At 39.0% G+C, this 134,464-nt stretch overlaps 1 protein-coding gene across 5 annotated transcripts; it reads left to right on the plus strand.

The window, feature by feature from the left end:
• The first annotated feature begins 5,022 nt into the window (after window positions 1-5,022).
• MATCAP2 (microtubule associated tyrosine carboxypeptidase 2) lies at window positions 5,023-94,548 on the plus strand. 5 transcript variants are annotated; one of them, XM_059932702.1, is made up of 8 exons: window positions 5,023-5,042; window positions 29,027-29,727; window positions 48,521-48,664; window positions 49,367-49,499; window positions 50,050-50,355; window positions 56,508-56,657; window positions 91,431-91,528; window positions 93,914-94,544. In XM_059932702.1, the coding sequence occupies exons 2-8, from the start codon at window positions 29,302-29,304 to the stop codon at window positions 94,073-94,075; spliced, it is 1,419 nt and encodes a 472-aa protein (XP_059788685.1). In that variant the 5' UTR covers window positions 5,023-5,042; window positions 29,027-29,301; the 3' UTR covers window positions 94,076-94,544. The 5 variants fall into 5 exon arrangements, with proteins under 5 accessions (XP_059788685.1, XP_059788682.1, XP_059788681.1 ...); XM_059932699.1 differs by lacking the exon at window positions 5,023-5,042 and adding an exon at window positions 19,157-19,454 and having other exon boundaries at window positions 29,027-29,613; window positions 93,914-94,548; XM_059932698.1 differs by lacking the exon at window positions 5,023-5,042 and adding an exon at window positions 19,157-19,454 and having other exon boundaries at window positions 93,914-94,546.
• Window positions 94,549-134,464: the final 39,916 nt, after the last annotated feature.

Consider the following 134,464-nt stretch of genomic DNA (forward strand, 5'->3'; position numbering starts at 1 on the left):
GACCATGGACCTGACATAGCTTTCTGTCCACCTGCCCGCTCGCCCCTACTTCACCCCAAGGGGGACTCAGGCTTGGCCTTCTTGAGGGCCAGGTCTATTGGGCCCCCGGACACTTGGGGCTAATGACCAGTTAGCCACCTTGGGCACTGGCCTTTCTCACTGGGAAAATAAGGTTAGCATTAACAGACCGTGTGTAAAGAGTTTATACACAAACACCTGTCGTCCCTTTTTATTTTAATCCCATCAAACTGCATGCAGTGTTAGAACTGAGAAGCTACCCACTTTAATCCTCCCTTTTACAGCTAAGAGAAGGGAGACCCTGAGACATTAAGTGACTGGTCCAGGAGAAATGAAAATCCCATTCTCAGCTCATAGTCTGCTTTCCACCGCTGAATCAAGCTGTATTTCATGATTATTCTCTGTAGATTACTGAGAATTGTAAAGTACGTTTTATAGTTACTGTATCAGATTTATTTCTTATTTAGTAAGTCTGTACTAGGGCTTGTTACAAAGACAACAAACAGGTTTGGACTTCTTCATCTGTAACACAGAGTAGATTGCTGAGTGACTGCCCAACGGCTGAACAGGCCAAAACTATTTCTCCCAAGTAAGAAGTTTCGGTGTATTTAATAACGTTTCCATCTTAGCAGTCAGTAAACATTACAAAAAGTATTTCACTAATAATATCTCTAATTTGAATTTTGGTGCTATACGTTGTAATGGAAAGAATTCTGAGTGTGGGATAAGAAGAAATTCCTTGAGGTCTTGGCTCCACCAAGACCATGTGACCTTAGGCTTTAGGCAAATTATTTAACTCAGTATTTCTTAGACCTTTCTGGGGAGTCATAGTCTCCTTTGAAAGTACAATTAAAGCTGAAAAATGCCCACTCAATCACAAAATGTTTAAGATATGATTCCATGAAGTTCATGGTCACCAGGTTAGCCTCTTTGGATTTTAGTTTACTCATCGGTAAAACAGGAATAATCAGCTGCCCTGCCAGTCCTCAGAGTTGTTTGGAGGATCAGGTGAAAAATTAAAAGAGATCCAAAAGTATTCTGTAATAAGTAATAAGCCCCTATCCAAGTGTTTGCTGTATCGAATTATTAATATTTAACTCAAAATATGCTACTTAAGAACCAAAGAGAAAAGCCGCTTGAATTTTTTTCCAGTGCTGGACCAGAAAGTGGTGGGTGTATTGAGGAGTGCGGGTTCAGGAGGAAGTTTACGCGACATTGGAAAATGAGTCAATAGAAATTTATGAAAGCTTGCGCCTTCCGGCTTTGGCCTCTGTGAGCCTTAGATTCTTTATGACCAGATCCTAGTCAAGACTAAAAGAGATAAATACAGCAAGTCACTCAATATAACTACCCAAAACATTTAGTTTATCTTTCTTCACAATCCCCCTGTCTTTACCCTGATGATGATAATAGCAAACCACCACACGGTAGCTGAACTTCGTTAAACACCTACCATGTGCCCGAAGCTGTGCTAGAGACTCAAGTCTACTCTCTTAGAATACTGCAACTGTCTGCTAACAGTTCTCCCTATTTCCCTTCTTACCCTCTGATAGTTCACGCTTCAGTTTATAAGCTAGAATTACTTTTCTCCTCTTGAAAATTGTGTTATAAAATATTTCCACTTTACCAAAAAATTAATGAATGGAACAGATAACTGTGTACCCACCACCTAGCTTAAAAAATATGTAATTTTATAATTGAAGTCTCCTGTGTATTCCTCCTTAATCCCATTCCCCAGGGGTAAAACTATCCTGATTTTCATGTTTATCATCCCCATGAAATGTATGTACTTTTATTACATCTACGTATATATCCATATCAATATATAGTGTTTTACATAAATTTTATTTTTACTGTAAGTAAAAATTTCTGCAGTTGGTTTCTTTTCTGAATATTGTCTTTATGAGATTCATCCTCACTAACAGGTATAGCTGCATTTTATTCATTCTCACTGCTGTATTCTATTGTATTAATATACTTGTAATTTATGTATCCATTATCCTGTTAATGGACATTTAGCTCATTTCCAGTTTTTCATTCCAAAGACCCCATGATGCCATGAATATTTTTATGTCTCCTTATACATACATGCAAAACTTTCTCTAGAATAATATACCTAGGAATTAGAGGATCATTTCAATAAATATATTTCAATATTATTGCCAGATATTAAAAATAAATTGCTCTTCAAAACGATTGTAACAATTTATATTCCAATCAGCTTTAAATGAGCATGCCTGCTACTCTAGTGCCTCCCTAGTACTTGGATACTTTTTAGATTCTGTCATTCTTGTTTGTATGCATTTATCCTATTACTAATGGAAGTGAACATTATTTCATGTGTTTATTGGCCTTTAAGTTTTCCTTTTCTGTGAATTTCAAATTCATATCCTTTGCCCATTTTTCTATGTGGTTGCTTTTTCTTACTGATTTGTAGGCTTTTGTTGTTTGTTTACTATTTTCCGGGAAAATAACTCTTTCTGGTTTTTTGGCTGGCAAAATCTTTTCCTAGTTTATGGTTTGTCTTTTCACTTTAGGATGTCTTGGATGTACAGAAATGTTTCCTATTAATATAATTAAATATATGTATATTTTCCAGTAGGGTTTGTGCTTTTTATGTCTCAAGAAATCCTTCCCTTTCCCTATCCTGAAGTTGTAAATATATTCTCTCATATTTTCTTCTAAAAAGCATGGGTTTTTCATAGTTTTGTCTTTAAATTATCTGGATTGATCTTGTTTTTTGTTTGGATAACCCAGTGTCTTAGCAGCAGTTATTTAATTGTCCATCCTTTCCCCACTGACCTTAATGCCACTTTTGTCATGTACCAACTTCTCCTGTATATGTAGGTCTATTTAGGAGCTCTTTATTCTGTTCTACTGGTTTATTTGTCTATTCCTCACCCAATATTGAACTGTTTTCATTATGTGTTGATATCTGATAGGGCAAATTAAAAATTGACGTGGTTAATTTTGTCCCCTTATTCTTCCATATAAATTTTGGGGTCAGATTGTCAAGTGCCACAAAGGAAAAAAAAATCCTCTTGAGATTTGTAATTGGAATCCTACTGAATTTATCAAATAATTTGGAGGAAAATGACATCTTTGTGATATCAAGCCTTTACATTTGTGAACACGGATATATCTTCGTTAATTTAAGCCTTCTTTAATATCATCCAAAAATGTTTATAATGTACTTCCATAAGGATCTTTAAACTCTTTAATCTGTTCCTGTGTATCTTTTTTGTTGTTATTGCTTTTATAAATGGTATCTTTTAATTATATTTTAAAACTCTGTTATTGATATATAGGAACATGATTATTGCAAACCTATTGAGCAATCTTATTAGTTTTAGCAATTTATTCATAGAGTGGGAGCTTTTTAAAATGTAAATTGTACAGTGTCAATTTCTTGTTTTGAGCCATTTTATGTCTTCTGTTGCAATTAGAATAATATCCAAATTCTTTATCATACCTACAGGGCCCTACATGACCTGAACCTTGCTTGCCTCTCCTAGTATCCTAATATTCTCCAGATACCACAGTACTCTCCCTTCTTTTTCCCACTAGTCTCCAGCCTCATAGGACTTTTTTCTAGTCATAAAAATAGGCCAAATTTCTTCCTGCCTCAAGAACTTTCTATCCCCTGGATATTTGTAGATCTACCCATGGCTGGCTGCTCATTAATTGGGTCTAAGCTCAAATGTGCTATCTCCTCAAGAAGACTTGTCTGATCAGGTGGCCACACCCCTCCTCTCTCCCCCCCAAGTCATGTTCTATCCCATTACTCTGTTATATTTTCTTCATTGCATTTACCATTTACGTGGGATCATTTTAGATATGTGTTTAAGTTTATCATCTATCTACCTCTTCTACTAGACTGTAAGCGATGGAATGGCAGGGACTTGTCTTGTTGGTAATTGTAACCTAGCAGCTTCAGGGCACACGAGTTCAGTAGATATTTGTTGAATGAATGAATGTAAGATAACTATTATTCCTTTTTTAGAGATGAAGAAACTGAGATGCAAAGAGGCTAAGTGATTGCTCTAAGTCCATCACCTATAACTTGAACCAGATCTGCCTGACTTCAAATCCTGTTTATGATCTTGACATTTCAGTTAATTTATTTATTTTGATCACCAAAGACACAATAATGATGTAAATGTGCTCTTGAGCTATATCTAAAGTGCTGAATACATAGTAACCATGTTTTTCTCTTAAAATTGTTTTAAAAAATTTTTTTAAATACTAAGGAAAGAAAATAAATATATTATATTCACATGATTATTACCAGTTAGTTATACAGTTTGGCCTAACAATGATAGTATTCTGAAAGTCATCAAAAGTGTCTTCTCTAGTTATTCAAATAAAAACGACAATTTCTCAAGTTATTTAGGTAAAGACCACAGCTTATTATATTAATTTAAGAATAGAATCAAGGCTATGTGCTCTAGAGCCCGCGAACCACAACTACTGAGCCTGTGAGCCACAACTACTGAAGCCCATGTGCCTAGAGCCCATGCTGTGCAACATGAGAAGCCACCGCAATGAGAAGCCCGCTCACTGCAATGAAGAGTGGCCCCCGCTCGCCGCAACTAGAGAAAGCCTGCGCAGCAACAAAGACCCAACACAGCCAAAAATAAATTACTTATTTATTTATTAAAAAAAAAAAGAATAGAGTCAAGGTTCTGAAGAAGAGATAACTAGAGATTAAAGGTAGCCCGAGTAAATGAATATTTGCTCCTTCTAAGATCCTTTTCAACAAAGGAAATAGTAATCATGTTTTCACAGATAAAATTGATGGAGGGCTGAAAAACACAAAAAGTCAAAAACATTTACTTCAATAAGGACACTCCATATGTTATGTATGTACAGTTAATTTTTCAAAGTATATTCACACACATTCTCATTTCATTCACAAAATAAAACAATGACCTAAATATTCTTATTTTTACAGGAATCAAAAAGGCCAAGATCTAACCATAAGGCAGTGGCAAGAAGGATTAAGGTCAAGTTCTCTACTTCAGGTTATCTGGCTGAAGGGCCACTTCTTTTACACATTCATTATAATGAAGAAATAATAACTATCAAAAGATGTTATATACGTGTTACTAAAGGGCTATTTTATTTGTTACAATATCTCCTATTAATGGTCACTAGCATCACATTTTAAGGGTTTTAAACAGTTTTAGTGGTCTTTAGCATCAGATTTTTTTCTTTTCTAAGTTAATCAGTGAAAATGTTTCATATTCCAAAGTGAGGAAAAATAGATTGTGTGTGTGCTTTCTAACATATTGTATTGTTTCCAAAAACCAATGCAACTACCGACATATTTCCTTTATTCAATAGAGTATTCTCAAAATGTATACAGCTCTAATCTCCTTTTTACTTTCTCAAGTGGTTAATATGGTATTAAGGGAGTTCATATTTAAAGGACCATGGTAAATCCTTTCATAAAGACGAAGAATTCTTTTATGTACTTATCGCACTATAATTTACATATGCTATCTTTACTTTTCCATACCTAGATTTCTCAAAGCTATATTCACAGAACCTATGTTTTAATTTTTTAGCAATCCCATATAAAAGAAAAGTAGCCCTTAAATATTAAAAAATAGCAGAAGTCAATGTTTCTTAAACATCAGAATCTCTTTATTGAACATCAAAAATAAATTCTTCTCCTTTTATTTTTTGGCCATGTGGCATGTGGGATCTTAGTTCCCCGACCAGGGGCCGGACCAGGGACCGAACCCTTGCCCCCTGCAGTGGAAAGGAAGAATCTTAACCACCGGACCGCCAGGGAAGTCCCAAAATCTTCCCCTTAAGTTTGAAACAAGAAGGTTCATTGTACTCCACTGACATCTGTCATGAACTTCTTTATCTTCCAAACACTTCAAAAATTTCTCCTCACATACTCTTTCCAGACCTTGGTTCTTCCCCTGGCTCATTAGCCCTTCCAAATATTGGCGTTCATGACATCTGCTTTCACTCTCTGCCCTGCTTCTCACAGCCTGACACCATCCGCATTCGTCAGCACCATTCATGCCTGGCAGGTACTAGGCCCTCAAGAAATGTTTGCTGATGAATTCTCAGTGACCACAGCCTCCTACGCTCTGACCTCACCATTCCGCATACCTTCCAACTCTACTGACCTCCTCCTCTCTTCTGCTTGTCCACCACATATATGGCCACACTTGGACGCTAAACAGAACCAGGAAGTGCTCCATCTCCAAGATTTCAAATCCCTGAACTGGCTTCTGATTGTAATCTGAAATCCTTATCTTTTCTCTACTGCTGCTCTCGCCTACTTAACCTGCAAATCCCCTCTAACCCTAATCTTCAGTTTATTCTCCTTTCCCAACTTTTGGTCAAATTAAAAATGTCATAGTTCATTTGTAGCCATGCCTGTGTATTAGCCCTGACTTCCCACCCTGCCCTTTTCTATGAGGCCACATGCTAAGTAGTTCATCTATTCTTAAAAGGTGGCCAAGCAAGTTAAAAAAAAAAAAAGGTAGGAGCTGGCAGGGATCACCTAATTCAGCCCCCTAAAATAGCAGATGAGGAACCAAGAAGACTGTGACTAGTCAGAGATTTCCAGAACCTGTCATTGGCCCTTCCCAGGTCTCTTCCCCAAACACTGCCCAATTTTGATCTTTTCCTGGGCTAGCAATAAGCAGTACAATGCTCACGATGCACCAAGATGCAGCTCCCAGTCAGCCATGTGATCAGGGGGGTAAACAATCAGAACCCATACAACCATTCTGTTTTTCATTTCCAGTACAGTACTCAATAAATTACATGAGATATTCCTCATTTTATAATAAAATAGGATTTGTGTTCATTTTGCCCAACCGTAGCCTAATATAATTGTTCTGAGTATGTTTAAGCTAGGCTAGACTAAGCTATAATGTTTGGTAGGTTAGGTGCATTAAATGCGTTTTTGACTTAGGATGGGTTTATCAGGACATAACCCAGTCGTAAGTTGAAGAAGATCTGTGTTTGTGTGTGTGTGTATAACTCTGTTGGCTCCTTTTCCTCTGCCCCACAACTAAGTAACTAAGAACTTTAAATTCTACCCTGGGTGCTCTTGTCGACCTACACATACCCCCCCAGATGATCTCATCAGTTCCATTGACTTAAAATACCATCTGTATACTGATGGTTCCCAAATTTATTTCTTTGGCATGAACTCTTCCTTGAACTTGTAACACTAATATCCAACCACCTATGTGAAATCTTGACTTGGACTTTTAACTGGTGTATTAAACTTAACATCCAAAATGGAATTTCCCCACTAAACCTATTCTTTCCCCAATCTTCTCCATTTCCATAAATGGCACCACTATCTACCCAGTTGCTCAAGCCAAAAACCTAGGGGTCATATTCAGTTCTTTCTTCTTTTCCTCCTACTCTGTCCACATACCCAACCTACCATCCTCTCTGACTCCAAATATATCTTTTACTTCTCTCCCTCTCTGCAGCTTCCATTCCACTTTAAGCCATCATCACCCTCACTGGACCTACTGCAAGAGTCTCCTGTCTGGTTTCCCTGCTTCCACTCTCATCCTCTTATGCATCATTCTCAGAGCAGTCAATGCGATCTTTAAAAAAAAAAAAAAGCCATATTATGTCACTGCCCTGTTTTAGTGGCTTCTGATTGCACTTAGAAAAAAGTCCAAATTCCTTTCCTTAGCCCCTGCTACCTCTGAAATCTTTTCACTTTCCCCCAGCTCACTGGACTCCAACCATGCTGACCTTCACATAGCCCCAGGATCAGGACAAGATCATTCCCATCCCAGGGCTTTTGCCTTTGCAATTCCCTCTACTTTGAATGCTTGTCTACCCTGCCCAACCCCGCCCCAAATTTCTCATGGCTAACTCTTTCTTATCCTTCAAGTCTCAAAAGTCACTTCCTCAAAGAGGCTTTTCCTGACCCCTCCGTACCCCAAGTCACCATCTCTAGTATACTTCTCTGATTTACTGTACTTCATAGCACCTATTTGTATCTATTACATCATTTGTTTACTTAATTGTTATTTGTTTCTCCCGCTATAAATTCCAAGAGAACTGGGAATCTATTTTATTTACTCACCACAGCATCCCTGATGTATGCGCACAAGGACTGCCCGATATATGTATATCATATTTACATATGTATGTATGCACTACCAGTAGTAACATAAATAATAAACATCTGTGGAAGGAGTAAATAAATGCACATCTTGATTTCTTCAAAATGTAATTAAGATAGGCAATATTTTTGATGTCTGATTAATAAAAAATATCCTTCCTCCCTCAGTCATTTACAATAAAACATCCTATCAAAAAAATATCACAGGGTTTCCCAGGATTTTTGTGCTGTCCTGACTATTTTCAATGAGGTGAAAGGCAGAGGCAGTTTCACAAAGCATTCTTTTATTTGGCTTCCACTTCATGTTTTTCATTCTCCTGAAAAAGACAAACTGAAAACATTCCATTCTCTCAATACAGACATCCCAAAAGCATTCAAACTGCACTGAAAAAAAATTTCTTAAAGCTACAGAAACCAACTTTCCCTGGCTCTTTTTTTCTTTCAGAGTCAAGGAACATTGTTTACAGCTGCCCTGAGGCTTCCTTTAATGCTTGTTAGAATCTGGGATGTTGCAACCAGAGTTTCTCTGTTCTTTTATAACGGCAAGCTGCAGATTAATTTTCCTCGATTCATAAATTTCCAGTGACATAGAATGTTATAAATTGTTTGCAAGAGAACAGGGAGGAAAGTCAAAAGTATTTTCTAGAAGCCTCTCCTCCCCTTATTCTTTTAAACTCTCATCTGAAATGTAAAAGTAAACAAATATTATTTTAATGTTCTATTTTTTTTTTTTAGTTACTGAGATAACTTCTCCTTAAGAAATTAAACTTTTTCTCAGTTTCAAGCATAATATATACTTGATCTGCTCTCAACAAAATGAACTTTTGCTATAGAAAGTGAAATATTATAGTTATTTGTCTCTCCACCAGCACTAACAATGCTTATTAGCGACCTTCTCCAGTCTTCACCATTCCTCTTTCTTGGCCTTTACTACCCAGGTTAATGATCAAATGTGTTCTAAGCCTTTAAAAAGGAAGATGTTGATCTTTTTTCTTAAAAAAAAAAAACAAAAAAACCCATCCTCCCTTACTACAGAGATGTTTCGACTGACTTCTTTTGTCCTGAAACTCCATTGACTGTGAGTAGCTTGCCATGTATCAATAGTTTGTACATGGAATATACACATTAACATATGAGTTAATTAAAAGTTACTGGAAAAAATAAAAATGTAAGTTCTTTATCCAAAACATAAAAATCTCACCACACATAAAAAAACCAATATTTCTCTGAAAATATCTTTTCCTATCATTTTTGTATCTAAAATTTAATGGAAATCATTGTTAAAGAGAATCAGAAATTGAAATGATCCACAATACAGTGCTGGTAGTGAACATAAAAATAACCATTAAAAAACTGAAGTATAATGCTGCAGTAGGATAACTACAATAGCATTCTTGGCCATCTTTGGAAAACTTAAGTTTAGTAAAACTTTAAAAAGGGGGGACGTGTATCCTTAGAGATAAACAAATTATTAAAAGCAGTTTTAATAATTCTTAACTTTATTTTGCAATCAGTGCTTTGAAAATGGAGTTTATATAGAAACAGGTTTAAAGGAAAGTTTCTCAAAAAGATGGAATTGTTCATTGTTCTGGCAGATATGTAAAAACAATGCTGACTCAAAAGCAGCTAAGTGGACAGCTGCAGATGCCTTACCCAATGGAAATACTAAACAGGCGTAGCACGAATCAATAATTAACAAAGCAGATGCACAAAGGTTGATGAGGATGAATAATTGCATAGGCCGGAGTGGTAAAAGAAGCTTATAACAGTACTAGTTTTGTAAGAAATTAGATAAACTCCTTGTTTTCATGAATTTGTTAGCAAGAGTACTTCAGTGCCTAATAGTACACAAAGAATATCTTTTTTAAATGCTTTGAATTAATTGATATGCACCTTTATATAGTATTTATCACTGAAGATGTTTATAAATCAAAATGATCCACAAGAAAATACTGGTAGGGTGAACATAAAAATAATTTTTAAAGTAAGCAATGAAATAATATTCTGGATGGGCTAACTACAGGGGCATCAAATTGTCTACTTTTAGAATTCTTAAGTTTAACGAAATGTTGAAGAGGGAGGTATACCTTTAGTGTACCTCATTTTCTAACGTGTGTGTGTGCATATATATATATATATACACACATATATATATCCCTCCATGCTTGTCAGTAAGTGTCTTGAGGATAATTATTGTGTCTTTTATGTACTCTAAAAGCACTAAGCCCTGTCTCTTGTATATAAATAAATAGCTCTGAAATTAATAAAATAATACATCTTGGTTTCTTCAAAATATAATGAAAATGGACAACCTGATTACCCATGCTTTAGTAAAAACATTCAGAGTAAATTCTTTAGATGCTGAACATATGACTTGGAAACATCTTTTAGGAGTCTTTATTTTTTTGAGAATTACAGTTCTTAAACTGCAGTGACTTGAAAAATTAGAAATTTGCAGAGGTAACAGATGTATTTATAGCAAACTTGGAAAGCAGGTTTCAGAGTTTTAGGTATATGAGGAAGTTAAGGAAGATATGTAAGGAAGTTAGGTATATAAGTTTCATTTACATACTTTTTCCTTAGGACATATGTTGCAAGAACAACTGCTCTTCTGAATGCAAAGGATTCATTGCTTATTACTATATCAAGTATTTAACCTGAAGATGTGTTCCTTATCTACATGCCCATTCTATATCATTCTATTTTGCTTTGAATTATCATTGAAAATGCATGCTTTCTATTATCTACTTATTCCTTAACTTACAAATAATTGAGTACATACTGTGTGCTAGACACTATTCTATTTGCTGTAAGTATAGCAGTGAACAATCAAAAATCACTGCACTTGTGGAAATTTTATTCTAGAGATGGAGACAGACAATAATCAAGATAAATCAGTAAGATTTCCCACAGCACATGACGTAGGAAGCTGCCCCCGCCAGAGACTTAGCATTAGGAGTGAGGGGGTAAAGGAGTTTGGGGGTGGGGTGGGGGGTGTTCAGAAAGAGAACACGCACGCACACACACGCTAGGAGCAGGAACATCTTCCCTAGCTTAGTGGGATTCTCCTCCCACCAGAGCCATGTGTAAGAGGAAATCTTGGGCTTTGCTCTATCGAAAGTGCTCGTCTGGGTGATTCTTGAGCACCACCATCCAGAAGTGCTGGCGTCCGATGCATTTTCCTTTGCTTTGCAAAGAAGAATCGTGAACTTCAAAACCCTCCGAGACGGATTATTAATCCTGCTTTGCAGGAAAGGAAAACCCTCCATCCTCGGCCACCGGCCACCCCTCTCTGGAGACCCTGCTATCACCCAGGCACTCCGAGCCAAAAGGGGACACTTTGGGAATGACCATGCTCCATGGAGGGACAGAGCCAGCCCCTAGCTTCTCTACACAGAACCTCCTCCACTAAAGCTCCAAAAATCAAAAACTAACTGCCAGAGGAATCATTAAAAAAAAAAAAAAAGTCCAGCCACTAACCTCACATGCAAATGAAATAATCACTCTGGATCCTGCATTATGAGCTGCTCTCCATACCCTGATTACCTTTGAAGTCCATATTTTTTTTCGTTGAATTTGCATGTCTTTAAGACACAGATTAAAACAAAATTCATGCTTTATTGGATTTTAAATGATCTTCCTTTTATTTATCCTTTGTCTTTCTTATGTGGATATGCAAGCGAGAAGACGCGACTGGATATTCCCAACATGTTCACTCCCTTAATCTGTCTGTCTAGAGGTATGGCTTCTACAGACCAAGCCGTGTGACTGACAGGGTCTTGGTTCCCCAGCCAGGTGTCAGGCCTGTGCCTCTGAGGTGGGAGAGCCGAGTTCAGGACACTGGTCCACCACAGACCTCCTGGCTACACGTAATATGAAACGGCGAAAGCTCTCCCAGGGATCTCCATCTCAACGCTAAGACCCAGCTCCACTCAACGCCCAGCAAGCTACAGTGCTGGACACCCTATGCCAAACAACTAGCAAGACAGGAACACAACCCCACCCATTAGCAGAGAGGCTGCCTAAAATCATAGTAAGGTCACAGACACGCCAAAACACACCACTTGATGCAGTCCTGCCCACCAGAAAGACAAGATCTAGCCTCATCCACCAGAACACAGGCACCAGTCCCCTCCACCAGGAAGCCTACACAACCTACTGAGCCAACCTTAGCCACTGGGGGCAGACACAAAAAACAGTGGGAACTACGAACCTGCAGGCTGCGAAAAGGAGACCCCAAACACAGTAAGTTAAGCAAAATGAGAAGACAGAGAAACACACAGCAGATGAAGGAGCAAGGTAAAAACCCACCAGACCAAACAAATGAAGAGGAAATAGGCAGTCTACCTGAAAAAGAATTCAGAATAATGATAGTAAAGATGATCCAAAATCTTGGAAATAGAATGGAGAAAATACAAGAAACGTTTAACAAGGACCTAGAAGAACTAAAGAGCAAACAAACAATGATGAACAACACAATAAGTGAAATTTAAAATTCTCTAGAAGGAATCAATAGCAGAATAACTGAGGCAGAAGAACGGATAAGTGACCTGGAAGATAAAATAGTGGAAACAACTACTGCAGAGTAGAATAAAGAAAAAAGAATGAAAAGAATTGAGGACAGTCTTAAGAGACCTCTAGAACAACATTAAATGCACCAACATTCAAATTATAGGGATCCCAGAAGAAGAAGAGAAAAAGAAAGGGACTGAGAAAATATTTGAAAAGATTATAGTTGAAAACGTCCCTAATATGGGAAAGGAAATAGTCAATCAAGTCCAGAAAGTGCAGAGAGTCCCATACAGGATAAATCCAAGGAGAAACACACCAAGACATATTAAACTATCAAAAATTAAATACAAAGAAAAAATATTAAAAGCATACAAGGGAAAATAACATACAAGGGATTCCCCATAAGATTAACAGCTGATATTTCAGCAGGAACTCTGCAAGCCAGAAGGGAGTTGCAGAACATATTTAAAGTGATGAAAGGGAAAAACCTACAACCAAGATTACTCTACCCAGCAAGCATGTCATTCAGATTCGACAGAGAAATTAAAACCTTTACAGACAAGCAAAAGATAACAGAATTCAGCACCACCAAACCAGCTTTACAACAAATGCTAAAGGAACTTCTCTAGTCAGGAAACACAAGAGAAGGAAAAGACCTACAATAACAAACCCAAAACAATTAAGAAAATGGTAATAGGAACATACATATTGATAATTACCTTAAATGTAAATGGATTAAATGCTCCAACCAGAAGACATAGACTGGCTGAATGGATCCAAAAACAAGACCTGTATATATGCTGTCTACAAGAGACCTAGGGACACATACAGACTGAAAGTGAGGGGATGGAAAAAGGTATTCCATGCAAATGGAAATCAAAAGAAAGCTGGAGTAGCAATTCTCATATCAGACAAAATAAACTTTAAAATAAAGACTATTACAAGAGACAAAGAAGAACACTACATAATGATCAAGGGATCAATCTAAGAAGAAGATACAACAATTGTAAATATTTATGCACCCAACATAGGAGCATCTCAATAAATAAGGCAAATGCTAACATCCATAAAAGGGGAAATCAACAGTAACACAATCATAGTAGGGGACTTTAACACCCCACTTTCACCAGTGGACAGATCATCCAAAATGAAAATAAATAAGGAAACAAGCTTTAAATGATAACATTAAACAAGATGGACTTAATTGATATTTATAGGACATTCCATCCAAAAACAACAGAATACACTTTCTTCTCAAGTGCACACAGAACATTCTCCAGGAGAGATCATATCTTGGGTCACAAATCAAGCCTTGGTAAATTTAAGATAATTGAAATTGAAATTGTATCGAGTATCTTTTCCGACCACAACGCTATAAGACTAGATATCAATTACAGGAAAAAATCTGTAAAAAATAACAAACACATGGAGGCTAAACAATACACTACTTAATAACCAAGAGATCAGTAAAGAAATCAAAGAGGAAATCAAAAAATACCTAGAAATAAATGACAATGAAAACATGACGACCTAAAACCTATGGGATGCAACAAAAGCAGTTCTAAGAGGGAAGTTTATAGCAATACAATCCTACCTCAAGAAACAAGAAACATCTCAAACAACCTAACCTTACACCTAAAGCAATTAGAGAAAGAAGAACAAAAAACCCCCAAAGTTAGCAGAAGGAAAGAAATCATAAAGATCAGATCAGAAATAAATGAAATAGAAACAAAGAAAACAATAGCAAAGATCAATAAAATTAAAACCTGGTTCTTTGAGAAATAAACAAAATTGATAAACCATTAGCCAGACTCATCAAGAGAAAAAGGGAGAAGCCTCAAATCAATAGAATTAGAAATGGAAAAGGAGAAGAAACTACTGACACCGCAGAAATACAGAGGATCATGAGAGATTACTACCAGCAACTATATGCCAATAAAATGGACAACCTGGAAGAAATGGACAAATTCTTAGAAAAGCACAACCTTCCGAGACTGAACCAGGAAGAAATAGAAGAAGAAATAGAAAATATAAACAGACCAATCACAAGCACTGAAATTGAAACTGTGATTAAAAATCTTCCAACAAACAAAAGCCCAGGACCAGATGGCTTCACAGGCAAATTCTATCAAACATTTAGAGAAGAGCTAACACCTATCCTTCTCAAACTCTTCCAAAATATTGCAGAGGGAGGAACACTCCCAAACTCATTCTACGAGGCCACCATCACCCTGATACCAAAACCAGACAAAGATGTCACAAAGAAAGAAAACTACAGGCCAATATCACTGATGAACATAAATGCAAAAATCCTCAACAAAGTACTAGCAAACAGAATCCAACAGCACATTAAAAGGATCATACACCATGATCAAGTGGGGTTTATCCCAGGAATGCAAGGATTCTTCAATATACGCAAATCAATCAATGTGATACACCATATTAACAAACTGAAGGAGAAAAACCATATGATCATCTCAATAGATGCAGAAAAAGTTTTTGACAAAATTCAACACCTATTTATGATAAAAATCCTCCAGAAAGTAGGCATAGAGGGAACTTACTTCAACATAATAAAGGTCATATATGACAAACCCACAGCCAACATTGTTCTCAATGGTGAAAAACTGAAACCATTTCCTCTAAGATCAGGAACAAGACAAGGTTGTACACCCTCACCACTGTTATTCAACATAGTTCTGGAAGTCCTAGCCACGGCAATCAGAGAAGAAAAAGAAATAAAAGGAATCCAAATCGGAAAAGAAGAAGTAAAGCTGTCACTGTTTGCAGAAAACATGATGCTATATATAGAGAATCCTAAAGATGCTACCAGAAAACTACCAGAGCTGATCAATGAATTTGGTAAAGTAGCAGGATACAAAATTAATGCACAGAAATCTCTTGCATTCCTATATGCTAATGATGAGAAATCTAAAAGAGAAATTAAGGAAACACTCCCATTTACTACTGCAACAAAAAGAATAAAATTCCTAGGAATAAACCTACCTAAGGAGACAAAAGACCTGTATGCAGAAAACTATAAGACACTGATGAAAGAAATCAAAGATGATACAAACAGATGGAGAGATATACCATGTTCTTGGATTGGAGAATCAACATTGTGAAAATGACTATATTACCCAAAGCAATCTACAAATTCAATGCAATCGCTATCAAACTACCACTGGCATTTTTCACAGAACTAGAACAAAAAATCTCACAATTTGTATGGAAACACAAAAGACCCCGAATAGCCAAAGCAATCTTGAGAAAGAAAAACGGAGCTGGAGGAATCAGGCTCCCTGACTTCAGACTATACTACAAAGCTACAGTAATCAAGACAGTATGGTACTGGCACAAAAACAGAAATATAGATCAATGGAACAAGATAGAAAGCCCAGAGATAAACTCAGGTACATATGGTCACCTTATTTTTGATAAAGGAGGCAAGAATATACAATAGAGAAAAGACAGCCTCTTCAATAAGTGATGCAGGGAAAACTGAACAGCTACATTTAAAGGAATGAAATTAGACCACTCCCTAACACCATACACAAAAATAAACTGAAAATGGATTAAAGACCTAAATGTAAGGCCAGACACTGTAAAACTCTTAGAGGAAAACATAGAACATTCTATGACATAAATCACAGCAAGATCCTTTTTGAAATACCTCCTAGAGAAATGGAAATAAAAACACAAATAAACAAATGGGACCTAATGAAACTTAAAATCTTTTGCACAGCAAAGGAAAAGATAAACAAGTTGAAAAGGCAACCCTCAGAATGGGAGAAAATATTTGCAAATGAAGCAAATGACAAAGGATTAATTTCCAAAATTTACAAGCAGCTCATGCAGCTCAATATCAAAAAAACAAACAACCCAATCCAAAAATGGGCAGAAGACCTAAGTAGACATTTCTCCAAGGAAGATATACAGATTGCCAACAAACACATGAAAGGATGCTCAGCATCACTAATTATTAGAGAAATGCAAATCAATATTACAATGAGATATCACCTCACACCAGTCAGAATGGCCATCATCAACAAATCTACAAACAGTAAATGCTGGAGAGGGTGTGGAGATAAGGGAACCCTCTTGCACTGTTGGTGCGAATGTAAATTGATACAGCCACTATGGAGAACAGAATGAAGGTTCCCTAAAAAACTAAAAATAGAACTACCATATGACCCATCAATCCCACTACTGGGCATATACCCTGAGAAAACCAAAAAAGAGTCATGTACCACAATGTTCATTGCAGCTCTATTTACAATAGCCAGGACATGGAAGCAACCTAAGTGTCCATCGACAGGTGAATGGATAAAGAAGATGTGGCACATATATGCAATGGAATATTACTCAGCCATAAAAGGAAACGAAACTGAGTTATTTGTAATGAGGTGGATGGACCTAGAGTGTTTCATACAGAGTGAAATAAGTCAGAAAGAGAAAAACAAATACCGTATGCTAACACATACATATGGAATCTAAAAAAAATAAAAAAAGAATCTACATTCTTTTAAATGTAGCTGTCCAATTTTTTTTCAAATCTAAAAAAAAAACAAACGTGGTTCTGAAGTACCTAGGGGCAGGACAGGAATAATGACGCAGTCGTAGAGAATGGACTTGAGGACACAGGGAGGGGGAAGGGTAAGCTGGGATGAAGTGAGAGAGTGGCATGGACATATATACAGTACCAAATGTAAAATAGTTACCTAGTGGGAAGCAGCTGCATAGCACAGGGAGATCAGCTCGGTGCTTTGTGACCACCTAGAGCGGTGGGATAGGGACTGTGGGAGGCAGAGGCAAGAGCGAGGCGATATGGGGACATATGTATATGTATAGCTGAACCACTTTGTTATAAAGCAGAAACTAACACACTATTGTAAAGCAATTATACTCCAATAAAGATGTTTTTAAAAAAGGAATCAGTAAAATATGTAATAAATTATATAATGTTAAGTGCTAAGGAAAAAAAAAATAAAGCAGAGAAAGGGTATGGGAAATCTGAGAAAGGAATGGAATTTTAAATTGAGTGGCCGAGAAAGGCCTCACTGAGAAGTGACATTTGGATTAAGTCCTGAGAAGTGAAGGAGCTAGTCCTGTGGGCTTAAGGCCAGGGTGGGTGCTGGGGGTGGGGGAGCATTCCAGGCAGGGGAGCTCCAAAATTGCAGTGGGCATGAGGTGAAACAGTGCTTGGCATAGCTGACGAATATCTAGGAGGCCAGCGTGTCTGGAGGAGACCAAGGAGGAGAGCAGTGGGAGATGAGCCCAAAGAGATGGCAGGAGGCTAGGTCCTAAAGGACCTCATAGGTAAGAAAGGAAGCCACTGAAGTGTTTTTCACAGAGAACTGACATTATCTGACTTTTTAACAGGATCATGCTGGCCACTGAGTTTTGAGAGTCAAGTGAAGAGGGCAAGAGTGGAAACATGGGGTTCATTTAGGAGGCTACAGTTATAATCCAGACAAAAGCTGGTGGTGGCTTGAGCCAGAAAAGTGGCAGTGGTGATAGTGAGAAGTGGCTGGATCCTGGATATATTCTGAAAATAGTGTTCACAGGATTTTCTGACAAACTGGGATGTGGGGTTAGCCACTATCTGTGATACTGTCAAATTTCCATCGTATGCCCCTAATTGGTGAAAAAGATACAAAATTCTCACTTGTTCTGTCATTCTTAGAGTATGATGTTCCTGACATAACTTCAACTTCCGTTTTGTTCCTGAGTTTGAAAACACATCCCACAATTATTTCTGTGTCCTATCTCAACCTTGAGGAAAGATAAAGAGAAAATGTGGCTTTGAAAATTGACAGTGCCAATGCTATCTTATGAGTTTCTCAACTGTTAGCTCCAGCCTTATTTCATTTCCCTTGATGTTCTCAAGGCCTGTCTCAGAACCTTGCACACCTTAGGCTCTCAGAAAATGTTCGTTAAATGGTATAGTCTCCACATTTCCCACGCAATAATGAAAACAACAATCAGCCCCTATCAACTGCACAATCATAAATTAAAATTTGTATTTTAGTATTAAGGATATTATGCCGGGGTACTCATTGGGTAAATGTAGTTGAGCTTCCAGCACCTTCATTACTACCAGCTGCAATCTAAAGTTGTTTTAGCTTTTTGCACCTGGAAAGGTAACTAAAAGGAGGAGGAGACTGGCTTTGTAATTCGCAGCTAGGACTGCGCCACCTGTCTCTTGTAAAATCTACTGAGGAGTTAACGCCCTCTTGAACAGCGCACAAATGTCTACGAGGATGATCAGTCAAAATGCGTGTGTAGGAAAGGCTGGAGATCCGAGCCTCTCCCAGGGTCCAGCCCACAAGCTCCCGAGGCACGGGCCTGCGCTGTGCACGCCGGGAGTTGTAGTTCCTCCTCTTCCTGCGAGCCAGGACGCCGTATCTCTGGCGCCTCCAACGGCGCGCAGGCTCCGTGAAGCACGGCGCACGCGGACGGCACGCGTTTCCTAGCAACGGGGGAGCGGCAACGTCACGCCGGCGGGCGCTAAGAGCAGCTGCACGGTGTTGGGCGGCTTTGAGTACCTTCCAGCACCTGCGGGTTGGAGGAACGCTGCTCGCAGCTCTCTGTCGGCACGTCTCCGTCCGTCCTTACCCACCTTATCCTGCACCCGGTCGCTGAGAGCAACCTTCCTCCGCGACCCCGCGTCTGAGGCACGGCCGGAGGCTAGAGGTGGCCTGCCGGGTTCTTGTCTGGCCCTCGCCCCGAGCGCCCGCGGAGCCCGCCGCCCGCGGCCTCAGCGGGACGATGCTGGAGTCCATTCGCGTGACGGGTGAGTGCCAGGAAGGGTGGCCCCTGGGCTGGCGGCAGCGGCCAGCGTCGTCCCGGCCGCTTGCGGCGAGTACCCGGAGGCCGAGGTGACGGTAGGATGTGGGCTTCGGTGCTCAACGCGGCGCCCTGAACAGTGCGGAACGCGCGGAAGGTGCTCAGGAAAAAGGTGTGCAGGGAAGAGAGAAAACGGTCCCTTTTCCTTTTGTCACTTATTATCAGTAAGCGCGTGCTGTGGACTGTAGTGAGGTAAAGTATAATAGATCGGCCCTACAAATGTACAATCTGAATATTGTTAAATTCTGTTTCAAGGCTTATTAGATATGTAATTAGGCAGTGCAGTGCACTAGGATCTAGTTTTCTAGAATGTTCAGAAAAGTCAGAGCTAAGCAAAAGAGCACATCTCTGTATATCAGTATTTATACTGTTTGTATGTATGCTTTTATTCTTAAATCAGAACGTTTTGAGTTGATATTAAGAGGTCACTTTATAGTATGTATTATACTAAGCGCAAAAAATGGTTGTTTAGACCCCATGTCAGAAAGTTATTTGCCTTTTGTTACTTTTAGAAAATAACTGTGTATATTAATCATCTAAAAATTATCTTACACAATATTAGAATAATTTCCTAGGCCATTTTCCCGTCATTTGATTCTGCCTAACATTCCTGCAAGACAGCTTTCTTGATAACCTAGTATCATGACTGAAAACAACGAAGAACAGCAGAGTAAAGGGAGATGCCTAATCTTGCAACTGGCTTCAAAATAAGACCAGATTTTTTTACTTTAAGGCATCGCTGTACCTAATAGACCATTTTTCTGCAAAATTTTAAATTGTATAACGAAATGCACTTTTAATGAAAATATTTATGGTCTTAATTTTATATTTCATGTTCCAGGTTATAAAATGAGGAGTTGATTTTGTGCAGTCATGACATTGCTGTGATTTATCTCATTGTTATTTATGTTGTCAGGAAACATAGACAATTACCAGATCTAAGATTTAAGAGGCAACTTAAATTGGCATTAAATTTTTTTCTTAAAGTGATTTGATGTAGATCCTGTTCTTTCATCTTAAAATACAATGAAAATTGAAAGTTATTATTATTTTTTTTAAATTTATTTTGGGCTGCGTTCAGTATTTGTTGCTGCACACGGGCTTTCTCTAGTTGCAGCAAGCGGGGGCTACTCTTGATTGTGGTGCGCGGGCTTCTCATTGTGGTGGCTTTTCTCTTGTTGCAGAGCACGGGCTCTAGGCACGCGGGCTCTAGAGCTCAGGCTCAGTAGTTGTGGCGCACGGGCTTAGTTGCTCCGTGGCAAGTGGGATCGATCTTCCCGGACCAGGGCTCAAACCCATGTCCCCTGCCTTGGCAGGCGGATTCTTAACCACTGCGCCACCAGGGAAGTCCCGAAAGCTACTTTAAAGTACCATATCTTCTTTTTGTATTGGAGCAGAGTCTCTCAACCGTGGCACTATTAATGTTGAGTCAGTAGATAACTCTTTGTTGCGGGGGGCTGTCCTGTGCCTTGCGGAATGTTTAGCAGCGTCCCGGGCCTCTTCCACTAGAAGCTAGTAACCCCCCCGCCCCCGCCCCCAACACACACACAGTTGTGACAAACAGAAATGTCTCCAGACATTGTCAAATGTCTCCTGGAGGGCAAAATTACCCGCCCCCCAACCCGCCCCATTTGAGAACCACTGCCCTGGAGAAAAAATATACTAGTTAGAAAAATATACTAGTGAAGGTTATTAGATAACGATTTAGAAATAACATCAGTTAAGATGATTTCCCCAAAGCATAACAATCACGGTAGAGGAAAAATACAATTATAATAATATTAATTTTAGAAAGTGGGTATTCTGACCAGTTAGCCATGCAAAGTTGATCTCCTGTTTTTCAATATGCAGAGTTGGAAGTTTGAGGAGAGATACTTTCTAAAATAGTAGACCCACTCCTCCTGCCTCAACTCTCTTCCCATAATTTAGTGGCAATAGACGTATCAATCCAACTCTGCATGTTGCGTTTCCTGAGATAAGATAATTTGGCAGTGTATTTCTGTAGTTCAATAAAAATTCAAATAGTCATTTGAGACAATTCAAGCCTCATTTAAAACAACTGACTGGTTGTTTTTCAAAATAGTTTCTCCATTTCTTTTATAAATTTCTTGACTAGTTAAAAGGATAGTTCTAGAACCCCATGCCTAACATTTCGCTGACATATCAGAAAGCCCAGTTTCAACGGCCAGAAACTTTATGAAGAGAGTTTAGCTGAAAGCATGCCCTCCTTTTCCCTCACTATCCCCTCATCATTCATTGATATCTTAGAAGCCCATGTTCTTCTGGTTAGCATCAAGAGCATGCTTGTTTGTGGTAAGGGTACTGATGGAAATGTGTTTATTTCTTTTCAGCTTTAAAATAGGTATAAATATAGAGCAAACTGATTGTTTTATTTCAGGACTGAAGCAGTTACTTGCTTCTGAAATCACTTCCTATATAGTATCTTACTCACTTTTGACTTATGAGTCATGATTTAATATAATCTAAATATAACATCCTGGTGAACTGATTGGAGGAGTAAAATAAAATAAGAAAGATTTGTATGTTATATATGCTGTTTGAAATGGGATCAAATCAGAAGAGATTTGTTTACCTTCTCATAGCTTTTTAAAGAAGACGGTTTGTTATACTATAGCCACTAAAATGTTGATTCTAGAATGTAGAATTTATTACTTAATGTTAAATTTACCTTGGAAATCCAAATTTCATGATTCTGAATATCTTCCCATTTACGTTATTCCGTGGAGTATTTCTATAGGAGCTGAATATAGTATTGAATATAATAATGATACTGATAGTTAACACCTGCTGCTTAGTACAGGCCAGCATTGTTCTCAGCACTTCACATATATTACCTTTTCTGATCCTCCTACCGATACTGTGAGGTATATAGTAGTAGTATCCCATTTTACAGATAGGGAAACTGCAGCACAAAGATGTTAAGTAACTTGCTCAAGGTCACAGCTGCTAATAAACAGCCAAGATTCAAATCAGAGAAGCTCCATTCCAAAGCCCATTTTCTCAACCACTAGGAAAGTCAGAACCCTTGTTTAAATGACTCTATGTTGATTTAAGCCACAAAATTCAACATGAGGATCTCATTTAACATCAGTGGTACATTAGCTGATAGTTTACTCCAGGTGCTTTTAAGTTTTTATCACAGGCAAGTCTGTAATTTTTGCCTGGAAAGATCATATTTTACTTGACTATAAAATTGTTTTCAAAATAGAAGAAGACATCTAGCTCATTAAGTGAGTAACAAAATGCTATCAGAAGCCATTATAAGATTATGTTATTTTATGAATTCCTACTGCCTGTATCTTGTATGTGATATAAGAAGTGATTAATCATCTGGTAATGAAGCTCCTTTGTAACAAAAGTGAATGTTTAAAAATACTGGAGACAAAAGTCTTAAGAGCAGTGTTTGGCCATGTGGGATGAATACACTTAGGCACATAGCTCCTGTCTGTCCTATAGCAGTAGGCACCTGCCATTAAAATTTATCTTCAACATCACTAATTGTTTCACATTTTTATGCATCCTGGTATGATTTTTGCCTCAACCTTCAGGCATTCAAGTCCTGTATCCTTTCCCTCCTCTCAAATATTCTGTTTCCTTGGCTACCTCTCAGGGCAGTGAGTGAGCAGAAACAAACACAGATGTATGCCATAATGGGACTTATAATTTCAGTGATGAGGAAGGCCATCATATAAACAAATGTAAGACTGCAACCGTGACAAGTGAGTCAAAGAACCTTCCAGGGAAGTTTTCCTGAACAAGTGATACTTGAACTGAAGGATGAATAGGGATTAATGTAACAGAGAGGAGAGGGCAGGGCTCTTCAAACACAGGGAACAGAATATGAAGATGTTTTGTGTCTGGAGAGGGAGTGGTGAGTGTGAGGGATTGACAAAATGAAGGGAGGCTAGAGTGGACTGATTAAGGGGGAACATTGTGCATGATGGGGCCAGAGAGGCAGAGTGACCTGACCATGAGTGACCTCATGTGCCATGATTAGGATTTTGTCTTCACCCTGAGTGGAAAGCCTGGGGAAGTTTTTCTCGCATGTTCACTGTTGTTTTAGATGGTATTGAATGAATTTTCTTTTACCACAGACCATCATTTCCCAGCATTATAGAATACCCTTCATGCTTCTAACTGCAAAAACACACCATCACCACCACCACAAGCAGTTTCTGACCAAAAAACAATAGTATCACGTTATAAGAGTCCTTGCCGCTGATAGAGTAACACTGAAGTGCCCCTAACCGGGGCTGTGACATTTTTAAGAATCCTGAAGTATAGTTGAGTTTCTCAGTTCTTGAATGATACTAGCAGTGCCTTTTCATCTCTCTGTTTACTTACAGTTGAGAAACTATATTGGATAATGTTGAATTTGGAGGTATTATAACTAAAAGATTACCTGTTATAATGCAGACAAATTGGGCAATAAATGTTTTCAAAGATACTGATTTTTTAAATATACCAGTTTAAAAATTATAGTGTAACTTACATTCAGTAAAGTGCTTGAGTCTTAAATGGGCAGCCTGATGAATCTGTACATATGTAACCACTGCGCAGAACAAGATAGCTTTCTAGCCCCCAGTACCCTGGTACCTCCTCCCAGGTTATAACCCCTCCCTCAAAGATAAGCACTATTCTGCCTTCTAATACCATAAATTAGTTTTGCCTGGTTTTTTTTTTTTTTTTAATTTATTTTTGGCTGCGTTGGGTCTTTATTGCTGTGCAAAGACTTTTCTCTAGTTGTGGTGCTCGGGCTTCTCCTTGCGGTGGCTTCTCTTATTGAGGAGCACGGGCTCTAGGCCCGCAGGCTCAGTAGTTGTAGCACACAGGCATAATTGCTCTGCAGTATGTGGGATCTTCCCAGACCAGGGATTGAACCCGTGTTCCCTGCATTGGCAGGCAGATTCTTAACCACTGCACCACAAGGGAAGTCCCAAGTTTTGCCTGTTTTTGAACCACATATAAGTGGAATTATACAGTATGTATTCTCTTGATCTGGCTTTGTTTGCTCAGTATTGTCTGTGAGATTGATCTATATTGTTGCTTGCAAACTCAGTTTGTTCTTTTTCATTGCAATATAGTATTCTATTGTATGAATATACCACAATTTACTCATCCTTTCTGCTGTTGACAGATGTTAGATCATTTGAGTTTAAGTAATGATGAACAGCTTGGTGAAACTAAAGTGTTTATCTTGTTTGGGAATGGTTTTATTTTGCTTCTTCTTCTGTTTGTAATCAAGCAACCTATCGTTTTGTGGTATAAAATTACCCCGGGTTCTCAGGTTTCATAAATATAAGTGAACCATATGAAATTGCCATTTTATGGGTCAGAATTGGTTGAATGGTATTTTCCAGCAGGCTTTGTTTCTGATGATCTGATCTTCCTTTCAGCCAGAGACCTTGTAACTACTGTGAAACCTCACCTATTCAGTTGTGAAACACTAAGAGTTTAGTGAGCAGTGTTCCCCTCTTTCTTTCATTCCTTTAGATGAGGATCAGGAGGCGCTGATGGGTTTAGTGATGAAGCCACTATTACAGAGAGGTTATTGAAAGAGTTGGGAATGGAAGCCAGGAATCCTGGTATTCTTTACTCCTGTTCTAGATACAAATTCAGCTTTCATTGTGTTGGTAATTTCAGTATAGTCATCCACTTGTGACTATACTATCAATTTTAATGTAATATTATTTTCCTTTTTTCCCTCAATATGGGTAATCATTTTGGGGTGAATGACTTCTTTGATCAACAAATTATTTTCCTTTTCTCCAGGGTTATAGTGAAGCAGATTGCTGGTGGCTAAAATGTTACATTAAATAGTGACTTTTAATATGAGAGTATGATTTTTATTTATTTTATTACTTTTATGAGAGAAAATGAGTTACACTTGCCCCCAAAGAAGCCTGCTTATGCTTAAAGTTTTGATTTTTCAGGAAAAAAGGAGTTAGGAGAATAGGATGTTCTTCATTGAACTCTTCTTCTTGTCCTTTTATTATGTTCTTAAGCCTGTTTTAAAGGTGGTTTTTCTTAAACAGTAGTAGTATTTAAAATGACAAAAACAGTATTTTAGGTTTTCTAATACTTAATACAACTAAAATAAGATTAGCATGACTCTGAGAAATTAATGTATATCTATCCTGTAAGAGTTGTGTGAAGGTCCACCTGCCCCACGTTTATGAACTTCATGGGATATCAGCATTTGGCAGGATTGACATTTACTAAGTAGATACACCATTGGTACTCCCAGACTACTTACCAGCAGATGGAGCTTACAAAGGACTGATGCTAAACCTCTCAGGTAGATAATTAGCAAGTGAACTGAAATGCTGCAACTCCTGGGAGGGGGGAAGGGGTTCTGTCATGCACACACTGTAATTTCTCTCCCGCTCCCCCCATTCCTCCTTGAGTGTTTTGGCAGCTGGTTTAGGACTTTTGTTTAAGTATCCCGAAGTGTATAGGTTGTTTGAGATGGGACAGAATTAAGAATTGAGATGCTTTATGACAAAACAACAGAAAACTCTATGAACACAGCTCTTTGATCAACAGAGCTACTGAGTCTTAGGAACCAAAGAAAGCACTTTTTACACTTTACATTTAAAAAAAAATCAATATACCTGTAATAAACCACCCAAATTAGGAATTCTTCAGAGTAGTTTTGTTAACTGATTTTAATTTGAGGTAACTTCCCCCTTTTTATTATGAAGACCAAATGAGAAAAACCTGATTACCTCCTTTTACCTTCCTGGCTATGCCTAGTCCTTACCCAACTTTTCTAGGTTTGTGATACCCTTATTCTTATCTCAGTTCTCTTGCTCCGTTCCTTTCAGTGTCCGTTTCAGTCTGCCTTTCATTATCACCTCTTGTCTCCTAAACTTGTGGTGTCTTGTTAGGGAAACCGACATTGTTCGTGGGCATTTGGACTGCAGCTTGTGTTCCTTAGCCTGTGTTTGCCCATCCTACCCAATTTTGACTATCAGTTGGCAACACTTAAGTATGAAACCCCTGAGGATCTGGGACTTACCAGCCATTGATGAAAGTTTTGTTTGTTCTGTTTATTCAAATTATTGAATGGCTTCTTTGTACAATCAACCTTCAACATGACCCTGTGCAGTCTAGTTCCTATCTCTCAGCTTGTCCATGTAGTAGACATTTTATTTAGCCCCTGCAAGTTTATACTTTCATGTTACCTTTAGACAGCAGAATTCAAATTTCATATGTTGGCCTAGAAAATGTTAACTAGAAGGACTTCTAAGTACCTTACATATTTGGATTGTTTATTATCTACTTTTGACCTTATACTGTTTCTTTACCCTAAACCCTAAGATTTCTGGGCTTTAAAAACTTTTAGTGCAGGGTTTCCCTACCGTGGCATTATTTTAGGACGAATATTTTTGTTGTAGGAGACTGTCCTGTGTATTGAAGGATGTTTAACCTCATCCCTGGCCTCTACCCACAAGATGCTAGTAGCATCCCTCCCTAATTGTGACAACCAAATGTCCCCTGGAGGGCACAGTTGCTCTCATTTGAGAACCACTGGTTCAAGGTCTTCCAGGTTATATTTCCACTTCTACAGTCATCTCCTCATAGAAATATAGAATGGTTCCAGAACTACAAATACCTGTGTATCTAAAGTGGTCAGAGAATGGCATGTTTAGGGTCGTGCCATTCATTCATTCACTTATTTATTCAGTGTACATTTATTGAATGTCTACCAGATACCATGCTAGATGTTGGAAAGAGAAAGATGAATAACACATGGTCCTGGTACCTATCTTAGTACTGAATACATCAGTTATTCAGATTACTGTGTCTTACTAGGGTGCTGTGTTTGTACAGAGGAAGAAAAGATGTAGTGCTGTGCATGTAGCAGACTTAATACTGAATGTCTGTTGATAATTGAATGAATGACCTTATATAATAGAATGAGTATGGACTCTGTAATCAGACACATCTGCATTCGAATCACAGTTTGCTGTTCACTACTTTCTTGTCATATAACCTTGAGCACATTACTTAACATTTCTGAAGCTTAAGTGATATAACATGCACAGTTTTTGGTGAAATCCCAAACTCACATAAATGTATCAACAAATAGTGGCTGCTATTATTATTATTATTATTTATTACTACTTATTATAGAAAGGATCCCTGAATGTCTAATCTTGAATGAGTGAGCGACAGATCTTTGTGGATAAACAGTTTTTTTAAAAATGGAATTAAATAAATTGTCTCTTTCTTGGCAAGGAAGGCAGCTGTCCAAGTCAGCTAGCGTTGAAATTGCCTGCATAGTAGGAGCCAGAGGTTGAGGGCTAGAGGCATAAGGATCCATGAGACTTAGAAAAGAGAGGTGGTTGAGAGAATCATGTATCACATTTGCAGAAAGGATTTAGAAAAGGTTTATAAGCAGACATGGTCAGATAGGAGTTCAAATAACAGGATTTAAGACAAACTCAAACACTTTGTCAGTTTAGAATTGAATCTGAAAGCTCTTAAGGGTTTACCTGAAATCCTCTCAAATGTTTCTCTTCCTTCCCTGAACCCTAGGTTATTGTCTGTATCTTTTGTTTTTCACATTTAAGCTTATACTACCTCGTATTAGTACTCAAATCTTCAAAGGACTGCCTTACCTTCAGAGCCAGATTAGAAGCTGGTTGAAGGCAAAAACAATGTATTTATACAGATGTTTTTCAGATCCATGTACCTATTAGCAGTATTCCTGTATTTGTGGAATGAAAGAATGCAAATCAACACAGTTTTAAAACAGGACACAAGCAACAATATTTCAAGTTATTCTTACCTCTTTAAAGCACTTTTGAGATCTAAAGGCAAAACTGACCTCTCCTTAATTTGGCATTTGATATACTGATATCTTACATAGTAATTATTTTTTTAAGTCTTGGCAAGAAAAAACTTGATTTTCTTTAATCTTAACCTATAGCCTAAAATTAAGAAAAGTAACTAATAAATATTGAGTGACATTACTAAAACATGCTTGAATGTGCACATATCATTTATTTAATTAAAAAAAATTTTTTTGAGATATGTAAAACAGTGTTGTCCTTTTACTGATGGCTACCTTTATATATAGTGTCAGATTTCAAGATTGTATTGGCTTTGAAAATGCCTTGGATTTTACTTTATATTGGTAATACTATTAAACTATATCCTTTCTACGAAATCCACATTCTTGGTAGAGTTGAGCGTTCAGATTATTTATGTATATTATCTCACATCTAGATTAGACTTTGGTCGTCTAAATGGTTTGAAGCTGAGGATTTTTATAAATAATTTAGCAGTACATTCTTACAGAAGTGACCGTATCTAGCTTGACCAAAGTTTAGTAATATAGTCTTTTAATATTTAAAATGTCTTTTCTAAAAATTGTTGCAAAATTATAAAGTTTACAGAACCTTCAGAATACTTTTCATATAATAAGCAATTTGCTTCATCTGGTATCTTTTGTTATTTCTTTTGTTTTGATTTTGTTTATTAACACAGAAAAGCTTCACTGGCCTGAGCAAGAACTTGCTAAGAAGTCTATTCTAAATGCAGAAGAGTCCTTGATCATTGACAGCAAAGGAAGCATTTCACATTTATCTCCTGGAATACTAAAGGACATTTTCACAACTGGAACCAGTAGTTACAATGTCCTACTACAGAGCAAAGAGGAGAAAAAACATCATTCACAAAAACAGTCTTCCTCCAGCTACTCCAAAAGATGTAGAAAACCCAGCAAATCTCCTAGCTCTTCACGTAGTAAAGATCTTCGCAAGATGAAAGCCCCAGTGCCTGTGATGAGCAGTGATACTTGGTACTGCCTAGAAAGGCAGCCTGCTGTTTTTGTCACTAGTTCAGTGTCAAGTCCTGTAAAGTTTACACATGGTATCTCTGTTACAGGAAACAGCACAGTACTGCCACCTAAACCCAAAAATGAAAGAAAGGTCAAGCGACGCCATTTCTCCACTCTTCCAAAGCCAAAGCCGCGGCCTCAGCTGTCTAGAAGTTTTGAAAAAGGAGATGACTTTTCTGGAAAGAAATTTTGTATACTGACTGCTATAAAGCCCACCAACTTGGAGAAAGAAAAAGTGAGATTCTTTAAGTCTGACTATACCTACAATCCTCAGTTTGAATATGCTAATCCTTCTCTGCCAAGTGTGTTAGCCAAGCACAGCAACGCAACTGACCGGTTTCTTAAGCAGGTAAAATGCTACTTCAGTAGTGGTATTTCATTTTATGTAATGAAAACAATTATTTGCCATCGTATAGAAAGCCAAAAAAAGTTGTTTTAAAATATTCCAATTATTTATAGTTAACTCCCATCCAGGACATGTAAATATGTGACAAGAAATCTCCAGGTGAGTGTCAACAGTTCATATGTAAACTACTTTGCACTAATCAAAATCTATAAAGAATCTATTATATAGACGTTATGTCAGGAAGCAACTACATTAGGAAAAAGCTTCAGATTCTGGTTCCAAGCTTTCATTTGGGAGTTACAAACTTATGGCCCATTCGTCAGCCCACAGACAAGTGTTTGTTTTCTTTTTGATTTTGAATGCATTAGATGGAGCATGCAGTATCTCCGGTTCTCCCTGTTATGTTACATTCTCAGCTTGCTTAGGCCCCTAAAGGCATTTTGGGGACTAGGCTTGATACTTGCCAGAGGACTTTTTAATGCTTTACTGAAATTGTTAATAATCATCAAATATTTAAGTACTCATTTAAAGAAAAAATAATGGAATTTAAAAAATTATCTTCAAAGTTAGCAAATCACAATGTGGATGATATAAGCAACACTTTCCAAATTGCTCAGTTTAGATACTTAGCACACAGTTTTGTGTGTTAAGATCTTAATAAACTTCAAAATCCACTTTATTTGAGGAGAAGTTGGCTGATGTTTACCTTCAGGGCACAGAGTTGAGATCATAAAAGCAGACTACATTTGGTTAAATTAATTTTGTACAGGTTTTTATAATGCATTAGGTTCAACTTGGCTTTGTCAGTGATTGAAAATCTGTCTGTAGGCTAGGTGAAGCTGCGTGATTCCGTGATTCCATTTGCCTGTGGCAAATGCCCTATTTTAGCATTTTGCTGCAGTGCAAGTTCTTTGGACTTGCAGCCAGCAAATTTTTTATTGTTTGTTATAAATTACATGGAATCTGACCAGTCTTTTAAAGCCATTATGTAAAGCTTATTCTAAGATTAAAACAATTTTAATCTTGCTATTTATTTTCCTTTGTTAGAAGAAACCTTTTCTACTGCGTTTTTTTGAAGGTACACCCCCCCCCCCTTTTTTTAATTGAAGTGTAGTTGATTTACAATGTTGTGTTCATTTCAGGTGTACAGCAAAGTGAGTCAGTTTATACATATACATATATACACTCTTTTTTAGATTCTTTTCCCATATAGGTCATTACAGAGTATTGAGTAGAGTTCCCTGTGCTATATAGTAGGTCCTTATTAGTTATCTATTTTATATATAGTAGTGTGTATTACATTCCCTTTTTATTGAAATATGATGAAATTGTGCTAAACACTAATAAAAAGGTCAGCTATTATTATTTTGGCAGTGATTTTATGATTTTTTTCTTTTTTTGGTGTGGAAATTGCAGTTGATTGAATAGGGCTTTCACTCACTTAAAATTTATGGTAATTATAAAAATGCTATTTGGTTTTTTTCCCCCTTAATGCTGAAAGAGACAGCTGAGATTTCTTTACCAGATTTCTTTAATTTGGAGTCCTACTGCAAGCCCTACCAGTTGCGAAAGGGATTTCCCACCATTAGGTCAAAATGAATGCTCTTTAATTTTCTTGGATGGGAGTTAGGAAGCATCAGCAGCTCCAAAGATTGAGAACTGACAGGGCTTGGTTTCTGGCTCTACACTCTTTATTTTAACCCAATTCCAGCTTCTTATGCTTGGGTTGTTTGAGGCTTCTAAACAGCACCAGCAGTCCTAGCTGGCTGGTACTTCAAATGCCACCATTTGGGAGAATGATTGCAGCAAATGCCAAATGTACTTTTCAAACCACTTTAATCAAAAAGGGAGATTTATCAGAACAAGACCCCCATAAAATATGCTTAAGTTCCTACTTAGCATCTGAATGAATTCTGACATGATACATCCTTCCCCTCCACAGCTGTGAAGCTAAAGCAGCAGCTTCAGGGCTGGTTTCAGGATTCAGAAATGTGCTGCGCAGAGGGGCCAGGATGGCTGAGTAGCCCATTCTTCTCTGGCCTTCACCCTTGAGGCCTTGCCAACCCCTAGCTGACAGTCTCTCAAGTTTCACGATCTGGATCTTTCCAAGGCAGGCAATCTATATTGTTGTTGGAGAGTGGCCGCGGTCCTCTTTAGTGTACAGATAGGCAGAACAATGCTAAATCCATGCAGAGATTAGTCTACCATAGTGGAACTAAGGTAGTGCTCAGGTTCTGGTCATTCCTAATTGATTGCCCTGTCAATGTCAAGGAGTTCCAGGACTCAGTTTTTTTCTGGTCCTGGCAATAGGTTCCTCAGGAGGCACTTAGGCCCTTTAGGTGGTTCAGAGCATCTAGCATGGGCTGCAGGACTTGAATATAACTCCAGGTGGAGCCTGCTGAACCCTGCTTAGCCTCTTGCTGGCAGCCATGATGGGCCTCAGCTCCCAGACCCTTGGGACAGAAACTGAAAATGTCTGTTTTCTGAGGTTGTGGACCTTTGCAGGAAAGAGTGCAGTGCTTCCCGGGTGCTGAAGAAGGGATCTGGGATGAGAGAATGCTGAAAGCTGTCCAGCGTCAGGTGCCTGCTCACTAGTGGGTCAGAAGTAAATCCTTAGTGGCACATTTGAGCAGTCAACTGGCAGCCAGTACACTTTCTGCCTTACTTCTCTGGCTGACCATCCTGGGAAACCTAGATATAAAATCCATATGGCCTTAGACCCAGCACATTGTTGAACAAGATTGGAAGTGAGAGATGAGAAGGGTCTTCAGGGCAGTGTTGGGAGTCCTTGGCAGTATTTCCAACAGTCAAATGGAAATTACATATTTATGTGATAAAGCCAATGGGTAGTTTAAGTGACTGATTTTCCACCTCTAGCTGGAATCGTGTCTCATTGTAGATTATGGCTAGGATCCTGCTAACTGGAAGCCCTGATTGGTAGAGTGATATATAACAACATATGGGAAATAAGTCAACTTTTGTTTGGCTTGATAAGGTAAAGTTTGAATTATGTTCTTATTTGTTAACAAAACTGGAGCAGTGGGGATCATTAGTGATTGGTAAATGGGGAGAGAAGGAAGACTTTGCGGTGTTGGGTAGAGACCCTGGGCTGAGGCTACCCCTCTGGCTGTCAGGGAAGAAAAGGTAAAGGTGTGCAGAAGGAGTTAACAGAACAGGCCTGAGACTGCCATCCTTAGAAAGGCCTACTTGCAAGATTAACCTGAGCCTGGCGTCTGGGAACTTGACTGGTAAACAGTTTCCTACTCTGAAATAAAACTTTCCCTAAATGATAAGAGTAGCTTGCTGTGCCTAAATTGTGCAAACAGTATGTTTTATGTTACTTCTTTTCCTTTAGGGAGTCTGGAATTTTAGAATGTGCTAGGCATAGGGGTGCTTATGTGACCAGCCGATAATAAAAACCTTGGGCACTGAGTGTGTAATAAGTTTCCTTGGTAGACAAATCTTTACATGTTCTTACAACTCAGTTGCTGGAGAAGTTTATTGCATTCTGTGACTTCATTGTGAGAAGACCCTTTTGAAGCTGCTTCTTGTTTCCTCCAGACTTTCCTGGATATAAGAAATGAGGAGTGGTGGGCTTAAGTTGATTTTTTTAAAGGCATTTACCTTCAGATTTTAGAAAAAGAAGAAAAAACTGTACTGTCCAAATAAAACATCTCCATGGGCTGTATTAGTTGTCAGTTTGAGATTCCTGATCAGTTACAAGGTCTGGCTTCTTACAGCTTTGTAAAGGGCCATTGTGTTGCACAATTCCACAGGGTGCCATTCACAAATTGAGCCTGGGCCTTACATTCATACAATAGAGTTGGTGTTTACCATAAGCATGGGGTTCTTCTTTGGCATTATAATACAGTACTCCTCTAATACTTTTTAGTTGTATGATATTTGTCTTAGAAGTTCAAGTAAATTAAATGTATGCTAAGTTAGAAATGTTGCGTGGAGGGTAGCTGGGAAAGAATGAACAAAAAAAGCATACTTGTTTTATTATGAAATTGTTCACACTGCCTTTTTTTCAGGACCCTTGCGCCTTTGTTATTCCATTAAAATTGCTTTGAAATTTAAGGACAAAGTCATATGAACTATCTATATATGAAAAATTATAACTAACATTGATAGAGTGCTTAATATTTGCTCGTTACTCTGTATGCTGCCTACTTTTCACCTATTATGAGGTACAGTACTAGTAGTATCCAGAGAAGTGCAATCACTTTCTTGACTTGGATCTTAAGTTGCAGAACCAGGAGTCTTTCTCAAGCACTCTGTTGTCTTCCACACAAAGGTATGTTGGCAAACTAACTCTCCGTTTCCGTGGTAGAAATATAAATACTTCCACCAGGACCAGTTTCAAGCAATGTAACATCACTGTCATGCAAATTAATAAAAATTCAGTCAGCTCTGACAAGACAGCATGGCCGAACTCCAGCATACCACTGTTTCACAAAATGGTTTCAACCAGGCTTTTCTAACCCTAGTGCACCCCCTGCACTCAAAGGGTACCGGGTCAAAAGAGCCTCACTTAGCTGGCAAGGATGCCTTTGGTAGAAGCTGATTATAGGGACTTGGAAGATTTTTTTTTTGCTCTTTGTGATCCACCTATGAAATAGTGATTATTAATTACTGTCTTTTGGAAGCTTTAAGACAAGCATATTTACCTTCTTCCTGTTCAGGCACCCATCCTCATCTTTCAGCTACAGCTTCAATCTCAACTCATAGTACATAGTTATTTAGTGCCTTAGGAAGAGTAGCAAAGTTAAAACTGGGTGCCTAGTCTGTAAACTGAGTAAGTATTTGAAAGAAGCAAATACAAGGGTACCCCAAAAAGGCTGTCCACAACGTTGTAGGTGGCTAATTTCTCTCTTCATGGCCCTTTGACTCTGCCAGGGAACAAAGCAGAAACATCCCTTCCATTACAGCTCCCACAATATATACCTTTTCTCTGTTGACCACTGTCCTCATCATTGCATTTCATCTATTTCCTTTCTGTTTCATGTGGAGTATACACAACCAAGTGTTGAGAGAGGGTTAAAATAAGATTAGGTATTTTCAACTGAAACAAAATAATTAAAAAGAGCTTTCAAAAATTTCTTCAGTGAAGTAGTGTATCCATTGTTTTCCTATTCCTAAGACTTTATATTTTTCAAAATAGTTATTTGCAAATACAGTCAGTTTTTTTTTTTTTTAAACTATATCTTTTTTTTTTTTTTTTTTAACTTTTGGGTTTATTTATTTATTTATTTATTTATGGCTGTGTTGGGTCTTCGTTTCTTGTGCGAGGGCTTTCTCTAGTTGTGGCAAGTGGGAGCCACTCTTCATCGCGGTGCGCGGGCCTCTCATTATCGTGGCCTCTCTTGTTGCAGAGCACAGGCTCCAGACGCGCAGGCTCAGCAATTGTGGCTCACGGGCCTAGTTGCTCCGTGGCATGTGGGATCTTCCCAGACCAGGGCTCGAACCCGTGTCCCCTGCATTGGCAGGCAGATTCTCAACCACTGCGCCACCAGAGAAGCCCTGCAGTCAGTTTTTGATTACCCATATTAATGGAAGGAAATATTTGTATGGATTAGCTAAAATGGAAAGATTATTCCCTGTTCCCTCCCTATCAAATAGTTCTCATCAGGGCAGTCATCTTAGCTTTCCTGGTGTGGCAATGCTATACCAGCCATAGTAAGTAGGAAACACAGCAATAGCAAAAGCCACAACAGTGGCCTGAAATGGAGATTATAGAAGGAAGTGATGTTTGAAGTCCACCATCTAAGTGAAAATAATCCACTGAAGTGATTTATAAAGAAGAAAGCTTTTTGAAATCTTTTATTTGGTTCCAGGCATCTTATATTGTAACCTCTGGAGGAAAAGATGCAGTTAGGAAAGATGGGGGATTAAGTACTGAGGAATGGTAGTGTGAAGAAGAACAGATGTTAGACTTGTAGTTACTAGAAGAAATATGCAGATATATTTGCAAAAAAATCGATGTCAAAAACATACAGTAAAATATCTTTTTCATCTTTCCATCTTAGCATATCAAAGCACTCCTTAAAGATGTTCTTGTTAATCTTTACAATATCTTGAAATATAACCCTCTTAGCCAATAGAGAAATGGGTCTTATAGCTGTTTGTAAGAATTACTGTCTTACATAAGAGGTTTGTTAGACTTGTAAATGTAATTAAGAAATTCAGGAATTGCCTTCTTTTAAAAATATTCTTTGACTTATGATTGATTTTTAGGACTCTTGCTCTATAGGAGAGAGATGGACTCGATCTCTGAGGTTCCCCTTGCACACTATGTTGCAGAATGTCTGTTTCTATTTTTATTTTTGCCCCCATGCTATGTACTCATGTAAACATTGCACAGTGTCTACTTCATTTTCCCTATATATATATTGAGGGAAATAGACTAAATGACTAAATGATCCTTGAGAGCCCTTTCTAGGACCACACACATCTCTCCTAAGTTCTAGGCCCCAAAATACTATAGCTAATCAAATCAAGATTCCATTTCATGTCATATTATGTATCCAGTTGTCATGTATTTTGTAAAAACATTTAGCTATCCTTCCACATTACATGTTAATCACAGAAAAGCTCAGAGTTTCTGCCAGCTGTGTTAACTGAAAATTCTTTTACTTCAGATATCAGTGCTTTATTAACTCAACGTAATTGGCAAACATTTTGGTTTGTTAAAATTAACTTTCCAAATTAAGTGAAACTTGTTTCTCTAACTACAAAACCTAGTGGAAAAAAACATTTCAATGCAGTTCTTTCTACAATGTATATTGACCTTGACAATTCAGGAGTATACTTTTCAAACTAAGGTTACTAAGACAGTAACCTAACAGCAGAACTGTAAAGAATAACCAAGGAAATCAGGGTGTGAGCAAAAAAATGTTTTACCTTAAATTCATGTGAATGCCACATTAAACTTCACAATGTATCTTTATTCTAATATAGAAAAATGTAAATTGCTTATGGACTCTCTGGCAACCTGTCTATTCTTCCCCAATGTGAGAAACTGAAACTTAGTACTAAGGTATTACACATTAACATTATTAGTTTGTAAAATTAACTCTTGTCACCAAAAGTCCAGTAGCATCTTGAGGGGAAAGCACAGACAAGGCACCTTCTGGGAAGGAGAGGAGTCATCAGGAGCGCTGTATGACTCAGAGCAAGCAAGGGTTCCAGCGGCTTGGAGACATAAAAGTCATAATTTTACCAAATTCAAGCATATTGTCTGAATAAAACTTTGAGTGTCGTAAACTTGATTTCTTATAAAAAGATATGTCCACAAGTGAAACAGTATAGTTGGAAAGCAAGATGCAAGAAAAAGTTCGTTTTTTAAAGGTATTTGATGTCTCTCAAAAAGGCCATTTCCATCATAACCATATTATTTAAGAATTAGGATATTACTTGATATTAATATATCTTACATCTACTTAACTAAAAAAACTGTTCTGCTTATGTAATTAGAGTATCCTAAATTTCTTTATTACTGAATGGAAGTGAATGGTCCATGCTATCAAAGGTACTTGATAGAGTTATTGTAAAATCTCAGAGGTATTTAGAGAAAAGAACTCTGACATCAACTTTTTTCCTGCATTGAAACAACGTAACGCATAACATTCTGTGGCATAGCATTTCATTTCCATTTGTAGAGTTCACATATTCAAAGTAAGTACCAAGATGGACCAACTTTATTATGTTAGGAAATTCTGATTTTCTTCCTAGTTAGCAAACTTTATACAGCTAGGGTATCTCAAGGGTCACATACCTATAGGATTTGAGCAGGGATCATAAATGATTGCAGGGAGCTGGCTGGGCACAGTAGGAAACTAAAAACCAGACAGCAGTTATCTAACTTGGGCTACAGTTTGGGTCTAGTGTTATCATACCCTCAGAATTTTTAAGAGAAGGTAGGTAACCTGAATTTTATACCAAGTCTTCTAATTTGTAAATGTTGACAGCTAATTCAAACAAAGGTTGTTCAGACCAATGAAAACCTGTTTGTGGGCCACATTCATCCCTTGGGTTGCCAGTTTGCCACCTCTGATTGATCAGATCTATTAAACATAAGCTCTGTTTTATTGAGGCCAATCAATGATAGCATAACAAGGACTTTTAAATGTGGTCCTCAGGAAATAATGTCTTGGTTTTAGAGTTTATAGTGAAAATGGAATAGGTAATTCATTGTTATATTAAAATGCATGCATAATAAATACATAAAATCACGTTGTATTCTAAAGCAAGACAAGTGTTCATTTTCCTTTTTTGATAGAAATAACACAATTGGAAATCAAATACCTTCACTGATAGCAGTATGTCTTGATATAAAATTTCTTTAAGGCTAAGTTTTATTTATTTATTCATTCATTCATTCATTCTTGGCTGCGCTGGGTCTTCCTTGCTCTGCACGAGTTTTCTCTAGTTGCGGCGAGCGGGGGCTTCTCTTGTTGCGGAGCACGGGCTCTAGGCGTGCGGGCTTCAGTAGTTGTGGCATGTGGGCTCAGTAGTTATGGCTCACAAGCTCTAGAGCGCAGGCTCAATAGTTGTGGTGCACGGGCTTAGTTGCTCCGCGGCATGTGGGATCTTCCCGGACCAGGGCTCGAACCCGTGTCCCCTGCATTGGCAGGCAGATTCTTAACCACTGTGCCACCAGGGAAGTCCAAGGCTAAGTTTTAATTGTACTAGTATTGAAGGTATTTTTGTCTTGGTAGACCTCAAGTTGTCCAAACAGTGAAGGGGAGGGAAAAGCAAGCCTTCTTTAAACTATACCTCTCCCTAGGTGACTCTGTTTTTTGCTTAGCAGATCACAAAGTTTTCCTAGATACACTAAAGCTATAAAATTATTTTGAATTTAGTACATCCATAGTAGTTGTGTGTCTTAGACTGGAGAAGTGAGGTCATTTCTTAACCTAATAGCAAGGAAGATTTTCTTACAGTCAGAGATGGAAACACCCCAATCAGATTGTATGTCCTTGGAACAAGGTATGACCTTGATGACTCTTTGAAACAACACTTCATTGATTTGCCTTTGAAAACTTGCCTAACGTGCACTCTCAGGTTCTTATCTTAACAGGGTTTTTCCTCCAAAACAGTTTGAATGTCTGCTTCTTCCTTGTAGGTAGTGAAAGAAGAGTTTGCAGTACTAAGCTATTTATGAATATCTTCTCCTGGTAGCAGTTACCCTATCACTTTCCCACTTATCATTGTATACATCCAAACTACCCCCAACCCTGATGACGCAAATGTGCAGAAGAGGGAGAAGGGAATGGGGGGACGGCTGCAAGTGACACTTTTCTTTGTCCCACTGTGTTCTTTCATTTGTTCCGTCATTGAAGGCAGACTCAATTTCTCGAATCTATTTCCTAGGTTCTGCATATGTAGAATATAATTTATTGAAACATTTTTCTCTTTATTATAATCTGGTCATAGTTTGCAGTCTGTCTTATAGAAAACTGAATTACTGGCAAAAGTGTTTTTGCTTCCGTTTCTCCTGCTCTCCACATTGCTGTCAGTGTCTAAGGTACAAATCTGATTGTGTCACTTTCCTTCCCGGAAAACTTTAGGGCTCCTCATAATTCAGGATAAAGTCCAAAATCTTTATCATGGCCTACAGGCCTTTCATCTTTCATGATCTGGGTCATGCTTAGGTTTCCAAAGTCAACTCTATACTCCCACAGCATCTTGTGCAAATTATCTATCATGACATTTATCACACTGTTATCATCCTTAAGTTTCTTTTTTTGCCTTTACCATTAGACTAACCTCTTTTATAAAAGTGTATTTTATGTCTTTCAACTGTTCCCAGAATCTAGCAGAGTTCCTAGCGCTAGATAAATGAGTCTCCTGGTTCCTAGGCTGGAGGTGTAGGAACTGTGTATTTCACTTTCTTTGCTTTGTGTATGCTTTTGACAATATTATCCCCTTTTACCTGGAATGCCGTCTATTTCCTCTATGCCCCCACTTCAGTTTACCTTTCTCTATGTTTTCACAACACATTATTCATATATCCAACAGAGTATTATTAAATTATGTTAATTTCAGTGTAATCTCTGTCTAATGGTCAGACAGGGACTTAGATTCTAAAATATATAAATAAAAGCAGTGATTGGCACAAAGAAGGTAACCATAGAGATGAGTGAATGAATGATCCTTATGAATGGTATGCTAGAAATTTAGTGAAGTGTAGTCTGCAAGCAGTGGATCCAAATCTGTGGCTCAAGGGTCAAGTTCAGCTTGCACATCTGTGTTTTTTTTGGGGGGGTCAGCTCAGTGTTTTTTAAAACATTGGTATATAAGGATGCTCTTCTGTTTCCTCTCCCGGATGTCATATACTCAGTAGCTTTACAGAGAGGTTGCTGCTTGCAGCTGAAGGTATTTGAGTGTGTAACAACTGCTCTAGTGTCCCATCATTTTCTGGCTACAATACCTTAAATGGAGGCCTGAAGACCTGATTGAGTAATCCAAATCTTTATATACCTAGTTTGCTACCAAGAAGAAATAGCCACCATTGAAAAATTCATTCAATATTTTGAATTTTTTATTTCATTCTGAGAATCTCAAAGTACCAGAATGTGTGTGTACCTCATCCTTATCTGAAGTAAGCATTTTCAAACTGTTCTGAGGAATACTGCATGAGAAAAAGATGGCCATATAAGGTAGAAAACACAAACTGTTATATTCACCACATGTAGTATCATAATAAAGGCTTAGAAGAGTCTTGTTTAACTTTGTTTAATCCAAACACATTTGGCCATGGGACCCTTTTAAAAATAATATCTCGTCAACCACTTTTCCAAAAAAAAAAAAAAAAAAAAACCAGTTTGGAAAACACTGGCTTAAAGAAAAGGACTATGTGATCTCCTAGGGGTTATTCAGTATTTGGGGGATGAAGAGGGTCAGAGTTCTAGATATTAGAATTTACTAAAAATGAGAGGAATGAAGAGAGGGTTGGGATTGAATAGAGGTCAAATCAATTACCTTAAATACTACATACAGTCATTCGGGAAACAGACTATAAAATACATTCATAGTTTCTCTTTTTCTCTCTCTCTCCCCCCGCCCCTTTTACTCTCTGTCTCTATCTCTGATTTCATCATCACACTAACCCTGTGAGGTAAGTAGCACAAAGATTTTCATCTCCACTTTGCCACTGAAGAAACTAAACCTGAGAAAGGTAAAATGGCATACCTAAGATCACACAGTAAAAGGTAGGGCACCAACGTAAAACCAGATCTTTTGACTTCTAGTCTTTCCACAGTATCACCCAGACTCATATCGTATTAGTGTCCCTATTGTATATAGTTTTTCACTGAGTGAAAACTGCATTTGAAAAGGGAAATAGGTTTTTAGCACATGACTGTGAAGTGGCTTGTGATTGATGGTCAGATTTCCAAATTGCTAAACAGCAAACAGAATCAGCAAGTAAACCAAAAGTAGATTACTAAACAGTGTTGAGATTTTTCAGAAAGTTTGTTATATCATACAAGACAATGCTGTAAGTTTTATATCAAGATTTTTCCTTTTCTGAATTAGTGGCTTAAATATTACACTGTGCTGTTTGATTACTATTGCTTTTTTAAATGATGGCTTTATGAGGATATAATTCACGTGCCATGTAGTTCACCCATCTAAAGTGTACAGTTAAGTGATTGTCAATATATTTAGGATTATGCAATCATTACCGCTATCAAATTTGAGGAATTTCATCATCTCCAAAAGGAAACCCTGAATTCATTACAAGTGACTCACCCCCAGCCCCATCCCGTTCCAGCCCTAGACAACCATCAATCTATTGATACTTTCTCTCTCTATGGATTTTTCTGTTCTGGACATTTCATATAAATGGAGTCATACGATATGTGGTGCATTGTGACTAGCTTCTTTTACTTAGCATGTTTTCAAGATTAATCCTTATAGTAGCATGTATCAGTGCTTTTTATTGTTGAATAATATTCCATGTATGTATATTTTAGATTTTATTTATCCATTCACCAGTTGATAGACATTTGGGTTGTTTCCACTTTTTGGCTATTATGAACAATGCTGCTATGAACATTTGTGTACAGATTTTTGTGTGGACATGTTTTTAGGTATCTTGGGTACATACCTAGTAGTAGATCATGTGGTAGTTGGTCGTATGGTAGGAGATCATAGATCATATAGTAGTGGGTCATATGGGAATTCTGTGTCTAACCTTTTTTTTCCCCTAATATTTATTTATTTATTTATGGCTGTGTTGGGTCTTCGTTTCTGTGCGAGGGCTTTCTCCAGTTGCAGCAAGCGGGGGCCACTCTTCATCGCAGTGCGTGGGCCTCTCACTATTGCGGCCTCTCTTGTTGTGGAGCACAGGCTCCAGACGCGCAGGCTCAGTAGTTGTGGCTCACGGGCCTAGTTGCTCCGCGGCATGTGGGATCTTCCCAGACCAGGGCTCAAACCCGTGTCCCCTGCATTGGCAGGCATATTCTCAACCACTGCGCCACCAGGGAAGCCCTCTGTCTAACCTTTTGAGGAAGACTCTTTTCCAAAGTGACTGCATCATTTTACATTCCCACCAGCCATATATGAGTTCCAGTTTCTCCACATTGTTACCAACTCTTTTTTTTTTTTTTTTTTTTTTGTCAACTTGTTTTTATAGCCATCCTAGTGGGTATGAAGTGGTATCTCGTGGTTTTGACTTGCATTTCTCTGATGACTAATGATGTTGAGCATCTTTTCATGTGCTTATTGGCCATTTGTGTATCTTCTTTGGAAAACTATTTGGATCTTTTGCCCATATTTTAATTGGATTATTTGTGTTTTTATTATTGAGTTGGAGTTCTCTATATATTTTAGATATGTCACTTTTCAGATATGAAATTTGCAAACATTTTCTCCTGTTCTGTGGGTTGTCTTTTTTCACTTTCTTGATGGTGTCCTTTGAAGCATAAAAGTTTTTAATTTGGATGAAATCCAACTTATCTATTTTGTTATTTGTACTTTTGGTGTACAAATCTAGGAAAGCACTGCCTAATCCAAGGTCATGAAAATGTATGCCTCCGCTTTCTTCTACAAGTTCTATAGCTTTAGCTCTTACATTTAGGTCTTTGATCCATTTTCAGTTAATTTTTTGTATATGATATGTGGTAGGGGTCCAATTTTATTCTTTTATTTGTATCCAGTTGTCCCAGCACCATTTATTGAAAATAATTTGATTACTCTTCTTGTTTTAATAGAAGAAAATAAGAATGCTTCAAAGTCATGAGCTGGCAGTAACATTCTGAAGAATGCTGATGTTCTGTTTTGTGTAGCATTATGTATGACATCCAGATCTGGAGAGAGATAAGACCATTTCATTCACACTGAACAGCTGCTCATTTTGCATTTATTTCCTCTGTGCTTCAGGTTTGAGTTCTCTGAAAATCAATTTGTTTTGATGCCTGTAAGATATACAGAGTTTTAAAATATTATTCTCTTATAAAGAGGAAGGATTTAGGAATGACTGATTTGTAAGCAGAGATAATATATTGATTCATAATTAAGCAAAAATATGTAATCTTTTTGGTCCAATGTTTTTAAAAAGGTAAAAGTATGTTTGATAGCCTGTTTCAATCAATTTTCAGCAAGAAACATTATCCCACCTGATAACTGTTCTTATGGAACTCAAAAGTAGATTATATTATACGATTTTCTAACATAGTGATGGAGGAGTTGGCTAAGTAGGAAAATGGAAAAGTGCAAAGTCAGATTCATGCAGACTAGGGATCCAAGACCTGGACAGTAGGATAGGTATATATTAAGATGTTCTGGTTCCAGGAGTTTTAAAACTGATTAGTGAAACTGTTATGTTGCATCGCTTACTGTTTATATTTGTTATTCTTAGAAATGGAAGGAAGCAGAGAATATATTTGATGTTGATGGATAAATTGGGGCTAGATTTCCACATGGATGAGGGAAGTAGCTGCTTGCTCAAGTAGACCTCAAGAATGTGAGCCATACCAGTTCTGTCTACCAGCGATCTGCTCTGCCTAAAAATCTACCACAGAAGATATTTTTTGAATTTTTAAATATTTTCATGTGTTTCCTTTTTAAATACAAATACTCTGGAGAAGGGATATCAATGACTAACTGACAAGTGGGAGAAGGTAACTCGATAGTGAAAAGAAAGGCCTGGAGATTCCAAAGTAGAGGGTACTTAAACAGTTTTATATTTTCCAGTTATAAAAGAAATATGTGTTTAGTGCAGAAACTTAGAAAAGTATGGAGAAGAGAATAATTATTATAATTCCACCACCTCTAGGTCACGACTTTTAACATTTTAGTGCGTTTTCCCTGCTGTGTATAAAATAGATAACTAACAAGGACCCACTGTATAGCACAGGGAACTATACTCAATATTTTGTAATAACCTATAAGGGAAAAGAATCTGAAAAAAAAATAGATATGTATGTGTAACTGAATCACTCTGCTGTACACCAGAAACTAACACAACATTGTAAATCAATGGTACTTCAAGAAAAAAAAAAGGAAAATACATTTTAGTGTGTTTTCCTTGTTCCATTCCTAATGTTAATGGTTAAGTTAGCATACTTTTGTTTACATGTCTATATTTTTTCATGCCGTTAAAAGCTGTCAGCGTTTCTTTTTTGTCAGCATTATTTTAACTGACTGCATATATTTCATGCAGTGGGTATACAGTAATTAGATTAAGTTAAATCTTTAGGTTGTTCCTCTTGTGCTTTTAAATTTCATGGAAATAGTTTTGGTAGTTGTCCACTCCAGGGGAGTTTCTTGCATAGATTCTGTTGGAAGGAGGCTAGTCAGTGAGCTGTGCAGTGGAGGCACCTGCTATAATAGGCCTGCCCCAGCATTAGAGTCAAAGGAGGAGGACCACAGCTGAACCAGTTATATGGGAATTGTTCATTCCTTCCTCCCAGCCATCAATATACTGAAGGGGAAGAGAGGCCGTGAAAATAGGGGAGAGATGAGAAGGATTCAAATCACTGATTATGCCTTCTTTTCCCAGTGAAGGTTCTTTAGGCCTTAGGCCAGGCCCTGCCTAGGGGAGGGGAAAGAGCTTTAATTGGATATGTGGTTTATGTTTTAAATTGGGTTAAATTAACTTGAAGTGGACTTTTTTTTTCTTTTAATACTTGAACGTTTTTGGAAGTTAAATTGGTTGAGGTTTATTTGAAGATAGGAAAGGAATATGCTGGATGGCAAATTGAAAGTGATGATTGGGGAATTCCCTGGAGGTCAGTTGTTGGGACTCTGGGCTTTCACTGCCAAGGGCCCGGCTTCAATCCCTGGTCAGGGAACTAGGATCCCGCAAGCTGCAAGGCACGGCCAAAAAAAAAAAGTGATGATTGGAGAAAAATAATCAAGCTGCTGCTTGTTTGAATCTCCCACCAAGTAATATTGGGAGATGTAGTTTTCTGATTACCTTAAATGAAAATTTATTGCCTCTTAAAATTGTTAACCATGTGGAGGTGTGTGAAAGCTTGATTCTTAAAGTGATACAGATATTGATTCTCTGAGCTCTAGGGGGAGAGGATGAACTCTTTTTTCCTGTAAAAAAACAAACAAAAACTTGTAAGGAGATGTGGGTCAAAGGGTACCAACTTTCAGTTATAAACTGAATAAGTTCTGGGTATCTAATATATAGCGTGATGATTATAGGTAATAATAGTATATTGTATACTTGAAATTTGCTAGGATCTTAGATGTTCCCACCACATTAAAAAAATGTAACTATATGAGGTGATGGATTTGTAAATTAACTTGATTGTAGTAGTCATTTCATAGTGTATACATATATTAAGTCATCGCATTGTACACCTTAGACACATGATTGTAGAACCTAAATATATACAATTTTTGTCAATCATACCTCAGTGAAGCTGGAAAAAATGACTTTTTCCTTTGCATATTGTAAACAATTTTGAAAACTTCTGTATAGTGCAAATAATTAAACATCAGTGCAACACATTATCCCTTCTCAAACATGAACATCATATCATGTAGCCTTTTGGTATATCCTTCCAGGCTTCCTTGTGCCTTTTTAAAATTGCTTATTGCCTTTTTTTTCCCCCAAAATTGAGATCATACTTGTAAAATTTTTGTGGCCTGCAAGAGGTTGCATAAGGAAGCAGAAATTGTTGTAACACAAAAATGTTCACTGATGAAGTAACCACTGAACATTCCTGACTTCTCTCTTAAAACTTGAATTTATTCACCTCTCCAACCACTGTCTCTCTTTCTGTGCTGGGGTCTATTTAATGCAGATGGATTGGGAAGTCAGTAAAGGATACTGGAGATCTGTGTGGTCACTGACAAATTTGTCTAGGTTGGACCAGTTGAAAAACTAATAAAGAAAAATATCTAGAGATGACAACAGGATGGGCACTTCAGTGAAGAATGACTGTACATGACATATTAAGATAAGCTTTTGGGAACATCCATGTAGCTCTCATGAAGCATTGCTGCCATGATGGTGCCATGTAAGTCATGCAATGAAAAATGATGTGCTGTTGCATATCATTTTGATAGAAAAATTACATCCCCCCCAAAAAAAACTCCCACTATTTTTATTCATTCTTTGATTATCTAATAATTAGTTGATAGGTATAAAGGTTGCCTCAGTGTTGTTAAACTGCCAAGGTAATTTTTTTTAATCTTATATTTATAGGGTACTTTTTCAGGATAAATTTCCAATCAAATCTTTGTTCCCTATTATCAGTATGAATGAATACTTATTATGAGTGTGAATACTTAATAGCCTTCTACTAAGTACCATTTATTGATGATAACAAGGGTCACCTGTATTTTTTTCTAAAGTCTCTAGACTGTTGTAATAAATAGTAACCAGATAACCATATTTTCCTACTGAGTAAGCATATGCTAGAAAAGCTAGTTTTATCCTAAGTTAAGTACGTACTTTTAAAAACCTATACGCACAAGTTATAATAAAAAATTTCTTTAACTTTTTTTAGGTCTAAATATAAGTTCAGTATAGAAGGTACCACTTCTGTCTCTTATGGAATTAAGGCAAAATTTCTCAGATTCTTCTAACTCTGATATATTGATGACTAGTGAGTGACCATTAGACTGGTGTAGGCAAATACCTTATTAGCTAATCTGCTAAATGGGCTCTTAATTATGTGCTAATTTGTTCTTTTAATTATGCTAGTTGTCATATAAATAAATTAGCCTCTGGGATATTTGCTGTGTTCCCATTCTCTGAGATCCTTCTGGCTTTCTACTGTGCACCTGAATCACCTGGGGAATCTTGTTAAAATGCAGATTCTGATTCAGTATGCATGTAGCTTGGAGGCAGGCAAAATTCCAAATTTGAAGCCAGCCTCCAGGACAATGCCAGTGCCAATGCTGCTGGCTTTTCGACCACATTTTGAATATCAAGGCTTTTTTTTTTTTTTAACATCTTTATTGGAGTATAATTGCTTTACAATGGTGTGTTAGTTTCTGCTTTATAACAAAGTGAATCAGTTATTAACAGCAACTTTGGGAACGCAAGCCAGGCAAACTTGTTGAAGCCATTTCTTGTTATGATAACTTTATGATTCACGCCTAGTTTATTAGTAATATATATTTTTCCTGTGGGGATATATATATTTACTTGTAGCACATGAGTTTTGCTGTAGTTTTTGTGTTGGGCATGTCATCTACAGTGGTATTTATAAAGAATGGTAACATACTGATGATGATGATGTAATAATTGACATGTATTGACTACTTATGTCTGACACTGTGCTTTACAAAGGTTGGCTAAATTTTCTCAACAAAACCATGCAGTAGACATTATTGTTGTTATCCCCATTTACTAATGAGGAGGCTTGGTAACAAGTTTAGTGACTTGCCCAGAGTCACACAACCAGAAGGTGGCAGAGCCAGGATGTCAGCTCAGGTAGTCTGACTCTAGAGCTTGTACTTTTAATCTCTTTACTAGTCTGACAACAGCTAGAAAGCATAGGCTTAATATAATATCAGGTATCTGAATTTTCTAGCTTCTGTCACCATTCACATAAGATATATTTGAATTTTCAAACTTTTTCCCAAAAGACCTTTGAATAGCATTTTCCATCCTAATGTTTTCCTTTTTTTGTGGCTTTCCCATAGATACTGATGATCTGTGATTTGTTACCAGTTTTTTTAGTCTTCCTTTTTGTATATTTGTACTTAGAGAAAAAGATCTCAACTTTCATATTCTTTTGATTTGAAAATTTATGAAGAATGAAAAGTAGATAGTACCCTGCCCAGAATGAAAGATAAAAGTGTTTTTAGTAATGTTGAGACTATGTGTTTCTGCCAAAGAGTAGTAGCCCAGGAAAACATCAGGTTCTATAGGATCATCACAGAAGAATGGTTGATTCTTCTGTGTGTTCTTAAAAATTGGGAATTTTTTTCTTTATCCAAATGGTAATTATATTCTAGTAATTAGTCTGGAGACATACCTTATGAGTTCTCCTGCAAAACCACCAGATGGTCTTAGAGAACCCAAGAGAAACTGAGAACTCTGCCTTAGCTTCTCAGCCTGTTAGATGTTGACAGTTGTGCAGTGCTTGAGCCTTTATCCCGTGTTAAGAAGTAAGTACGTACACAGGTGTTTGTAAAAATTTATGAAAATGAGTGAAAGCTGTTTAGGATTAGAAAAATATGTTACCGTAGCTGCAATTTAATTTGGAAATCAATAAACACAGAACAGGTCACGATAAATAAGAATATTAACTAGCTCATTACTCATGTCGGAGTAATAGGAGGCTGTTTACTTTCATTATCTCTGTTTCTTTTACAGTCCATCAATATTATGGAACTGACTTTACAAAAGTATGGAAGCTATGAAAAATTTGAACAGGCCACTGGTGGTAGCCTGCTATCTAAAACTCGAATCTGGAGTCATGTTAGGAAATACATGATGAAAGAAGGCTGCATGGGTGAGGTATGAATCATGAGTGAGCATGACAAGTTGACTGAGCATTTTAACTCTCAGTCACTGCCATGTGTTTGTTTTTTCTGCAGGTTTTGTTTTCCCAACACTATTTTACTCATTAAATAAGTCACCCAGATTTCTTACTAAATACAAGTCTAAGTCATTGTTGCATTGAATTGTTAATGTTCAGTTTTTTTCTGTTTTTCCTTTTTTCTTATTACCATTTTTGTATAGCTTGTAGGATTATGTGAATTGGCTTATGAAAATTATTAATGAAGAGATTTGGCACAGTGACTTCTCTTATTAATGTCCAGTTCCTAGTGTTCAGTCTCAAAATAAGCTTTGGCCCAGCAGTGACCAGGACTCTGGCTCCTGTACCTTCCTTTGCATTATTCCAGCCCGGGGACTATATTTGAGAGCACTGCAGAGGCACAATTTCAGTTCTCTGTGTCTTCCTCCGCACAGCTGTCTACTTTTCTTTCAATCCAGTAAAGGTTTTTGAGTTCCCAAAGGCTCAAAATTGCAAGGGTCTGCATTTCATCTTCTTGGTTTCTGGGAGATTCAGGATGGTGTAAACAAAAGAAAAAGGTGTTAATTTATGGGTCCATTGTTTTCCGTGAAAACTTTCTCCCCCTGCCTTCTACATTTTGTCTTTTATATATGTGTATATATATATATATATATATATGTATTTTAACTCTTGCTCCTTAGATTGTAGTTCATCTCACTGAGGACCTGCTTTCCCGAGCTTCCATGACAGTAGTAAATGGATGTCCAACACTGACCATCAATGTTTGCACCGCACGTGAGCATTGGCTGGAAGGAATGCTGAGGCATGAAATAGGTAGGGGGCAACCCTTCTCCATTTATTCAGTTGTAATAGCAGAAATTACTTCAAGGACTTGTTCGTTTATAATGCAGTTTTTCTTAGTAATATTTGGCAAAAAGTAATGAAATTGTTAGGTGTCACTTGAACTAAAGCTAAGATATTAATGTCTCATTTCAAATTAGATTTTTTAGGGTACTGTATAGCTGTATTAAGCTTGGAGAGTCATTTAACTCCTCTGGATTTCAGTTCCCCCATCTTCAACTGAGGGAATTGAATTAAGTGATCTCTAAGATTCTTTTCAAATATCAAGTCTATAATTCGACTCTTAAAAATAAAGTAAATTGCTGTAAAAGTTATACCTCTTCTAATGAGACATGTAATCCTCCTGAAGGCTGCGTACTCCTTCAAACCAAAGGGCATTAGTGTCAGATCATTTCCTACTTTGTTTTGATTTGTAGGTACACATCAATTTGGTTTTAGAACTGTTGGTAGAATCTTTTTTTGGAGAAGAATTAAAATAAGAATGGCATTTCTTACTTTTCATGTGCCTTTTTCTTCTCCATAGGCACACATTATTTTCGAGGTATTAACAACCTTCAGCAGCCATGGAACAGTTGGACTGGCCGTAAAAAACATGAGCTAAAGCCAAACAATCCCACAGAGGAAGGACTGGCAAGTATTCACAGCGTCCTGTTTAGAAGAGACCCCTTTTTATGGAGGGCTGCCCTCCTCTACTACACTGTTTATCGAGCCAGCCACATGTCTTTTTGTGAATTATTCAAAGATATTGGAAAGTTTGTCAAGGACCCCAATACAAGATGGGATTATTGTGTACGAGCCAAGAGGGGATGGACTGATACCTCCCAACCAGGTGTGTGTCCCTTGACAGTAGATTTTCTGATTTATTGCGTAATTGTCTTTTTTTTTTAATTTTTGAATTTTATTTTATAAAACAGAATTTTATTTCCTAAAACAGCAGGTTCTCACTAGTTATCCATGTTTTACATATTAGCGTATATATGTCAATCCCAATCTCCCAATTCATCACACCACCACCACCACCCTCCCGCCGCTTTCCCTCCCTGGTGTCCATACGTCTGTTCTCTACATCTGTGTCTCAATTTCTGCCCTGCAGACCGGTTCGTTTCTACTATTTTTCTAAGTTCCACATATATGCGTTAATATACGATATTTGTTTATCTCTTTCTGACTTCACTCTGTACGACAGTCTCTAGATTGATCCACGTCTCTACAAATGACCCAATTTCATGCCTTACTATGGCTGAGTAATATTCCATTGTATATATGTACCACATCTTCTTTATCCATTCGTCTGTCGATGGGCATTTAGGTTGCTTCCATGACCGGGCTATTGTAAATAGTGCTGCAATGAACATTGGGGTGCATGTGTCTTTTTGAATTACGGTTTTCTCTGGGTATATGCCCAGTAGTGGGATTGCTGGGTCATATGGTAATTCTATTTTTAGTTTTTTAAGGAACTTCCATACTGTTCTCCATAGTGGCTGTATCAATTTACATTCCCACCAACAGCGCAAGAGGGTTCCCTTTTCTCCACACCCTCTCCAGCATATGTTGTTTGTAGATTTTCTGATGATGCCCATTCTAACTGGTGTGAGGTGATACCTCATTGTAGTTTTGATTTGCATTTTCTCTAAAAATTACTGATCTTGAGCAGCTTTTCATGTGCTTCTTTGCCATCTGAATGTCTTCTTTGGAGAAATGTCTATTTAGGTCTTCTGCCCATTTTTGGATTGGGTTGTTTGTTTTTTTAATATTGAGCTGCGTGAGCTGCTTGTAAATTTTGGAGATCAATTCTTTGTCAGTTACTTCATTTGCAAATATTTTCTCCCATTGTGAGGGTTGTCTTTTCGTCTTGTTTATGTTTCCTTTGCTGTGCAAATGCTTTTAAGTTTCATTAGGTCCCATTTGTTTATTTTTGTTTTTATTTCCATTACCCTAGGAGCTGGATCAAAAAGGATCTTGCTGTGATTTATGTCAAAGAGTGTTCTTCCTATGTTTTCCTCTAAGAGTTTTATAGTGTCTGGTCTTACGTTTAGGTCTCTAATCCATTATGAGTTTATTTTTGTGTATAGTGTTAGGGAGTGTTCTCATTTCATTCTTTTACATGTAGCTGTCCAGTTTTCCCAGCACCACTTATTGAAGAGGCTGTCTTTTCTCCATTGTATATCCTTGCCTCCTTTGTCATAGATTAGTTGACCATATGTGTGTGGGTTTATCTCTGGGCTTTCTATGCTGTTCTATTGATCTATATTTCTGTTTTTGTGCCAGTACCACACTGTCTTGATTACTGTAGCTTTGTAGTATAGTCTGAAGTCTGGGAGCCTGATTCCTCCAGCTCCATTTTTCTTTCTCAAGATTGCTTTGGCTACTTGGGGTCTTTTGTGTTTCCATACGACTTGTGAAATTTTTTGTTCTACTTCTGTGAAAAATGCCATTGGTAGTTTGATAGGGATTTAATTGAATCTGTAGATTGCTTTGGATAGTATAGTCATTTTCACAATGTTGATTCTCCAATCCAAGAATACGATATATCTCTCCATCTGTTTGTATCAACTTTAATTTCTTTCATCAGTGTCTTACAGTTTTCTGCATACAGGTCTTTTGTCTCCTTAGGTAGGTTTATTCCTAGGAATTTTATTCTTTTTGTTGCAATGGTAAACGGGAGTGTTTTCTTAATTTCTCTTTAAGATTTTTCATCATTAGTGTATAGGTATGCAAGAGATTTCTGTGCATTAATTTTGTATCCTGCTACTTTACCAAATTCATTGATTAGCTCTAGTAGTTTTCTGGTGGTACCTTTAGGCTTCTCTATGTATAGTATCATGTCATCTGCAAACAGTGACAGTTTTACTTCTTCTTTTCCAGTTTGGTTTCCTTTTATTTCTTTTTCTTCTCTGATTGCCGTGGCTAGGACTTCGAAAACTGTGTTGAATAATAGTGGTGAGAGTGGACATCCTTGTCTTGTTCCTGATCTTAGAGGAAATGCTTTCAGTTTTTCACCATTGAGAATGATGTTGGCTGTGGGTTTGTCGTATATGGCCTTTATTATGTTGAGGTAGGTTCCCTCTCTGCCCACTTTCTGGAGAGTTTTTTATCATAATTGGATGTTGAATTTTGTCAGAAGCTTTTTCTGCATCTATTGAGATGATCATATGGTTTTTATTTTTCAATTTGTTAATATGGTGTATTACATTGATTGATTTGCGTGTATTGAAGAATCCTTGCATCCCTGGGATAAATATCACTTGATCATGGTGTATCATCCTTTTAATGTGTTATTGGATTCTGTTTGCTAGTATTTTGTTGAGGATTTTTGCATTTATATTCATCAGTGATATTGGTCTGTAGTTTTCTTTCTTTGTGACATCTTTGTCTCGTTTTGGTATCAGGGTGATGGTGGCCTTGTAGAATGTGTTTGGGAGTGTTCCTCCCTCTGCTATATTTTGGAAGAGTTTGAGAAGGATAGGTGTTAGCTCTTCTCTAAATGTTTGATAGAATTCACCTGTGAAGCCATCTGGTCCTGGGCTTTTGTTTGTTGGAAGATTTTTAATCACAGTCTCAATTTCAGTGCTTGTGACTGGTCTGTTTATATTTTCTATTTCTTCCTGGTTCAGTCTCGGAAGGTTGTGCTTTTCTAAGAATTTGTCCATTTCTTCCAAGTTGTCCATTTTACTGGCATAGAGTTGCTTGTAGTAATCGCTCATGATCCTTTGTATTTCTGCAGTGTCAGTTGTTACTTCTCCTTTTTCATTTCTATTTCTATTGATTTGAGTCTTCTCCCTTTTTTTCTTGATGAGTCTGGCTAATGGTTTATCAATTTTGTTTATCTTCTCAAAGAAGCAGCTTTTAGTTTTATTGATCTTTGCTATTGTGTTCTTTGTTTCGATTTCATATATTTTGGCTCTGATCTTTATGATTTCTTTCCTTCTACTAACTTTGGGTTTTGTTTGTACTTCTTTCTCCAGTTCCTTTAGGTGTAAGGTTAGATTGTTTATTTGAGACTTTTCTTATTTCTTGAGGCAGGCTTGTATTGCTATAAACTTCCCTCTTAGAACTGCTTTTGCTGCATCCCATAGGTTTTGGATCATCGTGTTTTCATTGTCATTTGTCTCTACGTATGTTTTGATTTCCTCTTTGATTTTTTCAGTGATCTCTTGGTTATTTAGTAACGTATTGTTTAGCCTCCATGTGTTTGTGTTGTTTATGGTTTTTTCCCTATAATTGATTTCTAATCTCATAGCATTGTGGTCAGAAAAGATACTTGATATGATTTCAGTTTTCTTAAATTTACTGAGGCTTGATTTGTGACCCAAGATGTGATCTATCCTGGAGAATGTTCCATGCGCATTTGAGAAGAAAGTGTAATCTGCTGTTTTTGGATGGAATGTACTATAAATATCAATTAAATCTATCTAGTCTGTTGTGTCATTTAAAGCTTGTGTTTCCTTATTAATTTTCTGTTTGGATGATCTGTCCATTGGTGTAAGTGAGGTGTTAAAGTCCCCCACTGTTATTGTGTTATTGTCAATTTCCTCTTCTGTGGCTGTTAGCAGTTGCTTTATGTATTGAGGTGCTCCTGTGTTGGTGTTTATATTATAAACATATAATATAAACAATTATATGTTTATAATTGTTATATCTTCTTCTTGGATTGATCCCTTGATCATTATGTAGTGTCCTTCCTTGTCTCTTGTACCATTCTTTATTTTAAAGTCTATTTTATCTGGTATGAGTATTGCTACTCCAGCTTTCTTTTGATTTCCATTTGCATGGAATATCTTTTTCCATCCCCTCACTTTAAGCCTGTATGTGTCCCTAGGTATGAAGTGGGTCTCTTGGAGACAGCATATAAATGGGTATTGATTTTGTATCCATTCAGCGAGCTTGTGTCTTTTGGTTGGATCATTTAATCCATTCACGTTTAAGGTAATTATTGATATGTATATTCCTATTACCATTTTCTTAATTGTTTTGTGTTTGTTATTGTAGGTCCTTTTCTTCTCTTGTGTTTCCCACTTAGAGAAGTTCCTTTAGCATTTGTTGTAGAGCTGGTTTGGTGGTGCTGAATTCTCTTAGCTTTTGCTTGTCTGTAAAGCTTTTGATTTCTCCATCGAATCTGAATGAGATCCTTGCCTGGTAGAGTAATCTTGGTTGTAGGTTCTTCCCTTTCGTCACTTTAAATATATCGTGCCACTCCCTTCTGGTTTGTAGAGTTTCTACTGAGAAATCAGCTGTTAACCTTATGGGAGTTCCCTTGTATGTTATTTGTTGTTTTTCCCTTGATGGTTTCAGTAATTTTTGTTTGTCTTTAATTTTTTCCAGTTTGATTACTATGTGTCTCAGCATGTTTCTCCTTGGGTTTATCCTGTATGGGACTGTCTGCACTTCCTGGGTTTAGGTAGCTATGTCCTTTCCCATATTAAGGAATTTTTCAACTATAATCTCTTCAAATATTTTCTCGCGTCCTTTCTCTCTCTCTCCTGCTTCTGGGACCCTATGATGTGAATGTTGTTGCATTTAATGTTGTCCCAGAGGTCTCTTAGGCTGTCTTCATTTCTTTTCAATCTTTTTTCTTTATTCTCTTCCGCAGCAGTTAATTCCACCATTCTGTCTTCCAGGTCACTTATCCGTTCTTCTGCCTCAGTTATTCTGCTATTGATTCCTTCTAGTGTATTTTTCATTTCAGTTATTGTATTGTTCATCTCTGTTTGTTTGTTCTTTAATTCTTCTAGGTGTTTTTTCTTTAATTCTTCTAGGTCTTTGTTAAATGTTTCTTACTTCTTCTCGATCTTTGCCTCCATTCTTTTACCAAGGTCCTGGATTATCTTCACTATCATTATTCTGAATTCTTTTTCTGAAAGATTGCCAATCTCCAGTTCATTTAGTTGTTTTTCTGGGGTTTTATCTTGTTCCTTCATCTGGGACATAGCCCTCTGCCTTTTTATCTTGTCTATCTTTCTGTGAATGTGGTTTTTTTCCACAGGCTGGAGGATTGTAGTTCTTCTTGCTTCTGCTGTCTGCCCTCTGGTGGATGAGGCTATCTAGGAGGCTTGTGCAAGTTTCCTGATGGGAGTGACTGGTGATAGATAGAGCTGGGTGTTGCTCTGGTAGGCAGAGCTCAGTAAAACTTTAATCCACTTGTCTGCTGATGGGTGGGGCTGGGTTCCCTCCCTGTTGGTTGTTTGGCCTGTGGCAACCCAACTCTGGAGCCTACCCGGGTTCTTTGGTGGGGCTAATGGCAGACTCTGGGAGGGCTCACGCCAAGGAGTACTTCCCAGAACTTCCGCTGCCAGTGTCCTTGTCCTCACGGTGAGACAAAGCCACCCCCCGCCTCTGCAGGAGACCCTCCAACACTGGCACGTAGGTCTGAATCAGTCTCTTTTGGGGTCACTGCTCCTTCCCCTGTGTCCTGATGCACACCCTACTTTGTGTGTGCCCTTCAAGAGTGGAGTCTTTGTTTCCCCCAGTCCTGTCGAAGTCCTGCAATCAAATCCTGCTAGCCTTCGAAGTCTGATTCTCTAGGAATTTCTCTTCCCGTTGCCGGACCCCCAGGTTGAGGAGCCTGACGTGGGGCTCAGAACCTTCACTCCAGTGGGTGGACTTCTGTGGTATAAGTGTTCTTCAGTTTGTGAGTCACCCACTCAGCAGTTATGGGATTTGATTTTATTGTGATTGTGCCCCTCGTACTGTCTCATTGTGGCTTCTCCTTTGTCTTTGGATGTGGGGTATCTTTTTTGATGAGTTCCAGTGTCTTCCTGTCGTTGATTGTTCAGCAGTTAGTTGACTCTCAGGCTGACTTTCTCTAACCCCTTCCTTAGGCACCAAGGGCAGGGCTTATTTACAGGCTTAGGAAAGGATTCCCTTGTGTCTTCTGAGAACAGAGTTCAAACTTGCAGTTGGCCCTCAAGCAGCAAGCAACCTGCTTTTAAGCCTAAGTCTCGCTTTGCTCTTATCTTCCATCCATTTCTTCATGTCCTCCAGGTGCTGACTCAGTGGCGGCTGTGCGCACTCGCTCTGGCCGGGGCTCACGATCCCCGCTCTCCGTTTGGCTCCCGCAGGAGCCGGGTTCGGCTGCGGTGGGCACAGTGCAAGTGGGTGGCTCCGTGCCCGGCTCACTGGCTGCGGGACTGGGTAATTGTCTATTGATTTTGGATATATCCTAATCTTCCCATCAGAGAATCCACTCAACTATGAAAAATTAAACCTTTGTTACTTGAGGTCAGTTCTAGTTTTCCCAAACCACATTTTGTTAGCATTGTTTTTCCCATCTCATTTTGAAAATTTTCAAACCTACAGAAATAGGGAAATAATGAAGGAATTAACACTTCTATACCCTTCCTCTGGATTCACCAATTGTTAATATTTTGCCATTTTTGCTTTCTCTCTTCCTCTTTGACTTTAAAAACAGCTTTATTGAGATATATAATTCACATGACATATAATTCATCCATTTAAAATGTACAGTTCAGTGATTTTTATAATATTCGTGGAGTTGCGCAGCCAACACCACTATCTAATTCCAGAACGTTTCATCACCCAAAAAGAAACTTGTACCCATTAGCAGTCATTACCTATTCTCTCTCCCCATTGCTCCTAATGATAAATAACCATTAATCTGCTTTTATTAGTTTTGCCTCTTTTGAACATTTCATATAAATGAAGTCATATAATATGTGATCCTTTGTGGCTGGGTTCTTTTACTTAGCATAATATTTATTTATTTATTTTTACTTAGCGTAATATTTTTAAAGTTTGTTCATATTGTAGCATGTATCAGTATATCAATCCTTTTTATTGCTGAATAATAATCCAGTGCATGGATATGACACCTTTTATTTATCCTTTCACCAGTTAATGGGCATTTGGGTTGTTTCCACTTTTTAGCTGTTATGAATAATGCTATTATGAGCCTTTATTCATAAGTTTATGCTGGTAATTCTCTTGAGTATATGCTTACGAGTGGAATTTTGGGGTTATATGGTAACTCTGTGCTCAGCCTTTTGAGGAACTGCCACGTTTCCAAAGTGAATGCACCATTTTACATTCCCACTGCAGTGTATGACGATTTCTATTTCTCCAAATACTCACCAACACCTACTATTTTCATTTTTTAAATTAATATTGTAACCATCCCTAGTGGGTGTGTAGTGGTTAACTCACTGTGGTTTAGATTTGCATTTTCCTGGTGACTAGTGATGTTGAGCATCTTTTCATGTGATTATTGGCTATTTATGTATTTTCTTTGGAGAACTGTCTGTTTAGATCATTTACCCATTTTTAATTGGTTTGCTTTTTATTATTGAGGTGTAAGAGTTTTTTGTATATTCTAGATAAAAATCTCTTGTCAAATAATCATTTACAAATATTTTCTACTACTCTGTTGTCTTTTCACTTTCTTGATGCTATTCTCTGTGACTTTTTAAAAGCAAGTTGTACACTTGGCATTTCATTCCTTAAAAACTTGAGCATGCATCTCCTAAGACTAAAAACGTTCTCTTCTACTTAAAACAGTATCACTATCACACTTAAGAAAGTGAGTGGTAATTCAGCAATATCAACTACCCCATATACGGTATTTAAATTTCCCCAACTGTTCCAAAAATGTCTTTATAGATGTTAAAAAAAAAAAAAAATCTAGGTCCAATCAGGGTTCATGAATTAGTTTTGGTGGCAATGTCCCTTTAGCCACTTTTAATAGGGAGAGATCTTGAACAGTGTTTTTTTTTGTTTCTCATCATACTGTTTTTTTGTTTTTTAAAAAGTTTTTTAATATTTATTTTATATTGGAGTATAGTTGATTAACAATGTTGTGTTAGTTTCAGGTATACAATGAAGTGCTTCAGTTATGCGAAGTTCTTTACCCATTTAGTTACTACAGAATTTGACCACAGTTCCCTTGGCTATACAGTAGGTCCTTGTTGGTTATTTATTTTCATTATTGTAGTGTATATATATCAGTCCCAAACTGCTAGTTTATCCCTGCCCCCTACCATTCCCCTTTGTTAACCATAAGTTTGTATTCTAAGTCTGTGAATCTGTTTCTGTTTTGGAAATAACTTTATTTGTATCATTTTCTTGATTCACCATATAGCGATATCAGAAGATATTTGTCTTTCTCTGTCTGACTGACTTCACTAAGTATGATAATCTCCAGGTCCATTCATGTTGCTGCCAGTGGCATTATTTCATCCTTTTTAATGGCTGAGTAATATTCCATTGATCATATTTACCACATCTTCTTTATCCACTCTTCTGTTGATGGATATTTAGGTTGCTTCCATGTCTTGGTTACTATAAGCAGTGCGGCAATGAACATTGGGGTGCGTGTATCCTTTCAAACCATGGTTTTTGCCAGATATGTGCCCAGGAGTGGCATTGCTGGATCATATGGTAGCTCTATTTTTCATGTTTTTAAGGAACTTCCATATTTTTCTCCATAGTGACTGTACCAATTTACATTCCCACCTACAGTCTAGGAGGGTTCTCTTCTCAACACCCTCTTCAGCATTTATTGTTTGTAGATTTTTTTTTTCAGGTTCTATTCAGCTCTTTTATTTTACATATACAGGAAGTCGAGTTCTGGATCCCATGTTTGTACATTTTTGATGATGGCCATTCTGACTGGTGTGAGGTGATATCTAATTGTAGTTTTGATTTGCATTTATCTAATAATTAGCAAAGTTGAGCGTCTCTCCATGTGCCTTGTGGCCATCTGTCTGTCTTTGGAGAAATGTCTGTTTTGGTCTTCTGCCCATTTTTTGATTGGGTTGTTTGCTTTTTATGATATTGATGTTCATGAGCTGTTTGTAAACTTTGGAGATTAATCCCTTGTCGGACGCATCATTTGCCAGTATTTTCTCCCATTGTGTGGGTTATCTTTCCTTTTGTTTATGATTTCCTCTGCTGTGCAAAAGCTTCTGAGTTTCATTAGGTCCCTTTTTTTTTTTTGGTACTACTATTTATGTATTTTTTACATCTTATTGGAGTATAATTGCTTTACAGTGTTGTTAGTTTCTGCTGTATAACAAAGTGAATCCACTGTATATATACATACATCCCCATAATACCTCCCTCTTGAGCCTCCCTCCCATCCTCCCTATCCCACCCCTTTAGGTGGTCAGAAAGCACTGAGTGGATCTCCCTGTGCAATGCAGCTGCTTCCCAGTAGCTATCTATTTTACATTTGGTAGTATATATATACTACTCTCTCACTTCGCTCCAGCTTGCCCTTCCCCCCCTCCTGTGTCCTCACGTCCATTCTCTGCCTCTGCGTCTTTATTCCTGTCCTGCCCCTAGGTTCTTCAGAACCATTTTTTTTTTATTCCATATATATGTGTTAGCATACGGTATTTGTTTTTCTCTTTCTGACTTACTTCACTCTGTGTGACAGACTCTAGGTCCATCCACCTTACTACAAATAACTCAATTTCGTTTCTTTTTATTTTTATTAATTTCTTTATTTAATTCTTGAATTTTATTTTATTTATTTTTTTATACAGCACGTTCTTACTAGTGATCAGTTTTATACACATCAGTGTATACATGTCAATCCCAATCTCACAATTCATCACACCCCCACCCCCACCCCCCCGGCCGCTTTCCCCCCTTGGTGTCCATACGTTTGTTCTCTACATCTGTGTCTCAATTTCTGCCCTGCAAACCGGTTCATCTGTACCATTTTTCTAGCTTCCACATATATGCGTTAATATACGATATTTGTTTTTCTCTTTCTGACTTACTTCACTCTGTATAACAGTCTCTAGATCCATCCACCTCTCAACAAATGACCCAATTTTGTTCCTTTGTATGGCTGAGTAATATTCCATTGTATATATGGACCACATCTTCTTTATCCATTCGTCTGTTGATGTGCATTTAGGTTGCTTCCATGACCTGGCTGTTGTAAATAGTGCTGCAATGAACATTGGGGTGCATGTGTCTTTTTGAATTATGGTTTTCTCTGGGTATATGCCCAGTAGTGGGATTGCTGGATCGTATGGTAATTCTATGTTTAGTTTTTTAAGGAACCTCCATACTGTTCTCCGTAGTGGCTGTATCAATTTACATTCCGAGCAACAGTGCAAGAGGGTTCCCTTTTCTCCACACCCTCTCCAGCATTTGTTGTTTGTAGATTTTCTGATGATGCCCATTCTAACTGGTGTGAGGTGATACCTCATTGTAGTTTTGACTTGCGTTTCTCTAATAATTAGTGATGTTGAGCAGGTTTTCATGTGCTTCTTGGCCATCTGTATGCCTTCTTTGGAGAAATGTCTATTTAGGTCTTCTGCCCATTTTGGGACTGGGTTGTTTGTTTTTTTAATATTGAGCTGCATGAGTTTATATATTTTGGAGATTAATCCTTTGTCTGTTGATCCATTCGCAAATATTTTCTCCCTTTCTGAGGGTTGTCTTTTGGTCTTGTTTATGGTTTCCTTTGCTGTGCAACTGCTTTGAAGTTTCATTAGGTCCCATTTGTTTATTTTTGTTTTTATTTCCATTACTCTAGGAGCTGGATCAAAAAAGATATTGCTGTGATTTATGTCAAAGAGTGTTCCTATGTTTTCCTCTAAGAGTTTTATAGTGTCTGGTCTTACATTTAGGTCTCGAATCCATTTTGAGTTTATTTTTGTGTCTGGTGTTAGGGAGTGTTCTAATTTCATTCTTTTAAATGTAGCTGTCCAGTTTTCCCAGCACCACTTATTGAAGAGGCTGTCTTTTCTCCATTGTATATTCTAGCCTCCTTTATCAAAAATAAGGTGACCATATGTACATGGGTTTATCTCTGGGCTTTCTATCTTGTTCCATTGATCTATATTTCTGTTTTTGTGCCAGTACCATACTGTCTTGATTACTGTAGCTTTGTAGTATAGTCTGAAGTCAGGGAGCCTGATTCCTCCAGCTCCGTTTTTCTTTCTCAAGATTGCTTTGGCTATTCACGTCTTCTGTGTTTCCATACCAATTGTAAAATTTTTTGTTCTAGTTCTGTGAAAAATGCCATTGGTAGTTTGATAGGGATTTAATTGAATCTGTAGACTGCTTTGGGTAGTATAGCCATTATCACAGTGTTGAGTATTCCGATCCAAGAACATGGTATATCGCTCCATCTGTTTGTATCATCTTTGATTTCTTTCATCAGTGTCTTATAGTTTTCTGCATACAGGTCTTTTGTCTCCTTAGGTAGGTTTATTCCTAGGTATTCTATTCTTTTTGTTGCAGTGCTAAATGGGAGTGTTTCCTTAATTTCTCTTTCAGATTTTTCATCATTAGTGTATAGGAATGCAAGAGATTTCTGTGCATTAATTTTGTGTCCTACTTTACCAAATTCATTGATTAGCTCTAGTAGTTTTCTGGTAGCATCTTTAGGATTCTCTATGTATAGTATCATGTCATCTGCAAACAGTGACAGTTTTACTTCTTCTTTTCCAAATTGGATTCCTTTTATTTCTTTTTCTTATTGCTGTGGCTAAAACTTCCAAAACTATGTTGAATAATGGTGGTGAGAGTGGGCACCCTTCTCTTGTTCCTGATCTTACAGGAAATGGTTTCAGTTTTTCACCATTGAGAATGATGTTGGCTGTGGGTTTGTCATATATGGCCTTTATTATGTTGAGGTAGGTTCCCTCTATCCCCGCTTTCTGGAGGGTTTCTATCTTGTTTAATGTATCATTTAAAAGTTGTGTTTCCTTATTTACTTGCATTTTGGATGATCTCTTCATTGGTGAAAGTGGGGTGTTAAAGTCCCCTACTATGAATTGTGTTACTGTCAATTTCCTCTTTTATGGCTGTTAGCATTTGCCTTATGTATTGAGGTGCTCCTATGTTGGGTGCATAAATATTTACAATTGCTATATCTTCTTCTTGGATTGATCCCTTGATCATTATGTAGTGTCCTTCTTTGCCTTGTAATAGTCTTTACTTTAAAGTCTATTTTGTCTGATAGGAGAATTGGTACTCCAGCTTTCTTTTGATTTCCATTTGCATGGAATATCTTTTTCCATCCCCTCACTTTCAGTCTGTATGTGACCCTAGGTCTGAAGTGGGTATCTTGTAGACAGCATATATACGGGTCTTTTTTTTGTATCCGTTGCGCAAGTGTGTGTCTTTTATTTGGAGCATTTAATCCGTTTACATTTAAGACAATTATCAATATGTATGTTCCTGTTACCATTTTCTTAGTTGTTCAGTTGTTTTTATAGGTCTTTTCCTTCTCTTGTGTTTCCTGCCTAGAGAAGTACCTTTAGCATTTGTTGTAAAGCTCGTTTGGTGGTGGTGAATTCTCTTAACTTTTGTTTGTCTGTAAAGGTTTTAATTTCTCCGTCGAATCTGAATGATATCCTTGCTGGGTAGCGTAATCTTGGTTGTAGCTTTTCCCCTTTCATCACTTTAAATATGTCCTGCCAGTCCCTTCTGGCTTGCAGAGTTTCTGCTGAAAGATCTGCTGTTAACCTTATGGGGATTCCCTTGTATGTTATTTGTTGCTTTTCCCTTGCTCCTTTTAATATTTTTTCTTTGTGTTTAATTTTTGGTAGTTTGATTAATATGTGTCTTGGTGTGTTTCTCCTTGGATTTATCCTGTATGGGACTCTCTGCGCTTCCTGGACTTGATTATTTCCTTTCCCATGTTAGGGAAGTTTTCAACTATAATCTCTTCAAATATTTTCTCTGACCCTTTCTTTTTCTCTGCTTCTCTTGGTCCCCTGTAATTTGAACGTTGGAGCATTTAATGTTGTCCCAGAGGTCTCTGAGACCGTCCACAATTCTTTTCATTCTTTTTTCTTTTATCTGCTCTGCAGCAGTTATTTCCACTATTCTATCTTCCAGGTCACTTATCCATTCTTCTGCCTCAGTTATTCTGCTGTTGATTCCTTCTAGAGTATTTTTAATTTCATTTATTGTGTTGCTCATCTTTTGTTTGCTCTTTAGTTCTTCTAGGTCCTTGTTAAACGTTTCTTGTATTTTCTCCATTCTATTTCTGAGATTTTTGGATCATCTTTACTATCATTTCTCTGAATTCTTTTTCAGGTAGACTGCCTATTTCCTCTTCATTTGTTAGGTCTGGTGTGTTTTTACCTTGCTCCTTCATCTGCTGTGTGTTTTTCTGTCTTCTCATTTTGTTTAACTTACTGTGTTTGGGGTCTCCTTTTCGCAGGCTGCAGGTTCATAGTTCCTCTTATTTCTGGTGTCTGCCCCCAGTGGGTGAGGTTGGTTCAGTGGCTTATGTAGGCTTCCTGGTTGGAGGGCCTGGTGCCTGTGTTCTAGAAGATGGGGCTGGATCTTGACCCTCTGGTGGGCAGGGCCACATCCAGTGGTGTGTTTTGGGGTGTCTGTGAACTTAGTGTGACGTTAGGCAGCCTCTCTGCTAATGGGTGGGGTTGTTTTCCTGTCTTGCTAGTTGTTTGGCATGGGGCATCCAGCACTGGAGCTTGCTGGCCGTGAGTGGAACTGGGTCTTAGTGTTGAGATGGAGATCTCTGGGAGAGCTCTCTCTGATTAATATTACATGGGGCTGGAAGGTCTCTGGTGGCTCAACGTCCTGGACTCAGCTCTCTCACCTCAGGGGCTCCGGCCTGACGCCCAGCCAGAGCGCCAACACTGCCAGCTGCTTGGCTCAGAAGAAAAGGAAGAAAAAAAAAACGTACAGAACTCCAAGACAAATGGTAAAAGCAAAGCTAAACAGACAAAATCACACAAACATACACACACACTCACAAAAGAAGAAAGAAAAAGGAAGAGAGCAACCGAACCAATAAACAAACACACAAATAAAAGCAATCACTAAAAAGTAAACTAACATAAACATAAAACCAAAAACAGATCAAATGGAGAAAGCAAACCCCAGGTCCACAGTTGCCCCCAAAGTCCACCGCCTCAATTTTAGGAACACTCATTGTCTATTCAGATATTCCAGGGTTTACCAAGCTGACTGGGGTGATTGAGTCCGCTGCTCCTGAGGCTGCACCTCAGGAGAAAGTTCCCTTTCTCTTCTTTGTTTGCACAGCTCCGAGGTTCAGTTTGGTTTTGGCCTTGACTCTGGGTGTAGGCTGCCCTCAGGCGTCTGTTCCCTGCCCAGACGGGAGCGGGTTAAAGCAGTGGCTTATTAGAGGTCTTCTCCTCACTCAGGTTGGGGAGAGGGAGGGGTACAGTAGTCACAATTGGAATGCAGGGCGTGCCTGTGGCGGTAGAGGCTGGCATGACATTGCAGCAGCCTGAGGTGTGCCGTGTGTTCTCCTGGGGAAGTTGGCCCTGGATCACAGGACCCTGGCAGTGGCATTCTGCACAGGCTCTCGGGAGGGTGTGGGTAGTAACCTACACTTGCACACAGGATCCTTAGTGGCAGCGGCAGCAGCGGTAGCGGTCCATGCCTACCTCTGGCATCCATGATAATAGCTGCAGCTCACTCCCATCTCTGGAGCTCGCTTAGGCAGTGCTCTGTCATCTGAGGGCACACAGGGCAGGAAGACCCTCTTCTCACACACCCCGAGACAATGGTCTCTTGCCTCTTAGGCAGTTCCAGACTTTTTCCCAGACTCCCTTCCGGCTAGCTGTGGTGCACTAGCCCCCTTCAGGCTGTCTTCACACAGCCAACCCCAGTCCTCTCCCTGGGGTCTGACCTCCGAAGCCCGAGCCTCAGCTCCCAGCCCCCACCCGCCCTGGCCGGTGAGCAGAGAAGCCTCTCAGGCTAGTGAGTGGTAGTTGGCACTGATCCTCTGTGGGGGGATATCTCTGCTTTGCCCTCTGCACCCCTGTTACCTCAGTCTTCTCTGTGGCTCCGAAGCTCTACCCCGACTTCCCGGCCAGTGAGGGCGCTTCCTAGTGTGTGGAAACTTTTCCTCCTTCACAGCTCCCTGCCAGAGGTGCAGGTCCCATCCCTATTCTTTTGTCTCTGTTTTTTCTTTTTTCTTTTGCCCTACCCAGGTACATGGGGATTTTCTTGCCTTTTGGGAAGTCTGAGGTCTTCTGCCGGCATTCAGTAGGTGTTCTACAGGAGGTGTTCCACGTGTAGATGTATTTTTGATGTATTTGTGGGGAGGAAGGTAATGTCCATGTCTTACTCTTCCGCCGTCTTGAAGGTCTCCCCCATTTTTAATTTTTATTTTAAACTCAAGTATAGTTGATTAACAGTGTTGTGTTAGTTTCAGGTGTACATCAAACCAATTCAGTTATAGCTATACCTGTATTTATTGTTTCTCCAAATCTTTTCCCATTTATGTTACTGGAGAATATTGAGCAGAAATCCCTGTGTTATACAGTAGGTCCTTGTTGGTTATCTATTTTCATTATTGTAGTATGTATATGTCAATCCCAAACTACCAATTTATCCCTGCCGTCCACCTTTCCCTTTTGGTAACTCTATGTGTGTATTCTAAGTCTTTGAGTCTGTTTCTGTTTTGTAAATATGTTCATTTGTATCATTTTTTAAAAATTCTGCATATAAGTGATATCAGATGATATTTGTCTTTCTCTGTCTGACTTGCTTCACTTAGCACAATAATCTTCAGGTCTATTCATGTTGCTGCCAATGGCATTATTTCATTCTTTTTAATGGCTAAGTAATATTCCATTGGATATACGTACCACATCTTCTTTATCCACTCTTCTGTCAGTGGACATTTAGGTTCCTTCCATGTCTTGGTTATTGTAAACAGTGCTGCAGTGAACACTGGGTGCCTGTATCCTTTCAAACCATGGTTTTCGCCAGATATATGCCAAACAGTGGGATTGCTGTATCATATGGTAGCTCTTATTAGTTTTTTGAGGAACCTCCGTACTGTTCTTCATAGTGGCTATACCAATTTACATTCCCACCAACAAGTAGGAGGGTTCCCTTTTCTCTACACCCGCTCCAGCATTCATTGTTGGTAGACTCTTTGATGATGGCCATTCTGTCTGGTGTGAGGTGATATCTCACTGTAGTTTTGATTTGCATTTCTCTAATAGTGATGTTGAGCCTTTCTCTATGTGCCTCTTTGCTATCTGTATGTCTTCTTTGGTGAAATGTCTATTTAGTTTTTTTTTTTTTATTGGAGTATAGTTGCTTTACAATGTTGTGTTAGTTTCTGCTGACAACAAAGTGAATCAGTTATACGTATACATATATCCACTCTTTTTTAGATTTTCTTTCCATTTAGGTCACCACAGATCATTGAGTACAGTTCCCTGTGCTATACAGTAGGTTCTCATTAGTTATCTGTTTTATACATAGTAGTGTATATATGTCAATCCCAATCTCCCAATTCGTCCCACCCACCCCCTTTCCCCCTTGGTAACCATAAGTTCTCTACATCTGTGACTCTATTTTTGCTTTGCAAATAAGTTCATATGTACCATTTTTCTAGATTCCACATGTAAGCAATATTATACAATATTTGTTTTTCTCTTTCTCACTGACTTCACTCTGTATGACAATCTCTGGATCCATCCATGTCTCAGCAGATGGCACTGTTTTGTTCCTTTTTATGGCTGAGTACTATTCTATTGTGTATATGTACCACATCTTTATCCATTCCTGTGTTGATGGACATTTAGGTTGTTTCCACGTCCTGGCTATTGTAAATAGTGCTGCAATGAACATCAGGATGCATGCATCCTTTCAAATTATGGTTTTCTCCGGATACATGCCTAGGAGTGGGATTGCTGGGTCATATGGTAGCTCTGTTTTTAGTTTTTTAAGGAACCTCCATACTGTTCTCCCCACTGGCTGTACCAATTTACATTCCCACCAACAGTGTAGGAGGGTCCCCTTTTCTCCACACCCTCTCCAGTATTTATTGATTATAGATTTTTTGATGATGACCATTCTGACTGGTGTGAGGTGATACCTCATTGTAGTTTTGGTTTGCATTTCTCTGATAATTAGTGATGTTGAGCATCTTTTCATATGTTTGTTGGCCATCTGTATGTCTTCTTTAGTGAAATGTCTATTTAGGTCTTCCGCCCATTTTTTGATTGGGTTGTTTGTTTTGATATTGTGCTGCATGAACTGTTTGTAAATTTTGGAGATTAATCACTTGTCAGTCAAATCATTTGCCAGATCTTTCCTTTCATTGTGTGGGTTGCCTTTCCTTTTGTTTGTGGGTTCCTCTGCTGCACAAGAGCCTTTGAGTTTCATTAGGTCCCATTTGTTTTTTTATTTTTATTTTAAATTGGAGTATAGTTGATTAACAATGTTGTCTTACTTTCAGGTGTACAGCAAAGTGATTCAGTTGTACATATACATGTATCTATTGTTTCTCAAGTTCTTTTCACATATAGGTTATTAGAGAATATTAAGCAGAGTTCCCTATGCTATGCAGTAGGTCCTTCTTGGTTATCTATTTTCAATAGAATAGTGTGTATATTTCAATCCCAAACTCACAATTTATCCCTGACCTCCACCTTTGCTCTTTGTTAACCTAAGTGTGCTTTCTAAGTCCGTGAATCTTTTTCTGTTTTGTAAATATGTTCATTTGTATCATTGTTTTTAGATTTTGCATGTAAGCAATATCAGATGATATTTGTTTTTCCTCTGTCTGACTTACTTCACTTACTACGATAATTTCCAGGTCCATTCATGTTGCTGCTAATGGCATTATTTCATCCTTTTTAATGGCTGAGTAATATTCCATTGGACATAGGTACCACATCTTCTTTATCCACTCTTCTGTCGATGGACATGTAGGTTGCTTCCATGTCTTGGTTACTGTAAACAGTGCTGCAGTGAACACTGGGGTGCCTGTATCCTTTCAAACCGGGGTTTTTGCCAGATATATGCCCAAGAGTGGGATTCCTGAATCATACGTTGCTCTGGGAAACAGATTGAAAAAGATACTGCTGCGATTTATTTCACAGAGTGTTCTTCCTATGTTTTCTTCTAAGAGTTTTATAACATCAGGTCTTACATTTAGTTCTTTAATTCATTGAGTTTATTTTTGTGTATGGTGTAAAAGAATGTTCTAATTTCATTCTTTTCCTATAGCTGTCCAGTTTTCTCAACACCATTTATTGAAGAGACTGTCGTTTCTCCATTGTATAGTCTTACCTTTTTTATTGTAGATCAATCGACCACAGGTGCATGTGTTTATTTCTGGGCTTCTGTCCTGTTCCATTGATCTATATTTTTGTTTTTGTACCTGTACCATAGTGTTTTGATGATTGTAACTTTGTAGTATAGTCTAAAATCAGGGAGACTGATTCCTCCAGGTCCATTTTTTTTCCCCCCTTAAGATTACTTTGGCTATTCGTGGTGTTTTGTGTTTTCATATAGATTAAAAATTTTTTTTTGTTCTAGTTCTGTGAAAAATGTTATTCATAATTTGATAGGGATTGCATTGAATGTGTAGATTGCCTTGGGTAGTATAGTCATTTTGACAATATTGATTCTTCCAGTGCAAGAGCATGATATATCCTTCCATCTGTTTGTGTCATCTTTGATTTCTTTCATCAGTGTCTAATAGTTTTCAGAGTACTGGTGTTTTGTCTCCTTAGGTAGGTTTATTTCTAGGTTTTTTTTTTTTGGATGCAATGGTAAATGGGATTGTTTCCTTAATTTCTTTTTGAGATATTTTGTTGTTAGTGTATAGAAATGCAAAGGATTTGTGTTTATTAATTGTTTCATCTTGCAATCTAACCTAGTTCACTGAACTTCAGCAGTTTTCTGGGAGCATCTTTAGGATTTTCTATGTATAGTATCATTTCTTCTGCAAACAGTAACAGTTTTATTTCTTCCTTTCCAGTTTGGATTCCTGTTATTTTTTTCTTCTCTGATTGCTGTGGCTAGGACTTCCAAAACTATGTTGTATAAAAGTGGTGAGAGTGGACATCCTTGTCTTGTTCCTGATCTTAGAGGAAATGCTTTCAGTTTTTACCACTGAGAATGATGTTGGCAGTGGGCTTGTCATATGGCCTTTATTATGTTGAGGTAGGTTCCCTTTATGCCCACTCTCTGGAGAGATTTTATCATAAATGGGTGTTGAATTTTTTCAAAAGCTTTTTCTGCATCTTTTGAGATGATCATGTAGTTTTTATTCTTCAGTTCGTTGATGTGGTGTAATACACTGATTGATTTGCGGATACTGAAAAAGCCTTGCATCCCTGAGATAAATCCCAGTTGATCATGTTGTATGATTCTTTTTTTTTAAATAAATTTATTTATTTTTGGCTGCATTGAGTCTTCGTTGTTGGGTCTCTATTGCTGCGCACGGGCTTTCTCTAGTTGCAGCACGTGGGGTCTACTCTTCGTTGTGGTGCACAGGCTCTAGGTGTGTGGGCTTCAGTAGTTGTGGCACGCAGGCTCAGTAGTTGTGCCTCGCAGGCTCTAGAGGGCAGGCTCAGTAGTTGTGGCACACTGGCTCAGTAGTTGTGGCACACGGGCTCAGTAGTTGTAGCACACGGGCTTAGTTGCTTCAAGGCACGTGGGATCTTCCCAGACCAGGGCTCGAACCCATGTCCCCTGCATTGGCAGGCAGATTCTCAACCACTGTGCCACCAGGGAAGTTCTGTTTGATTCTTTTAATGTATGTTGGATTCAGTTTCCTAGTATTTCGTTGAGTTTTTTGCATCTATGTTCATCAGTGATATTGGCCTATAATTTTCTTTGTTTGTGGTATCTTTGTATGGTTTTGGTATCAGGGTGATGGTGGCCTCATAGAATGAGTTTGGGAGTGTTCTTTCCTCTGCAGTTTGTTTTTGGAATAGTTTGAGGATAGGTGTTAACTCTTCTCTAAATGTTTGATAGAATTCACCTGTGAAGCCATCTTGCCCTGGACTTTTGTTTATTGGGAGTTTCTTAATCACAGTTTCAATTTCAGTACTTGTGATTGGTCTGTTCATATTTTGTACTTCTTCCTGGTTCAGTCTTGGGAGATTGTACCTTTCTAAGAATTTGTCCATTTCTTTCAGGTTGTCCATTTTATTGGCATGTAGTTGCTTGTAGTAGTCTCTTATGATCTTTTGTATTTCTGTGGTGTCTGTTGTAACTTCTTTTTAATTTCTAATTTTATTGATTTGAGCTCTCTCCCCTTTTTTGTTCATGAGTTTGGATAAAGTTTTATCAATTTCCTTTATCTTTTCGAAGAACCACCTTTTAGTTTCTTTGATCTTTTCTATTGTTTTCTTCATCTATAATTCTTTTATGTCCACTCTGATCTTTATGATTTCTTCTACTAACTTTGTGCTTTGTTTGTTCTTCTTTCTATAGTTGTTTAGGTGTTAGAGTATGCTCGTTATTTGAGATTTTCCTTGTTTCCTGAGGTAAGATTGTATTGCTATAAACTTTCCTCTTAAAACAGCTTTTGCTGAGTCCCATAGGTTTTAGATTATTGTGTTTTTGTTTTCTTTTGTCTCTGGGACATTTTTTGATTTCCTCTTTGACTTCTTCAGTGATCCATTGGTCATTTAATAGTATACTGTTTAGCCTCCACGTGTTTGTGGTTTTTACAGTGTTTTTCTTGTAGTTGATTTCTAATCTTATAGTATTGTGGTTGGAAAAGATGCTTGATATGACTTCAGTTTTCTTCAGTTTACTGAGGCTTGCTTTGCAGCCCAGCTTGTGATCTATCCTGGAAAATGTTGCATGTGCACTTGAGAAGAACATGTATTCTTGTGCTTTTAAATGGAATGCTTTATATATATCAGTTACATCCATCTGCTCTAATTGTCATTTAAAGCCTTTGTTTTCTTGTGGCTTTTCTATCTGGATGATCTGTCCATTGATGCAAATGGGGTGTTAAAGTCCCCCACTAGTATTATTTTACTGTCGATTTCTCCTTTTATGGCTGATAGTATTTGCCTTATATATTGAGGTGCTCCTATTTTGGGTGCATATGTATTTACAGTTGTTTTATCTTCTTGGATAGATTCCTTGATCATTATGTAGTGTTGTTCTTTGTGTCTTGAAACAGTCTTTATTTTAAAGTCTATTTGTCTGATATTAGTGTTGCTACTCCAGCTTTCTTTTCATTTCCATTTGCATGGAGTATCTTTTTCTGCTCCCTCACTTTCAGTCTGTATGTTTCCGTGGGTCTGAAGTCGGTCTCTTGTAGACAGCATATATATGGGTCTTGTTTTTCTATCTATTCAGCCAGTCTATGTGTTTTGGTTGGAGCATTTAATCCATTTATGTTTAAGGTAGTTATCGATATGTATGTTCCTGTTACCATTTTCTTAATTGTTTTGGGTTTGTTTTTGTAAGTCTTTTTTCTTCCCTTCCTCTTCTGTTCTCTTCTTTTGTTATTTGATGGCTAACTTTAGTGTTGTGTTTTTGGATTCCTTTTTCTTTTGTGTGTGTGTGTGTATCTATTGTCGATTTTTAGTTTGCAGTTACCAAGAGTTGTTGATGTAGCAGTCTCTATACAAAAATATTGTTTTAAGTTGCTGGTCTTTTAATTTCAAATGCATTTCAGTATCCTGCATTTGTACTCTCCTCTTCTCACAATTGCTTGTTTTGATATCATGTTTGTATGTGGATGATTTCCTACCTTTACTCTATGCTTGCCTTTCCTGCTGAGCTTTTCGGGGTTTTTTTGTTTGTTTCTAGTTTTGGTCTTGTCTTTTCCGCCTAAATAAGTTCCTTTAGCATTTGTTGCAAAGCTGGTCTGATGGTGCTGAATTCTCTTAGCTTTTGGTTGTTTGTAAAGCTTTTTTTTTTTTTTTTTGGCTACATTGGGTCTTCATTGCTGCACGGGAGCTTTCTCTAGTTGTGGCCAGTGGGGGCTACTCTTCGTTGCGGTGTGTGGGCTTCTCATTGCGGTGCCTTCTCTTGTTGTGGAGCATGGGCTCTAGGCGCCTGGGCTTCAGTAGTTGCAGCACACAGGCTCAGTAGTTGCAGCATGCGGGCCCTAGAGCACATGAGCTTCAGTAGTTGAGGCATGTGGGCTCAGCAGTTGCAGCACATGGGCTCTAGGGCATGCGGGCTTCAGTAGTTGTGGCGCGTGGGCTTAGTTGCTCCACGGCGTGTGGGACCTTCTTAGACCAGGTATCGAACCAGTGTCCCTGCATTGGCAGGCGGATTCTTAATCACTGCACCACCAGGGAAATCCCATCTGTAAAGCTTTTGATTTCTCTGTGGAATCTGAATGAGAGCCTTGCTGGGTAGAGTATTCTTGGTTGTAGGTTCTTCCCTTTTTTCACTTTAAATATATCATGCTACTTCCTTATCACCTACACAGTTTCTGCTGAGAAATCAGCTGATAACCTTATGGGGTTCCCTTGTATGTTATTTGTTGCTTTTCCCTTGCTCCTTTTAATATTTTTTCTTTGAATTTAATTTTTGTTAGTTTGATTAATATGTGTCTTGGTGTGTTTTTCCTAGGGTTTATCCTGTATGGGACTCTCTGCACTTCCTGGAATTGGGTGGCTATTTCCTTATCCATGTTAGGGAAGTGTTCGACTATAATCTCTTCAAATGTTTTCTCAGACCCTTTCTTTTTCTCTTCTTTTTCTTGGACCCCTATAATCCAAATGTTGGTGCATTACTGTTGTCCTGGAGGTCTCTGAGACTGTCATCAATTCTTTTCATTCTTTTTTCTTTATTCTGCTCCTCAGCAGTTACTTCTACCATTCAATGTTCCAGCTCACTTACTCACTCTTCTGCCTCAGTTATTCTACTATTGATTCCTTCCTGTGTATTTTTCATTTCATATATTGTGTTGTTCATCACTGTTTCTTTGTTATTTAGTTCTTCTAGGTCTTTGTTAAACATTTCTTGTATTTTCTCAGTCCGTGCCTCCATTCTGTTTCCGAGATTTTGGATAATCAGTACTATCATTACTCTGAATTCCTTTTCAGGTAGGTTGCCTATTTCCTTTTCATTTATTTGGTCTTGTAGGGTTATTGTTGTGTTTTTTTTCAATTTTATTTTATTTTTTTACACAGCAGGTTCTTATTAGTCATCAATTTTATACACATCAGTGTATACATGTCAATCCCAATCGCCCAATTCATCACACCACCACCCCCAACCCTCGCCGCTTTCCCCCCTTGGTGTCCATACGTTTGTTCTCTACATCTGTGTCTCAATTTCTGCCCTGCAAACTGGTTCATCTGTACCATTTTTCTAGCTTCCACATATATGCGTTAATATACGATATTTGTTTTTCTCTTTCTGACTTCACTCTCTTTATGACAGTCTCTAGATCCAGCCACCTCTCAACAAATGCCCCAATTTCGTTCCTTTTTATGGCTGAGTAATATTCCATTGTATATATGTACCACATCTTCTTTATCCATTCGTCTGTCGATGGGCATTTAGGTTGCTTCCATGACCGGGCTATTGTAAATAGTGCTGCAATGAACATTGGGGTGCATGTGTCTTTTTGAATTATGGTTTTCTCTGGGTATATGCCCAGTAGTGGGATTGCTGGATCATATGGTAATTCTGTGTTTAGTTTTTAAAGGAACCTCCATACTGTTCTCCATAGTGGCTGTATCAATTTACATTCCCACCAACAGTGCAAGAGGGTTTCCCTTTTCTCCACACCCTCTCCAGCATTTGTTGTTTGTAGATTTTCTGATGATGCCCATTCTAACTGGTGTGAGGTGAAACCTCATTGTAGTTTTGATTTGCATTTCTCTAATAATTAGTGATGTTGAGCAGGTTTTCATGTGCTTCTTGGCCATCGGTATGTCTTCCTTGGAGAAATGTCTATTTAGGTCTTCTGCCCATTTTTGGATTGGGTTGTTTGTTTTTTTAATATTGAGCTTCATGAGCTGCTTGTAAATTTTGGAGATTAATCCTTTGTCCGTTGATTCATTTGCAAATATTTTCTCCCATTCTGAGGGTTGTCTTTTGGTCTTGTTTATGGTTTCCTTTGCTGTGCAACTGCTTTGAAGTTTCATTAGGTCCCATTTGTTTATGTTTGTTTTTATTTCCATTACTCTAGGAGGTGGATCAAAAAAGATATTGCTGTGATTTATGTCAAAGAGTGTTCTTCCTGTGTTTTCCGCTAAGAGTTTTATAGTGTCTGGTCTTACATTTAGGTCTCTAATCCATTATGAGTATTTTTGTGTATGGTGTTAGGGAGTGTTCGAATTTCGTTCTTTTACATGTAGCTGTCCAGTTTTCCCAGCACCACTTATTAAAGAGACTGTCTTTTCTCCATTGTATATCCTTGCTTCCTTTGTCATAGATTAGTTAGCCATAGGTCTGTGGGTTATCTCTGGGCTTTCTATCTTGTTCCATTGATCTATGTTTCTGTTTTTGTGCCAGTACCATATTGTCTTGATTACTGTAGCTTTGTAGTATGGTCTGAAGTCAGGGAGTCTGATTCCTCCAGTTCCGTTTATTTCCCCCAAGACTGCTTTGGCTATTCAGGGTCTTTTGTGTCTCCATACAAATTTTAAGATTTTTTGTTCTAGTTCCATAAAAAATGCCATTGGTAATTTGAAAAGGATTGCATTGAATCTGTAGATTGCTTTGGGCAGTATAGTCATTTTCACAATGTTGATTCTTCCAATCCAAGAACATGGTATATCTCTCCATCTCTTGGTATCATCTTTAATTTCTTTCATCAGTGTCTTATAATTTTCTGCATACAGGTCTTTTGTCTCCCTAGGTAGGTTTCTTTCTAGGTATTTTATTCTTTTTGCTGCAATGGTAAATGGGAGTGTTTCCTTAATTTCTCTTTCAGATTTTTCATCATTAGTGTATAGGAATGCAAGAGACTTCTGTGCATTAATTTTGTATCCTACAACTTTACCAAATTCATTGATTAGCTCTAGTAGTTTTCTGGTGGCATCTTTAGGATTCTCTTTGTGTAGTATCATGTCATCTGCAAACAGTGACAATTTTACTTCTTCTTTTCCAATTTGGATTCCTTTTATTTCTTTTTCTTCTCTGATTGCCGTGGCTAGGACTTCCAAAGCTATGTTGAACAATAGTGGTGAGAGTAGACATCCTTGTCTCGTTCCTGATGTTAGAGGAAATGCTTTCAGTTTTTCACCATTGAGAATGATGTTGGCTGTGGGTTGGTCATATATGGCCTTTATTGTGTTGAGGTAGGTTCCCTCTATGCCCACTTTCTGGAGAGTTTTTATCATAAATCGGTGTTGAATTTTGTCAAAAGCTTTTCCTGCATCTATTGAGATGATCATATGGTTTTTCTTCTTCAATTTGTTAATATGGTGTATCACATTTATTGATTTGCATATACTGAAGAATCCTTGCATCCCTGGGATAAATCCCACTTGATCATGGTGTATGATCCTTTTAATGTGTTAAAAGATTCTGTCTGGTAGTATTTTGTTGAGGATTTTTGAATCTATATTCATCAGTGATATTGGTCTGTAATTTTCTTTTTTTGTAGTATCTTTGTCTGGTTTTGGTATCAGGGTGATGGTGGCCCCATAGAATGAGTTTGGGAGTGTTCCTTAGTCTGCAATTTTTTGGAAGAGTATAAGAAGGATGGGTGTTAGCTGTTCTCTAAATGTTTGATAGAATTCACCTCTGAAGCTATCTGGTCCTGGACTTTTGTTTGTTGGAAGATTTTTATTCACAGTTTCAATTTCATTGCTTGTGATTGGTCTGTTCATATTTTCTACTTCTTCCTGGTTCAGTCTTGGAAGGTTATACCTTTCTAAAAATTTGGCCATTTCTTCCAGGTTGTCCATTTTATTGGCATAGAGTTGCTTGTAGTAGTCTCTTAGGATGCTTTGTATTTCTGCAGTGTCTGTTGTAACTTCTCCTTTTTCATTTCTAATTTTATTGATTTGAGTCCTCTCCCTCTTTTTCTTGATGAGTCTGGCTAATGGTTTATCAGTTAGTCTGGCTTTGGTTTATTTTATCAAAGAACCAGCTTTTAGTTTTATTGATCTTTGCTATTGTTTCCTTTGTTTCTATTTCATTTATTTCTGCTCTGATATTTATGATTTCTTTCCTTCTGCTAACTTTGGGTTTTGTTTGTTCTTCCTTCTCTAGTTCCTTTAGTTGTAAGGTTAGATTGTTTACTTGAGATTTTTCTTGTTTCTTTAGGTAGGCTTGTATAGTTATAAACTTCCCTCTTAGAACTACTTTTGCCGCATCCCATAGGTTTTGGATCGTCATGTTTTCATTGTCACTTGTCTCTAGGTATTTTTTGATTTCCTCTTTGATTTTCTTCAGTGATCTCTGGGTTATTTAGTATTGTTTTGCCTCCATATTTTTGTGTTTTTTATGTTTTTTTCCCTGTAATTCATTTCTAATCTCATAGCATTCTGGTCAGAAAATATGCTTGATATGATTTTAATTTTCTTAAATTTACTGAGGCTTGATTTGTGACCCAAGATGTGATCTATCCTGGTGAATGTTCCGTGTGCACTTGAGAAGAAAGTGTAATCTGCTGTTTTTGGATGGAATGTCCTATAAATATCAATTAAATCTATCTGGTCTATTGTGTCATTTAAAGCTTCTGTTTCCTTCTTTATTTTCATTTTGGATGCTCTGTCCATTGGTGTAAGTGAGGTGTTAAAGTCTTCCACTATTATTGTGTTACTGTCAATTTCCTCTTTTATAAGTGTTAGCAGTTGCCTTATGTATTGAGGTGCTCCTATGTTGGGTGCATATATATTTATAATTGTTATATCTTCTTCCTGGATTGATCCCTTGATCATTATGTAGTGTTCTTCCTTGTCTCTTGTAACATTCTTTATTTTAAAGTCTATTTTATCTTTAAGTGAGATAAGTGATATGAGTATTGCTACTCCAGCTTTCTTTTGATTTCCATGTGCATGGAATATCTTTTTCCATCCCCTCACTTTCAGTCTGTATGTGTCTCTAGGTCTGAAGTGGGTCTCTTGTAGATAGCATATATATGGGTCTTGTTTTTGTATCCATTCAGCAAGCCTGTGTCTTTTGGTTGGAGCATTTAATCCATTCATGTTTAAGGTAATTATCGATATGTATGTTCTTATGACCATTTTCTTAATTGTTTTGGGTTTGTTTTTGTAGGTCCTTTTCTTCTCTTGTGTTTCCCACTTAGAGAAGTTCCTTTAGCATTTGTTGTAGAGCTGGTTTGGTGGTGCTGAATTCTCTTAGCTTTTGCTTGTCTGTAAAGCTTTTGATTTCTCCATCGAATCTGAATGAGATCCTTGCCTGGTGGAGTAATCTTGGTTGTAGGTTCTTCCCTTTCGTCACTTTAAATATATCATGCCACTCCCTTCTGGCTTGTAGAGTTTCTGCTGAGAAATCAGCTGTTAACCTTATGGGAGTTCCCTTGTATGTTACTTGTCGTTTTTCCCTTGCTGCTTTCAATAATTTTTGTTTGTCTTTAATTTTTTCCAATTTGATTACTATGTGTCTTGGCATGTTTCTCCTTGGGTTTCTCCTGTATGGGACTCTCTGCGCTTCCTGGACTTGGGTGGCTATTTCCTTTCCCATGTTAGGGAAGTTTTCGACTATAATCTCTTCAAATATTTTCTCTGGTACTTTCGCTCTCTCTTTTCCTTCTGGGACCCCTATAATACAAATGTTTTTGCATTTAATTTTGTCCCAGAGGTCTCTTAGTCTGTCTTCATTTCTTTTCAATCTTTTTTCTTTATTCTCTTCCACAGCAGTGAATTCCACCATTCTGTCTTCCAGGTCACTTATCCGTTTTTCTGCCTCAGTTATTCTGCTGTTGATTCTTTCTAGTGTAGTCTTCATTTCAGTTATTGTATTGTTCATCTCTGTTTGTTTGTTCTTTAATTCTTCTAGGTCTTTGTTAAACATTTCTTGCATCTTCTCGATCTTTACCTCCATTCTTTTTCCAAGGTCCTGGATCATCTTCACTATCATTCTGGAAGGTTCTTTTTCTGGAAGTTTCCCTGTCTCCACTTCATTTAGTAGGTTTTCTGGGGTTTTATCTTGTTCCTTCATCTGATGCATAGCTCTCTGCCTTTTCATCTTGTCTGTCTTTCTGTGAATGTGGTTTTTGTTCCACAGGCTGCAGGATTGTAGTTCTTCTTGCTTCTGCTGTCTGCCCTTTCAGTCTTGTAGGTTTTTACCTTGGTCCTTCGTCTGTAACATATTTTTTTGTTGTCTCATTTTTTTTGATGGATGGGGCTGTATTCCTGTCTTACTGGTTGTTTGGCCTGACTTGTTCAGCACTGGAGGTTGAAGGCAGTTGGGTAGAGCTGTGTCTTGGTGCCAAGATGAGGACCTCTGCAAGACCTCACTCCAATTATTATTCCCTGGTGTCTGAGGTTCTCTGTTAGTACAGCAGTTTGGACTCAGCGCCCCCACCACAGGAGCTCAGGCCCAACCCGCAGCCTGGGAACCAGTATATCCCACAAGCTGCTTGGTGCGGCACAAGAAAAGAAAGGGAAAGAAACGGAGCAGTACAATAACAGAATAAAAAGTAAACTACAGTTAGAAAAATAAAAAGTATATCAGGAAAAATTAAAATACAAGTGAAACAACTGCAACAAGGTAAAACAGCACCACAATAAAAAAAAGAAAAAGAAAAAGAAAGCTTGGGGGACAAGCCAAAAGTTGCAGAACAATAACAAGGTATAACGAATAAAATAAAATAAGAAAAATTAAAAATTTATTAGAAAAATATCTATATAAATGAACAAACAACAAGGTAAAGCAGAACCACAACCTAAAAAAAAAAAAGGCTAGAAAAGGCCTTGGCACTTGGTGGGCAGTGTGGGGGGGTGGGGCTTAGGCAGGGGTGGGGTTTAGGCTCAGGATCTGCTCAGCCGCGAAAGGCAGCACGGCTGGAGGGGGGCCTTGGAGTGTGGGTTCAGAGGTAAGATCATGGTTCGGGGCGTTGAGGCAGGGTTTAGGCCCAGCGCAGTTGGAGGGTGTCTTGGAGGGCAGAGGATGAGGCCTGGGGACCTCACTTCGGCTTCCCTGGGGCTCTAGTGGGCAGGAGAAACGCTGACTGTGTTCCCTTCTGATAATCCACTCTCCCAAGTGTCTCCCCCGTCCCTGTTGATACCCTAACCATGGGTGGGCCCCTCTGGGCATGGGAACCCCTTGCCTCCCCCAGCCACCCCACAGGGGCACTGGTCCATCTCGCCTCCACTTATCCTCCCCCCTTCCTCCTCCCCATGTCCTACCCAGTTGCTCAGGAGTTCTTCCCATCCCCTCAGGTGTCCATGGTCCCCCACCAGTGCCTGGTAGGTGCCCTGGTTGTGCAGAGATGCGAACTCCACATCCTCCTAGTCCGCCATCTTGACTTCACCCCACAGTCTTTATTTTAAAGTCTATTTAGTCTCATATGAGTATTGTTATTCCAGCTTTCTTTTGATTTCCATTTGCATGGAATACCTTTTTCCATTCTCTCACTTTCTGTCTGTGTATGTCTCTAGATCTGAAGTGAGTCTTCTGTGGGAGAGTATATATGGTTCTTGTTTTTGTATCCACTCAGCCACTCTATCTTTTGGCTGGAGCATTTAGTCCATTTACATTTAAGGTAATTTTTTTTTTTTTAACATCTTTATTGAAGTATAATTGCTTCACAATGGTGTGTTAGTTTCTGCTTTATAACAAAGTGAATCAGCTACACATATACACACGTTCCCATATCTCCTCCCTCCTGCATCTCCCTCCCTCCCACCCTCCCCATCCCACCTCCCCCAGGCGGTCACAAAGCACTGAGCTGATCTCCCTCTGCTATGCGGCTGCTTCCCACTAGCTACCTGTTTTACATTTGGTAGTGTATATATGTCCATGACACTCTCTCACCCTGTCACATCTCACCCCTCCCCCTCCCCATATCCTCAAGTCCATTCTTTAGTAGGTCTGTGTCTTTATTCCCATCTTGCCACTAGGTTCTTCATGACCTTTTTTTTTTTTTCCTTAGATTCCATATATATGTGTTAGCATACTGTATTTGTTTTTCTCTTTCTGACTTACTTCACTCTGTATGACAGACTCAAACTCCATCCACCTCATTACAAATACCTCCATTTCATTTCTTTTTATGGCTGAGTAATATTCCATTGTATATATGTGCCACATCTTCTTTATCCATTCATCCGATGATGGACATTTAGGTTGCTTCCATGTCCTGGCTATTGTAAATAGAGCTGCAATGAACATTTTGGTACATGACTCTTTTTGAACTATGGTTTTCTCAGGGTATATGCCCAGTAGTGGGATTGCTGGGTCGTGTGGTAGTTCTATTTGTAGTTTTTTAAGGAACCTCCATACTGTTCTCCATAGTGGCTGTATCAATTTACATTCCCACCAACAGTGCAAGAGGGTTCCCTTTTCTCCACACCCTCTCCAGCATTTAGTGTTTGTAGATTTTTTGATGATGGTCGTTCTGACTGGTGTGAGATGATACCTCATTGTAGTTTTGATTTGCATTTCTCTAATGATTAATGATGTTGAGCATTCTTTCATGTGTCTGTTGGCCATCTGTATATCTTCTTTGGAGAAATGTCTATTTAGGTCTTCTGCCCATTTTTGCATTGGGTTGTTCGTTTTTTTGTTATTGAGCTGCATGAGCTGCTTGTAAATCTTCGAGATTAATCCTTTGTCCGTTGCTTCATTTGCAAATATTTTCTCCCATTCTGAGGGTTGTCTTTTGGTCTTGTTTATGGTTTCCTTTGCTGTGCAAAAGCTTTTAAGTTTCATTAGGTCCCATTTGTTTATTTGTGTTTTTATTTCCATTTCTCTAGGAGCTGGGTCAAAAGGATCTTGCTGTGATGTATGTCATAGAGTGTTCTGCCTATGTTTTCCTCTAAGAGTTTGATAGTGTCTGGCTTTACACTTAGGTCTTTAATCCATTTTGAGTTTATTTTTGTGTATGGTGTCAGGGAGTGTTCTAATTTCATACTTTTACATGTACCTGTCCAATTTTCTCAGCACAACGTATTGAAGAGGCTGTCTTTTCTCCACTGTATATGCTTGCCTCCTTTATCAAAGATAAGGTGACCATATGTGCGTGGGTTTATCTCTGGGCTTTCTATCCTGTTCCATTGATCTATATTTCTGTTTTTGTGCCAGTACCAAACTGTCTTGATTACTGTAGCTTTGTAATATAGTCTGAAGTCAGGGAGCCTGATTCCTCCAGCTCCATTTTTCGTTCTCAAGATTGCTTTGGCTATTCGGGGTCTTTTGTGTCTCCATACAAATTGTGAAATTTTTTGTTCTAGTTCTGTGAAAAATGCCAGTGGTAGTTTGATAGGGATTGCATTGAATCTGTAGATTGCTTTGGGTAGTAGAGTCATTTTCACAATGTTGATTCTTCCAATCCAAGAACATGGTATATCTCTCCATCTATTTGTATCATCTTTAATTTCTTTCATCAGTGTCCTATAATTTTCTGCATACAGGTCTTTTGTGTCCTTAGGTAGGTTTATTCCTAGATATTTTATTCTTTTTGTTGCAATGGTAAACGGGAGTGTTTTCTTAATTTCACTTTCAGATCTTTCATCATTAGTATATAGGAATGCAAGAGATTTCTGTGCATTAATTTTGTATCCTGCTACTTTACCAAATTCATTGATTAGCTCTAGTAGTTTTCTGGTGGCAGTTTTAGGATTCTCTATGTATAGTATCATGTCATCTGCAAACAGTGACAGCTTTACTTCTTTTCCGATTTGGATTCCTTTTATTTCTTTGTCTTCTCTGCTTGCTGTGGCTAAGACTTCCAAAACTATGTTGAATAATAGTGGTGAGAGTGGGCAACCTTGTCTTGTTCCTGATCTTAGTGGAAATGGTTTCAGTTTTTCACCATTGAGGACAATGTTGGCTGTGGGTTTGTCGTATATGGCCTTTATTATGTTGAGGAAAGTTCCCTCTATGCCTACTTTCTGCAGGGCTTTTATCATAAATGGGTGTTGAATTTTGTCAAAAGCTTTCCCTGCATCTATTGAGATGATCATATGGTTTTTCTCCTTCAGTTTGTTAATATGATGTATCACGTTGATTGATTTGCGTATATTGAAGAATCCTTGCATTCCTGGAATAAACCCCACTTGATCATGGTGTATAATCCTTTTAATGTGCTGTTGGATTCTGTTTGCTAGTATTTTGTTGAGGATTTTTGCATCTATGTTCATCAGTGATATTGGCCTGTAGTTTTCTTTCTTTGTGACATCTTTGTCTGGTTTTGGTATCAGGGTGATGGTGGCCTCGTAGAATGAGTTGGGGAGTGTTCCTCCCTCTGCAATATTTTGGAAGAGTTTGAGAAGGATAGGTGTTAGCTCTTCTCTAAATGTTTGATAGAATTCGCCTGTGAAACCATCTGGTCCTGGGCTTTTGTTTGTTGGAAGATTTTTAATCACAGTTTCAATTTCAGTGCTTGTGATTGGTCTGTTCATATTTTCTATTTCTTCCTGGTTCAGTCTCGGTAGGTTGTGCATTTCTAAGAATCTGTCCATTTCTTCCAGGTTGTCCATTTTATTGGCATAGAGTTGCTTGTAGTAATCTCTCATGATCTTTTGTATTTCTGCAGTGTCAGTGGTTACTTCTCCTTTTTCATTTCTAATTCTATTGATTTGAGTCTTCTCCCTTTTTCTCTTGATGAGTCTGGCTAATGGTTTATCAATTTTGTTTATCTTCTCGAGGAACCAGCTTTTAGTTTCATTGATTTTTGCTATTGTTTCCTTCATTTCTTTTTCATTTATTTCTGATCTGATCTTTATGATTTCTTTCCTTCTTCTAGCTTTGGAGTTTTTTGTTCTTCTTTCTCTAATTGCTTTAGATGCAAGGTTAGGTTGTTTATTTGACATGTTTCCTGTTTCTTGATGTAGGCTTGTATTGCTATAAACTTCCCTCTTAGCTCTGCTTTTGCTGCATCTCATAGGTTTTGGGTCGTCGTGTCTCCATTGTCATTTGTTTCTAGGTATTTTTTGATTTCCCCTTTGATTTCTTCAGTGATCACTTCGTTATTAAGTAGTGTATTGTGTAGCCTCCATGTGTTTGTATTCTTTACAGATCTTTTCCTGTAATTGATATCTAGTCTCATAGCATTGTGGTTGGAAAAGATACTTGATATGATTTCAATTTTCTTAAATTTACCTAGACTTGATTAGTGACCCAAGTTATGATCTATCCTGGAGAATGTTCCATGAGCACTTGAGAAAAATGTGTATTCTGTTGTTTTTGGGTGGAATGTCCTATAAATATCAATTAAGTCCATCTTGTTTAATGTATCATTTAAAGCTTGTGTTTCCTTATTTATTTTCCTTTTGGATGATCTGTCCATTGGTGAAAGTGGGGTGTTAAAGTCCCCTACTATGATTGTGTTGTTGTCGATGTCCCCTTTTATGGCTGTATTTGCCTTATGTATTGAGGTGCTCCTATGTTGGGTGCATAAATATTTACAATTGTTATACCTTCCTCTTGGATCGATCCCTTGATCGTTATATAGTGTCTTTCTTTGTCTCTTGTAATAGTCTTTATTTTAAAGTCTATTTTGTCTGATATGAGAATTGCTACTCCAGCTTTCTTTTGATTTCCATTTGCATAGAATATCTTTTTCCATCCCCTCACTTTCAGTCTGTATGTGTCTCTAGGTCTGAAGTGGGTCTCTTGTAGACAGAATATATATGGGTCTTGTTTTTGTATCCATTCAGCCAGTCTGTGTCTTTTGGTGGGAGCATTTAATCCATTTACATTTAAGGTAATTATCGATATGTATGTTCCTATTCCCATTTTCTTAAATATTTTGTGTTTGTTATTGTAGGTGTTATCCTTCTCTTGTGTTTCTTGCCTAGAGAAGTTCCTTTAGCATTTGTTGTAAAGCAGGTTTGGTGGTGCTGAACTCTCTCAGCTTTTGCTTGTCTGTAAAGGTTTTAATTTCTCCATCAAATCTGAATGAGATCCTTGCTGGGTAACCTTGGTTGTAGGTTTTTCTCCTTCATCACTTTAAGTATATCCTGCCACTCCCTTCTGGCTTGCAGAGTTTCTGCTGAAAGATCAGCTGTTAACCTTATGGGGATTCCCTTGTGTGTTATTTGTTGTTTTTCCCTTGCTGCTTTTAATATGTTTTCTTTATATTTAATGTTTGATAGTTTGATTAATATGTGTCTTGGTGTGTTTCTCCTTGGATTTATCCTGTATGGGACTCTCTGTGCTTCCAGGACTTGATTAACTATTTCCTTTCCCATATTAGGGAAGTTTTCAACTGTAATCTCTTCAAATATTTTCTCAGTCCCTTTCTTTTTCTCTTCTTCTTCTGGGACCCCTATAATTCGAATATTGGTGCATTTAATGTTGTCCCAGAGGTCTCTGAGACTGTCCTCAGTTCTTTTCATTCTTTTTTCTTTATCCTGCTCTGCAGTAGTTATTTCCACTATTTTATCTTCCAGGTCACTTATCCGTTCTTCTGCCTCAGTTATTCTGCTATTGATCCCATCTAGAGAATTTTTAATTTCATTTATTGTGTTTTTCATCGTTGGCTTGGTTTCTCTTTAGTTCTTCTACATCCTTGTTAAATGTTTCTTGCATTTTGTCTATTCTATTTCCAAGATTTTGGATCATCTTTACTATCATTATTCTGAATTCTTTTTCAGGTAGACTGCCTATTTCCTCTTCATTTGTTAGGTCTGGTGTGTTTTGACCCTGCTCCTTCACCTGCTGTGTGGTTTTTTGTCTTCTCATTTTGCTTATCTTACTGTGTTTGGGGGTCTCCTTTTCACAGGCTGCAGGTTCGTAGTTCCCGTTGTTTTGGGTATCTGTCCCCAGTGGCTAAGGTTGGTTCAGTGGGTTGTGTAGGCTTCCTGGTGGAGGGGACTAGTGCCTGCGTTCTGGTGAATGAGGTTGGATCTTGTCTTTCTGGTGGGCACGTCCACGTCTGGTGGTGTGTTTTGGGGTGTCTGTGGCCTTATTATGATTTTAGGCAGCCTCTCTGCTAATGGATGGGGCTGTGTTCCTGTCTTGCTAGTTGTTTGGCATAGGGTGTCCAGCACTGTAGCTTGCTGGTCGTTGAGTGAAGTTGGGTCTTGATGTTGAGATGGAGATCTCTGAGAGATTTTTGCCGTTTGGTATTATGTGGAGCTGGGAGGTCTCTTGTGGACCAGTGTCCTGAAGTTGGCTCTCCCACCTCAGAGGCACAGCCCTGATGCCTGGCTGGAGCACCAAGAGCCTTTCATCCACATGGCTCAGAATAAAAGGGAGAAAAAAATAGAAAGAAAGAGGATAAAATAAAATAAAATAAAGCTATTACAGTAAAAAATAAGAAAAAAATTATTAAGAATAAATGTATTCAGAGAAAAAATTTTTTTTAATTTTTAAAAATAGATTTATTAATTTTTTATAGTAAAAAATAAGAAAAAAATTAAGAAAAAAATTTAAGAAAAAAGTTTTTAATTTTTTAAAATAAAAAATATGAAAAGACTTATTAAAATTTTTTTTTTAATTTCTAAAAAGAGAAAATAAGGAAAAAATTATTAAGAAAACATTTATTAGGGAAAAAAAATGTTTAAGTTAAAAAAAAAAAAAGAAAAACACGGACGGACCTAACCCTAGGACTAATGGTGAAAGCAAAGCTATACAGACAAAATCTCACCCAAAAGCATACACCTATACACTCACAAAAAAAGGAAAAGGGGAAAAATTAACATATCCTGCTCCCTAAGTCCACCTCTTGAATTTGGGATGATTTGTTGTCTATTCAGGTATTCAACAGATGCAGGCACATCAAGTTGTTTGTGGAGCTTTAATCCGCTGCTTCTGAGGCTGCTGGGAGAGATTTCCCTTTCTCTTCTTTGTTCGTACAGCTCCTGGGGTTCAGCTTTGGATTTGGACCCGCCTCTGCATGTAGGTCTCCTGAGGGTGTCTCTTCCCCGCCCAGACAGAATGAGGTTAAAGGAGCAGCTGCTTCGAGGGCTCTGGCTCACTGGCTCACTCAGACCAGGGGGAGGGAGCGGTACGGAGGAGGCGGGGCGAGCCTGCGGCGGCAGAGGCCAGCGTGACGTTCCAGCAGCCTGAGGCACGCCGTGCGTTCTCCCGGCGAAGTTGTCCCTGGATCACGGGACCCTGGCAGTGGCAGGCTGCACAGGCTCCTGGGAGGGGCGGTGTGGACAGTGACCTGTGCTCGCACACAGGCTTCTTGGTGGCGGCAGCAGCAGCCTTAGCGTCTCCTGCCCGTCTCTGGGGTCCGCGCTGATAGCCGCGGCTCACGCCTGTTTCTGGAGTTCGTTTAGGCGGCACTCTGAATCCCCTCTCCTTGCGTGCCGCGAAACAAAGAGGCAAGAAAGTGTCTTGCCTCTTCAGCAGCTGCAGACTTTTTCCCGGACTCCCTCCTGGCTAGCACCGACACCCGAGCCTCAGCTCCCAGCCCCCGCCCGCCCCGGCGGCTGAGCAGACAAGCCTCTCGGGCTGGTGAGTGCTGCTCGGCGCTGATCTTTCGTGCGGGAATCTCTCCGCTTTGCCCTCCGCACCCCTGTGGCTGCGCTCTCCTCCCTGGTTCCGAAGCTTCCCCCCTCTGCCACCCGCAGTCTCCGCCCGCGAAGGGGCTTCCTAGTGTGTGGAAATCTTTCCTGCTTCACAGCTCCCTCCCACTGGTGCAGGTCCCGTCCCTATTCTTTTGTCTCTGTTATTTTCTTTTTTCTTTTGCCCTACCCAAGTATGTGGGGATTTTCTTGCCTTTTGGGAGGTCTGACATCTTCTGCCAGCGTTCAGTGGGTGTTCTGTAGGAACAACAGTTCCACGTGTAGATGTATTTCTACTGTATCTGTGGGAAGGAAGGTGATCTCCATGTCTTACTCTTCCGCCATCTTGCCCCTCCCCCTAAGGTAATTATTGATATATATGTTCTTACTGCCGTTTTGTTAATTGTTTGGGGTTTGTTTTTATAGGTCTTTTTCCCCCCTTCTTTTGTTCTCGTCTCCTGTGATTTGATGACTATCTTTAGTGTTGTGTTTGGATTCTTTTTTCTTTTTTTGTGTGTATATTTATTATAGGTGTTTGTTTTGAGGTTACCATGAGCTTTTTATATAGCAGTCTGTATGTGTGTGTGTGTGTGTGTGTGTATATATATATATATATATATATATATATATATATATATATATATATATGATTTAAGTTGCTGAGCTCTTAATTTCAAATGCATTTTAAAAATCTTACATTTGTACTCTCCTTCCTTCATGATTGCTGTTTTTCATATCATATTTTACATCTAATTGTTTTGTGTATCCCTTAACTGCTCATTGTGGTTATAGATTATTTTACTACTTTTGTCTTTTAACCACCCTACTAGCTTTGTGTGTGGATGATTTCCTACATTTTCTGTATGTTTGCCTTTGTTGATGATCATTTTGATTTTATAATTTTCTTGTTTTTAGTTGTGGCCTTTTTCTTCAGAAGTTCCTTTAACATTGGTTGTAAAGTTGGTTTGATGGTGCTGGACTCTTTTAGCTTTTGCATGTCTGTAAAGCTTTTGATCTCTCCATCAAATCTGAATGAGAGCCTTCCTGGGTAGATTATTCTTGGTTGTTGGTTTTTCCCTTTCATCACTTTAAATATATCTTGCTACTCCATTCTGGCCTTCAGAGTTTCTGCTGAAAAATCAGCCAATAAGTTTATGGGAATTCTGTTGTATGCTATTTGTTGCTTTTCCCTTGTTGCTTTTAATATTCTCTTTATATTTAATGTTTGTCATTTTAATTACAGTGTGTCTTGGTTTGTCTTTGGGTTAATCCTGTATGGGACTCTCTGTACTTTCTGGACTTGAGTGACTGTTCCTTTCCCAGGTTAGGGAGGTTTTCACCTGTTCTGGTTTCTGTCTCTCTCTCTCTCTCTCTCTCTCTCTCTCTCTCTCTCTCTCTCTCTCTCTCTCTCTCTCTCTCTCTTCTCTCTTCTCTCTTCTCTCTTCTCTCTTCTCTCTCTCCTCTCTTCTCTCTCTCTGTCTCCTCTCTTCTCTCTCTCTCTCTCTCTCTTCTCTCTCTCTCTCTTCTCTCTTCTCTCTCTCTCTTCTCTCTTCTCTCTCTCTCTCTCTCTCTCTCTTCTCTCTCTCTCCCCCCCCCTTTGTCCTTGTGGGACCCCTACAGTGTGCATATTAGTGTGCTTGATACTGTCCTACAGGGCTCTTAAACTGTCCTAATTTCTTTTCATTCTTTTTTCTTTTCCGTAGCAGTGCTTTCCAGTACTCTACAGATCACTGATCTGTTCCTCTGTATCATTTAGTCTAATGTTGATACCTTCTAGAGTATTTTTCATTTCATTTATCATATTCTACATCTCTCTTTGGTTGTTCTTTATATTTTTTAACTCTTTGTTAAAAACTTCTGACTTCTTGCTCTGTGCGTCCATTCTTTTCCCAAGTTCTTTCATCATCTATACAGTCATTACTCTGAACTCTTTCTCAGGTAGATTGCCTATCTCCACTTCACCTAGTTGTTGTTCTGGGGTTTTATCTTGTTTCCTCATCTGGAACATGTTTCTTTGTGGCCTCATTTTATCTAAGTTGCTATTTCTATTTGGATGTATGTGGTAGGTTAGTTATGTTTCTGTACCTTGAAGTAGTAGTCTCCTGTAGGAGATGTCTTATGCATCCCACCACGCACTCCCCTCTCGTCACCCGTGCTATATGCTCTACAGTTTCCCCCTAAGAGGGCTGCATTGGTCCTTCTGTTTTGGTTTGCTATGTGGGTGGTCTGGTAGGCTTGGTTGGCCCCTAGCCCAGTTGGTTGCCAGGCACCTGCCTTGTGCAGATGCTGCTGGCTGCTGGTTAGTGGGACCTGGTCACAAGGTAGCAGATTACAAAACCCCAGAGTCCCCAAGCCTAGTGCTGGCTCACTGGTGGACACAATCAGGGTCCATAAGACTCCAAGGCTGTTGCCCTACCACTGGTGGGTGAAGCCAGGTTCCGGGGTTCGTGTTGGACTAGTGGCAGGCAGAGCTGGGTCCCAGAGTCTGACAACAGGGCCCAGGAATTTCAGAGCTGTTGTCAGATTGCTGAGCAGGAGGTGGAGGGATCCTGACACAGTTGGGTATGGGGTCTGAGGTGTCCCAAAGCTTGTGTTGGCCTGCTGGTAGACAGAGCTAGGGCTTGGGTGAATCCTGGGGCTGGTGTCTGCCCACTGTTGAGCAGCGTCAGGATACAGGAGATCCTGGGGCTCTGTCAGGCCCACTGGTGGATAAAGCTGGGTCATGGGGATAGTGCCGGCCCATTGGCTAGCTGAGCCGTGTCCTGGGGCCTCTGGCTTCAGGGCCCACATTCTCAGAACTAGTTTTGGACCATTGGTGGGTTGGCTGGTTCCTGACACAGCTGGCTGTGGGGCCTGGGGTGTCCCAAAGGTTGTGTTGGCCCACTGGTAAGTGCGGCCTGATCCTGGGGTACTGTCTAAGGGGCCCAAGTTGTCTCAGAGCTTTTATTGTCCCCTTGATGGTTGGGGCTGAGGACCAGCAAGTCCTGGGACTGGTGCCAACTGCTGGTGGCTGGGCCAGGTCCTGGCATAGCACGCTGTGGTTTTTCTGGGGCTGGTGTCTGTCTGCTGGTAGGTGGGGTTATATTTCCACCCAGCTAATTGCTTGATCTGAGGTGATCCAGTACTTGTGCCTATAGGCTGGTGAGTGGGGGCAGGGCTGGGGCTGGGTCCCACGCCTAATAAGCTAGAGGGAGGATTCCAAAATTGTGCTTTGCAGTGCCAGTTTCAGTGTGGTAGAATTAACTCCCAAAAATGGTTGCCACCAGTGCCTGTGTCCCCAGAGTGAGCTCCATTTCCTCCTGCCTCTCTGGAAGACTCTTCAAGATCACCAGTAGGTCTGACCCAGGCTCTGTTCAAATTACTGCTGCTTCCCTGTGTCCCAGAGCATGTGAAATTTTGTGTGCACCCCCCCCCCTTTAAGAGTGGGGTCTTTCTTTTCCACAGGTCTCTGGGTCTCCTGAAAGTAAGTTCCTCTGACCTTCAAAACCAAACATTCTGGGGTCTCGTCTTCCCAGCACAGGACCCCTGGGCTGGGGAGCTTGATGTGGGTCTCTTACCTCTTGCTCCTTCTGGAGAACCTCTATACTTATAATTATCTTCTCATCTGTAGGTCTCTCACCTCAGGATATGGGTCTTGACTATACTGCAGTTTCTCCCCTCCTACTCATCTACTTGTGGTTCCTTCTTTATATCTTTAGTTATAGAAATCTTTTCTGGTAGGTTCCAGACTTTCTCACTCGTAGTTGCTCTGTAAATAGTTGTAAGATTTGGTATGCCCGTGAGAGGAGGTGAATTCAGGGTCCTCTTAGTCCACCATCTTGGGAACTCTTCAACAATAATTTCTTATTATATGACTCTCCATTTGGTAGAATTCTAGTCCATTTAATTCTAGAGCAAAATTTTTAAAAATTTACACAAGTTATGTCATGATGGGAGAAAGGTTTTCTTTGTAAGCAGAATACCATTTTTTATCTAAGCACAGATCTCATGAGCTATTCCTAATCTTCATGTCTATTTCATATTTTTTCATATGCTTTAAAATCCAGTTCTAATTCTTGTTTTTATAGGGAGGAATAGTATCAAAATCACCTACAGTTAACTTTAATGGGGTAAAGGGTATTATTTCTTATAAAAAAACCAGGAATTTCTGAAATCCCATGTCTCCACATTGGCCCCTTTTGAAACTTAACTACTCTACAACTATCCTCTCCCAGCCCTCCCCACCCAAATGCCTTCAGTTAATCATGGAAGTTAAGTTTATGATCAAATGGTAGAGGTGAGGATGGGATAATTTTAAGAGTCATGTATTTTTTTTTAACATCTTTATTGGAATATAATTGCTTTACAATGTTGTGTTAGTTTCTGCTCTAGTGTTTCTTTAGGGAAAAATGCTATTTTAATTATGGGGAGTGGGGAGCCAGGGAGAAGGAATTCTTAAAGGGAAGCTACTAGGCTGTAGTTATCGTGGTACTTCTCAAGACCTTACATTTTATGTTATGATTATAGTTAAATTTCTAATTTGCCCTATTTATTTTTTAAGTACAGGACTGACTCCTACAGTAAAGTGAATGGGCTGGTATTTAGTTACTTAATAATTTTTTTAAACGTCAGAAAGTAAGCACTGTTCTGGTTCCTCCAGGGTGTTTCAGTAAAGACCAGGTATACTTGGATGGTATCCTGCAAATCCTCCGATATAGAGAGACCATTGACTTTCATCTACTGACGGCCCTGGGGAAGGTGAGTGAAACCAATGGCACAGAGTCCGCAAACGTACCAGGTCAGCATTTCCTCCAGCTCATTTCATGATTAAATAAGACTCAAGTTGAAACTGTTTTTATTTTATTGTTGGAGTAATTTTCCTTTATGTGATAACAGGAGGGAAGAAATGAGGTTCTGTCACAGAACCAAATTACAATATTTCTCTGTGGACAGTAAGAGAGAAAGAAGGGAATAGGAAATTTGGGAATATATTATTAGTTTTTATATGCATATTTTCCTGAAGTATTTTAAAGTAAGCTGCAGGTATAACTCTACTCCCCTTCATAGTTCAGTATGTGTCTCCCAAGAATAAGGATATTCTGACATGACCATATGTTTTCTAAAGAAATTTATCATTGATTCCATATAATATCTTAAAAAAGTATTTTATATTCCCCAGATCATCTCCAAAATGTCCTTTGTAGCTCTTTTTCATGACCCAGGATCCAGTCAAGATTTATGCCTTGCATTCAAACTTATCATCTTTAATCTCTTAATTTATAACAGTCCCCCTCACCCATCTTTTTTTATGACATTTTTAAGAATCCAAGAAAATTTCCTTGAGAATTCCTAGAATCTGGACTATCAGATTGTTTCCTTGTAATTAGCTTTAGGTTAAACATTTTTGCCAAGAATACTAAAGTGAGTCATGCATTTTTCAGTGCCTCACATTAGAGAGATATTTTGTCCCATTATTGGTGATACTGTGTATAATCACCTGGGTTAGTTACTGCCAGATCTCTCCATTATAAAGGTACCTTTCCTCCATTAATAAGTAATTTGTGGGATGATACCTTCAAATGTACCATTGTCTAACAGCCTTTCCAGAAATGATTTTAACATCAATTGATGATTTTTGCCCATTTTGCCCAAATCACTTACTACACTGGTGGTTGCAAAATAGAGATCTTTGAATTCTGTTACATTTCCCTCCACTTTTTTATTCAGCTCTTCCAATGGCTGCTCCTGTGTTTTTTAAAACATATCTACATGTTTTCAAGCAAAATGTCTACATGTTTTCAAGCAAAGTAAAATATTCTGGGCTCACCTTACACTTTTCCTACCCAAATCTGAGATTAGATGTTTCTCCAAGGAAGTTTTGATTCTTTTTAGTGGGAAATGGTATTTAGAAAACAAGACTTGAGCACGAGGTGTGCACATCACTACTGGAGTGCTGATGCTTCTGGACCTTTTCAATGAGCATATCATATATTTGTTTTAAATCATAAGGGCAGTCTAATTCAAATCAGACATCACAAGGTCTTTTTACATCTCCCTTCCCATTCCATATGTGTATATCTCTTTTTCTTAAAATGAGAACCTTATTTCCCAACATCAGTATATTTACTCATTCTCTCCTTATAATAAACTCAAAGTGGTTTAAGATAAATTACAAAACCATGCCAATATCAACACCAAACCTATTTCTTATAACCTATTACACTTAGTGATATAAGTACTCAATTTTAACTGAAATATAAATAAAACTTTAATATGAACATGATTTATTTAAAGCCTTCCTACTGAACCAGGAGGAGTGTTGATCAGAAGATAATAGTACTTAAAGCCAGCTATGTTTTGGAATTTAAAAGTTGAAAGATAATTTATAGAACTTAAAGTTTCACCCCTAAACTTAATATAATATTTATGAAAGACTGGCTTCTTAAGTGAATGAAAGAGATGTGAAATTTTTAAAAATACTTAAATTCTCTTGCTTTTATTTTGATATTTTTAACACAAAACATTATTTCTCAAATAGAAAAAGGAATTTAATGTATAATTGTGCTGATTTTCCTAACTTAATAATACAGTATTTACATTCTACTTATTTTCTTATTTATTTACTTATTTAAATATTTATTTACTTTGGCTGCACTGGGTCTTAGTTGCAGCACACGGATCTTCATTGTGGCATGTGGGCTTCTTAGTTGCAGCATGCAGGATCTAGTTCCCCAACCAGGGATCAAACCTGGGCCTCCTGCATTGGGAGCACAGAGTCTTACCCACTGGACCACCAGAGAAGTCCCAATTCTTATATTTAGATTTAGGCAGGAGATTTGTTTAGGTTTAGTCTTTCACACACATACATTAAGTTTAGTTGTTTAATTTCTAGACAAACTGTAGATCCAAGATAGATTGTTAAATCAAATACTGACTTTTGATTTTTAAAAATATGGTCATGGTATGAAGGGGCAGATAAATACATTCTTATTTAACACAGTAAATTTTGTTATTTTCCAGGTATTAGAGAGTAATTTCAAAAACAGTCTACATAAAGTTTCACTTAAGACCAAAGGAAGAAATTGCTCTTCAAAATCTAACTGGTAGTCACATTTAAAAAGTAACCCATCTTCCTTTTTTCAGGTCTCTTATGAAGATGTGGATCGCTTAAAAGGATTGGCAGTTACTGAAAACATGAGGGTCCCTCACTTTCTGCAGGACCATGGCCGATATATGGAACACTTAGAGAAGATCATGGAAGTGAATGAACTGACTGACAGGGAACTGAAAGATCTTATATATTAATTAGCATTCTTGCAAACATAGCTAAGCTATACCTCCATGTATATTACCAATTAGGTGCAGTTAGCACCAGCAGATTTATAAATGAAGAATGACTGTTTACATGAGTTTTCTGAAGAATGATCTGCAGTATTCAGCTGAATATTTAGGTTAAGAGCAAACTTTAAACTGTTTCCCTAAAATGTTTCTATAGGCTACAGGGGAAAGTTACTCCTGTTTTCATCTGAATCTCAACAGAGTCAGATGAAAATACTGCTGATGGGTGTTTTTGAGGAATCTTGATCAAATTGAGTGATAAACTTCTGCCTGAGCACCAAGACCAGCTCTTACTAGAGATGGAATTCCTGTGTTGTTCAAACTCCAAGGTAATATTTTATTTAATAAATAATGGTAATTATTCTCCTTTGAAAAATTAGTCTGTGTTATACTCCCAAAAGCTAGAAAATAAGAAATTTAAGATTTCTTATTTTCTTATATGTTAAGTAATGTTTAAAGGGAGGGGAAAAGCAATTTGAAAAGTTCTCATAGTTCTTTATTTTACACATTATTGTTTCACCTTATCAGCTTATAGGAACTAAAGTAGAAGATTACCATGTTTTGTCCAGTTATCCCTTAACTAAACTCGGTTTTCATCTGCTGAAACATACTGGACACCTTCAAAATTTTAACCAAGTTTTAGGGTCTTTCCTTCCCAAGTCAGAGGTTTTTCTACATAAATCAAAATAGTTGGGGAAGAGAGAAGCTACTTACCTTTTTTATTAAATGGAGCAATGAGCAGGGGATAAATCAGGTAGGAGCTGGATGTTGACTGGGTAGCATCTACAGTAAGCTTGACTATATACTCTGAGAAACAGAATTTCTGGGCATTGTCATTTGATAAACTGGCTTTGTGATGATATTGGCTCAGTATTTTATCAAAATCTTTGACTTCATCAAGCCAATAATGACATACTTTGAATTTCAAGAATGTGAGTTCTGTTTTACTACATTTCTCCTGCTAAAAGCTTATATCTAGCTTTGTAATTTATCAATTTCACTATATACTTGGATAGGTATAATAGGTATACTTGGGATCAAGTAGTTTTTCAAACTTATTTTAATCAGAAAGAATACTGCTGTAAACACCCCATTCAAAATTGCTACTGTGATTTCTACTCAAAGTCTATCTATCTGAGAGTTTATCTTTACCTCAATTCAGACTTAAATATGGTGCTAACACTGGTAGATGTATACTGCAAAGCCTGGTTCACATTCACATTTTAGAAACTCTTGCAGACAAGGTTATGGGATTTTTCTCTTTCATATATCTGGAAGGGCTCGCCTCAAAGAATGATATACTTCAACAAACCTCCAACAAACATGATATACTCTAACTGGCACCTGGCAGTTCTTGCAAAGCCACGCATTTCACCTTTGGCAGTAGCAGGCAAGGCCCTTTAGAGTACTGAAGGTGCCCATACCTGTGTCATGCTGGCTGGAGTGTGACCTGCACTGGGGCTGGGGGCACAGTGCACCACACCAACACTAACCAGACACCAGAAGACCACTCTTGTCCTCTCAAGCATTATTTCCTTGTAGCAGAGTCATCCAGTTTCAGCTCTGTGTAGTGTTTTCTGACTTCATCTTCAGACTTATCAAAGGTAATTGTGAAAACAATGTCTTATTAGCTGGAATTGAAGTACAGACAAATGGCAATATTTATGTCCTGTGACTTAAGGTCAAATGATTATAAATTCAGCATTTGTAGGCAATAACACTGCTAATGTTTAAATATAAAGGAAAATCACAGCAGCCTTAATTTCCTATTGGTAGGATTGTTTGTAGTGGTTATAGTCCCTGAATTTTAAAATGGATAGATGTTATATGATCCAGAAAAGGAAAAGCTTTCTTGCCTTACTGCTTTGGTATAAAGACAAAAAACATGAGCACTATCCAGACAAAAAAAAAAAAAAAAAAAAAAAAACGACCTTAAATCACATTAAGATATTTCAAAAGTTAGCAATGAACCAAAAGTAGTTTAAGATTAGCAGAAATACTTAAATAAAGAGCTCTAAGCTTTAAAAGTTGAGATTGAAGATTTAATGTTTCTCTTTCTTGAAATAGCATTAAGGTCAGTTTTGTTCTCTAAAGTTTTTATAAATAGAAAATTATAGCCGCAGAACTTAGGAGAATAGTTGAAGATCATATTCGTTTTAATTAGAAGAGTCATTTGCTATAGGCTATTGATCATTAGGATTTCATCAATTTTTTCCACTGAAATTCTAACAAACATATAGTTGTATCAAATACAAATTCTGATAAACTGTTTGTTAGGTTTTCACACCAGACAGTTTCAAAGTAAAATAGTCTGCAAACATAAATCCATAGTCTTCATTTCTTTATATTTTCAATCTTTGAGCATTTTGTGTCTAGCTGTAATAGAAATAAATAGCACTGAGGTTCTCAGATGAACAATTTTGGATATATATGCATGCAAATTTCTGTTTTTTTAAAACCTAATTATATTTTTATTGTGGTATTTCCAGGTTTTTTATTGTGGTAATTATTGAAAATACCATCAATCATGTTTGTCTTCTAGTATTCTTATTTATAGAGAAATATTATATTTTCCACACTCTACCTTTCCCCTAATTAGTTTAGCATATACTCCCATGGGGCATAGGGAAAAGGAGAGAGGGAAAATTCTGTCTTAATTTACTACCCTGTTTATTGAATAAACTTTTATGCAGAACCGATTGAGGAGCAGAATCTGTGCTGAGTGTCAGAGGTCCTCTGATGAAGACTAGAAATGTTCCACAGTCCAGTGAGGATGAGTGGCACAGACCCAGGTTACAGCACTGCCAGTACCATACCCAAAAAGTGTTACCAAAAGAATGTAAACCATAGTAAATGGGCCTGTTCATGTGTTTGAAGCACAGAGACAAAGATCACTTGCAAAGTAGTGAGTATTTACAGTATTTTATTACCACTCTTTTCAAGGCTTGTTTGGAACCTGAGCAACTTTAGCCTAGGGGAAGGAGTAGACCCAAGGATACAGCTGCTTGGGTCATCACAGGCCCTGAGGAGATCCTTTGAGCCCTTCAGCAGATGCCCAAGGGAGTCAGCACTTTATCCTTAAGTGTCTTGGTCTTTGAATCCAAACCTTTATGGCACTTGTGAAAGCCTTGTCAGCTGGCTATGATTTCATTCATTTTTGTTCACTCTGATTCCAGTGGCTAAAGGAATTAATATCTTGAAACTGCCAGGATGAGAAATACTAGTGTTTGTTAGCTAGCTTTAAGAATATGTGGAATTTCAAGTATGCAGAGGGAAAAGCATATGAAGAGGAAGCAAGAGGGCAGCCATCTGCAAGCCAAGGAGAGAGGCCCAGAACAGATCCTTCCCTTATGGTTCTCAGGAAAAATCAAGCTTTCCAACACCTTGATCTTGAACTTCTAGCCTTCAGAACTGAAAAGAATTGTACCTAAAGAAAGAGGACAAAGCAAAGAGCAGAAATCTGACCACCAAGAGGAGACCACTGAGCATGCATTTCTTCCCAGCTATCCAGTTATCCTAACAAACAAAAGACGACCAGCTTCAGAAGTGACATCAGCATGGCTGAAAAAGCTTTCCCTCATTTGTGTCCTCCACCCCCAGCAATTTGGTATCCATATACAGACAGAAATGACCTGGTGGGAGCTTAGGGATCCAACACCAAGCAACTTTGTAGGAATCGCCAAGCAACCTGGTAGGAATCTTTCCTGCCCATGCATTGGCTTACAGGCATACAGACCTAGGTCCTGGCTTGGACCCTGCAGTGGCCTGCAAACCAGCTCCAGGCCCTCTCGGCTGCAGTGTGGAAACCCCTGGAAAGTACTATCTATCTTAGACAGACAATCACCCACAGACAAGAGCACCTTTGTGAAAGTCTGGGTTTCCAGTGGAGAATTTTCAGCACATTTTTGGAGCAATAAATGAGTTTAGATGCTTTGAAGAGGAACAGTTTGATTTTACCCTCATTATCCTTCTCTCAAGGTGGCACAGTTCAGGGCCAAGAGAGACCTTCTCAGCCCGTGATTTCTCCTGGAGGTGAAAATGCAAGTGACTGAGTACCCAGCTTCTCCAACTATGTGGGAAGCTGCCAGAGAGGCCCATTTCTCTCTTGCGTCCTCCAGACTACTGAATCTTGAGCTGCATGATGAGGGGGTGGGAAGGTGCTAGGAGAACAGCAGATAGGACTCTTGGAGGGCATTAAAGAGTCACAGAGCCTACTAACTCACAGTCCCATCAAGAAGCCCATCAAGAAGCTAGCCCACCTGGCACTGGGGACACCTTACCTGTGGATCTCTGTGACCAGCCCATGGGAACCAGCAGTGCTCCATGTGCCTCACCCACACACACCCCCCACCCTGTGGCTTCCTGTTGCACTCCTGATAGCATCAAGAGCAAGCTTTGGCAGACGGCTAGTGAACATGCAAAAAGCCAAACAATCTGTAGGCCCAAGGGAGACCACAAACGTGAGCTTTAGCCCCACACTTAGGAAAGCACAAGGGAGATTGTCAGCACCTAACCTTCTGCATTGCAGACTCAAGAGAAGACATACAAGCTTAAGGATTCTGCCATAAGGGGGCAAGAAGTGTGGAGCAGGCTTACCCATAGCTGATCTGAGGAAGCCTCAGAATCTCTAGCAGGGATGACTGAAGTTACTTCTCTCCTGAAGCAGTTACTAAAGACTAGAGGAAGCAACTGCTATTTCAGATACAAAGACAACAAAGCAAAACTTAAGAAAACATGACACTACCAAAGGATTATGATAAAGAATGAAAAATAGGTGGAGGGATCAGGAAGATGGCGGAAGAGTAAGACACGGAGATCACCTTCCTTCCCACAGATACAGTAGAAGTACATCTACACAGGGAACTGCTCCTACAGAACACCCACTGAACACTGGCAGAAGACGTCAGACCTCCCAAAAGGCAAGAAAATCCCCACGTACCTGAGTAGGGCAAAAGAAAAAAGAAATAACAGAGACAAAAGAATAGGGACAGGACCTGCACCAGTGGGAGGGAGCTGTGAAGGAGGAAAGGTGTCCACACACTAGGAGCCCCTTCGTGGGCAGAGACTGCGGGTGGCGGAGGGGGGAAGCTTCGGAGCCACGGAGGAGAGCGCAGCCACAGGGGTGCGGAGGGCAAAGCGGAGAGATTCCCGCACAGAGGCTCGGTGCCGACCAGCACTCACCAGCCCAAGAGACGTGTCTGCTTAGCCGCCGGGGCGGGCAGGGGCTGGGAGCCGAGGCTCGGGCTTCGGTGCTAGCCAGGAGGGAGTACGGGAAAAAGTCTGCAGCTGCCGAAACGGAAGAGACATTTTCTTGCCTCTTTGTTTCGCGGCGCGCAAGGAGAGGAAACGAACTCCAGAGACGGGCGCAAACCGTGGCTATCAGCACGGATCCCACAGCAACAGGGGCGCAGAGGGAAAAACGGAGAGATTCCCGCACAGAGGCTCGGCGCCGAGCAGCACTCACCAGCCCGAGAGGCTTGTCTGCTCACCCGCCGGGGCGGGCGGGGGCTGGGAGCCGAGGCTCGGGCTTCAGTCGGATTGCAGGCAGAGGACTGGGGCTGGCGGCGTGAACACAGCCTGAAGGGGCTAGTGCACCACAGCTAGCCGGAAGGGAGTCCGGGTAAAGGTCTGGAGCTGCCGAAGAGGCAAGAGACTTTTTCTTGCTGCTTTCTTACGCGGCGCGCAAGGAGAGGGGATTCAGAGCGCCGCCTAAATGAACTCCAGAGACGGGCACGAGCGGCGGCTATCAGCGCGGACCCCAGAGACAGGCGCGAGCCGCGGTTATCAGCGCGGACCCGGGAGACGGGCAGGAGATGCTAAGGCTGCTGCTGCCGCCACCAAGAAGCCTGTGTGTGAGCACAGGTCACTCTCCACACCACCCCTCCCAGGAGCTGGTGCAGCTCGCCACTGCCAGGCTCCCGTGATCCAGGGACAACTTCCCCAGGAGAACGCACGGCGCGCCTCAGGCGGGTGCAACATCACACCAGCCTCTGCCTCCGCAGGCTCGCCCCGCCTCCTCCGTACCGCTCCCTCCCCCTGGCCTGAGTGAGCCAGAGCCCCCGAAGCAGCTGCTCCTTTAACCCCGTTCTGTCTGGGCAGGGAACAGACACCCTCAGGAGACCTACATGCAGAGGCGGGTCCAAATCCAAAACTGAACACTGGGAGCTGTACGAACAAAGAAGAGAAAGGGAAATCTCTCTCAGAAGCCTCAGAAGCAGCGGATTAAAGCTCCACAAACAACTTGATGTGCCTGCATCTGTTGAATACCTGAATAGACAACAAATCATCCCAAATTCAAGAGGTGGACTTAGGGAGCAGGATATGTTAATTTTTCCCCTATTCCTTTTTTTGTGAGTGTATAGGTGTATGCTTCTGGGTGAGACTTTGTCTGTATAGCTTTGCTTTCACCATTAGTCCTAGGGTTAGGTCCGTCCTTTTTTTTTTTTTTTTTTTTTTTTTTTTTTTTTTTTTACTTAAAAAATTTTTTCCCTAATAAATGTTTTCTTAATAATATTTTCCTTGTTTTCTATTTTTAGAAATTAAAAAAATTTTAAGTCTTTTCATATTTTTTATTTTAAAAAATTAAATATTTAATTTTTTTCTTAAAATTTTTTCTTAATTTTTTTTTATTATAAAAAATTAATAAATCTATTTTTAAAAATTAAAAAAAATTTTTTTCTCTGACTACATTTATTCTTAATAATTTTTTTATTTTTTATTATAATAGCTTTATTTTATTTTATTTTATCCTCTTTCTTTCTTTCCTTCTATTTTTTTCTCCCTTATATTCTGAGCCGTGTGGATGAAAGGCTCTTGGTGCCCCAGCCAGGCATCAGGGCTGTGCCTCTGAGGTGGGAGAGCCAACGTCAGGACACTGGTCCACAAGAGACCTCCCAGCTCCACATAATACCAAACGGCAAAAATCTCTCAGAGATCTCCATCTCAACATCAAGACCCAGCTTCACTCAACGACCAGCAGGCTACAGTGCTGGACACCTTATGCCAAACAACTAGCAAGACAGGAACACAGCCCCATCCATTAGCAGAGAGGCTGCCTAAAATCATAAGGCCACAGACACACCCCAAAACACACCACCAGACGTGGACGTGCCCACCAGAAAGACAAGATCCAACCTCATTCACCAGAACGCAGGCACTAGTCCCCTCCACCAGGAAGCCTACACAACCCACTGAACCAACCTTAGCCACTGGGGACAGATACCCAAAACAACGGGAACTACGAACCTGCAGCCTGTGAAAAGGAGACCCCCAAACACAGTAAGATAAGCAAAATGAGAAGACAAAAAACCACACAGCAGGTGAAGGAGCAGGGTCAAAACACACCAGACCTAACAAATGAAGAGGAAATAGGCAGTCTACCTGAAAAAGAATTCAGAATAATGATAGTAAAGATGATCCAAAATCTTGGAAATAGAATAGACAAAATGCAAGAAACATTTAACAAGGATGTAGAAGAACTAAAGAGAAACCAAGCCAACGATGAAAAACACAATAAATGAAATTAAAAATTCTCTAGATGGGATCAATAGCAGAATAACTGAGGCAGAAGAACGGATAAGTGACCTGGAAGATAAAATAGTGGAAATAACTACTGCAGAGCAGGATAAAGAAAAAAGAATGAAAAGAACTGAGGACAGTCTCAGAGACCTCTGGGACAACATTAAATGCACCAACATTCAAATTGTAGGGGTCCCAGAAGAAGAAGAGAAAAAGAAAGGGACTGAGAAAATATTTGAAGAGATTATAGTTGAAAACTTCCCTAATATGGGAAAGGAAATAGTTAATCAAGTCCTGGAAGCACAGAGAGTCCCATACAGGATAAATCCAAGGAGAAACACGCCAAGACACATATTAATCAAACTATCAAACATTAAATATAAAGAAAACATATTAAAAGCAGCAAGGGAAAAACAACAAATAACACACAAGGGAATCCCCATAAGGTTAACAGCTGATCTTTCAGCAGAAACTCTGCAAGCCAGAAGGGAGTGGCAGGATATACTTAAAGTCATGAAGGAGAAAAACCTACAACCAAGGTTACTCTACCCAGCAAGGATCTCATTCAGATTTGATGGAGAAATTAAAACCTTTACAGACAAGCAACAGCTGAGAGAGTTCAGCACCACCAAACCAGCTTTACAACAAATGCTAAAGGAACTTCTCTAGGCAAGAAACACAAGAGAAGGAAAACACCTACAATAACAATCACAAAATATTTAAGAAAATGGGAATAGGAACATACATATCGATAATTACCTTAAATGTACATGGATTAAATGCTCCCACCAAAAGACACAGACTGGCTGAATGGATACAAAAACAAGACCCATATATATGCTGTCTACAAGAGACCCACTTCAGACCTAGAGACACATACAGACTGAAAGTGAGGGGATGGAAAAAGATATTCCATGCAAATGGAAATCAAAAGAAAGCTGGAGTAGCAATTCTCTTATCAGACAAAATAGACTTTAAAATAAAGACTATTACAAGAGACAAAGAAAGACACTATATAATGATCAAGGGATCGATCCAAGAGGAAGGTATAACAATTGTAAATATTTATGCACCCAACATAGGAGCACCTCAATACATAAGGCAAATACAGCCATAAAAGGGGACATCGACAACAACACAATCATAGTAGGGGACTTTAACACCCCACTTTCACCAATGGACAGATCATCCAAAAAGAAAATAAATAAGGAAACACAAGCTTTAAATGATACATTAAACAAGATGGACTTAATTGATATTTATAGGACATTCCACCCAAAAACAACAGAATACACATTTTTCTCAAGTGCTCATGGAACATTCTCCAGGATCATATCTTGGGTCACAAATCAAGCCTTGGTAAATTTAAGAAAATTGAAATCGTATCAAGTATCTTTTCTGACCACAACGCTATGAGACTAGATAGCAATTACAGGAAAGATCTGTAAAAAATACAAACACATGGAGGCTACACAATACACTACTTAATAACGAAGTGATCACTGAAGAAAAAAGGGGAAATCAAAAAATACCTAGAAACAAATGACAATGGAGACACGACGACCCAAAACCTATCGGATGCAGCAAAAGCAGTGCTAAGAGGGAAGTTTATAGCAATACAAGACTACATCAAGAAACAGGAAACATCTCGAATAAACAACCTAACCTTGCATGTAAAGCAATTAGAGAAAGAAGAACAAAAAAACCCCAAAGCTAGCAGAAGGAAAGAAATCATAAAGATCAGATCAGAAATAAATGAAAAAGAAATGAAGGAAACAATAGCAAAAATCAATGAAACTAAAAGCTGGTTCCTCGAGAAGATAAACAAAATTGATAAACCATTAGCCAGACTCATCAAGAGAAAAAGGGAGAAGACTCAAATCAATAGAATTAGAAATGAAAAAGGAGAAGTAACCACTGACACTGCAGAAATACAAAAGATCATGAGAGATTACTACAAGCAACTCTATGCCAATAAAATGGACAACCTGGAAGAAATGGACAGATTCTTAGAAATGCACAACCTACTGAGACTGAACCAGGAAGAAATAGAAAATATGAACAGACCAATCACAAGCACTGAAATTGAAACTGTGATTAAAAATCTTCCAACAAACAAAAGCCCAGGACCAGATGGCTTCACAGGCAAAATCTATCAAACATTGAAAAAAGAGCTAACACCTATCCTTCTCAAACTCTTCCAAAATATTGCAGAGGGAGGAACACTCCCCAACTCATTCTATGAGGCCACCATCACCCTGATACCAAAACCAGACAAAGATGTCACAAAGAAAGAAAACTACAGGCCAATATCACTGATGAACATAGATGCAAAAATCCTCAACAAAATACTAGCAAACAGAATCCAACAGCGCATTAAAAGGATTATACACCATGATCAAGTGGGGTTTATTCCAGGAATGCAAGGATTCTTCAATATACGCAAATCATTCAATGTGATACACCATATTAACAAATTGAAGGAGAAAAACCATATGATCATTTCAATAGATGCAGAGAAAGCTTTCAACAAAATTCAACACCCATTTATGATAAAAGCCCTGCAGAAAGTAGGCATAGAGGGAACTTTCCTCAACATAATAAAGGCCATATATGACAAACCCACAGCCAACATTGTCCTCAATGGTGAAAAACTGAAACCGTTTCCACTAAGATCAGGAACAAGACAAGGTTGCCCACTCTCACCACTATTATTCAACATAGTTTTGGAAGTCTTAGCCACAGCAATCAGAGAAGACAAAGAAATAAAAGGAATCCAAATCGGAAAAGAAGAAGTAAAGCTGTCACTGTTTGCAGATGACATGATATTATACATAGAGAATCCTAAAGATGCTACCAGAAAACTCCTAGAGCAAATCAATGAATTTGGTAAAGTAGCAGGATACAAAATTAATGCACAGAAATCTCTTGCATTTCTATACACTAATGACAAAAAATCTGAAAGTGAAATTAAGAAAACACTCCCGTTTACCATTGCAACAAAAAGAATAAAATATCTAGGAATAAACCTACCTAAGGAGACAAAAGACCTGTATGCAGAAAATTATAGGACACTGATGAAAGAAATTAAAGATGATACAAATAGATGGAGAGATATACCATGTTCCTGGATTGGAAGAATCAACATTGTGAAAATGACTCTACTACCCAAAGCAATCTACAGATTCAATGCAATCCCTATCAAACTACCACAGGCATTTTTCACAGAACTAGAACAAAAAATTTCACAATTTGTATGGAAACACAAAAGACCCCGAATAGCCAAAGCAATCTTGAGAACGAAAAATGGAGCTGGAGCAATCAGGCTCCCTGACTTCAGACTATATTACAAAGCTAAAGTAATGAAGACAGTTTGGTACTGGCACAAAAACAGAAATATAGATCAATGGAACAGGATAGAAAGCCCAGAGATAAACCCATGCACATATGGTCACCATATCTTTGATAAAGGAGGCAAGCATATACAGGTGAGAAAAGACAGCCTCTTCAATAAGTGGTGCTGGGAAAATTGGACAGATACATGTAAAAGTATGAAATTAGAACACTCCCTGACACCATGCACAAAAATAAACTCAAAATGGATTAAAGACCTAAGTGTAAGGCCAGACATTATCAAACTCTTAGAGGAAAACATAGGCAGAGCACTCTATGACATACATCACAGCAAGATTCTTTTTGACCCAGCTCCCAGAGAAATGGAAATAACACAAATAAACAAATGGGACCTAATGAAACTTAAAAGCTTTTGCACAGCAAAGGAAACCATAAACAAGACCAAAAGACAACCCTCAGAATGGGAGAAAATATTTGCAAATGAAGCAACTGACAAAGGATTAATCTCCAAGATTTACAAGCAGCTCATGCAGCTCAATAACAAAAAAACGAACAACCCAATCCAAAAATGGGCAGAAGACCTAAATAGACATTTCTCCAAAGAAGATATACAGATGGCCAACAGACACATGAAAGAATGCTCAACATCATTAATCATTAGAGAAATGCAAATCAAAACTACAATGAGATATCATCTCACACCATCTCAGAATGGCCATCATCAAAAAATCTACAAACACTAAATGCTGGAGAGGGTGTGGAGAAAAGGGAACCCTCTTGCACTGTTGGTGGGAATGTAAATTGATACAGCCACTATGGAGAACAGTATGGAGGTTCCTTAAAATACTACAAATAGAACTACCATACGACCCAGCAATCCCACTACTGGGCATATACCCTGAGAAAACCATAGTTCAAAAAGAGTCATGTACCAAAATGTTCATTGCAGCTCTATTTACAATAGCCAGGACATGGAAGCAACCTAAATGTCCGTCATCAGATGAATGGATAAAGAAGATGTGGCACATATATACAATGGAATATTACTCAGCCATAAAAAGAAATGAAATGGAGGTATTTGTAATGAGGTGGATGGAGTTCGAGTCTGTCATACAGAGTGAAGTAAGTCAGAAAGAGAAAAACAAATACAGTATGCTAACACATATATACGGAATCTAAGGGGGAAAAAAAAGGCCATGAAGAAACTAGTGGCAAGACGGGAATAAAGACACAGACCTACTAGAGAATGGACTTGAGGATATGGGGAGGGGGTGGGGTGAGATGTGACAGAGTGAGAGAGTGTCATGGACATATATACACTACCAAATGTAAAATAGATAGCTAGTGGGAAGCAGCCGCATAGCACAGGGAGATCAGCTCGGTGCTTTGTGACTACCCAGAGGGGTGGGATGGGGAGGGTGGGAGGGAGGGAGATGCAAGAGGGAAGAGATATGGGAACATATTGTATATGTGTGACTGATTCACTTTGTTGTGAAGCGGAGGCTAAAACACCATTGTGAGGCAGTTGTGCTTCAATGGGGATGTTTAAAAAAAAAAAAAAGAGTACATGGAACTCTGTACTATTTTTCAACTTCCTGTGAGACTGTGATTATCTTTCAATGAAAACATTTTTTTTAATTTAGGCAATGAATTGATAAAGGCAGAATCTCCAGAATATATTTTCAAATGTTAGTGATCTCCTGGTCTTTACTGAACCATGGGAGAAATGCTTATGTTTTAATATTGCTTGGGGGAAAAAAAGTCTACTGAATTGCCCTCACGGTGTGATTACAACTATATTCAAGGAAAGGAAATTTTTACCACAAAGAAGTGGAGGAAAATACTTTGAAAAGTTAGTGGTATCCACACACCTATGGTCAATTAATCTTTGACAAAGGAGGCAAGAATATACAATGGAGAAAAGACAGTCTCTTCAGCAAGTGGCATTGGGAAAGCTGGACAGCTACATGTAAATCAATGAAGTTAGAACACTCCGTCACATCATACACAAAAATAAACTCAAAATGGCTTAAAGACTTAAACGTTACACCTTAAAACTCCTAGAAGAGAACATATGCAAAACTTTCTCTGACATAAACCATAGTAATGTTTTCTTAGGTCAGTCTCCCGAGGCAATAGATATAAAAGCAAAAATAAACAAATGGGAGCTAATCAAACGTATAAACTTTTGCACAGCAAAGGAAACCGTAAACAAAATGAAAAGATGACCTACAGACTGGGAGAAAATATTTGCAAATGATGTGACGGACAAGGGCTTAATTACCATATTTTGGTAATACAAACAGCTCATAGAACTCAATAACAAAAAAATAAACAACCCAATCGAAAAATGGGCAGAGGACCTAAGTAGAAATTTGTATGAAGAAAACATACAGATGGCCAACAGGCACATGAAAAGATACTCAACATCACTAATTATTAGAGAAATGCCAATCAAAACTACAATGAGGTATCACATCAGAATGGTCAGAATGGTCATCATCAAAAAGTCTACAAATAATAAATGCTGAAGAGGATGAGGAGAAAAGGGAACCCTCCTACACTGTTGGTGGGAATGTAAATTGGTGCAGCCACTATGGAAAACGGTCTGGAGGTTCCTTAAAAAACTAAAAATAGAGCTACCATATGACCCAGCAATCCCACTCCTGGGCGTGTACCCAGAGAAAACTCTAATTTGAAAAGATACATATGCCCAATGTTCATTGTAGCACTATTTACAATAGCCAAGACATGGAAGCAACCTAAATGTCCATCAACAGAGGAATGGATAAAGAAGATGTGGTACATATATACAATGGAATATTACTCAGCCATAAAAAGAGAATGAAATAATGCCATTTGCAGCAACATGGATGGACCTAGAGATTATCTTACTAAGTGAAACCATACTCATGTCAGACTTCTTGGGGAAATTTGCAGCTCAAGTTTCAAAGAAGCACAGAGGAAAGGCAATCATATCTTATGTTGTTTACTTCCAGAAGGAACCTCACTCTGACCAGGATTGCATCAAGCCTCCTCCTTGAGTGTATACGAGCTGTCTGCATTTGTCGTTGGAAACTCACCCCCAGGCCCTTCCATTTATTGAAGGCTTCCCAAGCTGTTTCTGCAGGTCAGCAGAGGACGTCTCCAGGGCCCATTCATGTGGCCACTGAGAAATCTCTCTTTTCGTCTCCCCATGAAACCCCGGGTGGTGCTTTTCTTTTTTTTTTTTTTCCAGCTCCATCTTATGTTTTTATTTGTGAGAATTTGCAGAAATGAATGAATGCCAGAAATATGTAAGGATGTTTTGTTACTGTTTGAAGGTTTTTTACAAGATGGCAAAATTTTCATTTTTATGAAAAGTATTTCTAATTTGCTCCCTCAAGCAAAGTTTTTTTGTTTTATTTTACTGTACTTTTTTTTTTTTGGACATCTTTGTTGGAGTGTGGTTGCTTTGCAGTGGTGTTTTGGTTTCTGCTTTGTAGCAAGGTGAATCAGCTACACAAATAAAAAATAAAAAAAAAATCAATGAAACTAAAAGCTGGTTCTTCGAGAAGATAAACAAAATTGATAAACCATTAGCCAGACTCATCAAGAGAAAAAGGGAGAAGACTTAAATCAATAGTATTAGAAATGAAAAAGGAGAAGTAACCACTGACCCTGCAGAAATACAAAGGATCATGAGAGATTATTACAAGCAACTCTATGCCAATAAAATGGACAACTTGGAAGAAATGGACAGATTCTTAGAAATGCACAACCTACTGAGACTGAACCAGGAAGAAATAGAAAATATGAACAGACCAATCACAAGCACTGAAATTGAAACTGTGATTAAAAATCTTCCAACAAACAAAAGCCCAGGACCAGATGGCTCCACTGGCGAATTCTATCAAACATTTAGAGAAGAGCTAACACCTATCCTTCTCAAACTCTTCCAAAATATTGCAGAGGGAGGAACACTCCCCAACTCATTCTACGAGGCCACCATCACCCTGATGCCAAAACCAGACAAAGATGTCACAAAGAAAGAAAACTACAGGCCAATATCACTGATGAACATAGATGCAAAAATCCTCAACAAAATACTAGCAAACAGAATCCAACAGCACATTAAAAGGATTATACACCATGATCAAGTGGGGTTTATTCCAGGAATGCAAAGATTCTTCAATATATGCAAATCAATCAACGTGATACATCATATTAACAAACTGAAGGAGAAAAACCATATGATCATTTCAATAGATGCAGAGAAAGCTTTTGACAAAATTCAACACCCGTTTATGATAAAAGCCCTGCAGAAAGTAGGCATAGAGGGAACTTTCCTCAACATAATAAAGGCCATATATGACAAACCCACAGCCAACATTGTCCTCAATGGTGAAAAACTGAAACCGTTTCCACTAAGATCAGGAACAAGACAAGGTTGCCAACTCTCACCACTATTATTCAACATAGTTTTGGAAGTGTTAGCCACAGCAATCAGAGAAGACAAAGAAATAAAAGGAATCCAAATCGGAAAAGAAGAAGTAAAGCTGTCACTGTTTGCAGATGACATGATACTATACATAGAGAATCCTAAAACTGCCACCAGAAAACTCCTAGAGCTAATCAATGAATTTGGTAAAGTAGCAGGATACAAAATTAATGCACAGAAATCTCTTGCATTCCTATATACTAATGATGAAAAATCTGAAAGTGAAATTAAGAAAGCACTCCAGTTTACCATTGCAACAAAAAGAATAAAATATCTAGGAATAAACCTACCTAAGGAGACAAAAGACCTGTATGCAGAAAATTATAGGACACTGATGAAAGAAATTAAAGATGATACAAATAGATGGAGAGATATACCATGTTCCTGGATTGGAAGAATCAACATTGTGAAAATGACTCTACTACCCAAAGCAATCTACAGATTCAATGTAATCCCTATCAAACTACCACAGGCATTTTTCACAGAACTAGAACAAAAAATTTCACAATTTGTATGGAGACACAAAAGACCCTGAATAGCCAAAGCAACCTTGAGAATGAAAAATGGAGCTGGAGGAGTCAGGCTCCCTGACTTCAGACTATATTACAAAGCTACAGTAATCAAGACAGTTTGGTACTGGCACAAAAACAGAAATATAGATCAATGGAACAGGATAGAAAGCCCAGAGATAAACCCACGCACATATGGTCACCTTATCTTCGTTAAAGGAGGCAAGCATATACAGTGGAGAAAAGACAGTCTCTTCAATAAGTGCTGCTGGGAAAATTGGACAGGTACATGTAAAAGTATGAAATTAGAACACTCCCTGACACCATACACAAAAATAAACTCAAAATGGATTAAAGACCTAAGTGTAAAGCCAGACACTATCAAACTCTTAGAGGAAAACATAGGCAGAACACTCTATGACATAAATTGCAGCAAGATCCTTTTTGACCCAGCTCCTAGAGAAATGGAAATAAAAACACAAATAAACAAATGGGACCTAATGAAACTTAAAAGCTTTTGCACAGCAAAGGAAACCATAAACAAGACCAAAAGACAACCCTCAGAATGGGAGAAAATATTTGCAAATGAAGCAACTGACAAAGGATTAATCTCCAAGATTTACAAGCAGCTCATGCAGCTCAATAATAAAAAAACAAACAACCCAATCCAAAAATGGGCAGAAGACCTAAATAGACATTTCTCCAAAGAAGATATACAGATGGCCAACAGACACATGAAAGAATGCTCAACATCCTTAATCATTAGAGAAATGCAAATCAAAACTACAATGAGGTATCATCTCACACCAGTCAGAATGGCCATCATCAAAAAATCTACAAACACTAAATGCTGGAGAGGGTGTGGAGAAAAGGGAACCCTCTTGCACTGTTGGTGGGAATGTAAATTGATACAGCCACTATGGAGAACAGTATGAAGGTTCCTTAAAAAACTAAAAATAGAACTACCATACGACCCAGCAATCCCACTACTGGGCATATACCCTGAGAAAACCATAATTCAAAAAGAGTCATGTACCAAAATGTTCATTGCAGCTCTATTTACAATAGCCAGGACTTGGAAGCAACCTAAGTGTCCATCATCAGATGAATGGATAAAGAAGATGTGGCACATATATACAATGGAATATTACTCAGCCATAAAAAGAAATGAAATGGAGGTATTTGTAATGAGGTGGATGGAGTTAGAGTCTGTCATACAGAGTGAAGTCAGAAAGAGAAAAACAAATACCGTATGCTAACACATATATATGGAATCTAAGGGAAAAAAAAAAGGTCATGAAGAACCTAGTGGCAAGATGGGAATAAAGACACAGACCTACTAAAGAATGGACTTGAGGATATGGGGAGGGGGAGGGGTGAGATGTGACAGGGTGAGAGAGTGTCATGGACATATATACACTACCAAATGTAAAATAGATAGCTAGTGGGAAGCAGCCGCATATCACAGGGAGATCAGCTCGGTGCTTTGTCACCACCTAGAGGGGTGGGATAGGGAGGGTGGGAGGGAGGGAGATGCAAGAGGGAAGAGATATGGGAACATATGTATATGTATAGATGATTCACTTTATTATAAAGCAGAAACTAACACACCATTGTAAAGCAATTATACTTCAATAAAGATGTTTTTAAAAAAAGAATGAAAAATAACTGTTTAAGGAAGCTCAGTGAGCTACAAGGATAGACAATTTGATGAAATCAAGAAAATACTTGAATAAAAAGAGCAGTTTAACAAAGAAAAATCATAAAGGACCAAACAGAAATTCTGAAGTAGAAAAATACAGTGAATGAAATGAAAAATATGGTAGCATCAATATCAGAATGTGTCAATCAGAAGAAAGAATCTGTGAGGTAGAAGATGGGAACTTTGAGATTATTCAGTCAGAGGAAAACAAAAATGAATGAAAAAGAATAATGAAAGCCTACGTGATCTATGGGATACAATCAAAAGAAACAACTTGCAAATTATTAGAGTTTCAGAGGGAGAAGGGGGCAGACAGCTTTTTAAAGAAATAATGGCTGAGAACTTCCCAAATCTGAGGGAAAATTTGGATATCCAAGTTCATAAGGTCACCAAACTCAAAGAGATCCTCTTCAAGACGTGCTATAATAAACTATAAAAGACAAAGAGAATCTTAAAAGCAGCAAGAGAAAAGAAGCTTGTAACTTAAAAGGGACCCTCCATACTGTTATTAGCAGATTTCTCAGTGAAAACCTTACAGGCCAGGAGACAGTGGGGTGATATATTCAAAGTGCTGAGAGAAAACTGCCAACCAAGAATACTCTGGCAAAGTTTTCCATCAGAAATGAAGGAGAGATAAAGACTTGCCCACACAAACTAAAGCTGAGAGTTCATTACCACTAGATCTGCCTTCCAAGAAGTGCTTCCAGGCACAATCTCAAAAGGATGTTTTTGATAAGTTGATTTTAGAGCTCTATTAGAAAATACATGAAAATGTTAAAAGCATATATATCCTTAACCCAACAATTCCACAATAAGTACACACACACACACTATCACACACTTATCATATATACATTGCACACATATGCAAAAATATATGTACACATATATCTTTGTGCAAAGATATGTGTCTTTGCACTGCAACATTGTGGTAAAAATAGAGTGGAAGCAACCTTAAAATTCATTAACAAGGAACTAGTTAGATGACATATTTATATGTTAAAACTATATAGCCTATTTAAAAATAAAGTAGGCCTGTACGTATTGATTTAGATTCTACATCATTGTAGAACAATCTCCAAAATCTATTGTTAAGTAAAAAACATGTTTCAGAATGGTGTTTGAAGTCAGTTTCTATTTGATTTTTTAAAAAGGGGTGGGGGGGACGGTATGTGTATGTACATGTACACTTGTATAGTCACAGAACATCTCTGGTAGGCTACACGAGATACAGGTAAGAGTGGTGACACTGAAGGACTAGGAGTCAGGAGTAAGAAAGAAACTCACTTTTACTCCATACTATTTTTATTTGACTTTTCTCTACTATATGCACATATGATCTTTAAATTTTTCTTGCATTTTTGAGTCCATGTTTATTGTTTTATTCAGTGTGTTAGCAGAATTCTAGATTTAATCACTGCATTTTGAAATTTTTAAAATTTCATATTAATAAATGAAATAAAATGATACAAGTTCTCCTTCCCACCTGTGGCTCCCATCCCTGTTCTCCCCCACCGGAGATAACTACTATTTCCAGTTTCTTATAAAACTTATCAGTTTGTGCATACACAGCTAACACAAATATATGTATATATATCTCCTTCTCCTCATCCTTCATCATTTTTTACAATGATAGATTACTACTGTATAAATAATTCTGCATGCATTGCTATTTCCAATTAGTTACATACCTTAGAACCAAAATCACAAGCCAAGAAAATAAACTGGACATTTTTAAAATTAAATACTCTTGAAGGAGGAGACAAGATGGCAGAGTAGAAGGACTTGAGCTCACCTCCTATCACAAAAACACCAAAATCACAGCTAACTGGTGAACAACCATAGACAAAAAAGGCTGGAACCTACCAAAAAAGGTACTCTATGTCCAAAGACAAAGAAGAAGCCACAATGAGATGGTAGGAGGTGCACTGTTGTGATATCAAATCCCATACCTGCCAGGTGGGCAACACACACAGGAAAATAATTATATCACAGGGGCTCTCCCACAGGACTGAGAGTTCTGAGCCCCAGCCTGGGGTCTAGCATCAGGAGGAGAAGCTCACAGAGCATTTGGTTTTGAAGGCCAGCGGGGCTTGAGTGCAGGAGCTCCACAGGACTGAGGGAAACAGAGACTGCACTCTTGGGGGGCACACACACACACAAGGTATCATGAGCACTGGGAACCACCACAAAGCAGTGACTCTATAGGAGCCTGGGTCAGACCTACATGCAGGTCTTGGAGGGTCTCCTGGGGAGGCAGGAGTCAGCTGTGGCTCACTGTGGGGGTAAAGACACTGATGGTGGAGGCCCCAGGGAGTATTCATCAGTGTGAGCTCTCCCAGAGGTTGCCATTTTGGCAGTGAGACCTGGCCCTACCCAACAGCCTTTAGGCTTCAGTGCTGGGCCACATCAGGCCAAACAACCAACAGAGTGGGAACACAGCCCCACCTATAGCAGGCAGGCTGTCTAAAGTCATGAGTCCACAGCTGCCTCTAAACACACCCCTTGAAGTGGCCCTGCCCACCAGAGGTACAAGACCCAGCTCCACCCACCAGGAGTAGGCACCAGTCCCTCCCACCAGGAAGCCTGCACAAACCCCTGGAACAACCTGACCCACGAGGGGACAGACAGCAGAAGAGGAACTACAAACCTGTAACCTGAGACGGAGACCACAAACAAAGTTCAACAAAATGAGATGGCAAAGAAATATGGTCCAGATGAAGGAACAAGGTAAAACCCCAGAAACAACTAGGTGAAGTGGAGATAGGCAATCTGCCTGAATAAGAATTCAGAGTAATGATAGTAAAGTTGATCCAAGATCTTAGAAAAAGAATGGAAGCACAGACTGAGAAGACACAAGAAATGTTTAACAAAGAGCTAGAAGATTTAAAGAACAAACAGGTGAACAATACAATAACTGAAATGAAAAATACACTAGAAGGAATTAATAGCAAAATAAATGAGGCAGAAGAATAAGTGAACTGGAAGACAGATTGGTGGAAATCAGTGCTGTGGAACAGAATAAAGAATGAAAAGAAAGGACAGTCTAAGAGACCACTGAGACAACATTAAACACACCAACATTCGCATTATAGGGGTCCCAGAAAGAGAAGAGAGAGAGAAAGGGCCTGAGAAAATATTTGAAGAGATAGTAACTTAATAACTTCCCTAACATGGGAAAGGAAACAAGTCCAGGAAGTGCAGAGAGTCCCTTACAGGATAAACCCAAGGAGGAACATGCCGAGACACACATTAATCAAAATGACAAAAATGAATGACAAAGAGAAAATATTAAAAGCAACAAGGGAACAGCAACAAAAACATACCAGGGAGTCCCCATATGGTTATCAGCTGATTTTTCAGCAGAAACTCTGCAGGCCAGAAGGGAGTGGCATGATATATTTAAAGTGATTAAATGGGAAAACCTACAACCAAGAATACTCTATCCAGCAAGGCTCTAGTTCATATTCGACAGAGAAATCAAAAGTTTTACAGACAAGCAAAAGCTGAGAGAATTCAGCACCACCAAACCAGCCTTACAACAAATGCTAAAGGAACTTCTCTACGCAGAAAAGAAAAGGCCACAGCGGACTTCCCTGATGGCGCAGTGGTTAAGAATCCTCCTGCCAATGCAGGGGACGCTAGTTCGATGCCTGGTCCAGGAAGATCGCACATGCTGTGGAGCAACTAAGCCCGTGTGCCACAACTACTGAGCCTGTGTCCAACAACTACTGAAGACTATGTGCCTACAGCCTGCGCACCACAATTAAGAGTAGCCCCTGCTCACCACAACTAGAGAAAGCCCACATGCAGCAACAGAGACCCAATGCAGCAAAAAAGAAAAAGAAAAGGCCACAACTAGAAACAAGAAAATTATCAATGGTAAAGCTCACCAGTAAAAGTAAACATACATATTTATCCACACACAAATATGATATCAAAACCAGCAATCCTGGGTAGAGGAGAATAAAAATGTGGGATATTGGAAATGCATTTGAAATTAAAAGACCAGCAACTTAAAACAATATTCTTTATATATAGGCTGCTACATCTCATGGTAACCGTAAACCAGAAACCGATAGTAGATACACACATAAAAAAGAAAAAGCAATCCAAACACAACACTGAAGATAGTCATCAAATCACAAGAGAAGAGAACGAAAGAGGAAGGGAAGAAAAAAGACCTACAAAAACAAACCCAAGACAATTAACAAAATTGCAGTAAAAACATACATATTGATAAATTACCTCAAATGTAAATAGATTAAATGCTCCAACCAAAAGACAGAGTGGCTGAATGGATACACTCACTTCAGATCTAGAGACACACACAGATAAAAGTGAGGGGATGGAAAAAAGCATTCCATGTAAATGGAAATCAAAAGAAAGCTGGAGTAGCAATACTCATATCAGACAAAATAGACTTTAAAATAAAGACTGTTACAAGAGACAAAGAAGGACACTACATAATGATCAAGGGATCAATCCAAGAAGAAGATATAACAATTGTAAATATATATGCAGGCAACACAGGAGCAACTCAATACATAAGGCAAATGTTAACAGACATAAAAGGAAAAAAATCACAGTAACAGAATAATAGTGGGGGACTTCAGCATCCCACTTACATCAATGGACAGATCACCCAGACAGAAAATCCATAAGGAAAAAGAGGCCTTAAATGACACATTAGACCAGATGAATGTAATTGATATTTATAGAACATTTCATCCGAAAGCAGCAGAATACACATTCTTCTCAAGTGCACACAGAACATTCTCCAGGATAGGTCACATTCTGGGGGCCAGAAAGCAAGCCGTGGTAAACTTAAGAAAATTAAAATCATATCAAGCATCTATTCTGACCACAATACTATGATATTAGAAATCAACTACACGAAAAAAAAACTGTAAAAATCACAAATACGTGGAGGCTAAACAATATGCTACTAAACAACCAGTGGATCACTGAAGAAATCAAAGGCAAAATCAAAAAATACCTAGAGACAACTGAAAATGAAAGCACAATGATCCAAAACCTATCAGATGCAGCAAAAGCAGTTATAAGAACAAGTTTATAGCAATACAATTTTACCTCAGGAAACAAGAAGAATCTCAAACAACTGAAACTTTCACCTAAAGCAACTAAAGAAAGAAGAACAAACAAAACCCAAAGTTAGTAGAAGGAAAGAAATCATAAACATCAGAGCAGAAATAAATGAAATAGAGATGAAGAAAACAATAGAAAAGATCAATGAAACTAAGAGCTGGTTTTTTGAAAAGAAATAAAATTGAGAAACCTTTAGCCAGACTCAAGAGAAAAAAAAGAGAGAAGGATCAAATCAATAAAATTAGAAATGAAAAAGGAGAAGTTACAACAGACACCGCAGAAAAACAAAGCCTCCTAAGAGACTACTACAAGCAACTATATACCAATATAGAAGAAATGGACAAATTCTTAGAAGGGTACAATTTTCCAAGATTGAACCAGGAAGAAATAGAAAATATGAACAGACAAATCACAAGTACTGAAATTGAAACTGTGATTTAAAATATTTCAACAAACAAAAGTACAGGACCAGATGGCTTCACAAGTGAATTCGATCAAACATTTAGAGAATAGTCAACACCTGTCCTTCTCAAACTATTCCAAAAAATTGCAGAGGAAAGAACACTGCCAGACTCATTCTATGAGGCCACCATCACCCTAATACCAAAACCAGACAAAGATAAACCACAAAAAAAAGAAAATTACAGGCCAATATCACTGATGAACTTAGACGTGAAAATCCTCAACAAAATAATAGGAAACCAAGTCCAACAATACATTAAAAGTATCATACAACATGATCAACTGGGATTTATCCCAGGGATGCAAGGATTTTTCAATATCCACAAATCAGTGTATTACACCACATCAACAAATTGAAGAATAAGAACCATGTGATCATCTCAAAAGCAGCAAAAGCTTTTGACAAAATTCAGCACCAATTTATAAAAACCCTCCAGAGAGTGGGCATAGAGGGAACCTACCTCAACATAATAAAGACCATATATGACAAACCCACAGCTAACATCATACTTAATGGTGAAAAGCTGAAAGCATTTCCTCTAAGATCAGGAAAAAGACAAGGATGTCCACTCTCACCACTTTTTTTTTTTTTTAATTTATTTTATTTATGGCTGTGTTGGGTCTTCGTTTCTGTGCGAGGGCTTTCTCCAGTTGTGGCAAGCGGGGGCCACTCTTCATCGCGGTGCACGGGCCTCTCGCTATCGCGGCCTCTCTTGTTGCGGAGCACAGGCTCCAGACGCGCAGGCTCAGCAATTGTGGCTCACGGGCCCAGCCGCTCCGCGGCATGTGGGATCTTCCCAGACCAGGGCTCGAACCCGTGTCCCCTGCATTGGCAGGAGGATTCTCAACCACTGCGCCACCAGGGAAGCCCTCTCACCACTTTTATACAACATCGTTTTGGAAGTCCTAGCCACAGCAATCAGAGAAGAAAAACAAATAAAAGGAAACCAAATTGGAAAAGAAGAAAAACTGTCACCATTTGCAGATGACATGATACTATGCATAGAAAATCCTAAAGATGCTACCAGAAAACTACTAGAGCTCATCAATGAATTTGGTAAGGTTGCAGGATAAAAAAATTAACACAAAGAAATCTCTTGAATTTCTATACACTAACAATGAAAAGATCAGAAAGAGAAATTAAGGAAACAATCCCATTTACCATCACATCAAAAAGAATAAAATACCTAGGAATAAACCTACCTAAAGAGGCAAAAGGCCTGTACGCTGAAAACTATAAAATGCTGATGAAAGAAATTGAAGATGGCACAAACAGATGGAAGGATATATCATGTTCTTGGATTGGAAGAATCAATATTGTCAAAATGACTATACTACACTAGCTAATCTACAGATTCAGTGCGATCTCTATCAAATTACCAATAACATTTTTCTCAGAACTAGAACAAAAAAATTTTTTAACTTGTGTGGCAACGCAAAAGACCCCATAGGGCTAAAGCAATCCTGAGAAAGAAAAATGGAGCTGGAGGAATTAGGCTCCCTGATTTCAGACTATACTACAAAGCTACATTAATCAAAATAGTATGGTACTGGCACAAAAATAGAAATATAGATCAATGGAACAGCATAGAAACCCCAGAAATAAACCCACACATGGTCAATTAATCTATGACAAAGGAGGCAAGACTATACAATGGAGAAAATACAATCTCTTCAATAAATGGTGCTGGGAAAACTGGACAGTCACATGTAAAAGAATGAAATTAGAACATTTTCTAACACCATACACAAAAATTAACTCAGTATGGATTAAAGACCTAAATGTAAGACCTGACACTATAAAAACTCTTAGAGGAAAACATAGGCAGAACACTCTTTGACATAAATCACAGCAATATCTTTTTTGATCCATCTCCTATAGTAATGGAAATAAACACAAAAATAAACAAATGGGATCTAATTAAACTTAAAAGCTTTTGCACATCAAAGGAAACCATAAACAAAAAGACAACCCACAGAATGGGAGAAAATATTTGCAAATGATGCAACTGACAAGGGATTAATCTCCAAAATTTACAAACAGCTCATGCAGCTCAATATCAAAAAAAAAAAAAGCAAACAACCCAATCAAAAAATAGGCAGAAGACCTAAATAGACATTTCTCCAAAGAAGACATACAGATGGCCAAGAGGCACATGAAGAGATGCTCAAGATCGCTAATTATTAGAGAAATGCAAATCAAAACTAAAATGAGATATCACCTCACACCAGTCAGAATGGCCATCATCAAAAAGTCTACAAACAATAAATGCTGGAGAGAGTGTGGAGAAAAGGGGACCCTCTACACTGTTGGTGGCAATGTAAATTGGTAGAACCACTATGGAGAACAATATGGAGGTTCCTTAAAAAACTAAAAATTGAGTTGCCATATGTTCCAGCAATCCCACTCCTGGGCATATATCCGGAGAAAACCATAATTCAAAAACATACATGCACCCCAATGTTCATTGCAGCACTATTTACAATAGCCAAGACATGGGAGCAACCTAAATATTCATTGACAGAGGAATGGATAAAGACGATGTGATACATATATACAATGAAATATTATTCAGCCCTAAAAAGAATGAAATAATGCCATTTGCAGCAACATGGATGGACCTTGAGGTTATCATAATAAGTGAAGTAAGTCAGAGAAAGACAAATATCATATGATATTCCTTATATGTGGAATCTAAAAAGACGATACAAATAACCTTATTTACAAAACAGAAACAGACTCACACACTTAGAAAACAAACTTATGGTTATCAAAGGGGAAAGGTGGAGGGGAGGGATAAATTAGGAATTTGGAGGATTAACATATACATACTACTATACATAAAATAATCAACAAGGATCTACTGTATAGCACAGGGAACTCTACTCAATATTCTGTAATAACCTATATGGAAAAAGAATGGATATATGCATATGTATATATATGGATATATGCATATATGCATATGGATATATGCATATGTATAACTGAATCACTTTACTGTATACCTGAAACTAATACATTGTCAATCAACTATACCCCAATATAAAATAAAAATTAAATTAAAAAAGAAACTCTAAAATAAGGAAACATCTATTAATATGAAAAGGTGATTAGAAAAAATAAGTTAATTAAATACTCCTGTTCATAAAAGGGTACCATCAAAAAAATGAACATATGACCCACAGAATGGAAGAAAAGTTTTTAAGTCATGTATCTGATAAGGGACTTGTATCTAGACTATATAAAGAACTCAAAATTCAATAATATAAATGCTGAAAGCAGTTCTTCAAGCTGAAGTGAAAGGACACTAATTAGTAACATACTGGTAAAAGTAAACATGTAGCCAAATTTAGAATATTCTAATATTGTAATATGATGGTGTGTTAATCACATAACCCTAGTACAAAGGTTAAAGGACAAGAGTATTAAAATAACTGTAACTACAATAATTTATTAATAAATACACAACATAAAAAGAGGTAAATTGTGACATCAAAAAATGTAAAAGTGGAAGGAGTTAAAGGATAGAGGTTTTGTATGCAGTTGAAGTTATCAGCATAAATAGACTTTTATATCTACAAGACGTTTTATGTAAACCTCATGATAACCACAAAGCAAAAACCTACAGTAGATTCACAAAAGACAAGGAGAAGGGAATCAAAGCATATCACTATGGAAAATCATCAATTAACAAAGGAAGGCACCAAGAGAGGGAGAAAGGAACAAGGGAACTACAAAGCTTCTAGAAAACAGTAAGATGGCATTAATAAATTCTTTCCTATCAATAATGACTCAGAATGTAAATAGATTAAATTCTTCAAACAAAAGGCACAGAGTGGCTGGATGGGTATAAAACAAGACCCAACCATATGTTGCCTACAAGAGACTCACTCCAGCTTTAAGGTCACACATAGGCTCAAAGTGAAGGGATGGAAAAAGATATTTCATGTAAGTGGAAACCAAAAAGAGCAGGGGTAACTATGCTTATATTAGACAAAATAGACTTTAAGCCAAAATTGTAGCAGGAGACAAAGAAGGTCACTATATAATGATAAAGAGGTCAATTCAAGAGAATATAACAATCATATGTGCATCCAACATTGGAACACCCAAATATATTAAGAAAATACTAATAGATTTGACGAGAGAAATAGACAACAATACAATAATAGTTGGGGACTTCCAGTATCCCACTTTCAACAATGGGTAGGTCATCCAGACAGAAAATCAATACGGAAATGTACTTGAACTATACTTTGGACAAAATTTACGTAACACAAATACAGAACATTCTATCCAAAAGCAGCAGAATACACATTCTTCTCAAGTGCATATAGAACATTCTCCAAGATAGAGTTCATATCACAAAGTCTTAGAAAATTTAAGAAGATTGAGATAATACCAAATAGCTTTTCTCACCAAAATGGTATGAACTAGAAATCAATAACGAGGGGAAAACTGGAAAATTCACAAATACATGGAAATTAAACAACACGCTTCTGAACAACCAGTGGGTTAAAGAAGAAATCAAACCTTTAGCTAGACTAAGAAAAAAAAAAAAATCAAACTCAGACATGAAAACGATATTACAACTGATACCACAGAAATACAACGGATAATTTTAGACTACCACGAACAATTATACACCAACAAATTGGATAACCTATAAGAAATGGATAAATTCCTAGAAACACACAACCTACCAAGACTGAATAAGGAAGAAATGGAGAATTTAAACAGACGAATACTGAGTAAGGAGATTGAATTAGTAATCAAAACTGTAACAAAGTAAAGCCTAGGACCAGATGGTTTCCCTGATGAAATCTACCAAACATTTAAAGAAAAAATAATGCCACTCCTCCTCAAACTCTTCCATAGAACTGAAGAAGAGGGAACATTTCCAAACTCATTCTACGAGGCCAGCATTACAGAGAAAACTACAGGCCACTATTGTGATGAATATAAATGCAAAAATTCTCAAAAAATTATTAGCAAACCAAATTTAATAGCACATTGAAAGGATCATACCATGATCAAGTGGGATTTATCCCAGGGATGCAAGGATGGTTCAACATCCATGAATCGATCAATGTGATATACCATATTAACAAACTGAAGAATGAAAATCATAGGATTATCTCAATAGATAGAGAAAGCTTTTGACAAATTTCAACATCCCTTCATGATAAAAACTCAAATACAGAGTATAGAAGGAACATACCTCAACATATTAAGGCCATATATGACAAATCCACAGCCAACATCATATTCAATATGAAAAGCTGAAAGCATTTCCTCTAAGATCAGGAACAAGACAAAGATGCTCACTCTCACCACTTTTGCTCAGCATAGTATTGGAAGTCCCAGCCACAGTAATCAGACAAGAAAAATAATCAGAAGGAATCCAAATTGAAAAGAAGTAAAACTCACTGTTTGTAGATTGCACATGACATGATACTATATATAGAAAATCCTAAAGACATCAAAAACTGTTAAAACTAGTAATTACAGTAAAGTTTTAGAATATAAAATTAATACACAGAAATCTGTTGCATTTCTATACACTAGTAAACAATAGAGAAAAGAAATTAAGAAAACAATCCCGTTTATAATTGCATCAAAAAGAAAACAACATCTAGGAATAAATCTAACCAAGAAGGTAAAAGACTTGGAAAACTATAAAACATTGATGAAAGAAATTGAAGATGACACAAATGGATTGGAAGAATTAATATTGTTAAAATGATTATAATACCCAAGGCAATCTACAGATTCAATGTAATCCTTACCAGAATACCAATGGCATTTTTCACAGAACTAGAACAAGTAATTCTAAAATTTGTATGGAAACACAAAGACCCCAAATAGCTAAAACAATCTTAAAGAAGAACAAAACTAGAGGCATAAGACTCCCTAATTTCCAATTATACTACAAAGCTATAGTGATCAAAATAGCATGGTAGTGGCAGAAAAAACAACATACAGATCAATGGAATAGAGAGCCCAGAAACAAACCCAGGCTTACATGGCCAATTAATCTATGACAAAGGAGGCAAGAATATACAATGGGGGAAAGACAGCCTCTTCAATAAATGGTTTTGGAAAAACTGCACAGCTACATGCAAAAGAATGAAACTGGACTACTCACACCATATACAAAAGTAAACTCAAAATAGATTAAAGAATTATATGTAAGACCTGAAACCATAAAACCACTAGAAGAAAACATAGGTAGTACGCTCTTTGACATTGGTCTTAGCAATATTTTTTTTTGGATCTGTCTCCATCAAGAGAAACAAAAGCAAAAATAACTAAATGGGACTACATCAAAGTAAAAAGCTTTTGCACAGCAAAGGAAACTATCAACAAAACAAAAAGGCAGGGACTTCCCTGGTGGTGCAGTGGTTAAGAATCCACCTGCCAATGCAGGGGACACGGGTTCGAGCTCTGGTTCAGGAAGATCCCACATGCTGTGGAGCAACTAAACCAATGAGCCACAACTACTGAGGCTGCGCTCTAGAGCCTGCGAACCACAACTACTGAAGTCCGCACACCTAGAGCCTGTGCTCCACAACAAGTGAAGCCACTGCAATGAGAGGCCCACGCACCGCAATGAAGAGTAGCCCCCACTCACTGCAACTAGAGAAAGCCTGCGCGCAGCAACGAGACCCAACACGGCCATAAATAAATAAATAAATAAATTTTAAAAAAGGCAGTCTACCAACTGGGAGAAGATATTTACAGACAATGTATCTGATAAAAAGTTAATATCCAAAATATACAAAGAAATCATACAACTCAATATTAAAAAAAAAAAACCCAATTAAAAAAATGGGCAGAGGAACTGAACAGACATTTTTTCCAAAGACGACATACAGATGGCCGACACATAAAAAGATGTTCGACATCACTAATCATCAGGGAAATGCAAATCAAAACCACAGTGAGATAACACCTCACACCTGTCAGAATGGCTATTATGAAAAAGACAAAAAATAACAAGCAGTGTCAAGGATGTACAGAAAAGGGAACCCTCGTGTACTGTTGGTGGGATTGTAAACTGATGTAGCCACTATGGAAAACAGTATGGGGTTTTCTCAAAAAAATTAAAAATAGAACTGCCATATGATCCAGCAATATCACTTTTGGGTATTTACCCAAAGAAAACAAAAACATTAATTTGAAAAGATATATGCAACCAATGTTCATTGCAGCATTATTTACAATAGCCAAGATATGGAAGCAATGTAAGTGTCCATCAGTAAATGAATGGATAAAGAAGATGTGGTATATATATGCAATGGAATGTTATCCAGCCTTGGAAAAAAGGAAATCTGGCCATTTACAACAACATGGATGGAACTAGAGGGTATTATGCTAAGTGAAATAAGTCAGACAGACAAAGACACTTATACTGTATGATCTCACCAATATGCAGAATCTAAAAAACAAAGCAAATTTAAAAAAATGAAAACAGACTCATATAGAGAACAAATGGGTGGTGTCAGAGGGCATGGGGTTGGGGGAGTGGGTGAAATAGGTTAAGGGGATTAAGAGGTATTGATACAAACCTCCAGTTGTAAAATAAATAAGCCATAGGGATGTAATATACAGCATAAAGAATATGGTCAGTAATACTGTAATAACTTTGTATAAGGACTAGACTTACTGAGGTGATCATTTCATAATGTATGCAAATATCAAACTGCTACGTAGCACACCTGAAATGAACATAATATTGTATGTCAACTATATTTCAATTTTTTTAAAAGTAGAATTTTAGTGGGTGACAATTTCAAGAGATTGTAAAGCTCTGGAGATTCTTTTCCGACACGGGGATGAGCTAAATGTGAAAAAATCCCAACACCGTATATATCAAAGTTCTTAAGAGCAGCAAATATGTGATGACCTAAGGAGTAAACATCTAAAATTGAGATAAATCAGATATTTGGTTTTCTTGCCTTTTAAAAATAACCTCTATCATATTTACAGTATTTTCCTAGTTAATTACTGTATTATGTAGCTTGGATTTTACATGTAAACTGACCTTCTTGGATTTAGTAGAACAGTAGCTCTTTTTTGTGTTGGAAGATCTAGTTCTCTTGATGGTGAGCTATTTGAGCACCAGAAAGAGTTCTGGCGTGAATTTCTGGGTGCCACTCCACAACTGTCCAGCAGAGGGACCACAAGCTCTTCTTTTTCCCCTTCTCTTGCAACTCTTCCTTTTTTCAGGCTGGAGGCCCTCAAGATGATTAATCTCGCTGATTGACCCTTGGAGCTACACCCTATACACTCTGATTTTAAGCAAACATAACTTTTCTAGGAAAGATTTGCATGTCATTTTAAAGAGCTCAAGAGAAAGCTTGAGCCTTCTGAAGTGTCCTGCAGGCCTGTTCCAAAATCTGTTTCCTCTTTGTCCAATTTAAATCACTCACTGGCAAGTTTGTCATAAAATTCCTTGAGATGAGTTGGGCTGAAAAGCAAAATACATACTCTGTATATAAATATAGTGTCTATTCTATGCTAAAGTATATACTATTTACAGTCTTGAGAGAGATCTTCAATAACATTTTAATGTGTCTATTTCAAATAAGCAATATCTCTGTGAAATGTGAGCAATTTGATATTCAGATGCTATTTTATCTTACCACAGCTTCCTAACATAATTACCTGAGACACTTCTCAGGAAAACCAGTGTTTTCCTTTTAGAGAAATGAGAGAGAAAAGATACCAGATCCTCTGGCCAAAGAGATTTCTCAGCTCAGCAGCTAACAATGGCCTACAACCTGGGCTCCCCATTGTTTCTGGATCACACACAGGTGAGTCTAGGGAACTGATGACTTCTCATCTTAACACCATCTTGCTTTGATACACAACAGCTCTGTGGGTCTTCAGGTTTTCTGTCCCAGACCCAAGACACCCACTGACAATGCAGCCTTCAGACCCTTTAAACTCGTGGGTTATCTCCAAATAAAATACTGGAAATCACACAGAGGTCTAGCCCCCTCTCACCCCATTCACCAGGTAAACAGATCTCCTATAAACTGGGATTCCTGAGAGCCTTTGGGAAACATCTGAGGTGTCTCGGGGTTAGATGTGTGACTAGATTTGTCAGGGACAATTCTACGCTTTGAGAACATGAACATCTGTATGCTTCCGATGGGAAGCGGGGCCCTTGCCTTCAGAGTCCAGCTGGAAGCTGCCCGTGAAGGCTGGCGGGTCTGGACCTCCCAGGCATTCACTGCACCAGCTGGCCTCAGCACCAAAACCACTCAGTGTGACGGCTGCTTGCCAGCAGGGGCATAAGACCCCTCTGTGAGATACATATGAAAAGACTGGACTTCTAAAAAATCCTCTGGTAATTTGGACTTGGATAAGTCCAATTCTTCATTAAGAATGATACGTTCAGAAAAATTCAGAAGAGAAGTTCAGAAAAATTCCTAGAGCTCCAGTTGCTTACCAGTTCTACAAATAATAAGGATTTACCCAACATCAGTCTTCGAAAGCTGGTCTTGTGTTTGGTAATTAAAGTAATGAAAGACCCTCACTGCCAGCTCCATTGGGACAGCAAGCCAAGGACTCAGACTCTTGATAAAACAGTCACCGTCACAGTGGCTCTCCTGCCGTTTGTCACCTTTGACCCTTCATGTGTTGAGCACCCTGTTGACCTCCTTCATAGATTCAGGTAGTTATTACCCCTGCTGAAGGGATCCCTTACCTAGTCAGTGAAAGCCACACTAAAATGCTTATAAACTAGTGCATTTCTTGAAGCTTCAGTCACCCCATCTCTATCTTGGGGTATTATTTATAGTGGGTTCAGCCACATTTCTTGGCACTCTGTTTAAACGAAGTCCCCTCCACGTTGGTATTTCTCAAAGTGTGTGTCTCGGGGCACCTTCATCAACCCAGCTGGATGAAAGGCAGACCTAATCAGCATTCCAGCATCAGACTCTCACAGTCAGGGCTGAGGAACCTGCATGCCAGCGAGCTCCTAGGGAGACACTTCCATGCACTGAAGTGGGAGCCTCACTGCCCAGGGGAGAAATGCTCCTTGTTTGATAGCTCAGTAAGATGTAACACTTTAGAGCAGGATAGAAACTGAGGGCCTGGGAAATGCAGTTCACAAGCTGCCCCCCAGGACCCAGCAAGTCTGTGGTTGGAGCTGGGCCGCGTCCTGGCCTTTCTTGATTCCCTGTGCCTGGGCTTTTAGAGTCAGTGAATGGAGGGAATTTTATAGTGTAGAAAATTCATAGGATTCCTTGAAGCACGGAACAGGGATGGTGCCCTGTTGGCTAAGAGGTAAAGCCATCTCAGGAATCTCTGTTTAAAAATGCCACTTCACAGTTCCAATGTGATTAAAGATCTAAATGTAAGACTGGATACTATCAATATAAAATTCTTAGAGGAAAACAGGCAGAACACTCTGACATAAATCGCAGCCATATCTTTTTTTGATCCGTCTCCTAGAGTAATGGAAATAAAAACAAAAATAAACAAATGGGACCGAATTAAACTCAAAAGTTTTTGCACAGCAAAGGAAACCATAAACAAAATGAAAAGACAGCCCACAGAATGGGAGAAAATATTTGCAAACGATGCGACCAACAAAGGATTAATCTCCAAATTTACAAACAGCTCAATATCAAAACAACCCAATCAAAAAATGGGCAGAAGACCTAAATAGACATTTCTCCAAAGAAGACATACAAGTGGCCAAGAGGCACATGAAAAGATGTTCAACATCCCTAATTATTAGAGAAATGCAAATCGAAACTACAATGAGGTATCACCTCATACCAGTCAGAATGGCCATCATCAAAAAGTCTACAAACAATAAATGCTGGAGAGGGTGTGGAGAAAAGGGAACCCTCCTACACTGTTGGTGGGAATGTAAATTAGTGCAGCCACTATGGAGAATAGTATAGAGGTTCCTTAATAAACTGAAAATAGAGCTACCGTATGATCGTGCAATCCCACTCCTGGGCATATATCCAGAGAGAAACATGGTCCGAAAGGATACATGCACCCCAATGTTCACTGCAGCACTGTTTACAATAGTCAAAACATGGAAGCAACCTAAATGTCCATCGACAGAGGAATGGATAAAGAAGATCTGGTACATATATACAATGGAATATTACTCAGCCATTAAGAAGAATGAAATAATGCCATTTGCAGCAACATGGATGAACCTAGAGATTATCACACTAAGTGAAGTGTCAGACAAAGACAAATATCATATGATAACGCTTATATGTAGAATCTAAAAAGATGATACAAATGACCTTATTTACAAAACAGGAACAGACTCTTTAAAAACAAACTTATGGCTACCAAAGGGGAAAGGTGGAGGTGGGGAGGGATAAGTTAGGAGTTTGGGATTGACATTCACACTACTATATATAAAACAGACAAATCAACAAGGGCCTACTGTACAGCACAGGGAACTCTACTCAATATTCTATAACCTAAATGGGAAAAGAATTTGAAAAAGAATAGATACATGTATATGTATAACTGAATCACTTTGCTGTACACCTGAAACTAACACAACATTGTAAATCAACTATACTCCAATATAAAATAAACATTTAAAATTAAAAAAACAAATAAGTAAATAAATACATAAAAATGCCACTTCAGGACATCTCTGAACTCAGAGCGAAGAAACTAGCACAGGATACACAGTGGACCTGGGCCCACTGGCCTGACACCCTCCTCCAGCTGCAGACTTGGGCTCAGTCCAAAGCAGCCGGTTCTGATGCAATCACACAACGCCGGCCAATTGTCTTCATTCATCAGCACAATAAAACCTGGGTCCTTAATGCTCCCCACCAGCCACAAAAATCATTTAATGACAGAATTCATCATAATGGAGGCAGCAGGGTGCTTAGGAGAGCCCCTCTTCCATCACTGACGACTGGTGGGAGCTCGGCTTGCTAAGCAGACACTATTAGGCACCCCAGAACCAAAGGCACCAACTGCAGCCTGCCCTGTGTGCCCAAGGCAAGGGAATGCCAGCAGGTGGGGAATCTCTGCTGGGGCCTTTTCTCTCTCTATCCCGTCTCCCTCCTGCCCAGGCCACCTGGAACCACCTGTGCACCAGGACCGAGCTCTCTGGGAACGAGGCAGTGCCCTCTTTTCCTGCTGCTCTTCAGCCTACGGATGTCACTGCTCTCACCGAGAGACTGCCCATGCTACCAAGCCCAGCCTGACCCCCTGGGCACCCAGATCCGAGAAGACAGTGGGTCCCCTCCAGTCCCTACCCCGGGGTGAAGGGAGGAATGGAGACCCCAGGGTGCCCCAGACCACACCTCACCTCTGCCTTCAAAGCTCGTCCTTGCTGTGCCGGGCTGCGCCCAGGCCCCGGCCTGCAGTGACTGGGGGCCTGGCCACTCCGGCCCTCTGCCACCTGCTTTCCTTGGTCTGTGTGCTGCTGGGGCAACTGCCAGGTCAGTTGGCTACTCAGCCTCCCAAGCAGTTTCCAGAGAGCAGGAGGCTGCAGCAAGTGCTCCTGGGCCTGTCCCTTTTGCATTAGCCCCCCGCACCCCCCAACCCTCCCCCACTGCCCGCCTTTGTCAAGGTCACTTGTTTTCCACAGGCCTCCTTATCTGCTTGACACGTTCTAGGCCAACTGCACTCCTTATCACAGTAAAACCTGAGTCCTCACGCTCCCCACCAGCAACGAGAATCCTTTAATTACACAATTCATCATAATAGAGGCACAGCAGGGCACATAGGCGAGCCCATCTTCCACCGCTGACTGTGGATGGGAGCTCAGCTTGTTAAGCCGGCACCATTAAGCGCCTCAGAACCGAAAGTGCCAGGTGAAACCTGCCTTGTGCGGTTTGACCCTGAAAGTCAGGGTCGTCCCCCCATCCCCACGGGTGGCCTCTTTTATGCCCAGCAAACTCCTCCCCAGTGAGGGGCCTCCCGCCTCCGCTTTTAGGCCCGTGGCCTGCTTCTCAGCGGTGGCTGGGTCTCCCCGCACTCCCACTCTTGGGCAGGCCCTGGCGTCTGAACTCATGTCCATCTTTATGGTGTTGTTCACGCAAAGGGGCCTCCTCGTGCTTGGCTGGGGGCTGTCACTGTATCTGGGCACAGAGAAGTGGTCTGGGAACTCCCCAAACGCTGCCATCTCCCAGAGAAGCTTGGCCCCCACAGATGGTGATGATGGTGATGAGGAGGAGGCTTGCCACATACATCCAATATTTCATTTCATCTTTATGACAATGTTACGAGGTAGGTAGAAATATCCCCATTTTTCAGATATGGAAACTGAGGCTCAGGGGAGGTCAAGTAACTTGCCCAAAGTCACACCAATAATAAGTTCCAGATGGATTTAAACAGGAGGCTGGGCCTATAACACCCATTACAGCTGAGCTCTTAGTCCCTCCCAGAGCTTCCCTTCCTCTCCTCCCACCAGTTCCCCCAAACTTGCTGGGCCTCCAGCTCACCCTGGAAGTGTTCCAGGGGCCTGCTCCTCAGGGGAAGACCAATGTCCGCGCCCCTCCATGCCCACCGCTGTTCCACTCCCGGCCTCATCCCTTCCTCAGGGACCAGTGTGATGACCTGCACTTTCCTTTCCAGGCTCCCCGGTGCACTAGTGCTGCAGCCTCTTCCTCTGCTTTGCACAAAGCCTGCAGAACGGCCTCCCAGCTCCTTAGCCAGCTGCCGTTTAAGATCTGGCCTCGGGTTCCGTTTACTCTTCACCCCACCACACATCATAAGCTCTTGCCAAAGTGACCTATACTGAACCCTTCCCTCCTCCACACCTTGTCCTCAAGTCCCCTGCCCAGAACGCCATCTCCTGCTCGCCCTCCACATCTCCAGTCCTGCCCATTCAAGTCCCAGCTCAGAGACACCTTCCCCAGGAAGACTCCTCAGATTTGCCGCCAGGTGAAAACATGCTCTCTTCCTCTGATTCACATAGCACTTTATGTCTCTCCTGTACAAGTTTTCCTGTGTTTATTCTTAATTATGAGCCTTTCCCTTAAAGAACTTTAAAAACAAGCCCTTTGGAGTCAAAGAGAGCTGAGTCGGAATCCCGACTTTGTCACTTACCAGCTGTGAGGCCCAGGTAGGTCACTGTAAAATGGGGGTGATGGCATCGGCCTCGAATCCTTGAAGAACGTCCTCAGGTTAGCTGTGCAGGTCACCTGGCCAGGTGTGTGACACCCAGGAAGCAGGCAGTGCCCGTTCCCCTCTGGGCCCTTCCTTCCTGCCTTCAGGAACGCTCCCCACCTTCACTCCTCTGCGCCTGCCCACCTTCAGCGGCAATTAGGCTAAGCACACACCCCTGTGCGTGGGGCGGGGCTCCTCCCGGGGCCTATCAACCGGGAAAGGGACCAGGTGCCGGGCAGTAGAGGGAACTCGGATGATAGCCTTCGACGGGCAGGAGACCTCGTGGTGCCCACTCTGTCCTCACTCTGGACTTCCTGCAGGGTGTCCGGACTGACCCAGGGGTCTTCCTAAAGGGCAGGGGCTGCTGGCCTCTCCAGGTGGGGAGAGGCAGGGAGACTCCCACTTGCCCCCACAAGCTGAAGAGGAGGAAGCTCGTTTACGATTCCCTGGCTTGTTTCTTCGCCTCCTTACGCCTTTGGTTAAGGGCTGTTTACCTGCTCACCTGTGTGGCGGGTGGGAGCACTCCCAGGTGAGTGCCTTGAGGCCAGGGGGCAGCAGCAAGGAGCCTGGGCGGAGAGCCTGGCTGGAAGGGACTGGCCCTCTCCCACGGAGCACTGTCTCCAGGCATCACCAGCCTGGGGCTCAGGGCTCTGTTTTATTAGGGGGCCCATGGTTTTCTTACAAGATGGAAGATGCCGGAATGAATCGCTTTGTCTGGCTTCTGCAAGAGGCTTCCCAGAGCCAGGAAAGAGAGAGGCGAGCTTCCCAGTGGCCTAGCGCTCAGATCCCTGCGGGCTACGCCTTCCAGCGAGACCCTGCTGCCTCCTTCCAGGCTCACCAAGAGGAGAATGGAGAATACTGGGGATTCCACACACGCAGGCCCTTGCAGCTGCAGGGGTGCCACGCTGCAGACACACACAGCCCAGGACCATGGCCGAGTGACCCTGGAAGGCAGGTGTCTCCCTCCCCCTCCCCCTCCCCCGCCCACCCCCAGGGCCCAGCCTGGTGGGTGCACCATGTGTGATGAACGAAAAGCAGCCCAAGGCTTTTTTTAAAAAATAAATTTACTTTATTTATTTATTTTTGGCTGCATTGGGTCTTCATTGCTGCACACGGGCTTTCTCTAGTTGCAGCAAGCGGGGGCTACTCTTGGTTGTGGTGCGCGGGCTTCTCATTGTGGTGGCTTTTCTCTTGTTGCAGAGCACGGGCTCTAGGCACGCGGGCTCTAGAGCGCAGGCTCAGTAGTTGTGGCGCACGGGCTTAGTTGCTCCACGGCATGTGGGATCTTCCTGGACCAGGGCTCAAACCCGTGTCCCTTGCATTGGCAGGCGGATTCTTAACCACTGCGGCACCAGGGAAGTCCCCAGGGCTTTTAAATATCCCTTTCTTCTCTCTGGTACTTCTAATTTACCCTCCAAATACATATATTTTAATTTTCCCATTCTAGAATGAAATACTCTATCACTTTCAGTGACTCCTTCCTAGCAAAATGCTGCTTCAGGGAGTGGCATAAAAAGAAAGAATTATAGGATTTAATCTCCTTCATGTGTTTCCACTTCTTCTGTGAGGACTTCGGCACACCTGGTCTACAGGGAAATGTAGTATTTATTCTGTTAAAAAGTGTAAATCTTCGAACAATGTCTTTTTTGAGGGGAAGGTGGTTTGGGCCTTTTATTATTTATGCATTTATTTCATTGTGATCATGGAACGTTTCAAACATAGACAAAAGTAGAAAGGAGAGTGACATGAACTCCTATGTTCCCATCACCCAGCTTCAACAACTATCCACAATTTGTAAATTTAAGTATTCTTTGGATTTTAAGCTCTACTCAATCCTCTCGTATTTACTGTGCAGGGGAAGAGGGAAGAGCTAGACCGTCTGATGATTAATTAATCTTAACGTTTCTAGAAAACTTAAGCTTTTAATTCTGGAAGTTTTATGAAAATCTTGCCTCTGGCCTAAAGGCTCACAGGCCCAGGCAGGGAGGCGCCTAGGCGGCCAGGTGCTAGCAGAGGACCAGACAGCTGCTTCCACAGCCTAACGCTCTACTACGGAAAGTCTCCATCATTCCGCAGCCTGGCTGGCAACCGAGACTTTTAAAGGCTCAATGTGCCCAGCGATGATGCCACTTAAGATGCCACATCTAAGCCCGGCTTTTACTCCTTCTGGAAGACAGAGTCAGTCTGCCGTCTCCTGTCAACTCAAATAGAACAAATCACAGGTTCCGTCCCTGGGAGATGACTTACTGAGTGTCCTACCAAGCTTCTCCACCAGGGGGAACCGTGAGGGGCAGTCTTGGACCCTTACCGGGCCTTTGGGTCTTTTTCAGTGGAATGCGGGCCGGACGATCAGTGTCCACGTGACAGGCTCCACTGGGTGGGGATCCTTCTTTTTGAGAGCTCAGCTGGACCAGTGGGCAGTCCAGGATGACACACTGTTGGGAAACCACAAAGCTCATGTTCAAGTTGAGGGGAACTCTGGGGATAAAATGTAAACAATAAATAATTTAAAATAATTACAAAAAAACGCTGCTGCTTATTGAGCTCTCACCATGTGTCCTGGGGAACGGCTCCCCCTGGAGTTGTGTCCTGTGGTCAGACAGTATGCTAAGAACTTTATAGATGTTATTTATTCTCTGCAACCCTGAGGGATTCTATCCTCGTTTAATAGGTTAGAAACCTGGGACTCAGCCAGACAAGCAGAACCTGCAGGGGCCGCACCTTGGACCCGGCAGAGCTGGGTCTCAGCAGCCAGGTCTGCTGGTTCCAAACCCCGGGCCTGTGGCCACCGAGCAACGACCCCACTCCTGGGGCCCTTGGGTGACAAGTGCCCCCACTCTTTGTCTGTGGTGTGAGTTTGCGTCCAGCCAAGGCTAAGCAGAAGTCCTGCGCAAACTCCATTATAGCAGGTGTGGCCACTGCAGTTTAGCTCCCCAGCCTCTGGCTCAAACCAAATGACCTTCACAAAGGTTGTTTAACTGGATTTCTTTCCCTCTCTCCTTACTTAAGAAGCCCTTTGCTTCCCACAGTTTTGCTGCAAAAATCTGGCTAAAAGGACTTGGGGCATCTGGCTGGTGAATGCAGGTGGAGCTTT

Source organism: Balaenoptera ricei, chromosome 9 (assembly GCF_028023285.1).
Source record: "Balaenoptera ricei isolate mBalRic1 chromosome 9, mBalRic1.hap2, whole genome shotgun sequence".
NCBI lineage: Eukaryota > Metazoa > Chordata > Mammalia > Artiodactyla > Balaenopteridae > Balaenoptera > Balaenoptera ricei.

Bases quoted from the DNA above. Each gene is read 5' to 3' on its own strand.
- MATCAP2 (XM_059932698.1), top strand. From the start codon at position 19,430: ATGCTGGAGTCCATTCGCGTGACGG. The intron at 50,356-56,507 runs GTGTGTGTCCCT...CATGTCCTCCAG, and splicing joins GACTGATACCTCCCAACCAG to GTGCTGACTCAGTGGCGGCT. The intron at 91,529-93,913 runs GTGAGTGAAACC...TCCTTTTTTCAG, and splicing joins TACTGACGGCCCTGGGGAAG to GTCTCTTATGAAGATGTGGA.